Source organism: Erythranthe guttata, chromosome 12 (assembly GCF_056151865.1).
Source record: "Erythranthe guttata isolate IM_541 chromosome 12, IM_541, whole genome shotgun sequence".
NCBI lineage: Eukaryota > Viridiplantae > Streptophyta > Magnoliopsida > Lamiales > Phrymaceae > Erythranthe > Erythranthe guttata.
This window is the reverse complement of record NC_142544.1, coordinates 17,590,918-17,708,564: the sequence shown is the minus strand read 5'-3', so window position 1 is coordinate 17,708,564 and position 117,647 is coordinate 17,590,918. Positions and strand designations below refer to the sequence as shown.

At 34.2% G+C, this 117,647-nt stretch overlaps 21 protein-coding genes and 3 long non-coding RNA genes across 33 annotated transcripts; 12 read left to right on the top strand and 12 right to left on the bottom strand.

Moving 5' to 3' along the window:
• The first annotated feature begins 257 nt into the window (after positions 1-257).
• On the top strand, positions 258-1,731 carry LOC105977053 (uncharacterized). The gene is made up of 3 exons (XR_001174528.2): positions 258-520; positions 1,236-1,279; positions 1,394-1,731. It is a non-coding gene; the product is annotated as an uncharacterized LOC105977053 (long non-coding RNA).
• Positions 1,732-2,877: 1,146 nt separating this feature from the next.
• LOC105966548 (Acyl-CoA N-acyltransferases (NAT) superfamily protein) lies at positions 2,878-7,958 on the bottom strand. 4 transcript variants are annotated; one of them, XM_088826044.1, is made up of 3 exons: positions 7,048-7,839; positions 6,138-6,403; positions 2,878-3,172 (listed from the first exon to the last, which is right to left on the bottom strand). In XM_088826044.1, exons 1-2 carry the CDS (start codon positions 7,674-7,676, stop codon positions 6,139-6,141), a joined length of 894 nt encoding a protein of 297 aa, XP_088682170.1. In that variant the 5' UTR covers positions 7,677-7,839; the 3' UTR covers positions 2,878-3,172; position 6,138. The 4 variants fall into 4 exon arrangements, with proteins under 4 accessions (XP_088682170.1, XP_012846565.1, XP_012846564.1 ...); XM_012991111.2 differs by lacking the exon at positions 2,878-3,172 and adding an exon at positions 5,267-5,674 and having other exon boundaries at positions 7,048-7,958; XM_012991110.2 differs by lacking the exon at positions 2,878-3,172 and adding an exon at positions 5,267-5,598 and having other exon boundaries at positions 7,048-7,888.
• On the top strand, positions 3,628-5,996 carry LOC105966547 (Protein kinase superfamily protein). Of its 2 annotated transcripts, none has more exons than XM_012991107.2 (7): positions 3,628-3,951; positions 4,040-4,224; positions 4,315-4,513; positions 5,072-5,235; positions 5,324-5,428; positions 5,515-5,637; positions 5,723-5,996. In XM_012991107.2, exons 1-7 carry the CDS (start codon positions 3,876-3,878, stop codon positions 5,957-5,959), a joined length of 1,089 nt encoding a protein of 362 aa, XP_012846561.2. In that variant the 5' UTR covers positions 3,628-3,875; the 3' UTR covers positions 5,960-5,996. The 2 variants fall into 2 exon arrangements, with proteins under 2 accessions (XP_012846561.2, XP_012846562.1); XM_012991108.2 differs by having other exon boundaries at positions 3,744-3,945.
• A 1,590-nt stretch (positions 7,959-9,548) lies between the features above and the next one.
• LOC105966546 (nucleobase-ascorbate transporter 7) lies at positions 9,549-12,792 on the top strand. Of its 2 annotated transcripts, XM_088826042.1 has the most exons (14): positions 9,549-9,764; positions 9,967-10,127; positions 10,251-10,348; positions 10,434-10,610; positions 10,685-10,785; positions 10,867-10,942; positions 11,036-11,280; positions 11,381-11,477; positions 11,564-11,650; positions 11,757-11,815; positions 11,900-11,991; positions 12,080-12,157; positions 12,239-12,399; positions 12,490-12,792. In XM_088826042.1, exons 2-14 carry the CDS (start codon positions 10,010-10,012, stop codon positions 12,706-12,708), a joined length of 1,608 nt encoding a protein of 535 aa, XP_088682168.1. In that variant the 5' UTR covers positions 9,549-9,764; positions 9,967-10,009; the 3' UTR covers positions 12,709-12,792. The 2 variants fall into 2 exon arrangements, with proteins under 2 accessions (XP_088682168.1, XP_012846560.1); XM_012991106.2 differs by lacking the exon at positions 9,549-9,764 and having other exon boundaries at positions 9,795-10,127.
• A 1,237-nt stretch (positions 12,793-14,029) lies between these two features.
• Positions 14,030-15,084, top strand: LOC105966542 (uncharacterized). Its single transcript, XM_088827364.1, has 3 exons — positions 14,030-14,474; positions 14,586-14,743; positions 14,941-15,084. The coding sequence occupies exons 1-3, from the start codon at positions 14,180-14,182 to the stop codon at positions 15,043-15,045; spliced, it is 558 nt and encodes a 185-aa protein (XP_088683490.1). The 5' UTR covers positions 14,030-14,179; the 3' UTR covers positions 15,046-15,084.
• A 6,633-nt stretch (positions 15,085-21,717) lies between these two features.
• CYCD1;1 (CYCLIN D1;1) lies at positions 21,718-25,103 on the bottom strand. Its single transcript, XM_012991133.2, has 6 exons — positions 24,595-25,103; positions 24,263-24,349; positions 23,322-23,420; positions 23,039-23,240; positions 22,812-22,942; positions 21,718-22,728 (listed from the first exon to the last, which is right to left on the bottom strand). The coding sequence occupies exons 1-6, from the start codon at positions 24,844-24,846 to the stop codon at positions 22,528-22,530; spliced, it is 972 nt and encodes a 323-aa protein (XP_012846587.2). The 5' UTR covers positions 24,847-25,103; the 3' UTR covers positions 21,718-22,527.
• A 4,882-nt stretch (positions 25,104-29,985) lies between these two features.
• LOC105966560 (RNA-binding (RRM/RBD/RNP motifs) family protein) lies at positions 29,986-32,088 on the top strand. Its single transcript, XM_012991124.2, has 4 exons — positions 29,986-30,637; positions 30,846-31,047; positions 31,150-31,758; positions 31,845-32,088. The coding sequence occupies exons 1-4, from the start codon at positions 30,076-30,078 to the stop codon at positions 31,933-31,935; spliced, it is 1,464 nt and encodes a 487-aa protein (XP_012846578.2). The 5' UTR covers positions 29,986-30,075; the 3' UTR covers positions 31,936-32,088.
• Positions 32,089-32,273: 185 nt separating this feature from the next.
• Positions 32,274-36,289, top strand: LOC105966568 (RNase H family protein). Of its 2 annotated transcripts, XM_012991135.2 has the most exons (10): positions 32,274-32,686; positions 33,260-33,579; positions 34,208-34,366; positions 34,661-34,741; positions 34,841-34,915; positions 35,031-35,123; positions 35,276-35,419; positions 35,519-35,626; positions 35,742-35,793; positions 35,879-36,289. In XM_012991135.2, the coding sequence occupies exons 2-10, from the start codon at positions 33,280-33,282 to the stop codon at positions 35,908-35,910; spliced, it is 1,044 nt and encodes a 347-aa protein (XP_012846589.2). In that variant the 5' UTR covers positions 32,274-32,686; positions 33,260-33,279; the 3' UTR covers positions 35,911-36,289. The 2 variants fall into 2 exon arrangements, with proteins under 2 accessions (XP_012846589.2, XP_088682863.1); XM_088826737.1 differs by lacking the exon at positions 32,274-32,686 and having other exon boundaries at positions 32,704-33,579.
• A 516-nt stretch (positions 36,290-36,805) lies between these two features.
• LOC105966554 (nucleolar GTP-binding protein 1) lies at positions 36,806-40,010 on the top strand. Its single transcript, XM_012991117.2, has 3 exons — positions 36,806-37,059; positions 37,611-39,658; positions 39,757-40,010. Exon 2 carries the CDS (start codon positions 37,630-37,632, stop codon positions 39,643-39,645), a length of 2,016 nt encoding a protein of 671 aa, XP_012846571.1. The 5' UTR covers positions 36,806-37,059; positions 37,611-37,629; the 3' UTR covers positions 39,646-39,658; positions 39,757-40,010.
• Positions 40,011-40,251: 241 nt separating this feature from the next.
• Positions 40,252-42,591, top strand: LOC105966563 (Putative thiol-disulfide oxidoreductase DCC). The gene is made up of 3 exons (XM_012991131.2): positions 40,252-41,074; positions 41,837-42,004; positions 42,105-42,591. The coding sequence occupies exons 1-3, from the start codon at positions 40,813-40,815 to the stop codon at positions 42,329-42,331; spliced, it is 657 nt and encodes a 218-aa protein (XP_012846585.2). The 5' UTR covers positions 40,252-40,812; the 3' UTR covers positions 42,332-42,591.
• Positions 42,592-42,606: 15 nt separating this feature from the next.
• On the bottom strand, positions 42,607-43,899 carry PRIN2 (Serine/Threonine-kinase). The gene is made up of 3 exons (XM_012991132.2): positions 43,571-43,899; positions 43,350-43,448; positions 42,607-42,985 (listed from the first exon to the last, which is right to left on the bottom strand). Exons 1-3 carry the CDS (start codon positions 43,799-43,801, stop codon positions 42,800-42,802), a joined length of 516 nt encoding a protein of 171 aa, XP_012846586.2. The 5' UTR covers positions 43,802-43,899; the 3' UTR covers positions 42,607-42,799.
• Positions 43,900-44,126: 227 nt separating this feature from the next.
• POL{LAMBDA} (DNA polymerase lambda (POLL)) lies at positions 44,127-48,245 on the bottom strand. Of its 2 annotated transcripts, XM_088826735.1 has the most exons (15): positions 48,057-48,230; positions 47,792-47,929; positions 47,062-47,382; positions 46,827-46,920; positions 46,612-46,742; positions 46,438-46,500; positions 45,910-46,089; positions 45,750-45,803; positions 45,490-45,578; positions 45,127-45,217; positions 44,963-45,043; positions 44,761-44,828; positions 44,573-44,657; positions 44,324-44,472; positions 44,127-44,238 (listed from the first exon to the last, which is right to left on the bottom strand). In XM_088826735.1, exons 1-14 carry the CDS (start codon positions 48,162-48,164, stop codon positions 44,371-44,373), a joined length of 1,605 nt encoding a protein of 534 aa, XP_088682861.1. In that variant the 5' UTR covers positions 48,165-48,230; the 3' UTR covers positions 44,127-44,238; positions 44,324-44,370. The 2 variants fall into 2 exon arrangements, with proteins under 2 accessions (XP_088682861.1, XP_088682860.1); XM_088826734.1 differs by having other exon boundaries at positions 44,127-44,472; positions 48,057-48,245.
• Positions 48,246-48,890: 645 nt separating this feature from the next.
• Positions 48,891-51,930, top strand: EMB3108 (DEA(D/H)-box RNA helicase family protein). The gene is made up of 8 exons (XM_012991113.2): positions 48,891-49,260; positions 49,527-49,820; positions 49,932-50,054; positions 50,182-50,624; positions 50,711-51,026; positions 51,123-51,275; positions 51,403-51,454; positions 51,561-51,930. Exons 1-8 carry the CDS (start codon positions 48,970-48,972, stop codon positions 51,608-51,610), a joined length of 1,722 nt encoding a protein of 573 aa, XP_012846567.2. The 5' UTR covers positions 48,891-48,969; the 3' UTR covers positions 51,611-51,930.
• On the bottom strand, positions 51,903-53,767 carry UGT74B1 (UDP-glucosyl transferase 74B1). Its single transcript, XM_012991116.2, has 2 exons — positions 53,041-53,767; positions 51,903-52,781 (listed from the first exon to the last, which is right to left on the bottom strand). Exons 1-2 carry the CDS (start codon positions 53,668-53,670, stop codon positions 52,053-52,055), a joined length of 1,359 nt encoding a protein of 452 aa, XP_012846570.1. The 5' UTR covers positions 53,671-53,767; the 3' UTR covers positions 51,903-52,052.
• Positions 53,768-54,828: 1,061 nt separating this feature from the next.
• Positions 54,829-55,686, bottom strand: LOC105966541 (snakin-2). The gene is made up of 4 exons (XM_012991100.2): positions 55,531-55,686; positions 55,396-55,437; positions 55,278-55,317; positions 54,829-55,120 (listed from the first exon to the last, which is right to left on the bottom strand). The coding sequence occupies exons 1-4, from the start codon at positions 55,582-55,584 to the stop codon at positions 54,936-54,938; spliced, it is 321 nt and encodes a 106-aa protein (XP_012846554.1). The 5' UTR covers positions 55,585-55,686; the 3' UTR covers positions 54,829-54,935.
• A 763-nt stretch (positions 55,687-56,449) lies between these two features.
• EMB2004 (RNI-like superfamily protein) lies at positions 56,450-61,168 on the bottom strand. 2 transcript variants are annotated; one of them, XM_088826126.1, is made up of 18 exons: positions 60,961-61,168; positions 60,567-60,867; positions 59,689-59,898; positions 59,385-59,443; positions 59,164-59,301; positions 58,946-59,020; positions 58,742-58,825; positions 58,574-58,635; positions 58,356-58,425; positions 58,193-58,268; positions 57,990-58,120; positions 57,841-57,900; positions 57,668-57,742; positions 57,469-57,573; positions 57,292-57,387; positions 57,117-57,197; positions 56,919-57,020; positions 56,450-56,792 (listed from the first exon to the last, which is right to left on the bottom strand). In XM_088826126.1, the coding sequence occupies exons 1-18, from the start codon at positions 61,000-61,002 to the stop codon at positions 56,724-56,726; spliced, it is 1,836 nt and encodes a 611-aa protein (XP_088682252.1). In that variant the 5' UTR covers positions 61,003-61,168; the 3' UTR covers positions 56,450-56,723. The 2 variants fall into 2 exon arrangements, with proteins under 2 accessions (XP_088682252.1, XP_088682251.1); XM_088826125.1 differs by having other exon boundaries at positions 60,567-60,885; positions 60,961-61,158.
• A 13,486-nt stretch (positions 61,169-74,654) lies between these two features.
• LOC105950045 (peroxidase 6) lies at positions 74,655-75,981 on the top strand. Its single transcript, XM_012973367.2, has one exon. It carries the CDS (start codon positions 74,769-74,771, stop codon positions 75,762-75,764), a length of 996 nt encoding a protein of 331 aa, XP_012828821.1. The 5' UTR covers positions 74,655-74,768; the 3' UTR covers positions 75,765-75,981.
• Positions 75,982-76,075: 94 nt separating this feature from the next.
• On the bottom strand, positions 76,076-80,196 carry ARL1 (ARG1-like 1). Its single transcript, XM_088826257.1, has 11 exons — positions 79,648-80,196; positions 78,900-79,023; positions 78,735-78,817; positions 78,521-78,632; positions 78,331-78,435; positions 77,512-77,562; positions 77,185-77,274; positions 76,964-77,072; positions 76,728-76,876; positions 76,598-76,651; positions 76,076-76,512 (listed from the first exon to the last, which is right to left on the bottom strand). Exons 1-11 carry the CDS (start codon positions 79,782-79,784, stop codon positions 76,285-76,287), a joined length of 1,242 nt encoding a protein of 413 aa, XP_088682383.1. The 5' UTR covers positions 79,785-80,196; the 3' UTR covers positions 76,076-76,284.
• Positions 80,197-81,662: 1,466 nt separating this feature from the next.
• ZFP5 (zinc finger protein 5) lies at positions 81,663-82,726 on the bottom strand. Its single transcript, XM_012991097.2, has one exon. The coding sequence runs from the start codon at positions 82,584-82,586 to the stop codon at positions 81,792-81,794; it is 795 nt and encodes a 264-aa protein (XP_012846551.2). The 5' UTR covers positions 82,587-82,726; the 3' UTR covers positions 81,663-81,791.
• Positions 82,727-87,001: 4,275 nt separating this feature from the next.
• Positions 87,002-91,386, bottom strand: LOC105966557 (Sterile alpha motif (SAM) domain-containing protein). The gene is made up of 6 exons (XM_012991122.2): positions 90,832-91,386; positions 90,345-90,475; positions 89,315-90,098; positions 88,328-88,408; positions 87,997-88,059; positions 87,002-87,357 (listed from the first exon to the last, which is right to left on the bottom strand). The coding sequence occupies exons 1-6, from the start codon at positions 90,883-90,885 to the stop codon at positions 87,301-87,303; spliced, it is 1,170 nt and encodes a 389-aa protein (XP_012846576.2). The 5' UTR covers positions 90,886-91,386; the 3' UTR covers positions 87,002-87,300.
• A 2,937-nt stretch (positions 91,387-94,323) lies between these two features.
• LOC148766639 (uncharacterized) lies at positions 94,324-96,513 on the top strand. The gene is made up of 6 exons (XR_016034838.1): positions 94,324-94,604; positions 95,060-95,106; positions 95,298-95,411; positions 95,506-95,572; positions 95,920-96,065; positions 96,270-96,513. It is a non-coding gene; the product is annotated as an uncharacterized LOC148766639 (long non-coding RNA).
• A 5,616-nt stretch (positions 96,514-102,129) lies between these two features.
• LOC105966570 (protein JINGUBANG) lies at positions 102,130-103,702 on the bottom strand. Its single transcript, XM_012991137.2, has one exon. The coding sequence runs from the start codon at positions 103,634-103,636 to the stop codon at positions 102,317-102,319; it is 1,320 nt and encodes a 439-aa protein (XP_012846591.2). The 5' UTR covers positions 103,637-103,702; the 3' UTR covers positions 102,130-102,316.
• Positions 103,703-109,662: 5,960 nt separating this feature from the next.
• On the top strand, positions 109,663-111,941 carry LOC148766638 (uncharacterized). Of its 2 annotated transcripts, XR_016034850.1 has the most exons (6): positions 109,663-109,785; positions 110,769-110,872; positions 110,965-111,082; positions 111,174-111,213; positions 111,471-111,581; positions 111,681-111,941. It is a non-coding gene; the product is annotated as an uncharacterized LOC148766638 (long non-coding RNA). The 2 variants fall into 2 exon arrangements; XR_016034849.1 differs by lacking the exons at positions 109,663-109,785; positions 110,769-110,872 and having other exon boundaries at positions 110,895-111,082.
• Positions 111,942-113,147: 1,206 nt separating this feature from the next.
• Positions 113,148-114,686, bottom strand: MMP (matrix metalloproteinase). The gene has a single exon (XM_012992077.2). The coding sequence runs from the start codon at positions 114,473-114,475 to the stop codon at positions 113,351-113,353; it is 1,125 nt and encodes a 374-aa protein (XP_012847531.2). The 5' UTR covers positions 114,476-114,686; the 3' UTR covers positions 113,148-113,350.
• Between the last annotated feature and the right edge of the window lie 2,961 nt (positions 114,687-117,647).

Sequence of the window (117,647 nt, the reverse complement as noted above, 5' to 3'; positions counted from 1 at the left end):
ATTATTATTATTATTATTATTATTATTATTATTATTATTATTATTACTTAAAACCACAATTTATTTTTTGAACATGAAAACTAATTCTAGCAAAAAATATTGGTCTGACCTTCTTATTTAATTTTTATATCTATATTTTTTTTTTAATTTTGTTTTTATCAAACTGATGATAAAAGATATTGATAACAATTGAATTAAAAAAAAAAAGAAACTAGTTAAAAGTTAATAAATTAATGATAATTTAGCATTAACTCCTCCCACTACGGCGTCATAGTGAAACCCCACCCAAAACAAGCCATTTAGGTTTTTGAGTTTTGCACATCACAGGCACACACTCACGCTTTCAAATTCAATTTTCTCCACTCATCGTCAAAGGGTAATGGCAGCAGCGGCATAAATCGGGGGTAAATGATTTATAATGTGGTGGTGAAGAACCATAATTGATTTGTACGATGAATCTACACCCGAAGGCAGCGGCGAGCGATTGTCCTCGTCGGTACACTATCATTTGGGCATGAAGGTAAATTTCAGGATTAATTTATCAATATATATATATGCGTAGCTTTTCTGTTTGAATTGTAAATTAATAGGTGGGTGAAAACCGAGTAGAATGTGATGGTTTGATACATATTGAGAAAATTATTGTGTATATTAGATGTATTTGACTTTATTGGTTAATTCAGCAAAAGTTTCGGTTCGGTGATTTTACAAAATTCTCTTGAATTTGGGCGTATGGGGCTATTTGTTAGCCTGTGGTTGCTATCTGCAGAGGCATAAGAGATATGCATTATATTATATGTACTTTCTGAAACAATAAATGATGTTTGTAGGTAATTATAATTGGATGATGTGACTTCGAAACTATTGAATGTTTTTTAATTAGATAGACCCTGAGGTCCAAGACGTTTTAAGCAGAAGCTATGCAGCTTCTGTTTCGTCTCCCTCTTCACATATTGTATCGTCTACATGGGGACCACAGCTTATACTCATGAAGTTGTTCCAACATTAAAATGGTACTTGTATAATCAGGCCATTCTACAGGTTTTTTGTTATGCTCTTGCTTGGAATAGTTGTTCGTTTTTTAATCAAAATATTTGTCTTCTATCTTAGAATACGATGGTTGGCTCTAATTGGCACATTTTGTTTTTCAGATATTCGTTTTGGTATTTTAACTGTTTAATGTTTTGGGCAATACCTCTTATTATTTCTGATCTTTGTTGATTTTTTTATGGCAGGATATTCAATACGGAAGCTTAACAACTATAGTAACTGGTATACGGTATGTGATCGGGGGTAATTTTCTTTTGGTGTTCTTTCTCTTGGGGTTCTGCTTTATGTAAGAAAATTGGACTTAGTTTATTTGAAATTTCACCTTTTTGTGTTACATTGTCAGATGCAGTTTAGATTATTCGTAAAAATGCAAATGTGAGACTAGTGTTGGGCAGGGACCACGTGCTACTCAGATATAGTATGAAGTTGTCGAATTGTCAAATTGGAAAGATCGTCCAAGATGAACTAGTGGGGGTTGATGGATGAGAGGGAGAGAAATATAAACGACGATAACATGGCTTGCGGATGTTGGAGGTGATACAGGACAATAGTTTAGAGATTGGGTCTTTGTTATAAGATATTTTTGGCTCGACATTTGTAGTATATTTTTACCATTAGAACTTTTGAAATATCACAACAGAGATAATGGTTTTGTCTTAATATACTTATATGATCATTTTATTGGTTTTGTTGTACATTTCTTTTGATACAGACAATTTGTGACAAAGTGTTTGTGACAGAGGATTGGTGACTAATTGTGACGCTCTCAGTGACACAAATATATAACGAAATATTTCATTCATTGGTGATGAATTATTGACAACAGGAATTGTTTATGACGGCATCCGTCACAGATTTTAGGAAAATTATTTTCATGCTTATTGACGGATTCATGACAACACAAACTATTTGTGACGGAATCCGTCACATAGTTTAGGGACGGGTTATTGACAGCACAAACTGTTTGTGACGGAATCCGTCACATAGTTTAGGGACGGATTATTGACTGCAAAAACTTGACTTTGACGGAATCCGTCACAATTTAAGGGAAAACATTTTGTTAGGTAGTGACAAATTATTGACAGAAAAATATTGCTTGTGACGGAATCCGTCATAGATTTTAGGTGTCTTCGATATGGTAATTTTGACGGAATTACCTTCATTTGTGACGAACGTTTCTGTGATAAACGGTGTGACGGAATTAAAATCTCCGTCACTAATTAAATTAGTGACGAGGGGTTTTCTGACAGACATATTCCGTCCCTATGCCGTCACTAAAGCTTTATAGTGACTGATTTTGTTGCTTTTTGTGACAAAATCGGCTGTCACTAAAGCCTTGTTTTTTGGTAGTGAATTACGTGTTCTGCTCGACTTAATTCATTTAGTCTTATTGTCCTAAACCATAACACTCGCATGTATCTATAGTATTTTCATAAATGCAAAATATATCCAAAATATTGGTGGCAAATTCGCAATAAATGAGTTAGTTACATTGCATTGATTCTTCTGCTACAACTGACGGTTCATTACTGAACATTATTTATATATTTTATATTTTCAATAATAAATATATATAAAAATTTAATGCACCGATAAATATAAAGATTTGATTTCTCAATATAATGAAGATCGGCCAAATATGATATGGCTCTTTAATAGCAGCATATGCATGCAACTGCTCAAAAATCAAAACTATGCAGTTGGTGGTTACAAACCATAAAGTTGTCTACCTATTTGGAATTTTATATTATATATATATATATATATATATATATATATATAAACAACCTTAAAAAAAATTCAGTTAATAATTTACAGAAGGAAAAGAAAGAAAACCATATTAACCTCGAGAAAATCTCGAATGCAAGGATGTACCTAGGCCCAATGTTTGCAAATGGTTTTCAACATTGGCCCAAGCCCAGAGATTTGTAACCCAAAACAAATAAAATAATTAATTAGATAATAAAGTCAAAAAAAAAAAAAAAAAAAAAGAAACTAATATTTGGGTAATTACAATTTATCCCATCAACTATAAATCTTCTTACAATTTTACCCATTCGAGCTCCACATTTTGAAATAAAATGATCATAAGATGTGCCAGATTGTGGTGGTGTATCAGAAACTGAATTTTTGCACAAAACGAGTACACAGTAGTTAGAGAACATTCCACGGAAAGAAATCCAGAAGATTATATTGAATTTCAAACCATAAAGGTAGACATGTAAGAAGATTCATAGTCAAACATAATGGTTATAATTACCCAAACAAGAGGGGGATTTTTGTAATTTGATATTACCTTAGGGTGGTGGGTGTAATTTACCCTAATAATTAATCAACAGAAACACACAAATAAAAAAAAAAAAAGAAGAAGAAGAAATTTCCCAACAAACAGAAGTTACTTTCAAGAACCGTAATGGAGACATTTGATTTTGAGTAAGAGGTTTAAAAACGATCAACAGAAAAATCAAATGAAAATAACCTCTCAACCATCGCATATTATTACTATATTCTTTTTCGACCAAACAAAACAAAATCTGAAAAATCATATGTACCAAGAAATAGCAAAGCAAGCAGCTTGTCTTTCATTTTCAAACATTTAATTTAATTTTTTATTTTAATTTAATTTTCTTGCTGTAGCTTTTTGGCTGTAACTTCAAGTGTGAGAGATCCTAGTTGTTGGAACTAAGTATAATATATATGCACAAAGCTAACTTCTCTCATCACTTGCTTTATACACACTCCGATTTCGATTCTCTTACTTAACCCGACGAACAATCCTATGCTGTAATAAAACCCTTTTCTTTTTTTCGTTTTCCGCAAGAAAAATGCCTTTCGGATTAGTGTCTGCGTGGAATAAACGGAGGAGAAGCAAGTCCGAGGATCAAATCAATCCTTGTATATGTATTTTCTATCTCTTACGTATGTAACTTCAATTAATCCATAGTTCTTCTGACGAAGATCGATTTTTTTATTTTTTTTTAATTTGCAGGGACATACAAACCAGTGGAACACTGGCAAATCGAATACAGAAAACCGCCAGCTAAAAGACGAGATACGTCAGCAGTATTTACAGTCAAAGAAATGGAAGAGGCGACGTGTTCTTTTAGCGACGAATATCTTCTTGGGAAGGGAGGATTCGGTCGAGTGTACAAAGGCACTCTGAAATCCGGTGAGGTTAGTATTTCTTATTATCTTTCGTAAAAAAAAAAAAAAAAAAAAAAAAACGTAATCTAAGTAGTATAAATTCGGGATATTAATTCACAGGTTGTGGCGATCAAGAAAATGGAGTTACCGTCGTTTAAAGCAGCACAAGGGGAGAGAGAATTTAGGGTGGAGGTTGATATATTGAGCAGATTGGATCATCCAAATCTCGTAAACTTAATCGGTTATTGTGCCGATGGGAAGCAAAGATTCCTCGTGTATGAATACATGCACAAAGGGAATTTGCAGGATCATTTAAACGGTTGGTTTTTATTTAAATACTATTATTCACTCCAATGCACCTACCTAGAGGGGTAGAAATCAAACGGATCATATCGGAATTAGCATTTTCGCAAAAAAAAATCTGACTTTTTTCCGAAAGTGGGAAATTAATTCCAATTATCTTCCAGAAAAAAAGAAATCAGAAATAGGAATTTCATGGAAATTAGAACGAAAAAACTAGTTCCAAAATCGGAAATTTTCAGATCGGAATTGCCGGAATTCGGAAATTCCTATTTTTTCGGTGATCAGTAATACAAAATGCATAATATTACTAATATTATAAGTCTAATTTTTTAAGGAAAAAAGAGAGTCGAAATTTTTGGAATTAAAATCGGATCAAAAATTGAAAACTAATATGTATTCCAATTCCGTTTCAAATAAATTGGAACTGTCGGGAATTTGAAAAAACAAAGAATATTGTTTCAAATTTTGAATTTTTTAGATCGGTATCGGCTGAAATTGGAATTTCCGTTCCAATTTGTACCCCTAAATGCACCTGATTATCTACTAATGGTTTTTTTTTTTTTTTTAAATTAAGGAATAGGAGAAGTAAAGATGGATTGGCCTTTGAGGCTGAAAGTGGCAATCGGAGCAGCAAAGGGACTCGCGTACCTACACTCGACTTCCGACGTCGGAATTCCTATCCTCCATCGAGATTTCAAATCCACCAATATTCTCCTCGATGATAATTACGAAGCAAAGGTAAGAATAAGTAACTAATTAATTTTCGAGCTTTTCTAATTAAATATATATAAATCAAGAACTTATCATGACAAGCTCTTAAAAGCAGATATCCGATTTCGGGCTAGCAAAATTAATGCCGGAAGGCCATGACACTTGTGTGACTGCAACAGTACTCGGCACTTTCGGCTACTTCGATCCGGAATATACCTTGGTATATTCTTTTCTCTACTCGAAATAGAATCTTTTTAAACTACGAAATATAGAGAGCCCAAATTATAATTCTAATTTTATCAACAGACAGGTAAACTCACCCTACAAAGTGACGTATACGCATTCGGAGTTGTTCTACTCGAGCTTTTGACTGGAAGAAGAGCGGTTGACCTGAACCAAGGACCGCACGATCAGAACTTAGTTCTTCAGGTTCTTGCACTAACACACCGTATTATCCATCACTGTCCTAATTAGAATGTAATTAACCATATTAATTAGTCACTAATTAATACAGGTTAGGAATATACTAAAGGAGAAGAAGAAATTGAAAAGGGTGATCGATCCGGAAATGGGGCGAAGCTCTTACACAATGGAGTCGGTTTTCATGTTCGGAAACCTAGCTTCGAGATGTGTTAGGATAGACAGCCAAGAAAGGCCCTCGATGATTGAATGTGTAAGGGAATTACAAATGATACTTTACGTCAATTCGAAAGGACTTGGATTGACCATGCATACGTTTAGAATGATATGAATAAACGGGTTTTTTTTTTCCGAGTAAGCTTATTTAAGTATCGGACCAACATAAACGGTTGATTGTTATATTATAACTCTATTTTCCAGGGTCGTATTCGACTATTCGTAATCGTGTATAGTGTTGTACAACAACAATACCGAGAATTTTTTAACATAAAAAAAATCACGTTTGTTACCTCAAGAAAGATGTTCGTTCGGAAAATCTAGTTCAGAAACATCGTCGGGGAGAGGAGGGAATTCCTTGCGCATCAAATGCCTGCGTCTTTGGAGTGTTAGCAACGTCAAGATGCTGTCTGTCTTAACGACGCTGTAGCCTGCTCGCGTGTACATGTTGAATGGAGCTTCATCGATTATTCTGCAATGGAGATACACTTCTGTCGAGGAACTCATTTTCGTAATAAGCTCCTCGCCCGCTTTCAGAAGATGCCACCCGATTCCTCTCCTGTAAGAAAATCAGGGGTAAAAAAAAAAATCCTCAAATGTGAAATCACTTCCAATACGACACCCGAAAACACGAAAACCCAAAACCCGAAACCCGAAAACCATCTTGCTATCGAAGTAAAATTAAATTCAAAATCACTTCCAATACGACACACGAAAACCCGAAACCCCAAAAACCCGAAATCCATCTTGCTATCGAAGTAAAGTTAAATTCAAAATCACTTCCAATACAACACCCTAAAAACCCGAACCCGAAATCCATCTAAATTCAAAATCACTTCCAATACGACACCCGAAAACCCGAAAAACCCGAAATCCATCTAAATTCAAAATCACTTCCAATACAACACCCGAAAACCGGAAATCCATCTAAATTCAAAATCACTTCCAATACGACACCCGAAAACCCGAAAAACCCGAAAACCCGAAATCCATCTAAATTCAAAATCACTTCCAATATGACACCTGAAAAACCCGGAACCCGAAACCTGAAACCCATCTGGCTATCGAAGTAATATTAAATTCGAAAAAAGACGATTAACATTTTATTCAATTAACATTCAAGAACTTCAATTTTTCTAGACCTAATTAGATTTTTTTCTGAACAAACCCAAGAAAGGATCAAGAAACAAATAGTGCTACTACCTACGAAGCGGCTTCGACACAGCCATATTGCAAATGTAGGGAGAGCCCTTGGGTGGAGTTGGCGTCGGAGGATTCGCATTAGCGCCGGTTTGATTGAAAGTCAATTCGACGGTGCCGGCTAATTCGAAGTCTTCTTCTCCATCTTCTCTGTAAACTCCGATGAGGGTGGCGTTGTGGGGGCTTAATAATCTTCTCTCAATCAAGTAATTCTTGACCAAGAACTCGAGCAATTTCACATAACCCGCCGCCATCATCATTGATTCTGCGAAAGATTCCGACAGCAAGGTAACGGTCATGTCGATTTCCTCGTCCCGCATTAAGCGGACCCAGAGAAGGCCGGTTTTTAGTTGGTGGTGGTAGCTGTAGTTTCCGAGTAGATCCAGCTTCTCGAGCTCTTCATTGGTGAGAAAACGGCCGGTGCGGAGTGGGGTTTGGAGTGGCGGCGGCGGCGGCGGTGGTGGTGGTGGTGATGGGGAGGAGTTGGTGGCTGAGAGGGAGAAGCTGGGACGGCTGCGTTTGGGGAAACTGAGGAAATGGTGGTGGTGGTTTGCGGCGGCGGAGTGGTGGTGGTGGTGGTGGTGGAAGGGCTGACGGTGTAGGGAGATGGAGATTGAAACTTGTGTTGCCATGGGCGAATCAAAGAGCTTGGATAGAAGATATTATTATTATTGTGGGTGAATTTTGATTTCGATTTTACATTTCTTTACTCTATTTTGGGAACCATGGGTTACAAGTGTTGCGTATTTGGGAAATTATTTAATGATTTTAATTACTTTATTTAATTATGTCTCCAAATCCAACACACTATTTATTAAGTGTACAAATTATCTTCAAACTTCTTATCGAAAAAAATAAAAAATCTTCAAACTTATAGTACACCAGAAACACAAGAAAAATGTGATTTCTTCTTTGTTTTTTTGTTTTTTATTTTTATTTTTATTATAAAGGAAATCGTAAGGGAAAATTTCAGTTTTCATCCCTCAAGTTTATACTGATTTCACATTTGGTTCGCATGTTCACAAAAACACATTTGGTCCCTATTTTTCAATAATTTAACATTTTTAGTCATTTCCGTCAATATATTGTTACTTCGTCAGTTAAGGAAATGACGAACATATACTTGATTCTGTTAGTAATAACGAAAAATTGTGGGAAAAGACTAAAGGGTTGAATATTTGAAACATGAGGGACCGAATGTCTTTTTTGTGAATATGAGGGATCAAATAAGAAATCATTGCAAATTTGAGGCATGAAAACCATATTTTACCCAAAAATCGTAGCCAACTATGTCCACTGAGTAAACATACACTCTCGTATAATAATTTGCAAACGACACGAGAGAAGTAAATTAACAATTACAATTTACCTCTTGTAGTTTGTCTAGGAGTGTAAAGTGAAATGATTTATTTATTATTTTGTAGATTCGAACTCGATATTTTTCTATTATGAAACAACAATTTCCCTTCTGAATTTCAAAAGTTCCGATTTTCCGATTTTGATTGCAGATTTTATTTCATTTCGATTTTTTTTAGTCAAAATGTACACTTATAGCACCCCTATTAAAATATATTTTTATGGTATAGGTGACTAACAAATTAGAAATTCTGAAAACGGTCGATTTCAATCAAAAAAATTCCAATTTCCGACTAGTTTTTCGTTCCGATATTTTTGAAACGGAATTGGAAATACAATTCCAAAGAGAAATCGAAATACTCCTGAAAATGCTAATTTTGATTGGATCCTTCCAATTTCCACCTAACTATTATTGGATATGCATAAATAAAGATCAATCAATTACGTCGTCGTATAGTTTTTTCCTGGGTTTTTCAAATCAAATTCCTTTACTTTAGCTTGAAATCTTCAATGAACTAAGGGCAGAACACCAGAATTAATCATGGCCGTAGGATCAAGTAAGGAAAATGAATGAGAAAGTCGCAAATCGTATATAGAAATCATACGACCATTGGTTGACCGGGATGCTAGAAAAGTCAACTTCTTTTTATCAATGAACAGTCTATCCAATAAGGTCCCGACACGTGGGGCTGATGAAGAACCTAATTCCTAATCCACATATTTGCGGTTCTTATTGTTAGTTCTTTATTCTTAACTTCAGTATTTTACAAGCTACCACTTTAATAAAGGATATTGAAAAGTAGTAATCTGTGAGCATGAAAATTAATCATAATTAAGGAATTAATATAGATATAGATATAATAATAGATGCTGCAGTGCATGGCCCATATTTATTGTGTTTATTTTAATTGCATGCATGGAAATATTTTTCACTTTTATTACGCATATATATGTGCAATAATGCCAAATCACGACTTTTTTTTTTTGTTTATATTTATTTTCTGTAATTATTAATTGACACACAAAAAAGATTCCCCTGTTCTGGACAGAGGCCTTCAACTCAGAGTCACATTAGCACCAATGATGTAGGCCGGATATGTATGGATAATGGATGCATATATCTACACACACTGTATACACACACACACACACACACACTATGTGAGTAATAAAGATGGCAGATGCTTATAAACTTTTATCTTTTAATTAGTGAGAGAAGAGAACAATTTAAAGGGAATTGCTTATATGGCACAGAATATAATCTCTCTCTCTCTCTCTCTCTCTCTCTCTCTCTCTCTCTCTCTCTCTCAACATTAGCTTTACGTTGTTGCTTGTACGCTTCTTCACTTTGGTAGAAGAAAATAGTAAATACTACTTCCTTTTGCATGTTTTCTATTTTACAGATCATCACTCTTACACACTTTCATAAAGATATTATATTGCGTTGTTTCTCCACTTTCTTCCCCCGTTTCTTTTCCGTTTTCTCTACGTGGCAAGATTTTCTATAAACTAATCTGTAATAATTTGAAATCTTGGCATTTGTTGATACTTTAAACTATATATCAGGCCGAAAAAGAAAAAAAAAGCGTGAAAGGACGCAGAAAAAAACATGGCCGGAGGAGGAGGAGCGGCGGCACCACCACCAAAACAAGACGAATTGCACCCACATCCGGTCAAAGATCAACTCCCCGGAGTTTCTTATTGCATTACTAGCCCACCTCCCTGGCGTAAGTCGTAACCCCCTTTTCTTCTCGATCGATCTTCATATTATATATATTTATTTTTGTTTAATTAGTCTTAGGTTTAAAATATTTATGTGTTAAATTAAATGTTTGTGAAATTTAATGAAGCTGAGGCAATACTGCTTGCTTTCCAACACTACCTTGTGATGCTTGGTACAACTGTTCTCATACCCTCCTTTTTAGCTCCCCAAATGGGAGGTGGAAATGTAAGATTATTAATATATTTAATATTGTATTTTTTTGATCAAATTAATTATATTTTAATTAATTAATTTATCTGATTTTAATTAGGAAGAGAAAGCTCTAATGATTCAGACACTACAGTTTGTTGCCGGTCTGAACACATTAACTCAGACACTATTCGGAACTCGGTTACCTTCTGTTATCGGAGGCTCTTACACATTTGTGCCAGCTACTTTGTCGATTGTCTTGGCCGGTCGATATAGCTCAATTTTGGACCCTCACGAGGTGATCGATTCCATACGTGCCCAAAATTAATTTAACCGACTTTTAACTAACTCGATTCTTTGATCGATCTATAGAAATTCGTTAGGATTATGAGAGGAATTCAGGGTGCTATGATCGTGGCTTCCGTTCTTCAGGTCGTTCTTGGATTCAGCGGCTTTTGGCGAAACGTGACCAGGTGAATTTTATTTAAAAGTTGAAAATTTTAATTGATTAAAATAAAAAAATTTGGTCCGATTTTCGTTTTAAAAAATTTCAGGTTCATGAGCCCTCTTTCGGCAGTTCCATTGGTAGCGCTCACCGGATTTGGACTATACGAATTAGGCTTTCCTCTGGTAATTAATTAACTTTTATTTCGGATATATATATATATTTTTTTTTTCGCAATCGGCCAGTTATAAATGCTAACACGAGCTATATATAATTAGGTAACGAAATGTGTGGAAATCGGACTACCTCAACTTATCTTACTAGTGATATTTTCACAGTACTTGCCACATGTGATGAAAGGGGGTAGAAACGTCTTTGATCGATTTGCTGTGTTATTTTCGGTTGCCGTTGTTTGGATATACGCACATTTACTCACCGTTGGAGGAGCGTACAAGCATGCTCCCGATGCAACTCAATCGAGCTGCAGAACTGACAAAGCTGGAATCATAAGTGCTGCTCCTTGGTAATTATAACATAATAATCACTTTTGAAAGAAAAAAAAATCGAGCAATCCATCTAGAAACGAGAACATCGGATAAATTCTCGATTAAAACTATTTACAGGATCAGAGTACCGTACCCGTTTCAATGGGGTGCTCCTACTTTCAACGCCGGAGAATCTTTCGCCATGATGGCAACTTCTTTCGTGGCTCTCGTTGAGGTACGTAATTTGTAATTGTCCCGAACTTCTTGATCAAATTACGAAAATGCCATTCTGTTTTTTTTTTTTTTTTTTTTGTTTGGCAGTCGACCGGAGCTTTTATTGCTGTGTCGAGGTATGCAAGTGCAACTCCTATCCCACATTCTGTTCTTAGCCGTGGTGTCGGATGGCAGGTAAGCGGCGTTTATTTAATTCCGTCGCTTTTTTTTTTTTGTTTGTAAATTTTTACGTAATCATATATAGAGACTAATCCGCGTATGCGATTACGTAAATTTGAAGGGTATGGGGATACTATTGTCCGGAATTTTCGGAACCGGAACAGGATCATCGGTATCTATGTAAGAACAACTCTTCTTCGCTACGCTCGTCTAACAAAAACTTAATTTTATTTATTTATTTATTATTATTATTTTTCCGGACAGTGAAAATGCCGGTTTGCTTGGGCTAACACGAGTCGGAAGCCGTAGAGTGATACAAATATCTGCAGCTTTTATGATATTTTTCTCAATACTTGGTAACTAATTAACCACATTAGTTTTTATTTAATTGCCGAATAAATAATACATTAATCGTTTTCAATCGTTACGGTTATTACATCTCAGGAAAATTCGGAGCTGTCTTCGCTTCGATCCCTTCACCAATAGTAGCTGCATTGTATTGCCTTCTATTTGCCTATGTTGGTATGTGATCACTATTTCATCCCATTAATTAATTAATTAATCAAACACTAAATAAATAATTATTCCGTCGAAATTAAACAGGCGTTGGAGGGCTCGGTTTCCTGCAATTCTGTAACTTAAACAGCTTCAGGACAACATTCATCATCGCATTCTCGATCTTCATGGGATTATCCGTACCTCAATACTTCAACGAGTACCTATCCGTGAATAAATTCAGCCCCGTTCACACCAACGCTCGATGGGTACGTACGTAATTAAGCATCTTTTTTTTAGTACAACAATAGTAATTATCCCTTAACCTATTGACATAATTTCTTTTTTTGTTTTTTCAGTTTAATGATATGATAAACGTGCCATTGTCGTCGAAACCGTTTGTTGCGGGAATTTTAGCGTTGATTTTGGATGTGACGTTGCCTCCGAAAGACGGCGGTACGAGGAAAGATCGAGGAATGCAATGGTGGGATAAATTTAGGTCTTATAAAACAGATACTAGGAGTGAAGAGTTGTATTCTCTGCCTCTTAATCTCAATAAGTTCTTCCCTTCTGTTTAGTTTGAGATTCAAGTGTGCGTGTGTGTGTGTGTGTGTGTGTTTTAATTTTATTTTGGATAAATAAAAGAAAAATTAAATTGGCTACTCTTTTTTATTTATTTTTATTTTAGAGATGAAACAAAGTGTTGTTCAATGAATTTGAAATGAGGTGTGGTTTGGGTTGCCAGTATAATTTTTTGTCAGTAGGCCAAAAGACAAATTGAAAAAGGACAAGGGGTCAAAATAATATAAGATAGAAGATAACTTGTCTGGTAAAAGCAAATTGCATGGTTCGCAACTAATTTCAAGAAATGACAATATGGCCACAGTTTTCTGCACAAGGCGAACAAATTAGTACCAATTATAATTGCTTTGGTGTCTGCAGATGTTATGGCAAACTGTGCAAATTGGCATTAAATCATAATCATTATTTAGGCAAGAAGACCGCTCGAGCCACGTGTCGTCCCGTGATTGACCAATAATTTACATGGGTCCCCAAATTGCCATGTTTGAAGAGGAAATGATCCATTTAATAGTTTAATGTTCTTGGAACTAATTAAACCTAGGGTTTCCAATAGTTTAGTTACAATTTACTCCACAAAAGTCAAAGATGTTCAGCAAGATTTAGGGTTTTCTGAATTAATTAATTAATCTTACTATTGAGGAAAGAATCTTTGCACAAAACACAATAATCACCATAAATATTCCCTTTGAATTTTCTTTCTTCTTCTCTTGAAATCTTGGAACTAGGGTTATTTTACATAAACTTTGATATATTTATGATATTTCCTTTATTTTATATTAAAAGTTAAAAAAAAAAATTATAGCTTTCTTGACAAGTGTTGACTTTTATTAATGGGTAAAAAGAAACACTGACATGTAAAATCTTGTGAATTAAGACCAAAATTGTCACATTAAAGAGATGGAAACAAAAGTGTCCAATTTAGGCTAAAGACAAAATGCCACCTATCTTATGGGACCAAAATTGCAATTAATTAATCTACATTCAGCTTCCCAGTTGTGATAACTAAAGAAGTAAAGATGATAACTATTTAGGCCTTTTTAATTATTATTTTTTGTTGGGAAAATTTAATCTATTCAAGTAAACAGCTTAATGATGGTTTGCCACGTGGCACATTCCCCATAATCCTCAGCCGGCCCCCATTTCCCTTGGCCATTAGTATTAAATTATTAAATTATTACACATGCAATTTGTAACATAACAAAACCATTATTACATTACATTAATTAATTAAGTATTTTTTTTTTCAAAAATAGCGTTACCTAGTTTATTTATTTCCCTTATCTCTCTTCTCCCATTACTAATTCCTTCATCTTCCTCACAAACATTCTTTTTTTAACAAACTTAATTTGTTAGAGAGAGAGAGAGAGAGAGAGAGAGAGAGAGAGAGAGAGAGAGAGAGGGTAAGAGGAAAATTTAAAATTTTAGAGAGAGAAGAAAAGATTAATATATATATATATAGATATAAAAATGGGGAATTGCCAGGCAGTGGATGCAGCGGCGCTAGTGATACAGCATCCATGTGGGAAGCTGGAGAGAATGTACTGCCCTCTCACCGCCAGTGACGTCATGAAAACCAACCCCGGCCACTACGTTTCTCTTATTATCCCGCTTTCCGCCGCCGCCGACGGCGGCTCCGGCGGCCATGAGAGAAAATCATATGACGTCATGAACAAGAGCCCCGTTCGTTTTACACGTGTCAAGCTTCTCCGACCAACCGATACTTTGTTTCTTGGCCATGCCTATCGTCTTGTCACCACTCAAGGTCAGCTAGCTTTTTTTTTTTTTTAATTTCATTGAATAAATTAAAAGATCTTATTTTTATTTTTCTTATTTATTTTTTTGGGTCGTTTGAATTTTGGGTTTTGGTTTGCAGAGGTTATGAAAGTGATTAGAGCAAAGAAGCATGCAAAGATGAAGAAGAAGAACCTGCTCTCAGAATCCGAGTCTGATAATGATCAGGTATTAATTCTCAGCCGTTGGATTATGAATTGTGATTTTAATTATGAAGAAATTACTAAGCTTGATTATATTGTATATTAATTGTCTAGTTCCTTTTTTGGTACATATCTTAATTATATTCACATAAACATATGCATTAATTTGATCAGAAAAAAATCCACCATATATAAGATTGTTTTATTTTGTAAATGTACTAATAATAATGTATCTAGTTATATATATATATATATATATAATGAAAGAATGTTAAATAAACTGACAAATTTCAGGCCGACTGCAAAAACCGAGAGCGGTCGGGATCGACAGATGTAGCGGCGGGAAGGGGCAAATCGTGGCGGCCATCTTTGCAGAGTATATCTGAGGCAGGAAGCTAATTAATCCTGCTTATAATTAATTATGGATGGTTCTTCAACATGAAAAAATATAAGTCTTGTTTGTAATTTTGTTGTTGTATAGGGACTCGGAAGCAAAATAGAGACTCTTTTTTTCTCGATGTACACACTGAAATTTCAGTATACCAACATAATCTTGTTTTTCTTTATCTTGCATTGCATTCTCGACTAAACCTAATAAACCATGAATTAAATTTAAAATCGACAATACACATGCGACCGCGCGTCTGTTTGTTTGTGTGTACGTGCGACAAAAGCTCGAGTAAATTTGGCACGGCTCTCCAATCTCGGGACCAAGAAAAATAATAGTTGTTACCTTACGGTCAATTACACACACACGTGTGTATGTGTGTACTTAGCGAGTAGTTTAGGCCTTAGGGGATAAGGTTTAAAAGGAAAAAAAAAAAAAACTCAATAAGAGATGAAGTACACATGTCAACATATAGCACACCCGCAGGTTATATTAATTGAGTGTAGCATCGACCCTAGGAGTGTGAACGAGCCAAGCTCGCCTGTTTTGACAGGCTCAAGCTCGAGTTCATTTTGTCGAGCTCGAGCTGGAGTTCGACCTTTCTTCAAGCTCACGAGCGGCTGATCAGCTCGTTTACCACCCCTAATCGAGCCTCCCCTCAGCAATTGCCTTGACCCATACAAAAAGAAAAATCAATATTGGGCTGTTTGCTCCCATATATGTTTACAGCCCAAAACAATTAAATTAAAGTATTGCGGGTTTAAAAGTCCACATATATTAGGCCCCTTGACGTTTTGTTTTGGATCGAACTCATCGAAGTCTAGCCCACAGCAAATTTTCAGCCCAATAATAATATTAATTCCAAAGAGAAAATTTATAAATTAGAAATGAAAAAAACTATTTCAAAAAAAAAATAAAAAAAAAAAAAATTCGAACGGAAGAAAATCGTATTTTTATAAGGATTAACTGATGTGTATTTTTTAATTCGTCTTTAATGTTTAATTTACAATAATATTAACATTATCCCGTGCTAAAAATTTAAGAAAGAGGATAAAAGTAGTCTAAATTATCTGCTTAAGGGGCATACGTGGTCCAATAAATAAATATTATGCAGTAAAGTACACACTCAAAAAGTAGCCTAATTTCTTAGTTAACTAAGAAAAGGTTGTTCGACCAATTCCAACTTAAGAAACAAAGCATTGGATATAGACTATTAGTGCAACCAAAAATGGGTACATATGTCTTTTCTTTAATCAAACTTATGACACATTACTTAATTAAGTTTATTGTGGTTTACATTTCTCTACGTAATTTGCACGAGTAAATGCTTTAATCAGTGCACCTATATAGTATTTAATTTCATTTTTTTTTGGTAAAATTAATATGTAGTCCTCAATATATTTGTTTTTAAAATGAATTTCTAAAACATTGAATTGATGATTATATAGATGACTCTTTTGATTGTCTCCACTCTTTAATGGAGGTCCATGCACTATATCACAAAGCAATAAAGAAACACATTTTGCAGAAGACGCTCCACCCCATATATATTTATTTATTTATATATATATTTATTTAGCCCCTCTCTATATTGCAATTGCACATAGCCCATTATATTGTCTTTCGTTTTTTCAGCTACTTTATCTTGAGGGTTTCCAATTGGGATCCAAAGATAAAAAATTATGAGTTGGAAAGAGAGGATTTTTTGGAAAAATTGGTCTCTTATCTTTTTGTTGCAAAAAAACAATAAATAAATAAACTAATTAATTAAAAAACACATCTTTTAAGATTACCTAGCTCTTCCAAACATTCAAACTTACATGTTTTAAAGTTTCACGTGCAATAATCCTTTTTTTTTTTTGGTTTCAGAAATCTTTACCAAAAAACTAAAAGAATAAAATGCTCTCGTCTTTCTAGGAATCAAACTAGTCATCTTAAGTTGAAAAGTGCTTCTACATAAAGATTAATTCTATCATTTTAAAATATATGAAATAGAATAGCGTAAATTACGAAAATACCCCTCAACTTAGGCTAAATTATGAAAAACACCCCAATAAAATTCCCCTGATGTTTGTTTTCATCTTACACTGACCTCGTTACTGTGTAATTTTTCGAATCTTTTCTATTCCAGTTAATGTTTCCCAAATAATATTAATTCTAACCTTGCAAACGTAGCATTTCTTCATGCTATTCTTTAAAGACAAAAATTACACCCAGATGAGTAATAGCCATATCTGTAGGGGTAGAATCGACATGTTTCGGGACATATTACTTGGAAGCAAAAAGATTCCATGAAAAATCATACCATAGGGAGTTGATGTAAAATGGAAACAAACGTCGAGATTTTGATAATTAAGAATAGATGGGGGTGTTTTGTGTAATTTAGCCCAAGTTCAGGGAGTTTTAACAATTTACCCTAGAATTAATGGATTGGTTGTTTTTCTTAAAACGTATAAAATATAGGGTCAAATAAATTAAATATGGGAAGTTGGGAGATTATCATAAGTTGATTGTGCGTGTGCATAGTGACTGATAAGACAAAGACATGATCAGTATTATTTATTTAAAGCTGTTATTAATTAATTGGAATTACAAAAGCTACTTTGCTTACTAATTAAAACACTCTTCTCAAAGCTTCCACAACATAATCATTGACCTAATTAGGGCAGCCGATGGCTATATATTTTATCTTTTTTATATATTTGATTATTTTTATTTTTTTATATATACATGTTAATTTTCTAGTAACATTATCAATTTATTCAGATGATAATGCAGCCTTGAAAAATAAAATTTTAGTAAGACAAAAAATGTATATTTTCATCCATAGAAAGTGTATCTTTTAAAATTTGTTTATATTCAATAATATATATATATATATATATATATATATATATATATATATATATATATATATATATATATATATATATATATATATATATAAATATAAACATAATTTCCTGCAAATATTTGCTGGCATGAAATAAAATGGGGACACCAAATTAAAGTGGCTATGAGAAATGAAAGTGATGCTGTCTAGCATTCAGCATAAAATCTCAGCTATATCTGCAAAAAGAACACTATTATCAAGAATCATTCCAACTTTTGAATTTTCACGGTTCAATTTATTCAATTCTCTTGTTTTCGTGTTTTGGTAAATTACGAAAAAAAATCCATCATGCTTAGGTAATTACAATTACCTCCTTAACTATGAATCTTTTTACATTTCGACCATCGCGGTGTCAAATTTAGTGGAATCTTCTAGATTATGTGAAATATTCTTCAAGTTGTACATGTTTTGCCTTATTCGAGCTCCACATTGTGAAACAAGATGATCAGAAGATGCATCTCATACCTTGTAAATATCAGATTGTGGTGCATCATAAACTGCATTTTTGCACAAAACGAATACAAACTAAAGAACATTCCACAAAATGTAGAAGATTATGTTGAATTTCCCCCACCCTCATCGGGTGTCGTTCTCTAAAAAAAAAAAAAAAAGATTATGTTGAATTTGACACCATAAGGGTGGACGTATAAGAAGATTCATAGTTGAGGGGGTTGGTTGTAATTACCCAAACATGATAAGGTTTTTTCGTAATTTAAACTTAGTTCAGGGAGAAACCATAATTTACCCTTTTTTTTGTGCATATCACACAAGGCAAGAGTAAAGGTTTATACAGTGCACTTATATCATTGTTCGTGATTTTTTTTATATAAAAGAAATAAATAAAAATAGTGTCACACACACACACACACACACACAAAAGAAATGGATCAAAAGCTGAATTTTAGGGTCCTCTCTAATATACATCTTTGTCATATACATAAATAAAGTTGGATTTTTTATTTAAAAAGTTAATATAATAGTTTTGTCATGAATATAAAGAGGTTGAGAGAGTGACTGAAGAACGCTCCTCTATACCCCTCCAACACCTACGTTTCATATATTTGCAGAGAAATATTAAAGTTTTTTTGGCTTTTAGGCAAATTAATTAATTCATGCTTATATATATATATATATATATATATATATATATATATATATATATATATATATGGTCCTTTTATTCGTTTGAGCTTTTGAATTTTGGGATTTTCTTCTTCACACGTACAAAAATCTTTCCCATTTTGTCGTTCTTTTTTTTTTTTTTTTTCCTTCAGATTTATTTTTATTGGAAATATTAATATTACGTGATATTTTTCAATAACAGCTCCAGTTTTTGATAGAAGTGGTTGTTCAGCATGGTATGGATAAGAGAGCTAGGCCGAATAAAAAGTTTCTGAATTCGAATCCCACAGCCAGCTATTTCGACATTAATATTACACGATACATTTCATACGCGATCTCATTCAAGTGTGATTTATGATTTTGTTCTAAATTTTGTTTTAGGACGTGATTTTTATTGAAATAATATTGAATTTAAACTAAGATATTATTACATTGTGTACAATTATGAGTAGCTAGAAAATGCAACTATATCAACTATCTAGGCATCAAACTCTCCCCCTATCATCACTATATAGTGGGGTGTCTTAGTGGAAATCTATTGCTGCAAAACTAAAAATATATAAATAAAATAATAATTTTAATAAATAAATAAAATAAGAATAATTATTATAAATATTAATGTATTATCAACTTGCGTAATTTACATTTTTATGAGCATAACATTACGTCATTTTCCATAGTACAATTAATTCTTTGTTCCATTGATTATTAACTTTGTTTTTCCTTTAAGTAGCAAAATAAAAATTAATCAATATCATAGATATAGTTAGGTTAACAGAAAAAATCAAATTGCCGTTTATTTAATAAATATTATTGAATTAAATAAATCCAATCAAGAATATGTAAACACATGGACTAATCGATGCTCCTTAAGTACTTCTGCCCAAAATTCAATTTCTACTCAAATTAAAGTCAGATTTGGATTTAATTAATTATAATTAGGGATTTCAAATTCATTGACTAATTGTTGTTGCCTTCCACTCTTGTCCTGTTTATTGTCTCTCTCTTCATTTTTAAACACAAATTAAATTAAAGCTTTTCTTGTTTGAGAGCTGCTACTGGATAATTAACGTAATTAGTTGTTAATCACCTAATTAATAATAAATCGGCAAAATGTTATATTCCGTTGCTGATCTGAAAAAGTATCAGTGCATGCACAAAAGTGTTTACCAAATTGCCCCTAATTTAAAACGTTTCAATCATATCTTAATTACATCCATATTCATTTTAAATTAGGAAGAAAATTGCAAAAAATTCTAGGGTTGTAGGAACCACTTAGTAGAAACAAATCAGTAAAAAATGACTTTGTCTAAAGTTTGTGCTGTTACAAAAAGCTATGTCGATATCAATGTCGATTTCCTATATCGCCAACGACTATTGCATCCGACTTTTATCAACAAAAAAAAAAAAATTAATTTCATATTTTTTGTTTATATTTTTAATTATGTCATATGATTAAAGTCACATTCTATGTGTAACAATAAATTATCAATATCATATATCTCGAGTTATCACTGTAAATTTTGGAATAATTTTTTTTTTAATGATTCAATCATTTTTTTTTTCAATTTTCTTAATATAAAAGATATTGCATGATTCTCCGACCAGCTACGGATTTTTTTTATTTTTCTTTTATAAGTTAATGTAGATGCCAGTCCAACCAGGTAATCTCTATACATATATAGTTTGTACTAGCAGAAATTAATTTGTCACAACCTGGTTATTTTTTCCTGAATGTGGACCATTCAATTAAATTAACCAGCTGTTTCATGGCCAACATTATATTTATATTTATTTATTTATAATAAAGATGATTCAGAATTTCACAATTCACAAGTATATATAGTAAAATAATTAAATTAGCATGTGGATTATGAAAGTACGTACTGTCTCAAAGTATATCCTCAGATAACCTTTTTACAGACTATATATTATAAGGCCACGAGCCATGTTTCTTCTTTAAAAATTAAAATTTAAATACTAAAATTAAATAAATAAATCGAGAAAATCGACAAAATGTATGTCGGAGATGTGGGGGGATATATAAACAAATTGCTTTGCTGGCCTTTCTTTTCTGATTAGAAATTACATTTTAAAAGCATTTAAATTAAAAAAAAAAAAAAAAAAAAAAAAAAAAAAAAAAAGCATAATTACTCAACAGGGTATACTAAAATAAATTTCAGTTAATTATTTCATGTTTAATTAATAATTATAAATATATATGATCTGGTGACAAGTGTTGTAAGATGAATATAATGGACAAGTGTGTCTGAAATATAGGGAAGAAGAGACAGGAAATGGGTCAGCCCACGAGAAAGAAAGGGGTTAACGGGTCAAATATAATTCATTGATTTAAATGCTCAAGGGACCAACTCTCTGCAGTCCCTTCCATCTATTAAAATTAAATCATTTAAATAAAAAAATAATTAAAAATTATATTTAATTTTCCACTTTCTTTAAAGTTTTTTTTATACTCAGTGATAAAACAAATGACAAAGCTACAAATTCTTCTTTGTCAATCACATGCACTGCACAGACCCCGGATTAATGGGTGGGGGGTCGGGTCGGAGGGTATAAAAGGAACAACAATAAAATATTTAACATTTTTTTTTTTAAATTTAATTATTATTATTATTACATCCAAATACAAACAACCCATGACAAAAAATTCCAAAATTAAAGGCCCCAAAGACCTTTGTATATATAGTTAGGCCACCTTTTGGCCATACATGAAAGAAACTTTTCTCTCCTTTACACAAAAAAGAAGGGGAAAAAAATTAAAAAAATAAAATAAAAATTCGACCTGCGCGCATCCATCACACGCACGTGCAATCCACACTCAAGGATTAACAAAAAATATCAGCGTCCCGATTATCGTTAGGACAAAAAAAAAAAAAAAAAAAATCGACATTTCCCGCCAAAAAAAAAATCACACATGCAAATGTGTAGTAGTAACACACACTATACGTGTGTATATACACACACATACGCATCACTCAAAAAAAAAAAAAAAAAAAAAAATCAAAGTACCTTATTTATAATTGGTCCTCCTCTTTATTTCTTCACTTGTCTCTCATACTTGGCCATATTTTTTGGTGTCCCACACCAAACTCTCATCCATTCATTCAAATAAAATATATATAATGAATGCTACCTTTGAATTCAATCACCTCAATTCCCACTTCATTTATATCATACTCCCACTACTCCATAATTTATATATCTTCTCACTCCAAAATTAATAATTATAATAATAAATACTATGTACCAAACCCAATCTCCCTCTCTTGGGAATCTGCAAAGCCATCCATCCCCATATAGATAGATAGATACACTACTTATATATATATCTACATCACTCATGTCAATTTTTTTATCTCATTACCCTCTGAGAAAAAATATTGAGGATTTTCTACACAAACTTTTAGGACCACCCCCTTTTTTTTATATATTAATTTTTTTTTCGGACCCCTCTTAATTAATCAGAGCTTCTCTTGTCATCATCCTCCCACGAGTCGTTATTTAACTTCCTCCTTTTATAAGACGATGACGAGTCGTCACTCAATACAATACTCGCCCGAGTCATGACTCGGTGCTGCGGTAGAACCTTTGGTTGCCTCTTTGGCTTACTTTTCAACATTACTTGTCGTATCGATTCGTAGCAACTCATAATATTATCCTGCACCCAATTTTTTTTTAATACATAATTAAAGAAATTAAATGTATATTTATATATAATAATAAATAATAAATAATTCTTACTTTGTGAAGGCCATGAGTCCATGACTCAGCATGCTGAGCAGTAATAAAAGAGAAATTTGGGAGATCATTCGCTGCACAAAGAATGGTTGCAGCAGCAATACATGATGGCCTGTACTCAAGGAAGCTGGTTTCTGTTTAAAATAAAATAAATCATAATAATTTAAAATTTATTCTTTTGATTAGATAGGAATTAAATTAATATTTAATAATTAAATAATTAAAGATACCTTGAATAGTTGAGAGGATAATGTCAGTAGCCCTGGAGGAAAGGAATCCAGTGTAGATTCCAGTTGGATCAATTTTAAATGAGAAAAAATTTAGATAGCAAAATGGAGAAATTGATCTAAGTCTCCAATCCAACACCCTTAGCACTAGAAGCTCCATTCTTTGTATGTTTTTCGCTTCGAAATTAAATCTTGCACCTTCAACCTATGATCACAATTATTTATATTATAATTAAAATCAACGTTAATTACCGAAATTAGAAGATTAATTAAAATAATTAATTACCTGAAGATCCAAAAGAGAAGGAACAAGCTGTTCCTCCATCTTCGCAGCTAATGACAAGCATGCTACTGACAGTAGTTGCAATGGCCACCCATTCATTTTCTGCAATTATTTTAAACAATTATCTGTAATTAATTAACTAATTAGCTTTAATATAAATTAAATAAATAAATATATATTAATTATTAGTTATATAGATAATGATGGGCATAATTGTAATGAATCCCGAGTTTGGTCAAGACCCAATAAGACAAATTATTAGTAGTATTTCATTAATAATTTGATTAGTGGTAAGTTTGGTACATTTGATATTATACATTAATTAGAAGCTTAATTAATTGAAGGCAACTAATTGCCTTTAATTCATGGGAACAGCTCCACACGCGTGACACTTTTTTCTTCAATATACTGTGTAATTATTTGACATTGAGTGGGTAGACAATGACTATATGTATGTACTATGTACATACTATATAATTAAATCAAAACCTTTAGCAATAATTTTTTTAATTTTTAAATACAAACTTTGGCAATAGTTATCAAGATGTAAAGATAATTATACTATATATTAATTAAGCCCAGAGGCATAAATAATAATTTAAAGCGCGATTTCATTTCATTAATTATGTAAAATTATTGGATTTTAGATTTTTAATTGTACAGAATCTTAACAACTTTTAAGGTTCTCAGTAATTAGATTAAAGATCCACTAAAAAATAAAAATAAAAAACTTTTCAATTAATATTAAAAATTCAGATTTATACTTAAATGGAAATTATTTCTGAAATGACAGAACGCCGAGTAAAAAAAGGTAACTGAAGGGGTAAAAAGGGAAGGGATTAGAATCTATCGGGAGATTCTATATCTAAGAAATGTTAAATGTTGGTATATTAATAATTTAATATTATATATATAATGGTATTTGACGGTGACGGAAGTCTTACCGGCAAGTGGTGGGAGTACAGAAAACGATCGAGGTAGTTGACGGAGAGATACGCCGTCAATGGCTGAAATCCGTAATAACGATGCACCTGCACCAGAAGAAAAAAAAAAATCAGAAACTCCACGTAAGCTACGCCGTCAATTAATATAACGCCGTTAGCTAGCCACTTCTCATCGCGTTCTCGATTACACCGCCGGCACACACTAGCACAACCGATCATGATAACACTAAAGTGCGCGTCTGTAATTTAAATTAGAATACGCCACCTGCGCACGATAGAGAAGAGCTGCGAACCAGTCGCCGGTATCTCGAAAAAAAAAAAAAGGAATATACCTTGAGAAGCCATGCAACAGATTCTGCTCTAGCGGAAGCCTCAATCAATTGATGATGAGAAGGACAAGAGCTTATCCCGGCGAGATCTCTCTCGTCTTCCAACAGTCCGGCGATCGATTCCTCGACGTCGACTGGATTTGAATCGAGATCCGACGAATATTCCGGCAATTCATCGCCGCCGCAGGAGAAGATAATATTTGAGTCCTCGCTGCATAGAAGGTCGGAGAAGCAGTCGGAACAAGACAGCGACATAACAAATTAATGCGAATCCGATGATTGATCGGTCGTCAATCTCTCCTGTTCATATTAAATTGCGGAATTTGGCTTCAATTATATTCGCCGGAGATTCATCGGAAAATAGGCCGGAGAACTTGGTCGGTGAAGAGAGTGTTTGGGGGTGGGGGACTGTAGGTTTTGTTAGTGTGTTTTGTTTTAGATTCTCTCCTGTTTCCTTCAGATATATAGAGATTGTTAATTTATTTTTTATTTTTTATTTTTTATTTTTGTGCAGTAATAAATTCTTTTAGTATTCCTAATTTTTTTTTCTTTTTATTATTCATTTTTTTATTTTATTTTAATAAAAAAATTCTATTTAAAATATCCTGATTAATCCAAATTCCAATGAGGCCCGATCCAATAGGATGGATTGTTATTTATAAGTTGTGATATGTTCGAGTATTAGCTAAAATTTCATCACTTTAGATAAAAATTACATTTAACATCTATAAATTAATATATTTGGAATAGACAAATTTTATTAATTAAAAAAAAAAAATATTCAATTAATTGATAATTATTGATTTATATAATTTAGATGAAGCATTAGACTGTCTAATGAAGCCACTAGAGCATTTCAAACTAATCACATAGAACAAAAGAAACACATTAGTTAAAATATTATTGGTGATTACAGCATGACAAATGGGGAATTTTTTAATTTTTAATTTTTAATTTTTAATTTTTTTATTAATTATTTAATAATTGGGGCAGAGGAACCATAAAACATGCATATAACTTGTCAATTGTGGACATGATTTGACTTAATTAAACTCATATTAATAATAATAACATTTTTAGCTAGTTCATCTAGAATTACTGTAAATAATTAATAAAAGATACAATTATGTTATTAATAATATTTTTAGTATTATTGAAGAGAAGAAATTGTGATGGTGCCCTTCCCACCAACAATTGAAATTGAAACAAATAAAAAAATGGAAATTAATGTGGGAAATATGGACTTAAATGTAGGGTGTGACAATAAGGGAAATGTTACATCAGGTTTTCCAGTAACCCATCCAATTAATGCTCATATCATATTTCAACTGCTGTTAAACCTACTAACATATTCAATGTCGTGTCAATTTAATTCGATTTCAATTTCAATAACACTATTAATTTTTTTAATAATAATTATAATAATAATAATAATAATAATATAGATAGATAGATAGTCAACATCCCATGAATAAAGCATTTCGGCCCATATCCTGAGGATGAGATATGGGGTTGTGCTGGATGTGGGATATCTGTTCTTCTATATTTAGTATTCTTAATTTCTCTAACTAATTTCTTTTTTCAATGTATATTATGCCCATTTTATTGTTTTAATTAAATTAAAATTCCCTAAACATCATTTTCAACTCCTAACTCTATTTTCATTAATGTTTGTTCTTTATTTTATTTTTTTTCTATATATTTTTCAACATTGCATTATTGTAGTTTGAACAAACTATTAATGGTAACTATTGGTTGTGCCTTGTCAATTTTTTTCTTTTTCCATTATAGGAAAAGAGAATAGTAATTTCGACCTTTTTTTTTGTTTAAATTACGGCAACACCCCTGATGTAAGATTAAATTACGAAAAACTCTTATGTTTGGATAATTACAATCAACTCCCCTCAACTATGAATTTTCTTACACGTTCACTTTTACGATGTCAAATTTAGTGGAATTTTCTAGATTATGTGGAATATTCTCCAGTTTGTATCCGTTTTATCCCATTCGAGTTCCACATTTTGAAACAAGATGATCATAAAATATGTCTTTTGGCTTGTATATTTCATATTGGGAAAAATGAGTTTTTTAGTCCTGTAAGTTTGCTAGTTGAGAGTTTTAGTCCACCATGTTTCAAAATTATAATTTTAGTCATGTAAGTTACAAAAGTTGAGAATTTTGGTCCTATGACCTGCTATAACAGGTAATGTGATGGTTGGTTGAGTTGACATTTAAAATATAAAAATAATTTAGGTGACGTGGCTAATGAGTTGGAAAATTTTAAAGGGAAATAAAATATACCATAAAATTATTTTTATTTGATGAATGAAATAAGCATTTTTACAGTAACTACTTTTTAATTAATATTTCATAGTTTTCAATTGTTAAAAATAGTAATTAACTATATTTTATTACTCGTTATGGATATTTGTTACTTTTGGTTTGATAATGTATTTTATGTTTGGAGGCTCTAGAATATATTTTTTCAGTTTTTGGTACATTTAATTTAATAGAGTTTTGACTATATTTTATTATTTTTTTGGTTAATTCGTAGATGTGTATTTGATTTCTTATACTAATTATGATTGTGCATGTCATTTAACTTTACAACAAGGTTTAATAAAAGGTTTTTTTTCGGTTTTATGTTGAATTTGATTGTTGGTTCAATTTCATTGTAATCACTAAGTATAGATTTGTAAAAAAATGAAATATTTAGATAAATATTAATTTAATTATTATTTTTATCAAATAAAAACTAAGAAATATTAATTAAACATTAGTTAGTCTTATTTCCCTCATAAAAATATAGTTGTAGATTTTATTCAATGGGTTATTGTGGTTCTTTATTGCAAATATAACAAAAAAAAATTAAATATATAAATTTAATATGTTAAAATTTCCTCATTATTTTGGTGATTTGACATTGAGAATTAATTTTTTCTCCAAAACCATCCAACTCATTAGCCACATCACCTAATTTAATTTTAATCTATTTATTTTTATATTTTAAATGCCAACTTATTCAATCAACCATCACATTACCTGTTATAGCAGGTCATATGACCAAAATTATCAACTTTTGTAACTTACAGGACTAAAATTTTGATTTTGAAACATGGTGGACTAAATCTCTCAACTAGCAAACTTGCAGGACTAAAAAACTCATTTTGCCTTTCATATTGTGCTGCATCAGAAACTGCATTTTCGCACAAAACGAGTACTAACCAGAGAACGTTCCACGAAACCTAAAAAAATATATTGAATTTGACACTATAAAGGTGAATGCGTGAGAAAATTCATAGTTGAGGGGTAATTGTAATTACCCAAACATGAGGATTTTTTTCGTAGTTTGCCCTTACCTCAGCGGTGAAAGTAATTTATCCATTTTTTTCCTTTAAATATAAGTAAGTTATTTATACATTTCTCATAGATATTAAAATAATTATAGACATGAAACCTTAGTCTCGGTCATTCTATAAACATATGAATCATTGTCTTTTATTTTTGATTAATTAATGAATTTATAGACCAAACTGAAAGTACAAGAAAGATACAAAAATAAAAACAAGATTGTAGTTTGAAATGGCTGCTAAATTAAACATTAATGCTAATTAATTAACGACGAAATGGCAGTTTGTCATTGGATTGGATGATTAGTGTACTGATTAATGATTAATTAATCTAGAAAATTGTCTGATTATGTATCTGCCAAAGAGTGCAAAAACAACACAGAACTTTCTAACAGAAGCTCAAAAATCATGTCTTTTTCTGGAAGAGAATATATACAGAGAGATGTATATATATGTTTTTATTTGACCAAAAAATCTAAAGATTAGAACAAAGTTTATTGGATTATTAGGCCAACAACCAATCACAATTCGAATTATTCAAATGATTATCATATATAATTGATGTTTAAGGGACAACATTGTCTTAACTCTCAGCATTTTGTGGAGAAGTGTCAATTATTCCTAGGTTATTAATGTAAGTACTCTCTCTGTTCCACAATAACTGTCTCTTTTTAAAAATATTTTTGTTCCATATTATCTGTCACTTTAGATTTCCAATACTGCATTAAATGCATTTTTTCCTGTTTTAACCTTATTAATTCAACTATAAGTATTAACTCTCTCTTATCACATCATTAAATAATCAATGTTATTTTAGTCTTTCTAATATATTTTACCTAAAATCAAGACATATTTATTGAACTTCTTAATCCTTGTGCAAAGCTAAAAACGACACTTAATATGGAATGGAGGAAGTAATATTTACTATTTACTAGTATTTATGAGGTATTAATGAATTACATTTTTTTTGGTCCGAGGTAAATGTGTGATGCATTAATTACTATTTTTAGACAATTTTTTTTTATTTTAATCACTCCTTATGCACATCGTGAAATCTTGAAGATAATTTCGTAGTTCAAATTTTAAACTAAAATCGATTGCACATATGACGAAAAATATTAAAATAAAAAATAAATTTCTATCGTCCGGATCGGAGATGGACAAGAATTATTATTTATTTATATTTTTAGAAAATATACACGCTAGAGTACAAAAAAATTTCATGTTAACGTTAGATGATCTGCTTAAACAGTGTTTAGTAAAACAAAACATATATTAATTATTTAATTAATTGTACATTGAATCAAACATGAGTCGTAATTAGCATGTTAGGTATAGCATTATTGTATGCAAAATGTTGAAAACGAAATGTTATGAAAAAGAGTCTACTTGATTATAAAGTCAAATTAGTGGTAGATATGAATTGAAAATTTTATTTATGGACCAAACTTGTTTTAAATTATGCAGATTTAAAAAAAAAAAAAAAAAAAAAAAAAAAAAAAGTCTTCTATCCAAATTGGGCCTGTTTAAAATTGATTAAAAATAATGAATTTGGGATGGGCTTTTTCTTAATCATAAATATAAAAGTTGGGCCTTTTAATTTCCCGGTTCTTCTTAATTATAAAATAAGATAAACTGAGGTCAAATTACGAAAAAACCACTAATGTTTGAGTAATTATTATAACCACCCATTTGAACTATGAATTTTCTTACACGTCCATCCTTGTTGTATCAAATTTAATGAAATCTTCTAGATTATGTAGAATAATATTCAATTTGTACCCGTTTTATCCTATTCGAGCTCCACATTTTAAAACAAGATGATCATAATATATTTTTCTTGATTTGTAAAATATCTGATTGTGGTGCATCCTAAACTCAATTTTTGCACAACAAGAGTTAAAACTAGAGAATGTTCCATAATGTAGAAGATGTTGTTGAAAATTTGACCCTATAAAAGTGAACGTGTAAGAAAATTCATAATTGAGGAGTTATTGTAACCATCCAAACATAAATGAGTACTTTTCGTAATGTAACCTAATCTTAGGGAGGCGAGCGTAATTTACCCATTATCAAATAAAATACCTCTGCTTCCCAAAATCAAGACTCTGTTTTTAATTCGAGAGCAGAAGAAATGCTAACCCTCGGAAAATTTCAGCACAGCCCTCTTATCCACAACTCCGTCGTACCACAGCAGCAGCATCTCCTCCAATTCTCCTCCAAAACCCACCTCTCATTCCCCACCCGCCTCGATTTCCACGCCGCCGTCGGAAAATTACAGAATGGGTTCTTCTGTAGCGCGGCGAAAACCAACAAGAAGAAGAAGGGCGGCAGCTCCACCGCGGCAGAAATCGACGTCGCCGATGAAATTGAAGTCGGAATCGACGGCGCCGGTGAGTTTGACGATGAATTTGACGACGAGTTCTCGGATTTCGAAGACGACGGTGAGTTTGAGGGCGGCGAGGACGAAGAAGACGACGGGGAAGAGGTGTTTGTTCCGTTAGAGAATATGAAGAAGTGGCTAGCGAGTCGGCCGAGTGGATTCGGTGAGGGCAAAACGTACGATACTTCCGTTGAGGATAAGCTCGTCGAAGAATTAGAGCAGAGCAGAAAAGCCCAGCTCGCCAATTTGAATAAACTCAAACATGGCTCTGTAAACCCTAATCCCAAGAAAGTAACAGCCAATCAAGATAAAGGTTTTTTCACTTCTTGATTTTTTAATTGAAAATTTTCCTTTTTGCTAGTTATGTTTGATACTTAATTGTCTGAGAATTTGTAGCTGAGCTTATTGTTGTTTGGGATTTGGGGTGAATGATTTATCTTTCGTTTTTTCGTAAATTGCATTTTTGGGATGAATTTAATCGGATTAGTGTGAGTTGATCGTAAGGCCGAATGTACTTGCAGGCTCTGCACAGGATGGGTTTCGTGTGCGTTTGGTCAATCTTCCGAAGAAGAAAAACATTCACCGGGATTTACAGTTGGCGTTTAAAGGCACCCCGGGATTGCTAAGTATAGTCCCGGTTGTTGCTGGAAACGAGAAAACTCGGGATCCGGTGTGTAAAGGAATCGCTTTCGTCGACTTCAAGTACCAAGACGAGGCACAAAGGTATTATCATTATGAGCTAGCCCGTCGTATACTTCGTTCATTATGAAATGTTACGTAAATGGAATTTTCTTGTTTTTTTTTTTTTTCTTCGGGTTTTGATAGGTTTGTGGAGAACTATTCTGGTCGAAGCATAAGCTACGGAAAAGTTCAAAAGCAGTTGACATGCGAAATGGTGAATCCCAGTGCTCCGAAGAAGTCCGCGATTGCTAAATCAGTTGATGTGGGAAATCGCACCCCTCGAAAACCTCTACTCAAATTGAGTGAAGAACTCGATGATGTTCTCGAAACCGATGTTCCACTGTTGCATTCACTGGAGGAAACTGTACCGAACGAACTTGATGGAGAATGGGAAGATGATGATGATAACGATGATGATGATAACGATGATGAAGAAATCAACGCAACTTCGGCTTTCGATTCTGCAGTCATTCCTCCGTCCTCGAAGAAGATAAGTAAAATCGAAAAGGAGAAAAAGACAGCATCTAAAACGAAGAAAGAAGGGGTTCCGAAAATTAAAAAAATCAACGCAACTTCAGCTTTTGATGGCTCCAATACAGTAGCTGAAGAAATCGACGGTGATTCTGTAGTGAGTTCATCCTCTTCAAAACAGACGAGTAAAATCGACAAGAGTGAGAAAAAGGCAGCAGCATCTAAAACGAAGAAAAACAAGAATATTCCGAAAACGAAAAACATCCTAGGATCTGCCACTAGGTGGGATTAATTAATTACCAATTACGTTTATTACACTCTCATACTATTGTTGTTCGAATCTTGAAATTATTTGTTTTAAAATGCAGGTTAAAGGTAAGAGACAAGGCGGTGCTTACGGGTGTACTGTCTAAATACGGGGCGAAAGCTACTTTGGCTGTAAAAGAACAGGCTCGATAACCGACGATTCTTAGGAAATTTTACGGATTTTTTTTTTTTTTTTTTTTTTTTTTTTTTTTGTAATGATATTTTAAGTCAATAAATGGTTAGTATTGTAGCTTCAGGTTTGTGTTCAATTTCCAACTCAATAGAGTTCAAATCGATTTATTCGAACTTGCACTTGATAGTCATAATTTGAACCGTATGTACTTTCAGTCGTTTACATTTACACATACATACGTGTGTATGTATATGTGATTATGCGTAGATTTACGACGTACGAGTGGTTTTCTCCATTTAATATATAGAGCTCAAATAATTATTAAAATATACATTTTAAAAAAATCATTACTTGTCGTAGTGGAAATCATTACATATTTGGACTGTGACAAAAATGTTAAGCACTCAATTATTAGCAAAATTAATAAGAGGAAAAATGATAAGAAAAATCAAACACACCGGAAACCGGATATGGAGGGCAAAATCGTAAATACACAAAAAGCACTTTTGTACAGGTTTCATTTAACTCGTACCTAAAACCCAACTTCTACCCACCCTACCGCCCACCACCACCACCACCCACCACCACCCACCCACCCCCTTTTCCTAAACACTTCTGTGTTTGAGCTGCTCTTTCTTCACCTAAATTCCTAAACCCAACCCCCACCCCGCCTCCCCCTCCCCTCCCCCCCACCCCACCCCACCTCTCAGACTAAAGCAAAAAAATCAAATTTAGCAATTTTACTGGAAATTTTCAGCATTTATTCTACCGGTATGTTTCCATTCATCGTACTTAAAAATTCATTCTTTTTTTAGTCCAGCTGATCACTCATTTGGGTTTCCTATTAATATGGGTTTATGGGTTTTTTTACTTAGCTCCGTGAGCTAATATTTGGTTTCTTGATTTTTTTCGTGCCAAGTTCTTGGGACTTTTTAAATCTTAATCCTAGGTTTTAGTTTATGGGACGATTTTAATTTTCTTGAAAATTAATTGGAAAGTTTTGTTCTTGAATTTGAAGATGTGGATATTTAATTTTTATGTTAATGTTAGCTCTCAACTCTCAAGTTTCTTGAAAGTTCACATATAGTCTATAAAGGTTGAAACTTGGCAATTGAAACAAATAAACATAGTTAATTAGGGTTAAAGATTCAATTTTTAAGCCCAATTTATGAATCCTATGTGCATTCTGGATGAATTAGGGCATTTGGCCAATGCCAAAAAAAATAAAATAAAAAAATGATGAAATAGATCATTAAGAGTACCACATTATGTGGGCTACGTCTCGATTATTTTTTTTTTAATTTTTTATTTTGGTTGTTGTCATGAATACGGTATTCGTTTCAGGAAATCTATGTGAACTTGGAATGATCAGTTTGTTTCGTGCATGTTCATCAATATCATCAAAGGCTACTAGCCTTCTTCTTACGAAAAGCCCGTCCAGCAAACAATTTTTCCAAAGTTCGGCTGGTAGAACAGTAAACTTGGAATTGTTGTCAGCAAATTTTCAGTTCCAGTGCTATTCATCGAAAACTTCTCGTAAGGGGAAAACCGTTCTTGAACCAATTATGAAAGAAGACAAGGAATCGTTTTTCGTTGTGCGCAAGGGTGATCTTGTCGGTGTTTACAAAAGCTTAAGTGATTGTCAAGCTCAAGTCGGAACCTCGGTAATCTCTAATTTTCTGTTTATATTTTTCCGTTTATTTTAAGTCAACCGGTAAACTCAAGCTGTCAATTATTTGTGAGTCAATGACCTAAATTTGGTTTCGTCTCCACGCATTATCCGTTTTTATCCACACATTATCGATTTTTCAGAGGTATATTCTTAAAAAAAATTGAATTTTTTTCAAAGGTGAATAAGATGATTTCAAACGTAGCATTAAAATATCGACGAGGCACATCTATTAGGTTATTGGAACAGTGTTGTTCGAAACGAACATTCATATAGATGATAAGCTACCTTTTCACTTGAAAAACGCGAGCCAACCTCAGCCAATCTTATCCGTTCAAATTGTTCTTCAGCTAGTTTTCTATTTCCGTTGTTTATTTGACTCTTCCATGTAGCTGAAACTGGAACGAATTTTGTTGCATATAAGTATATATTACACAAACGACATATTATATGTATGTGTTTATATATTATTTTCATGATTGAGTTATCAAATGGTGGTGCATTTGATCTTAATTTGGCATACATTGTATACGTTGTTTGTTTCCTTGATTTTTTACTTGGAAACATAGTATTAATTATTTTTTCGACTTGCCCTCTCGTTTCTCCAAAAAAATTCCCGACAGATATGCGATCCACCTGTCAGTGTGTACAAAGGTAACTCAATGCCAAAGGACACAGAAAAGTATCTAATCTCTTGTGGGCTTAAGAATGCTCTTTACTCCATTAGAGCTTCCGATCTTACCGAAGAACTTTTTGGCACTCTCGTCTCCTGCCCTTTACAGGTCGGTTGATCTATAAATACTTTTCACAGTTTTTCTTTTTTGGAATTATCTTATTAAGTAACAACACTTTCAAAAACAATTAACAATGCATGATAAAAATGGCTGTTTGCATACGGCAATAGGATTATTTCCAAGAATCTTGAAATCAACTTTTGAAATAAAAAAAAAAAAAAAAAATCCAAGAAACACAATTGTAGTTAAAAATTATATCATGTTTTTTTGCATTTTACTTGCTGATAAAAAATATTTCGTGATTTTACAAGCATCGATTTTTTATTTTTTTTCGCACGGCAGCCTTCTTCTTCTAGAGGTGAAACATCGAGTAGTGAGCCCGTTTCGAGGAAGAGGCCACAGGAATTGTGGTCAGAGTACGGGGTAAGTGACATCATCATCTGATTCTTTCTCAGACTATAACTCGGGCCTTTTTTTTTATCTTCTAGATTCTTCAAAATGAAGCCTTTTTCTACCTTGCAGGAGCCTGTGGGTCCCATTTTGCCTCCGAGTGATGCTTTGGCAAAGCATTTCAAGTTTGAACCTCAATCACTTAGTGTGAGTTTGTCCACAGTTAGACAATTTCATTTTTTTCCTTTCCTTTTATTTATTTAGTTTAGATAAATATATTTATTGTTATCTGAAATTGATGATTTTTCATCTTTCTTTACAGAGATGTTGTACTCTTGAGTTTGATGGTGCTTCGAAAGGAAACCCTGGACAAGCTGGGGCAGGAGCCATCGTAAAATCCGATGACGGAAGTTTGGTAAATAAATGATTTTTTAAGAGGGTTTTTTTTTTTTTTTTTTTTTTTTAATTTTGTTATATTTTTCTTCGGAGGTACTATCATATATAAATCTGAGTTTATTATTATTATTATTATTATTATTATTATTATTTTTTTTTTTTGCATTCTAGATTTGTAGGGTGCGTGAAGGCTTAGGGATTGCTACGAATAATGTGGCTGAATATCGGGCGTTTATATTAGGGTTGAAATGTGCACTTGCAAAAGGTTTTACTACTGTTCAAGCTCGAGGCGACTCCAAACTTGTTTGCATGCAGGTACATTTCCCTTTTCAGGGTTCTTGATAGCTATTATTGATCGATTTTTATTATTTTGATTCTCAATTTTTTGTTTCTAAACAATGGTTTCGTGGACAGGTTCAGGGCCAGTGGAAGGTTAAAAACCAAAATATTTCATGCTTGTATGACGAGGCAAAGAAATTGATGGGCCGGTTTAGTAAGTTCCAAATTATGCACGTTCTAAGGGTAAGTCTCGGAATTTTCGTTTTCCCGCTAAATCTTCAATTCTTGCATGAATTTCTCGTTACATCCACTATTCACATACTAACATCTTATATACATACTTGTTGTCTTGTGTAAGGACTTAAACTCCGAGGCTGATGCTCAAGCTAACTTAGCTGTCGATCTTGCTGGTAAGAGATACATATATATGTATTCTAATCTTATTTAATTAAACGTAAAATGTAGTGATTCATTTAGATCGACGTGTGATTGCAGCGGGACAGATTCAAGAAGATATTGATAAATAGCTTTCAAAGTGGAGGCTGTTAAGACAGTGAAATATTATTTAATTCTCGTTATTGATTAGACTCCTCGGATCGTAATTCAACATCTACTAAAACCAACGCGCAGCAACGGGTTTTTTTTCTTTTTGATTTGTCGAATTTGTTGTTTTTGTATTTTGATTTATTATGCAATTTTGAACCTTTTGATTTATTGGGGGGATGTAGTGTAAAGTAGCATAGGCTTGAGGGCTCTCTTAGTTCTCATATATGTGCAATGTGTCCAAGTATGTTGTAGACCAATAAATACTAGGTTTATTGATGATAAATAGGTGTGTGTAATTTCTTGATTTATGTAATGGAAAAATGCAGCTGAAATTTTTAAGTTTCTGATTTCTCTTTCAAATTTGTTTTGCTTGATTTATCATACGTTGTAACATTCTAGTAAATTAGTAAACTAATTATTATTTTATTAAAAAGAGTGGATTTTTTTTGGTAAATTACGGCCACCTCTGAGGTAAGTTCAAATTACGAAAAAACCCCTTATGTTTGGCTAATTAGGTCACCCTTGAGGTAAGTTTAACAAAATATTCTAGATTATGTGAAATGTTCTCTAATTTTCACTCATTTTGTGCAAAAATGTAGTTTTTGATGCATTACAATCTGATATTTTACAAGCCAAATAACACGTTTTATGGTCATCTTGTTTCAAAATGTGGAGTTCGAATGGGGTAAAACGAGTACAAACTGGAGAATATTCCACATAATCTAGAAGATTCTACAGAATTTGACACCGCAAGGGTGGACTTGTAAGAAAATTCACAGTTGAGGGTGGTCGTAATTAGCCAAACATGAGGGGTCTTTTCGTAATTAACTCAGGGTTGGTCGTAATTTACCATTTTTTTTTTAAAAAAGGGCCGAGATATACTCTTGAAGATGTAATGATAGAAGTAGCCCGGCCCATTAGTATATAAAAGTTATTATGAATGGGCTATAAAAAAAAAGCCCACGTGACTAAATAAACAAAACCTCATATAAGGTCTAACAAAAACCCTGAATCTTCAGTCTCTCTCTCTCATTCCGCCTCCACTGTTTTAGCGGAAGGCATTGAGCTCTGTCGTACGTTCCGCCGTCGCCGTCTGATTACCGGCCGAAGTTCTTCAGCTAATTCGTTGGGTAAGGGTTTCAACTTCCGTCTCGTCATTTTCACCGAACAATAACTCGCTATTTATTTGATCTGTATGTTATTATATATATATTGAGTTTAGGGAATTTCTGGAATTGGTATGATTTAATTAATTTTTTATTTTTTCGCCTTTTTGTTGGAAAACAATCTTTCTCTGTATTAGTATTTACCAATTAGAGTTGTGGAATCTGATATTCAGTTTTGTATAGCAAACATGAACTGGAAATAATTATGTTGTACTTGATCTTCATTTTCTATGTATGTCTCAGTCTCCGGTGAATTAATTGAATTTAATGTCATTTTTTTCGCTCAATGTTTGATTTTTATCAGTTTTTGTTAATATGTAAAAAGGTCTTTTATTTTTGCATTAATTCATGGTTCATTTATAGTTTTTCGTTTAACATGTAGTATTCCTAATTGCTGAAATATAATCATTTATTCTTCTTTTCTGCCATTGATATCTGTTTGCATCCTGTATGTAGTATTTCGTTTAACATGGAGTATTTCTTATCTGATTTTTTGAGTTGTGTTTGTTATGCAGTGAAGAAAAATATTAAGACATGGTGCAGTACAATTTCAAGAAGATTACCGTTGTTCCAACAGGAAAGGATTTTATAGACATAATTCTTTCTCGTACGCAAAGGCGTACGCCCACCCAAGTCCACAAGGGATATGCCATTTCACGTCTTCGCCAGTTCTACATGCGTAAAGTGAAATTCACGCAGACGAATTTTCACGAAAAGCTCTCCACCATCATCGAAGAGTTTCCAAGGCTTGGTGACATCCATCCTTTCTACGGCGATCTTCTCCACGTGCTCTACAACAAAGACCATTACAAACTCGCCCTGGGCCAAATCAACACCGCAAGAAACCTGATTGGCAAGATTGCAAAAGACTACGTCAAATTGTTGAAGTATGGAGATTCTCTTTACCGATGCAAGTCGCTGAAGGTTGCTGCTCTCGGTCGTATGTGTACTGTGATCAAAAGAGTCAGCCCTAGTTTGGCTTATCTTGAACAGATCAGACAGCATATGGCAAGGCTACCTTCGATCGATCCGAACACTCGAACTATCTTGATCTGTGGGTACCCGAATGTTGGCAAGAGCTCATTCATCAACAAAATTACGAGGGCTGATGTCGATGTGCAACCGTATGCTTTCACCACAAAATCTTTGTTTGTCGGTCATACCGATTACAAGTATCTGAGGTATCAAGTGATTGATACTCCTGGGATTTTGGATAGGCCGTTTGAGGATCGTAATATTATTGAGATGTGCAGTATTACAGCTTTAGCCCATTTGAGAGCTGCTGTACTGTTTTTCCTTGATATTTCTGGTTCTTGCGGGTATACGATCGCACAGCAGGCGGCTCTATTCCATAGCATCAAGTCGCTGTTTATGAATAAACCCCTTACCATTGTTTGCAACAAGACTGACTTGCAGCCGTTGGATGGGATTTCTGAAGAGGACAAGAAACTAGTCATGGAGATGAAATCCGAAGCAATGAAAACCGTGATAGGTCAAGGTGGTGAACCGACTGACGATAACGGCGTACTCTTGACAATGAGCACATTGACAGAGGATGGTGTAATTGCTGTAAAAAACGCAGCTTGCGAGCGATTATTGGACCAGAGGGTGGAACTGAAAATGAAGTCCAAGAAGTTGAACGACTGCCTGAACCGCTTCCATGTTGCCATGCCGAAGCCACGCGATCACAAGGAAAGGCCACCATGTATACCTCAGGCCGTCTTGGAAGCCAAAGCCAAGAAAGCAGAGGAAACTGCAGAAAAGGAGAAGAAGAAACTGGAGAGAGATATCGAAAACGAGAATGGTGGTGCGGGTGTGTATTCTGCAAGCTTGAAGAAGCACTACATGCTAGCAAACGACGAATGGAAAGAGGATAACATGCCCGAGATTCTCGATGGGCATAATGTGTATGACTTTATCGACCCCGATATTTTGATGAGGCTCGAGGAGTTGGAGAGAGAAGAAGGCACTCTCCAAGGTCTTGAGGAAGACGATGATTTCGAAATGGATGGAGCTGAGCTGACACCCGACGAACAAGCTGCACTTGCAGAGATTAGGAAGAAGAAGAGTCTTCTTATCCAGCAGCATCGGATTAAAAAGAGCACAGCTGAGAGCAGGCCTATTGTGCCTAGAAAATTCGATAAAGATGGGAAATTTACGTCGGAGAGAATGGGGAGACAGCTGTCATCTCTTGGACTTGATCCGTCAAAGGCTATTGACCGTGCTAGAAGTAAATCTCGGGGTCGTAAGAGGGAGAGATCTGTTAGTCAAGTTGACTCGATGGATGTTGATGGCGATAACTCGAATAAGAAGATGAGGCTGAGGTCAAGATCGGCATCTAGGTCTTCGAGGCCACCTGGCGAACTTGTACCTGGTGAAGGGTTAAGAGACACTGCGCAGAAGAAGAAGGCTATTAAATTGGCGCAGGGCTCTAGCAAGAACAGGAATAAGGATGCTCGTAAAGGAGAGGCGGATAGAGTTATTCCTACTCTCAGACCTAAGCATTTGTTCTCCGGCAAGCGCTCTAAAGGAAAGACAGACAGGCGTTAGTGGAATTCTCGAGGTAATTTTATTGCAAGATACTTCGATTTTGATTCCTCGTACTTAAATACTTGCGATGAGTCAATCTGATATTGTTTTTACTGATTTTGCTTGTTGCAGAGGAAATCGATATTTTATAATATACAACAGCCTATGGTGGATCGTATACTGGAAGCTGTAACGGATGGGTTGTGGGACTTTTGTGTTTTATTTGATAATTTATTGATTAGATCGTTTTATTTTTTTACGTTAAATAGAATTTTGCCCCTTGAGACGGTTTATTGTTTTTATTGTACTGAAATTTTGAGACTTTGTTTTGTCGGAATCGTGATGATTAGGACGTTTGTTATAACGAAGCTGTTGCAGAAGCAAAACGTGCGAGCTCGGTGAGCTTGTCTGGATGTTTGTTATGTCTTACATTGTTTTCTTGCTAATTTATGAATGTTGTGTGTGTTCGATTTCGATTATATGCAAAAATGCAAATGCAGCTGGCCGAGCTGATTGGCTTAAGTACTGCCTCTCAGTAAGTTAAAACAGCTGCATATATTCAAATTAGACGGTACACACAACCAGCTCCTGCCTTGTTTAGTTTTGAGGCAGGATAGAGAGTGCCGTATATCTTTCGATTTAAATTTCGAATTTCTTTGTTTGTGTGTTGTATGATATCTATCATTTGAGAGTCTATATCTGAGTATTATGCAGTGTTATTTGTAAATGTACAATTGCATTTTCTCAGTCCCTAAAATTTGACAAGCAAATGGATTTAAGATACAGTACAAGAGTCAAGAAACAACAGATAATGGAAAATATTATATATATTTTATTCTGTCTTTGAATGAAAAGGATTAAATAACTTTTAATTTGCAAGTATATAAGAATTAAATAATTTTAAATACTAGAAATTTCATAAACAAATGTCTAATCTTGAATTTTTAGTACTTTTTTTGACATTTTGTTTCGACTTTCTAAAATAAATAAAATGTAACGGATAAATTCAAAAGTTAAATGAAATTTTCAATTTAAAAAAAATTATAATTTGATGGACCGGCCCACACGTAAACAATTGGACCGAGTGGCCTATTATACAAATTCAATAGACTTGGAGCTGAAGAAAACCCCAGAAATTACTGATGATTGAGAAAATCGTGATCTGAAGTGTTCAAATTCACCGGAGTTATGGCGACGGCGCTGAGGCGTGGGATGGGGGCATCACTGCCGGCGAAAATGAGGTGGATTGCAGTCACAAAACCCTTGATTCCTTGTCGCTATTCCTCGTCTGCTCCATCGCTGTCGACGTCGCATAAATGCGCTTCGGCGGCGGCTCCGGTTCTGCCTTACGACGTCGATTTAGCCACGGTGGCACGAGTTGAGACGCTACCGAATCTGCTTCGGCCGCGCGTCGTCGTCTACGACGGCGTTTGCCACCTCTGCCACACCGGTACTTTAAATTTTTTTTTCCTCCTCTTTAATGTCGGTGGCTCTGTGATTTCATTTTGTTAGAGTTTCTTAGGGCTTAGGTTCTGTTGCCATTTTTTATTATCATCAACGAAAAACTGAATTCAGAAATTGTTCGCCCTAACTTGGCAGCAAAGGAGAGAGAATCAGATTGTTGCTGAATGACAATATAATGAATTAATAAGAAATCATGACTCTGTAATTGAATTTATGGAAATGAAAGTATGAAACAGCCAAATAGCAGAACATGATTCCTGAGATGTGGATGAACATGTTGTTTAGTTGCATCTGGCATTACGAATTTCCTTCCGGCCAATGAATTATGAGCGTTTATTAATGCAACGGGATAAAAACCGTTGACACCATGTAATTTTTTGGTAATATGAAGTTTATTTTTGCATTTATGCTCATACAATATCTTTAATGTAGCCATTTGTAGATAGATACAGATTAGCCTATATATTGCACTCTTGCTTGATAGAGATCCTGTCTGTAATCATTGCAAAGCATCTACTGTTTTGGCCGTGCTTATGAACCTCTACTTTGGTATCATTTTCTTGTAGTGTATAGATCGTTGCACAAGAATTTGATCTATGTTGGAATACCTTCTCGTACTTCACTTGAAAAATGTGGACATACAGAGAAACTTTCTTGATTAAGATGCTTCTAGTTATGTGTTATTTTTGCTTTCATCTTGCTTTTGGGCATATCAGATTAAAACGCCAAAGGTTCTTCCGACATGTAGGAGTAAAATGGATCATTGGAGCTGACGTAGACAAGAAAATCAAGTTCTGTTGTGTGCAATCAGAAGCTGCCGAGCCTTACATGAAGATTTGTGGACTGGAACGAGAAGATGTTCTTAGTCGATTCCTATTTGTTGAGGGTCCCGGTTCATATCACCAAGGCTCTGCTGGTAATTCCCCATTTTTATTTACCGTTACAAGTCTGATTAGTTAACACAAAAATTTGGGCTGATTGTGTTTTGTCTTGTTTTGAATATGATTTTTCTGTAGCTGCTTTGAAGGTTTTATCGTATTTACCCCTGCCTTATTCTGCACTGAGTGCTCTGTTGATTGTTCCACGTCCTCTGAGAGATGCCGTTTATGATTACGTGGCGAAACGGCGTTATGACTGGTTTGGGAAAGACGAAGATTGCTTAGTCTTGAAGGAAACTGAGTTGCTTGAGCGCTTCGTCGATTGGGAAGAACTGCTTAAGCGTTCACGCTCTCAACAGCTATGAGAGTGTCGCAACAAGTAATGAGTGATGAGTGATGAGTGACGAGAGATTCTTCTTGCACGAAGACTGTAAATATACGAGTATAAACCCTCTTCACTAAAGGATTTTCATAACCATGTGTAGATAGATAGGCTACAATGGGATTTTAACTGCTACTAGTAATTTTTCATTTTATTATGGAAATTGCACATGTAGAAGGAAATCGAATATTTGTAGCGGCTTGTTGTTTCGACTCCAGTAAATTGTTTTCTTCCGTGTTTTAACACGCGTGTCGTAAATTCGATATGCAACTGTCTTCATTCGAATGACAATTTGATGCAAAATTCACTCCCAGAGATGCAAATGTGACATTATATATCAAAATACATATCTTTTTTTTCTCTCTCACTACAATAACTAGACAAACTCCTATTTATTGTCTCTCAAAATCTCAGACTTAGATCACAATATATTCTATTAAATATATAAATTCTAAGCACTAGACCACTCTTTCCAGTCCTTGTCGACATGGGCTTGAGCCCACTTAACAGCTGCTCGAGCCGCCTGAGGTCCTCCCGGCAAGCCTCTCTCGTTTACCGTATCAGCCATATCTATGAACGGAAGGACCAGTAGTGTACCTGGACCACCGTACTCCGTGTGCAAGAACTCGTTGAAGATCTGTTACATGTACATAATTTTATAAGTAACGAAATTCAGCAGATGTATTGAACATTATTGATGCTACTACATCACACATACCGAAAAAAGACCCCAGTTGGAAACGAAAGCAGGAGAACAATGCAAACGATATATGATGGAATGATATGAATACGAACCAATTACTCACTCACATATCGAATACTTACTTAACAAATACTTCAATTTTTTTATTTGTTTTTAATAGTACATAAATATAATGCACAAGAGCTCCAAGAATTCAAATTTCACCCTTCGTTGAGATTGATTAAAAAAAATACACTATCTTCAGGAAAATTAGTTAGAGAAAATCTATTGACAGAGTAGAATATATTAAAGAAAATACCTGGGTACAAATTCCAACAACTTCATCTATAGAATCACCAAACATATCTTCTTTCTTGGACAACTTCTTAACTAAATGGGTTTTAAACTTCACAGTCTCCTGTACACAAATTCATCAAAAATTCAAACTCGAAACAACAACGGAAAAACACAGCTTATAGTGAGTTAACTCAGTGGGTGGGACTGTGTGTAAAGGAAGAAACGTAGACAGACAGCGCTTACAGAATCGGCAAATTCCGGAATTGGGTCGGGGAATTTGTACTCCTTTTCGGCCCTGCAAATAAAGTTGGAATCTTTTTTCTTAAAAATGAGGGAAGAGTGGGTGTGGAAATTGGGGGTTTTAGGTTTATTTTGACATGGGGAAACGTGATTCGAACAGCAGAATTTAATGGAGGAAAAGGGTTTGGAAGAAGAGTGGAGAAGTGGGGGTGCCGCCGATATAGCACAAGCCATTGTTGTTATCTGCTCCACACTCAATTTCTACTTTCTATTTTCAAACTGTTATCAGTGTTTGTTCAAGGGTTTATCTCTCTCTCTCTCTCTCTCTTTGTTATTTGCTTTTTCCCCCTTTTTTTTTTCTTTTAATTAAATAAAATATGATTTTTTACTAAAGAAATCAATAAATTTTTATTTAGTTATATTTTCACTTAATACTTGTACCACATTTTTCTTAATTAATTCGATTTTCGATTTATTGCATTCGAAAATCTTAGTATATACTTAATAGTGATTTTTCAATTTTTGATCTATATATAATAACACAAATGGCCACATGTAGTTATTCGGTGAAAAGCAAAAGTTAATTTACATTAATATTTTTTTACAAGTTATTTACATCTGGCATGCTCCCCAAACAACCATTACTATTTTGTTCCTCTTGTACTCATTCTCTACAGTAAATATACAGAGGGAGTGTTAGTAAATTGACCATAAAATAAAAGTAAAACAAGCAAGTTCTTGAATAACCAACCATACCATATGCTAATGTTAGAAGATTAGATTATCATTAATTTTCTTATACTTCACAAATTCCTCTGATTAGGCTCCAGCCATGGAAATCCCAGGAAATCAAACACCTCCTTTTCACTTCCGAACTTCAAAGTCGCACTGCCTTTGCTTCCTCCCTGCACAATGCCAATAGGGGGCCATAACCCCCTTCACTCGTCAAAATTATAGTAGTATAGTAGTAGTGTCGTCCACTAAACATTTTTTGGCGTATATTACCCGTTTGCCACCTGAGCTAAGAGTGGCTGGAAACAGTCCCGTGTCGTCAAGTCTGAATCCTTTCGATTCTGCTAATAATCTCAACCTGTACAAAAAACAACAAACAATTCAAAGCAAACTCAAATCATTTTAATTTTAATTTATACAATCCGTTGAGGGTTGGTATAGTTTCTACAGAATCGGCATACCTCCTGTTTAGTACATCATTCCCCGTCCATGCTATTAATCCGAATGCATAAATATCCCTTGGATAAACCTATACACAATAAAGGATATGAGTTGATTATTTAATAAAGACCCTTCAATCTTTTATATCTGATTGTTGGACTGCACGGAATTGTTTTTAGTTTTTCTTTTTTTTTTTAACAAGCAAAAGGAAAAGTAACAGACCTTCAAATCTATACGATGTCGTAACTCTCGACCATGGTAGGTACAAAGACCAAAATATGTATCCACTCCAGAGTCCGTACCCTGTGTAGACATAGCACAAGGCAGGAAGGCAAATGAGTACGCAAGTAAAATAACAAAAGGTACTGTACTGCAAGAATGATTACCTCCTCACTGTGAACACTAAAGACCAGATCCTCTCTCAAGAAGTTTATTTCCTTAAGACGCTTCACAAACTTCGGGAGAAAGCCTATATGACTGGATAAACAGAAAAAAACGAGCGAGTTTTCAAGAAAATATATTAAGAACCATCTTTTCCGTTAGCCTTCTTTCTTGTTTATAGACGTTAATAACACAAACAATTGAAGCAAGATAAAACAGATGGAGATAATCTATAAAAGATTTCCGCTTGTTTTTCATTTGCCTACATTTAGGAAAATACAGAGCTTAAGAAACTAAAAAGAACTTATCTGCAACAGTTTCTAGTACCCGCAAGAAAATGAGATATATATTCTCGCTGAATATCGTACCTTTTTCCATCAGGGTGAGTAATTACAATGTCCATATCCCCACACGAAGACTTTCCGCGTCTGTATGATCCTCCACAAATAATTTCTACCTGTAACAATATATATCATCAGTATGCAGAGTAATGAATCAATCTTGGAACGAACAACAAAAAAAAAAGAAAAAGAAAGAAGGAAAAGACTTTCCATTTCTTCAACCTATAATATTTAATAGGAAACGATATCATCATTTAAGCTTAGCTAAAATCCAAACAGCAGCTCACCTCAGGCAAAATCTCTTGCCCGATTTTCTGTAGAAGACTTTCCATTTCTTGAACCTATAATATTTTAAGGTGTTACTGTTGTTAAAACAAGATAATAATATAATAGTACACAGTTCATCGATCATGATGCAGAAACTACTAAAATCACGAGTATGATGACCTCATGGCGTGGAATTCTCGTCTTGATGTCATCAAAGTATTTCAGGCCTATCCTCTGGGAATTTGTTAATGAGTCTTCGTTTTGCAAATCATCCAGATTTCTGTGTCCTTTCTCGTAAAGTTTAAGTGCAGTGGCAGGACCAATGCCCCATACTTCTCCGAATAAACTGATTGTGCGTACCTGAGAAATCACAGAATTTTCAGGAGTAAACAACACCCAAAAGAATGTTTGACATAGTTTGAACAAAATCGAAATTGAATATCTTAAATATGTATCCATTTCAAACTCGAAATAGCTATGAAAGAAAACTTGAAAAAAACTTAAATATTTTAATATGTCTTAAATATGTATCCATTTCACCGTATGCACTATTTTAGTAAAACTTGAAAGCAGCACAAAGTATAGTAAAGTATTTAACGCAGAAGTACACAACACCTCATTAACAAAGTAATTTGAAATCAATATGCCACGATGACCAATGCAATGAAAAACTGTCTATTTAGGAATGTATACAATGAAATATAGCACCTTTTCATCATTCTCGAAGTGCTCCAACTTAGATAGCTTTCCAGTGTTTACTATTTCCTGAATCTGTAAATAAACCTTTAATATCAGCAAAACAGGGGAAATAGACAAGAGATAAACCAGCAATGCACTCTAAGAGGTCAGATAGATATGGCTAAGGAATAAGTACGTGCTTACATGATCCTGCAACGACTTTCCGATTCCAGGTAGATGTTTGACCTGGTCAGCACTTTCGATTCTAAAAGGCAATTTTTCAATAACTGGGATAGCCTTATAATAGCTAAATGACCGCCGTTCATCACCAAGGGCTGTCATCAAAGATGGGTACTAAAATCAGCTTTACACACATTTCAAGTGCTAACAACAAAAACGGTATTCTGAAAAAGATTAACCTCTGTAAATGTCGATAAGCTTTCCAAATATCTCAGTAATATTCCTGTTAAGATCGGGAGGGCTATAAAGCAACGATGTATCAGACGAGGAGACCTGTTAAGAATGAATCCAAGCAGACGTTTCACAATAGACTAGATATTACACAACGTAGAAAAGTCAGAGAAAACCTAAAACTCGAATTCATTGAATTTATTTCGTATACAAATTCCATAGCAGAAAATGGCATGAACTTACAGCTCTATCTTGACCATCCAAATTCGGACTCGTCACTTCTGGGCTTAAAGAGCGAGATGAGCAGCTGGCAGTATTGATTGAGATTTTTTCTCTTTCTTCCGATTCTACAGTTTTGGAGTCCTCAATGCAGGTTTTAGTCTTCTTAGTTGTGGATGGATCTTCGGTACTCAAATGATTAGCATTCGTATGTTTCAGATTGTTCTCCTCGATATCTTTGCTTCTTCTCTTTCTCTCGGTGTCAGCTGACAAAACGTACGAATCTTCCGACACTTTTTCTCCTAATCTCAAGCTATCCTCTAGCCATTGATAGCTTAGAATTTTCTGTCACAAACGTACACTGCGTCAACTTAGTTCTAAATCCACTAAGCATTTGTATAATTCACATACAACACAAGGCTCAAAGTAGCAAGGAATTTTGAAGCAGTTACAAGTAAATCGAAAGTTCGCAAACGAAGTTACCACCAACTAAGCAACGACCGCCATCAGACAAAATGCAAACGTAACCATTTTGAACATTAGAACAATCTACGGCAAGCAACACCATTACAGTATGTCAGCATCCCAAAATATAATTACATTAAAAAATTAAAAATCCTGCATTAAGTTATTCAATTTCAAACCCCATCGTTACAGTCAAAATTACAAAACCTAAAACAAACAGCATAATCAATTTCTAAACAATAATTCCAGCCCATGATTTCTAAGAACGATAAAATCAATAATAACATACTCCTTTGAATCGATTCAAGCTACCCCCCTCCATTTTCTGAAGCAGCGAATTTGAATCCGCCGCAAAAACGTGGGTTACCCTTTTGGAAAGATTATCCTCAATTTTAGCCCCCATTTGCACCAGTTTATGCTTCCAAATCTAAAAAATAAGCAAGGAAACAAAAATTAGCAATACGCTCATCGCAGATTTCAGTAAATTCAATTTATTTCGCAAGTTAAATTAAAAAAAAAAAAAAAAAAAAGTAAAAGAAAAAGGGGAACACAACCTGGAGTCGACGGGCTTGAACAGCGGTTTCGATGAAGAAGACGGCCATTCCAGAGAACATGCCGTTAGGATCGGACGGTGGAGATTTGGTCTTAGCCTTTGGCGCCATTTTTCGGATGCTGTTTTTCAGTGGGAAGCTTTTGCTAGAAGAATGTGCGAGACTGGAGAGAAGTTCAGCTTGTAGTGTACGGAATACAAAGAAGGGTACAAAAGTCAATACACCTATATAATAATATCAACACTATTGTGTATTTTTATTTTTTATAGTATGTAAGATTTTAAAAAATGGAATTAATGAATTCTTTGAATTATGATTTGATTATTTTTCATTTTAGAACAAGTTCTATCTTTCCACTTTCTGATTTTATTGGAACATAATTACAATTAATTTTGCATTAAAAAAATAAATTCCAAAAGTCTAATTTTCATCTTTATGAGTGAAAGTTACAGTTTTTATCCTTCAAGTTTGCATCTATTTCATGTTTGGTTCCCAATGTTCAAAAAAATAAATTTGGTCCCTCGTGTTCCAATAATTTAGCAATTTTAGTCTTTTCCATCAATATAACGTTATCCTGTTAGTTAAGGCAGTGATGTGCACACGTTTGATTATGTTAGTTTTAACGGGAAATTTGACAGAAATGACTTAAAGTGTTGAATTTTTGAAACATGAAGGACTAAATGTGTAAGCAATGCAAAGTTGAGGGGCAAAAACTGTAGTTTTCCCTCTTTACGAATAAAAACCAGTATATTCTGGGAACAGGCCCAATTACAATTGGAAGCCCAGTGGGCTAATTTCCCCCCAAAAAAATGAAAATGGAAAAAAAAAAAAAAAAAAAAAAAAAAATCTCAAAATCGCAAAACCCAGCAAAAACCCATCATCCAATTCCAATTCCAGAGAAGAGAGAGAAAGAAAAATGATAGTGCAGCGTTCAGCTTCGATCTTCAGAACTTCATTGTATTATCCCAAGGTTTTCTCACTCTTTGCCACCAACCATTCCTTCTCTACTCTCACCATTTCTCGCCGCCTCCGGACTCGTAAAATCCGAGCCTTCGGAACAACCCCCGCCGCCGCCGCCGCCGCAAATGGAAGCAACGCCGACACTTTCTTGGCGGAGGAAAGCGTTTCCTGGGCTTCACTTGGGGTTTCCGATTCCGTTTCGCGCGCCCTCGGCAGCGTTGGGCTGCATAGACCCTCCCTAATCCAGGTTTCTTATTTTGTCGTTTTGTGATTTTTTATTTTTGGCATTTTTTTTAATTACTGGGAGGTGTAAAGAAGTTTTTTTTATTTGGTATAATGATATATAAATTAGATGATTGGATTTCTTGATTGTAATTCAGAAACTATGGAATTTCATTGCTTTGATTATGAAGTGAAAAATCAATATGAGCTTTCTCTGTATTCACTGTAGCTATACTAATTATCAATATTTTCGTCGAATTGGGGGACTCACATGTAAATTAAAATGTTCAGGCGGCTTGTGTGCCGGCCATTCTTGCAGGCGGTGATGTGGTGGTTGCAGCCGAAACCGGAAGCGGTAAAACTCACGGATACTTAGTCCCTCTTATTCATAGGTTATTATTATCCACTACCCTCGATTTGCCTGAAAGTGGTTCCGATGATTTTAAACATAAGAAGCACCACCACGTTTCTCTTGTTTTCTGCCCTAATGTAATGCTCTGTGAACAAGTCGTTCGTATGGCGAACTCCATTTGTGATACTTCTGGTCAGCCGCTTCTCAAAGCTGCCGCCATTTGTGGCCGCCAGGTAAGAAAAATACGCTACTTTTTAATTTTTTTATTTATATATCATGGTGTTTGATGCTAACAATTTCGATCAAACTTCTCATTATCAAACTTCTCATTATGTTGGCTGCAGGAAATGTTGGTCAAAGAACCGGACATTATAGTATCGACACCAGTTGCGCTTCTGAACTACCTTTACGCAAACGACTCGGAAAAACGCGGGCGCACTGATTTCATACGTGGTGTCAAATATGTGGTAATTTTTTTTCCTTTGTTTTTTTTTTTTTTTAAATTCGGGTGGTTGTATGCAATAACTAATAACAGCTTTTCGATTTATCCGAGTTTCGCCGATTAAAAATCCAATCTTGATAATATTTTTTCAGGTTTTTGACGAAGCAGACTTGCTTCTATGTGGGAGTTTTCAAAACCAAGTCGTCCGACTAATAGACATGCTCCGTTTCGACGAGAAACAGTTAGCTCGGTTGAAAAGTCCTGATGCAGCGGGCCCCACAGATGCTGCCGTGGAAGATTCCGATACTGAAGAGGATTTTCAAGAAGATTTCGTTCTTGAAGAGGTTGAAAACGCTGAGGACATACCTGTTGAAGAAGAATCCGAGGCTGAAGAATCTGAAGTTGAATCCGAGGTTGTTAGAGAAAAAAGAGATTGGAGGAGGGTAAGAAAAATATACGCTCGAAGCAAGCAGTACATTTTTGTCGCAGCCACTCTTCCATTAAACGGAAAAAGAACAGCTGGCGGAACTTTAAAAAGAATCTTTCCAGATGCTAAATGGATTAGTGGAAATTATCTCCATCGCCAAAATCCAAGGTTTTCCAATTTCCGTACATCTGTTGTCTATTCAATATATAGTTAACTCCATTATTTTAAATTTATTTTTACGGATTTATTTTCAGATTAGAGCAAAAATGGGTTCAAGTTTCGATCGATACACAGGTGGATGCACTTATAGATGCTGTAAACAATAACGGGCTTAAATCTAATTCTGGAGAATTACGGACCATGGTATTTGCAAACACAGTTGAAGCAGCCGAAGCAGTTGCTAATATTTTGACGGGAGCTAATATAAGATGTGTGAGGTACCACAGTAACATTTCTCTGGAGGAGCGCACGGAGAATCTAGTTGATTTCCAACACAACGGCGGTGTTTTTGTCTGCACTGATGCTGCTGCTCGTGGACTTGATATACCGAATGTTTCGCACGTTATCCAGGTAAGAATCTTCTACAAGTTCAATTGTCTTGTTTGCTTTTTTTATTTTTTTATTTTTTTGGGAAAATTAAAAATGGAATCTTTAATTTGGTGGTAGGCGGAATTTGCTAGTTCTGCTGTGGATTTTCTTCACAGAGTTGGAAGAACAGCTAGGGCAGGACAACATGGTCTTGTTACTAGCCTTTTTACGGAATCGAATCGGGATCTCGTAGCTGCGGTTCGTCAGGCTGAAGATCAGGGCTTAGCTGTGGTAATTTTTTTATTTAAATTTTCTTCTATGGTGGATGTGATATAAGTTCTGATTTATTTTAGAAAAAAAAAATAATAAAAATACTAGGGTGTGACGTGTCCTAAATCAAGTATTGATATCTTTGCAGGAAAGTGCATTTAGTAGAAAGAGAAGTTTCCGGAACAAACTTAAGAAGAAAGGTACATTTTGCTAACGAGTAACACAATTTGTTTGCATAGATTATATAACATGTGGCCTATTATTCTTATTAAATAATAAATACCCTTGCTTGTCGTGTTATATCAGCTTTCAGCCAACGGGAAAGCTCATCATCATCGGTTCCAATGGCGGCATAGAGCTACTCGGGGTGTTTAAGTATTACCACTTCGCAACAGGTTTATGCAAAACGGTCGTTTTTAGGATAAACGTTTAAATGTTTTTTGTAGTTGCACTTTTGATAAATGTCGAATCAGAGAGCCTTCTACAATCACTCACTTAAATTACTGGATAAACGTGTTTGGTTTTGTTAAATTCTTTTAAGAAGATGTTATGTATCAACAGGGTTTGTATTATGTGAACCAGGTCGAAGCCCCGACTATGGGGTGTTTGCAATTTTTTTGTAATTCTTCTTTAAGTAGAAGTCGATGATTGTGAATAAACATACTTATTTTTAGAAGTTAATGGTGTTTACAAACATCCCGAAAAAAACGATTTCAAAAATTGGTTTAGAAAATTTAGAAATTCAGTAATGTTCACGGTGTTTGCAAATATGCTGGAAATTCGATTTAAGCAATCGATTCAAGCACAAATCAACTGCTCCACAAATTCATCAATGGCTATATCAGAGCTGCCACCTTCATCAATTGCTCTATTCGACGCATCTCTCCATTTCTTCACATTCATCCTCAATTGCTCACTCCCCATAACTTCTCTCAAACACCACAAAAGTTCATCTCTCCTCACAACTCCATACTCATCCTCCTTAGCCCTAACCCCCACCCCCCACACCTCTTCGATATACTTCGCATCCGTCATCTGATCCGACCACTGTGGCACCCCCACCATCGGCACCCCAAGGCACAACCCTTCAAGCGTAGAGTTCCACCCGCAGTGAGTCACGAAGCAACCCACCGCCGGGTGACCCAGCATCTCCAGCTGGTTGCACCACCCCACCACCAAACCCCTTTCTCCAATCGATTTCACGAATCCCTCCGGAAGCTTCTCCCGCTCCGTTTCTCTCACCACCCACAAAAAGTACGATGTGGCGGAGGTGCAAGTTAGCAGCGTCAGCGCCGCCGCGATCTCCTCCGTCTGTTTGGCGGTTAAGGAGACCATGCTGCCGAACGAGATGTAGATCACCGATTTTGGGGGTTTGTTTTGAAGCCATTCTCGGCATTGGTTGCTTAGCGGCTTCCATAGGCTTGCTCCGTACCCTTTGTCTCCTTCGATTCTTCCGTCCAGGTACGATGAAGGCACCATCGGTCCGATCAGTTTCGCTGGCCATGTTTTCGCCACGCTTCTTGCTTCCTAAAAACAAAGCATAAATTTAGCTCGAAAAAGATATTTATTTTGCATTTAAGACCCTGTGTTTATTTTAATTGACAAAATACCCCATTATGATTCAATTTTATTAGCAAACTACCCCTAAAAACTGAATTATGGAGGGTTGTTTTCTAATATTTTAAAACACGAGGATATATTTAGCCATTGGATATTCATATAGGGTGTTAAATGTAATAAACTACAAAAAAAATATGAAAAACTTATAATAGGAGAGTTTAGTTACCTGGGATTCTAATTCTTGGAAGGTGTTAGCGAAGACGAAATCGGCTTTTTCCAAGTTCGAGAACTGACTCATTTTCATCGCCAGGTAAGCTGGGTAACTTTCCGGCGCCCGGAGGAATCCCGGCAAGTCGCACGAGTTCAGTGGCGGCAGACCCGGCAGCACCAGAGGCTTCTCCTTTGCATCCACCGGCAGAGAGAGCGCACCGCCATGGATGTGGCTGAAGATGGCACAGACCGCGGCGGAGTTGGTGAAGAACGACGCCCCGAGCACGCCGTGCTCCCTGGCCACGTCGAGGGCCCACGGCAGGAACGAGTCGTAGATGACGCAGGTTACTGGGTAGGCGGTGGTACTGTATTTGTCGATGAGCTGCGACAAGGTTTTGGAGCCGTTCTCCTTGAAGGAGTTGAGGTAGGCGGCTTCGTTCTGGGCTTGGGCGAAGCCGCCGTGGTCGAACCCATCGGAGACCGGCTCGACGGCAACGGCGTCAGTCTGGATGGACCGGACGGTGTAGTGGGTGGTGGCTAGTGTGGCCTTGACGCCCTTGGAGGCGAGGCGTTTGGCGAATTGGAGGAGTGGGTTTATGTGGCCTTGGCTTGGGTATGGGAGGACGATGACGTGTACATTCTCCATTTTTCGTCTTCTCGGATTTTGGTGTTGATTTGCAGGTGAATTTTAGAACTGTGTTGAATATTTTAGGTGGGATCTCTATTTATAGGCAATGCGAGTTGTATCAAATTTTATGATTATCAATGTAAGCCACATGCAATAATATATGTGACGATAGCAATAATGACGTCATGCTCATATAATCCATAAGGACCATACGAATCTCATTTTCCTTCAATTGTGTGATGGGCGTATTTGTTTTCCTACTAAATGTTTTTTTTTTTAAATTATTAAATGCTAATTTATTTTCTTTAATAAAATCCTCTAAAATCAGCAAAATGTTATTGAAATATTATTGTGTTATTTGAAATGTTGAAATTATTAAGTTGGGCCCCACACACAGTAGTATGTCATGATCATCAGTGGGCAATCGGTGGTACGAGATATTAATTAATGAGTGATGACACGTGGTCGGGTGATTCCTGAGACTGACGTCATCTCAATTGACGTCATCTCAGTTAACGTCATCAATGAAATCTAACTTCATGTTCTACCGGTGGATCTCATTTGATTGCGACAAATTTGGTACTTCTAGAGATTTCTTTCCAATATATTTTTGGTTTTAGTATATAAGAAAAGAATATACACACACACACACATTTTTTTTTTATTTTCATACTAATTATTAATTTTTCGATTCGTTTTGATATTTCCTTAAAAAAAATTACGTTTTCATCCCAATATGGCCAATACGGCCGTAATGGAATGAATGTTCGATCGCATAAATCACATCTCAATATTTGTATTTTAAAATCTGAAAAATCCATTTTCTCGATTTCTTTCAAATTTGATTTGTTCGATTAGAATACACATGAAACATCAATTTTCGATACAATTTTAATTTACAGAAATAATTCTAAAAAATTAGAAAACCAAAAAAATATACTTATAATATGAACTGTATTCCACCAGAATAATGTGTAGTATATAAGTGACAGCTGGTTGGTGGGCTTTTGCTGAGTTTGGGCCTGGGCCAATTTAGCCCACATCAGAAGTTGGGATTAATTTCTAATTTTAAATTTATTCGTACATGCTAATTAATTAATGATAGATGGATTAGTAATAAAATAATAGTAATTCGGACTACAAAGCAAAGAAAAGAAAAGAAAAAAGACTCAAAAATTGAGGGAAACAGAGCTTAAAAAGCAGGACACGTGTACGGTGTACATCCATCCTCACATTCATGAAAAGTTGACACACTAATTAATTAATTTGAGACAAATGATTAATTAAGGACACTTGGTCTTATTAGCATGGGTGGTCATGTCTGTGTAGCAAGTTCCGCAGAGTTCTCTGTTGCCAGAAGTGCCAGGTGGCACGCACTTGCACCTCACACAGCACGTGGCACACGCTCTGCTGCACACGTTTGGTCTTGAGTGTAAGCTGCACCTCACTTTGCAAAGTCCTCCACAATCTTCATTCATTCATTCATTCATTAAATTACCAACCAACAAAATATTTAAAGAAATTAGTTATTAGTATATAAGCAAAGGAATTAAGTGTTGATTAGTTTGTAATTAAGATCAATAACAGCACACAAATTAAATTATTAATATGCATATTATGCGTACCAACATATGGTAAAAGCCTTCTGTTAGTACCTCTCACCACCTACAAAATGAACAGCATATATTTAAACTGTATTAATTAAATTATAGGAGCAATTTACAAACAATTAAAAAAATTAACCAGTGCAACTTCTTCATCTCCATTTTCAATGTCTGATAACACCTGCAAATGCAATGCATGATGATCAAGAATTAATCAAAATTTAGAACACACACACACACACACAATATATATAATTTTTTTTTAAATATTTACTTGAGCAAGGGAGAAGAGAAGAAGAGCAGATAAAAGAAGCAGACGATAAGCCATTTTATTTTAGTCTATTTTTTATTATTTTATATTATGGGAAATTTGGAGTTGTGATTCAAGAAATGTAGTGGGATTTTGAGTCTCGTCTTTTCATATACATGTACATATGCCATCAGAGCTTGTTATTTATATAGGTGGCCTCGTTGAATTTAATAAAAGAAACATTATTTTTAATTTTATCAGTAAATTGGAATGCACTTGCTGCTTAACACTACTGACATACAATACAAGCTATGAGGAATCCAGCCATATCCCAGTTGGCTAAATAATCTCTTTTTTTTTTTTTTTTTTTTTTTTTTTTTTTTTTGCTATTTTGCTATTTTGTCCTTATCCATAGGGTAAATTATGGACCCTAAAATATGGCTAAATTACAAAGAAAAAAAGAATTTTTTTTTTTGGATTCAGCATAATATTCTATATTCCATGTATCGTTTCTCTAGTTTGTCGTTTTGTGCAAAAATACAGTTGCTGATGCACCATAATTTTATATTTACAAGTCAAGAGATATATCTTACGATTATCTTGTTTCAAAATGTAAAGCTCAAATAGAATAAAATGAGATTCCTCTAAATTTAACACCGTAAGTAGACGTATAAGAAGATTTATAGAGATAGTTGTAATTATCCAAATATAAAAAGAGACGATAATTTACCCTTAATTTATTTGCTGACTCATTTTGAGCTGGATTCTACAAGCTCTGAATCCACTTTTATGATCGACAAACTGAAATGCAATCCAGAGTTTTCTTGGGAGTTGCAATCTTATGCAGAAATCCAACTCCCTCTTACCAATATTATTTAAGGACACAAATTAAAATGATGTATGTATACTTATATTACATTAAGAATTTAGAATTAGCTTATTATTTATTACATAGAGAAAATTTCATTTGGAATTAAGGTAAAAAGTTCATTAGAATACAAAACAGGGTCTCTAAAACTTGGCAAAAAAATTCAATAGCCTGAAAGAAACTACTATTGTCTTACCTAATATTACCGAGACAAAAATAACCTTCCAATTAGTTTCTTAACTCACTGGTCGGAAGGCAAGCAGCAAAATGGCAAAACTACTGCTAATATATTAAGTATTAACCCAACCAATAAAAAAAAAAGAATATTCCTCTTGTGAAGAGAACTCATCTAGAAGACAACATTAAGCTCCTTTTCATTCATCTCGTATACATGGTCGCTCGCGTCTGTGATCGCACTCTGCAAGTTTTTCACGTTTAATTTAAGCTTTATATAGCACAGTAGCAATCACTAGGAAGATTTATTTTATTTTTATTTTTTAAGAAAGAAAATGAAAAAAAGCAAATTTTGAAGGTGGAAAATAACCTGTCCCAATTTGGTAAGAAAGTTGTTCATAAGATTTAACGATGAAAGCCTGACATCTTCGTTAGCCTTGAGTGCTTGAGCAATAGAAAAGGCTCCTTCATCCTGGTATAATAAAATATATAATGGTATTAAATAATGACATAAGCTATTGTTATTATGGTCTAAAAAATCTTCGCGTTAAGAATAATATTTCCATACTCTTATCTCATTGAAACCAAGATTTAGCGACGTCAACGCTTCATTAACGACCTTTAAGCTTCGAGCAAGGCAGATTGCCCCCTGCAAGAAGAAAAAAAAATTAAAAAAAATGAGTTACAAGCGATGAAATTAATCATATTGAGCAATAAACGAGCAAAAAGAAAAGAAAAAAAACCTCATCTCTTAGACCATTGGCTCGTAAATCTAGGCTCGATATGGTGCTATTGTATTTCAGCATATCTGCAATGTATTCAGCTCCACTTGGTCCTATCTGCAAAAAAGAAAAAAGAAAAAAAAAATTAATACAGAAGGTCAAAGAAGACATCTCGTAAAAATGGTCGACTCTACTTACCTGACACCAACCAAGCATGAGATCTTTTACGCTGCCGTGGAATTTAAGAACTTCTGCTAATGCCTTTGCACCATCAGGTCCGATGGGATTATAACCAATTTCCAACTGGAAAAGAGATACAGAAAAAAGAGATATTTATACGGCTTCAATAAATAACAAATTCTACAAACTGCGAGAAGCAATAATTGTGTCCACGCACAGCAGTAATGACGGAATTGTCCTTCAGAACTTGCGCTATTTCAGTGATCCCTTTTGCGTGAATGTCATTTCCTCCCTGCAAATATACGTACCGTAGTTACTTTAGTATTACAATAACACCTCAAAAAATCAAACTGACTCCAGATTAAGAAAAAAATTAGTTCCTTTACTTACTAGATCAACATTTGTAACTGAGCGATTTTGCTTCAAAGCATCCGCCATTCTTTCAGCTCCCTGAGAATAATATAAGCAAGGAAAGAGATTAGTGCATATATATAAAGAACGAAGTACTAAAAGGAAGATAAGTAAACTTAAACTTCTACCTCGTCTCCAATATCATTCATGTAAAGACTAATCCACAACAAACTCTTGCTTTTTTTGACATATTCAGCAACATGAAAGGCACCTTTCGCGCTAATTGAATTATTTGCAAGATCCAATGCCGTAAGCTTCCCTACATTTGAAGTTAATTGTTAGATCTGCTTCAGCATGCATGAGAAAAATATAATCTAAAGTAGAATTAAACCTTTGTGAGTAGCCAAGCCAGCCATCAGAGCACGTACTCCTTCATCTCCAATAGAGTTCCCTTGCAAATACAGTTCCTATATAAATTATAGACATAACTGCATTCAGTGATGATAATATTTTAATAAAAAAACAAAACGAAAAGGAAATGGTCGAATAGATACCCTCAATGATTTGTTTCCCTCAAGCCCTTTGCCCAATGCAGCTGCACCAAGGGGACCACCATAATTGCCGCTGGAAGAGCAACATACATACAAATTTAATGAGATGAAGAAAAGGCTAATATTCAAAAATCAGTAGCTGCATACACATAGATCTTTTTATTTTTATGTATTGAATTCAAATCTAAAAAAAGTGGTCATTAGGGTAACAAGGTATTTACTTGAGGTGCATGGACAATATCGTTTTATTCTCGAGAATCGCTCCAGCAAGGCCTGAAAATCCCTACCTCCATTTCCAAATTAACAACAAAACAGAATTAGTGGTCAAATAAATTTTATTTACCCCAGTCTAATATAAGAAAAGTCATAAGCAACTTAAGATTGCATACAGAGTAGTCAATCAAATTGTTATTGAGTTCAATGATACGCAGGGTTGAATTTTTCTTCAACATTTCAGCAATTGCCTTTGCTCCCTGCATGATAACAAACGAGAAGGATAAAATTAGGAGCTTTGTCAAGGACTTTCTACCAAGAAATGTATACGAGGGCGCATCTAAGTACTACTACCAATTGAATGACAAAAGTAAACTAACCTCGTCCCCAAATGAACTACTGCTAAGCTGTAGCTTCTGAATACCAGAATTGTTAACCAGAATGTCACATAAACACTGCAAGAAGAATATATCATTTCATAAACATTACAATTGGAACCATGTAAGAGTTTCACGAAAAGATCTGAATAAGTCTTCTAAGGGTGTATCTAACTCCTCAAAAAACACACTGATAACACCTCAGAAGATGTAAGTCTTACTTTGACTCCTTCATCTCCAATAGAATTTCCAGATAAGTTAAGAGATCTTAGTGCAATATTTGATTGCAAAACCCCATCAAATGCCTTAATTCCATCAGCAGTAATCCCATTCGCAGCAAAACTCACTTCTTCAGCAGTCTGAAATGGCGCAAGTAAGGGTATTACAAGTTACCCAAGTAAGAGTTCTAAGCTAAAAAGACAAAGTCCAAATGAAATTGCACCTGATTATATGCTAAACTCTCAGCTAGGAAGAATAGCCCTTCATCCCCAAAGTTGCGACCTAACAACACCTCGTATGGTTAGACCAATTCTCTGTCAGAGATTTAAAGGGGCTTTCTGCATAATTATGCACAAAACAACACAAAGAAGAAAAAAAGGGTTGCATTGAAAAATGTCTTAACAGTAATAGTGAATGGATATGAGAACGACAACATACATTGAGTTAACTTTTTTCGCCTTCAATATAATAACACAGCAATCACCATATCAATAACGAAACTGAATAAGAAATCAGCTTTCATTTACCTGACATGTCAACACTTTGGAATGACCTAAGCTCTTTGGCAAAATCATTTAGCTTCAGCTTGGATTCCCTTTCAATCTTCGCTCCAAAAGACGACAACAAATTTGTACCAGGGGCAAATGACCACTTCAAACCCTGACCAGGTTGATTCTCTTCAGCTACAGATTTAGGCGGTTTTGGTAGAAGGATTTTCTCCACCAATTTCCATAAAACTGTCAGCTGGAAAGTGTAGATTAGTTACCAATTGAGAATTAATTTCTCCAAAAAATATTTTCCACCCTCTAAAGATTGCAAAGCCAATACCGCTGATTTTTATATGCCTTAACCTAATCATACCTTCAACTACATGCAACAATTTTTTTTTTTTTTTTGCTTTTCAAGGTTCATGACATCATATGTTAATAAGTTGGAAAAATTCAATGAATTAGAAAGAGAGAACTAAGGTAAGTAGACACTCAACCAGCTACTGACTACGGACATTGCATATAATTATCAAACAGCCGAATTAAGTTTGCATGCTATCTAATCTCAGATAGTACACACAAGTTGCACATTGTCCTCCTGCCCCTTCGTAAAAAACTGGTAAAATTAACTACCAATATTTTATAATTCTTCTTCATATAAAACGAGAATATGAAACTAGTAGGGGGTATACATCAAAAAATCTCGCAAGAGATCATAAGAAGCTTTTAACTTTGATTAACCAAAAAAACCACAAAAATCAATTCATAGCTTACACTAGTCATTCCAACTATGATTTAAACTTTGCATAGCATTAATCTCCGGCAATCAACTGATACAATGCTGTCAACCAACCACATTATCCACTCTACTAACACCTAAATCAACGATTAATAAATAAAATCGGGGAAATGCATACCAAACGTCACAACAACAAAGGCGCCAACAGGCAGAACAGAGGCGGCAATTTCTTTCACCGGAGCAAGCGGAGATTGCGCCTGAGACTGCTGGTAAACTCTGCGAGAACTAGAGCCGCTCCTCGAACTTCTACCACCGGAACCGGAAGCCGCTGCTCTAACGCTGATTTTTTTGGAATGCAATGGTCTCCAAGTGATGCTAACTAGAGTAAAAGGCAACACCACACCCGCCGCATTCCGGTTCTGCAGCAATGAACCGCTTCCGGTGGAGCTTACGGTCCAGAATTCGGTTCTATGTTTGTTCTGAAATCCGAAATTAATCTGAAATGTGCGAGAACAAACAATTTAAACGAAAAAAAAAGTGGATACAGACTGAGCAATTAGATATCTGCGTACCTTTGGATGAGGACAGAGAGAAAGCGTAGAAGAAGACACCATTTATGTATATATGTGTGTGTGTGTGTGGGTGTATCTATATATCAGTGGGGGGTTTTGGACTTGAGATTTTGGGTTGTTGCAGAGAAAAAGGGGATAGAATTAGAATAACAAACGGCGACTCGCGAAGATGATGGCTGTTTAACAGTGTTTGATGCCGCTCTGACATAAAAGGGGGCAACTATTTTGAATACTAATTTTTGCTTAGTTGAATACTACCTAGTTGAAAACCACAATTGAGTACATATTTATAAGTTTTTTCTTACTTTAAAACCAAAATAAAAAGAAAATTACAAAAACACCCTTTCATACAAAATATCAATTATATCAAATTTTATTAGAAATTACCTATTCAAAAACCAAATAAAAAAAAAGAAAAAAAACCCTTTGTTGTTAAAAAAAAAAAACCTCCACCATTTCTTCTCCTCTCCAACCCTGACCGCCGCCGCCGCCGCCGCCGCCGCCGACGCCGCCGCCGCCGAACGCCACCGTACGTGCTCGTAACTGCCGCGACAACCCAATTAAACCCTATCTTTTTCATCTTCTTAAATCCTCCAAAACATCTCCAAATTCAAAAAATCAAAACCTCACAAAACTTATAAAATGGAGTTATAAGACAATAATATGGTAGTATATGTGGAAAGAGAAGCCATTAAGGTAAGTATCGATGTCTTTTTTGAGCTTCGAAGTCGATTTTGAAGTTTTTTTTTTGAAACCCGTCGGCAATTTTCGACACATACAGGTCGATTTTTGGTCAATTTTCGACACCAACGTGTCGAAAAAAAAAAAAAAAAAAAAAAAAAAAAAAAAAAAAAAAAAAAACCAAATTTCGACACCTACCTGTCGAAATTTGGACAATTTTCGACAGGTAGGTGTCGAAAAACACTATTGGTAAAAAAAAAAAAAAAAAAAAAAAAAAAAATTTTTTTTTTTTTTTTTTTTTTTTACCAACAGTATTTTTTCGACACATACCTGTCGAAATTTGGACAATTTTCGACAGGTAGGTGTCGAAATTTGGTTTTTTTTTTTTTTTTTTTTTCTTTTTCGACACGTTGGTGTCGAAAATTGACCAAAAAATCGACCTGTATGTGTCGAAAATTGCCGACGGGTTTCAAAAAAAAAAAACTTCAAAATCGACTTCGAAGCTCAAAAAAGACATCGATACTTACCTTAATGTGTTCTCCTTTCATATATACTACCATATTATTGTCTTATAACTCAATTTTATACGTTTTGTGAGGTTTTAATTTCTTTAGTTTTGATATTTTTTAGAAGGGTTTGTTGTGAGATTTTTTAGAAGGGTTTGTTGTGAGGAAGATTTTTTAGAAGGGTTTTTGGGGAGGGAGAAGAAGGAGGTGGAGAAGGAGGGAAATGGTTTTTTGATATTTAAGAAAGAAAAATAGTATTTGTAATATTTTTTTAGTTTTAATTTCATTAAGGGTATTAAAGTAATTTACAATTAATTATTTATTTTTTATTTTTTTGGTATTCAAGTAAGCAAAAGTTGGGATTTGAAATAGTGATCCCCGACATAAAATGTTGGTTCTGTTAACGGAACTGTTAAATGGGCTTTTCTCGTGTAAGCTGAATAATTTAGGGCTTTTTAGCCCTTTTATAAATGGACTTAATTTCTCAAAAAAAAAAAAAAAAAGCCCAAATAAGTAGTTTCACAAAACAACAAGGTAAAACTCGGTTATTACTATACTACATCATGTGATTTTTTACCGTTGATATACACACACCAATGTGGGTCTGTAGATGTTTATGTGTATATATAAATGATAAAGATTTACACATTGTATTTCACCCGGTGTAGCATAGAATAGACCGGTAAAATCCATCCCCAGTTTCAACTTGCCGATTTGCATAATTTTGTTAATTAATAACAGTTAGATCTCATATAATCTCACACACACACCCACGTGTATGTGTTCTTAGTGAGTTGTTATTTAACAACATCAGTGATTAAAAATCACCCAGTGTATATGACTTGATGTAGCATCTCAATAATCGTTTGAGAGGTTTATTTGATGCTACACCCAATGAAACACCAGATATTAATAAATGTTGATATACACATAATCACACACAACCATATGTATGTGTGACTATGGAGTAGTTATTTAACTATATCCATGATTATAAGTCACTATGTGTATATAACTCGATATAGCATTTGCAATAAACTAGCTTGAGACTAGTATTTGTGAACTAAAGAAATACATACAAGGCTTTATTTGAGGAGTTAGTATTCGATTTTATTTAATAGTGATAGGGACTAAACATAGTATATATGTTTAATTTGTCAATAATAATTTTTCAAATTACTCAAGTTGCAGTGTAATTAGGATTTTTCTCTATTAAAGAGTCCTCTATTTTTTTAGGCTAATGGTTGCCACTAAGTGTAGCTTGTAGCCTTGTATATTATGAATAATCAATACAAATTCAGTTCCGTATAAGTTATTACAACTCTAAATTAAAGAAAATAAATAATCAAAGATAGACCAGGTTAAAACCTAATTAATTAATAATTAGTAACCATGTTAATCACAGTATATAAAGCACACACAGCAAGGGCACAAACATAAGCTCAAAAAAATCATTTCAAAAGCCCATATATAAATATAAATTTAAATATATCATTTATATATTATTTCAATTTAATTTGAAGAATAATGGCAGAAGAAAATGAGGAAGAGGGTTGTTTCTACAGCTTTCTCAAATGTTTGGTCTGTTGCTTATGCCGCTCGATCGGATGTGAAGTTGACGTATAAGCCCACAGCCGGAGAGCCGGCCACTTTCTTCTTCCCCCGAAATAAGCACGTGCGACGATCAGTGATTAGTTAGGGTTTGAGTGTTGCATGCATGCTTTGATATCGTCTCGTGCATTTCATCAATAAACTAAATCGGAGGGGGTGGATTAATTCCGTTTTAATTATATTTTGTGCGTGTGTATGTAATGTTTTCGATCCCCGATTCTGTTGGTTTTCTTCTCTGTTTGATTTGCAATGCAAGAATTTGTTTGATTTATGCATCAACTACTAACTAATGTAGTATGCTTGTATTATATTTGTTGCTCGAAATATTAATACATCTTCTTCGATCTTGATGAGGCTAGTTAGGCGTAGAAATCGAACTGAAAAAATCGAAAAGAATATTTTTTTTTTAGTTAGAGGGGAAAATTAATTCGATTATGATTCCAAAACTTCCAGAATCTTAAAAATCAAAATTTGAAAAGAATCTTGTACAAGTCATGATCCATTGCATTCTTTTAATATTTTCACTAAGCTTTGGATATTTATATTATTTTTACAATATTAATATTATAAATATACTTATTTGAAGAAAAAAAACCAAAATTATTTTCAAAAAATAAAATTGGATCGAAAAGCAAGTTTCCCCGGGATTTTATATATTATCCCAATTCTGGCGATTGAAACGTTTTCAAAAAATAAATAAACAAATAAGAAATTGGTATTTTGAACTCATATTTAAAAATACCATTTTTTTCAGTTTTTGTAATTGTACGAGCTATAATATATGCAGTACGGACACGGAAAAACGGCATATCAAAAAATGGGGATACAGGAGGTTGGGGAAGATATGTAAATATTGCAATTGATCATTAAATCATGTACATAACTAGTGAATCAACAAAAATATTTAAAAATTTGCTACTCAAACATATTTCTAGCTTTCTAGAAATTACAAAATGACCCATAAAGTGTCCGATAAGTGTCTTCGAGTGCGCGACACGAAACGTATCTGAAACGTGGAAACGACATTAAAGAATTGAAGTTTCCATACTACATATGCTATAACTCAAAAAAAAAATGTCAGGTGTTCTTGTATAGGGATTTCAATAATAGAAAAGCCTCGTAGCTTACTGGTTTTAGGTAAAATATTGTTCAAATAGTTTCGTAAAATTTAAAAATTACTATTTTATTATGTTAATGATGATTTCAAATTTAGTAACAAGGTCAAGTGGAGCAACTAATTGGCGGGTAATAAGTTCACATCGTTAGTTTTCAACTTGGCAATTTACATAATTGTTTTAACTGACCAAGACCACTGTAATTGGGACTAAAGAAAGACCAAGTCAATCGTCTTTAGGATCACTAATAATGAGTTTTCTAATTAATTAATTATCATTAGATTTGATAGTGATTAGGACTAATCAACAGATGTTATATGTTTAATAGTATATAATTTGTCACTCATGATTTTCATTTGCCTCCAATCTGATCAGGCATAGCTGCTGTCTCAAGTTTGTACTTGTTTTGTCTATAAATACAGTTTTTGTATCAGAATATAATATTTACAAGCATGTAACAGACACATCTTATGATTATCTTGTTTCAAAATGTGAAGTTCAAATGTGGTAAAACAGGTACAAACTGGAGAATATTCCACATAATTTAAAATATTCCACTAAATTTGACACCGCAATTGAGGATAGTTATAATTATCCAAACATAAGGGATATTTTCGTAATTCAAACTTACCCCAGGAGTGTCCGTAATTTACTCTATTTATTATTCTTTTTAATAAAGGACTCAAATGTAATTACAAATATATTGCAAATTAATTACACGACATAGGTAAAATTGCATTAGCCCTGTGCGACGAGCTTGACCCAGAAATTGCTGACAATGGAAATTAATTAATTACTAGTTGTGTATTGTTCTTTGCGGGCGTAGCTAACTAATTGTATTATTATATTGAGTAACCACAGTGTATTATGCCGTCAAACACACAGTATATAAAGCACACGTAGGAAGGGCAAAAGCATAAGCTTTAAAATCATTTCAAACTTACAAAGGCTACATATATATATATATATATATATATATATATATATATATATATATATATATATATATATATATATATATATATATATATATATATATATATATATATATATATATATATATATATATATATATATGCATTAATAATACATATATAGTTGATATTCATCCATTTAATTTTAAGATGGGGTTTTTAGATTGTATTTGCAAATGTCTCATTCACGAGGTATTTGAGCAGATTTGTGGATGCTTTTGCGGGGATCTCTGCGGTGATGATGCCGCCGCCGAAGCCCCGGCGTAGATATATATATATATATATATATATATATATATATATATATATATATATATATATATATATATATATATATATATATATATATATATATTTATATATATGAAACTACCACCCCTGCCCACAAAATAAGCTAGGATTTGTGCTGCAATGCATGTTTTCATCTCATGCATATATAAAATATCAATAAAATTAAACCGGAGGGAGTGGTGATTTGTTTTTGTTTTTTTAATTTTCAAATTTATTATTTGAATTCTGTTGGTTTTTCTTTTGTTGAGATTGATCAACATTAGGTTTGATTTATAGTCCAAGACTTGATTTGGATTTATTAAATATGCGTCAATTGATGAATGTAATATATTATATGCTTGTATGATATTATTTCTGTGCAGCTTCCAAATATTAATACATGCATCTTCTTCCATCTTCTGATTAGGGTTTGCTTTTATTAAGATTTTTTTTTTTGGAAAGAGAAACTTAATCAAGTGATTCAAAACCAAAAGCAGGCTAAATATATTAATGATCAACTATATATCAAAGATTAATTAAAAATATATAATCGGGAAAATGCATATCAACCGTCGATCACAGCAACAATAAAGACGCCAAGAGGCAGAACAAAGGAAGCAATTTTTTCGGGATTTCGCACTAATTGAATCGAAATTTCCTGGAATTTGTTCAAAAAAATGGAAAAGAAAATACTTTTATGGAACATGGAATTAACAAAAGCCAAGGAATAATTAAAGGCAATAATAGAAGCCAGTATTAATGTTCTACAATGTTCTAAAGTTCTAAGTTATAGAAAATGAAAAAAAAAATCCAGTTAGTGTGCAGTGCAATTAGGGTTTAGGATTTTAAAATTTAGGGATTTTGAATAATATGTTAATTAGTCATTTAAGTCTGCTACGAATTTCTTAATATGTGCGCAACCACAAAAAAAACGACATATAATATTGGACAGAGGAATCCGAGTAGTACGTAGACTTATAATAAGCAATTTGCATAACTAAGTAATTAAACGGACTAATTAAAGAAAGACGAAGACTAAATTTGGAAAGTTAATTAGCTAAGGATTATCATGAGTTCACTAGTCATTATCTTTGATCTATATATTTCATAGTTATTTGAATTAATAACAATAATGGTAGAACGTTTACTTTGTCAATTATATATATAATGATCTTCAAATTGTATAATTGTTTGACCTGAGAACTCAGATAAATGTAGCATGTGTTTTACTTGGGCATTTTAGTCTTTTTACGTCGGGTCAACACATAAATACGTAATGGGTCGTGTGTTATTTATAAAATTTCACATACGGTTTTTGCTAGTTTTTTTATTATAGGGGGGTTTTTGCTTTTTTTTTTTTTATTACATGGTGGTTTTTACTAGTTTAAGATAACACAAGGGTACTTTTTGCACTTAACTCTTGTGAATACATATATCTTTTTAGTGTGACACTGTAGTATATATAAAATACAAATTTATGAGCATTATAAGGTTCCTTCGACCCTACACCCGGTGAAAAACACCGGGTGGGTCTTCTGCTGCCACGTATTCTTTCTTTTTTTTTTTTTTTTTTCTAAAATCCCTAAAGGTAAACCCTAGCGGGGAATCTATTATAAAATACTAAAAAGAGACACGTGGCAGCAGAAGACCCACCCGGTGTTTTTCACAGGGTGTAGGGTCGAACAATTCAGCATTATAAATACTAATTAGGGTAAATTCCACTTTACCCCCTTGTACTCTGCCCAAGAACCACTTTACCCCCTCGTACTCTTAATTTCGTCGATTTACCCCCTTGTACTTGTACAGTTTCCCAATACAACCCTCTTCGTCAACTTTTTTCGATTTTGACTCTGACGCCATTTGGTTAAGAGTCAAAATATTGACGTAAATATTGAATTTTTTCGATTTTGACTCTCGAGATTAGAAAAGAGAAAGTTTCACACATTCATATATTTTTTTCTTTGCACTGGGTGGAATCGATCAATTTTTGGGTCTTCATTTTTACTAAGTTAGGGGTTCAATTTGAGGATATCTTGGAAGGGAAGTGGTGGGAGAAGAAGAAATGAAAATATTGACGGAGGAGAAACGACGCGTTATAGGCAATGTTAATTTTGTAATTTACAGAGTTGACCAAACGGCGTTGGAGTCAAAATTGACAAAAGTTGAAGGAAAGGGTTGTATTGGAAAATTATACAAGTACAAGGGGGTAAATCGATGAAATTGAGAGTACAAGGGGGTAAAGTGATTCTCAGACAAAGTACGAGAGGGTAAAGTGGAATTTACCCTACTAATTAATGACATGTAGATAAATCTCATTATTTTGACGTACATATATAGTGTAAATTCGATATGCAAAAGTTAACTAAAAAAATAGTTTATCTTGTGAAATATTAATAACTTTTATAATTTAATATTAAAACTGACAACTATTTAAACAGCGGATAACAAAAGTTGGCAATTAGTGAGTAGTGGCATGCACGAATCAATTTCACTTATTATTAATCATTTAATCCCTTTTAAATTATGTCACGTATTAATATAATTTAAAGTTATTATTGATATATAAAAATATGATAATACTGGAAAAATATAATTTTCTGTCCCTCATCAAGTTTGCACAATTTTCATATGTTTGCACAAAAATGAAAATTGTGCAAACTTGAGGGATGTCATTTTCGTCCCTCTTAAGGAAGTCATTTTCGTCAATTTTACGTTAGTACTAACGAAATCGAGCGTGTGTCCATCACTTCCTTAAGAGACAGACTAATGGTAAATTAACGGAAGTGACCAAAAATGTTAAATTATTGAAACATGAGGCACCGAATGTGTATTTTGTAAATATTGAGAACCAAATGTGTAACTACTGCAAACTTTTATAGTTTTGCCGATAATATATACAATTCATTAATTAGTCACGCGAATCATCTCCCATCACGATCTAATTATAGTGATTAGAATTTAGAACTAATTAATTGTATTAATATATTATATTGAGTATTATGCTGTAAAAAACACAGTATATAAAGCACACACAGAAAGGGCAAAAACATAAACCTTTATATATAGTTGATATTCATCCATTTAATTTTAAGATGGGGCTTTTAGATTGTATTTGGAATTCTTGCAAGTGCTTTAAAGAGCTATTCAATCAGATATGGGGATGCTTTGGCGAGGATGTGATCTTGGGTGGTGATAATTCCTGAACCCCTGCCGTATATATATATATATATATATATATATATATATATATATATATATATATATATATATATATATGTGTGTGTGTGTGTGTGGGGGGGGGGGGGGGGGGGGGGGGGGGGGGGGGGGGGCGCGAATTACCACCCCTGCCCGAAAAATAAGGTAGGGTTTGTGCAGCAATGCATGCTTTCGTCTCATGCATAAACTATCAAGAATAAATTAACCGGAGAGAGTGGTGATTTTCTTTTCTTTTTTTTTTAATGAATTTATTTGAATTGTGTTGGTTTTTCTTTTGTTGAGATTGATCAACATTAGGTTTTATTAAATATGCGTCAATTGATGAATGTAATATTATTTATAATGTGCTTCCAAATATTAATACACATGCTGCTTCTGATTAGGTTTGCTTTTATTAATTAAGATTATTTTTTTTTTGGAAAGAGAAACTTAATCAAGTGATTCAAAACCAAAAGCAAGCTAAATATATTAATGATCAACTGTATATATTAACACCTACACATCAAAGATTAATTAAAAATATATAATTGGGAAAATGCATACCAAACGTCGATTGCAGCAACAAAGACGCCAAGAGGCAGAACTAAGGAAATTTTTTTGGACTTCGCATTAATTCATGAATCGATATTTTCCTGGAATTTGTTCAAAAAAAGGCGAAAGTAATTACTTTTATATATGGAACATGGAATAACAAAAAAAGCCAAGGAATAATAATGATAAAAGGCAATGATAGAAGCCAGTATTAATGTTCTACAATGTTCCAAAGTTCTAAGTTATAGAAAATGGGAGAAAAAATCCAGTTAAATGTGCAACTAGGGTTTAGGATTTTGAAATTTAGGGATTTTGAATAATCTGTTAATTAGTCTGCTACGAGTTTCTTAATATGTACGCAACAACAAAAATACGATATATAATATGGGACGGAGGGATCGGAGAAGTGCGTAGACTTATAAGCAATTTGCATAACTGAGTGATTAAACGGACTAATTAAAGAAAGACGAAGACTAAATTTGGAAAGTTAATTAGCTAAGGATTATCACGAGTTCACTAGTCATTATCTTTGATCTATTTCATAGTTATTTGAATTAATAACAAAAATGGTACAACGTTTACTTTGTCAATAATATATATAATGATCTTCAGATCGTAGCCTGTATATATATATAATTGTTTGACCTGATAAATCGATATGTAGCCGTCATTTTTTACGATATAGCAGGTAAAGAAACGGAAGTTTAATTTCTTATAACCAACTCTAAAAGAAATAAAATAATCCAAGATAGATAAGTTGAACCTAATTATCAACCAAGTTAATATCCCATTATATAAAGCACATATATACAGAAAGAAATTGCACATACATATATACTTTCCAATTTCTATTCAATTCAAATATTCTAAGATGCCATTTTGGGAAGTTTTAATCGAAGTTGTCGCAAAGATAGCAGAAACAGTTCTCGGTGTGGAGCTTGGTGATCTAGCCGCCGCCCCCGCCAGAGAACAACATGCCCCACAAATAATAAGCACGACGAGCGACTAGCTAGGGTTTGTAATAATGCGCTGCATGCTTTGATCTCATGCATAAAAATATCAATAAAATTGGATCGATCGGACTGCGTTCCGTTTCAATTCTATGTGATTTGTGATTTTTCTTTTTTCTTTTTTCTTTTTTTTGTATTATATATGTTGTTTTTTCTTTTGTTGAGATTGATCAACGTACGTCATGAATTCATGTAACATATATGCTTGCTTATTTGTATTATGGTATTGATTGATTTGTGTGATCCTGCATATATTACTAGCATGGTGTTATTTTGAAAAGTATTGGGAACTAAAAAATTAAGAAACAAAATTTTTAAGTAGTGAATTTGGGGTTTTAATTAAGTTGACTAGTGATTTTATATTCTTTTAGTGGTCATTAATATAATTTGGACTAAAATACATGTTTAATTTTTCAAATTACTCAAGTGACAATACAAAAAGCTCTTATTAATAAGGTTGCTTTTGGTAGAATTAAGTACTAATGCTGCTAAATAAATATTTGAACGACTAAAAACAGTCATGAATTAATGTTGAATAATTAATATATAAATGATTATGAGCGGTGCATGAATGTTGAATGGTAATCAATTAAGTTTGTTCGATAAATAAAGTTTAGTAACACTTGAATAATATTTTTTTTCTTCTATTATGTATAATTCAATTGTGAGTTGAATTGTTAGTATAATTTATGAATACATATAGCTTTTTAGTGTGACACGCTACTGTAGTATAAATTACAAATTTGATGAGCATTATAAATACTAATTAATGACATGTAGATAAATTTCATTATTTTAACGTAGATATAGATAGTGTAAATTTGATATGCAAAAGTTTAAAAGAAAAAAAAAAGGGGGATTATCTCCATTAAAAATAAAATATTTAAAATGTTCAATTTTTAATGTATGTATTAAGTGAAAAAAATAGTTTATTTTGTGAAATATTACTAACTTTTATAATTGAATATGTGAAAATTGACAACTGTTTAAACAAAGAATAACGTAATACTTGCAAAAGCTGGCAATTAGTTAGTAGTGATATGCACGAATCAATTTCACTTATTATTAATCCCTTTTAAATAATTATCTATTATATCAAATATTAATAGAATTTAAAGTTATTAATATATAAAAATATAGGGAAAAATATAGTTTTGGTCCCTCAAGTTTGAACCATTTTGATATTTGGTCCCTCGTGTTTCAAAAATTCAACATGTTTGGTCATTTCCGTCAATTTTTTATTAGTACTAACGGAATCAAGCGTGTGTCCATCACTTCCTTAACTGACGGAATAATGGTAAATCGACGGAAATGACAAAAAATATTAAATTACTAAAACATAAAGGATCAAATGTCTATTTTATAAATATTGGGGTCAAATGTGAAATTAGTGCAAACCTTAGGGGCAAAATCTATAATTTTGCCGATAATATATACGATGCATTAAATAGTCACGCGAATTATCTCCCAGCACGATCTAATTATAGGGATTAGACCTATTCTCACGCCTAGAAAATATAAATAAATCATATAATTTTGCATATAAATACGCATCGATCGATATTCATTTTTCCATAAGCCAAAATCATCAATAAGTGAAATATCAACCCATTTTAAAATATAGCGAAAAATAAAAATAAAAAGTTTATTCCAAATATTTTAAGATGGCAATTCGTTTCACCGCAGTTTTGGCTTGTCTCGCCGTCATGGTTGCGGTGGTTTTGGCCCACGACCACAGCAACATGGCTCCTGCTCCGTCGCATGCGTCTGCTCCGGCGCCGGCACCGGCACACTCCGCCGCCTTCGGCTCTTCTCCGTCTGCGGTGGTTGGGTTGTTGGCACTTGCTGTTTCTTTCATCGGAGCCATCGGGAAAAGGATTTGAGATCAATAATTAATTATTTATATTTTTTCCTTTCAATTTATTTATATACATATATATATATATTTATATATATATATGAGTGTGCTATTTTGTTGCATGTTCTTTTTCCCAGTTTTCAATGTTTATTATGTATTGTGTAAGCGTTGATCTTTGTTTAATTAATTACTGGATATTGATTTATGAAGCTGATCACGTGTCTATTTTAATTTCTCTTTATTAATTATTTTATGCATGATTAATTCATAATTGTGAATTTGTATGTTACACGTCTATGGGATTAATTAATCCCTAACAGCCGATTAGATGCGATAATTACTGCTAATAATCGTGATTAGCAGTTAAATGAATGTTGTTGCAATGGAACAAAATCAAGAAATGCAACAATAATATTGGTGTATAGATGAATATAGTTATAAAATTTTATTTTTGTTAAAACATAAGTGCTCGTCTTGTTAAAACATAAGTGCTCGTCTCAAACGCGACTAAATCAACTTGCTCGAATTCAATCAAAGACAAATTGTTAGTTTCATCGACATAGAAACTCGCGGGCCCCACAACTTCAACACCGGCCCATTCGGTCAACTGCGAGCCTCGTTGCATTGACTGACACCTTGAACATGTCGATTTCTTGCATTTGAGATCGAGCACAATTGTTTAACCATCTTTCACCATATCCACTACAAAAAAAGAAATATATATATATATATATATATACCACGATGAATCAAACTTTTCGGGAGATTTGTTTTTACCACAAAACGAAGATTTTTTACAATTCGAATTCCTGAAATTATGTTATCCGAGGAGCAAGAAATACAGAGAGATGATATTCGGAACTTATAACAAAGTTGCAAAAGCACAGAGTACATTCCAATTTCGAATGCGGTGAAAATTCAAACATAAAACATATATATGCACAAACTAAAGGAATCAATCATACATCTTGATGCACTTGAGATCCTGAGATATAAATCGAACGAGTACATCAAACCCGAAATTACATTGAACTGAGAAATCCAAAAGCTTGACTAAATTCCAATCAACGTGTGTGAGTTTTGGAGCTAATTAATATACCATTTACTGTAATAATTAAAAATAAAATTCACAATGTTTTAGCAGCTAATTTTTTTTGAAATTTATTATAATATTGTCATTAATTATTATACCATTTAGTCTAATTAATTCCTTAATCTCATATTAGCATGATTTTTAATTGCAAGTCATAGACTTCATAGAATACAGCTGCAACTCTGTCACCGACGATCGTTCTTTTTTTTTTTTTTTTTTTGAGATGATCGACGATGACTGTCTTGAAGTATATCGGAACTACGTTTGATGCATCATGCACGTTTACATTTTCGGGCAGAAGTTTAGTTTAAATATTTGTATTTTCTGGATTAAATAAATGCTCTAAACAACTGTGAGGATTATCGTTCTTGAAATACAGATATTATTCTGCATGCTAATAACAGAAATTAAAGGAGCCAAAATAGGAGCAGTAAAGTAATTAATGACATATACAGTGTATGAGATGCTACACTCGATGATTTGAAACCGTAGATCTATGATTTAAAATCACTCGATGTATTTCACCGGATGCAGCATCTACAAAACCGTAAAGTTACCACCTATTTTTAGTGAATAAAAACGAAAAAGAATGGATTATCACCTCAAATTAAACTGACCAAAGAAAATGTGAGAGATAATTATTATTAATAATTATATATTTAGTTAATAAATAAATTAATGAAAATAAAACTATAATAACGGTAAAAAAAATCAGGTGGAAGAGAGAGAAACTCGGGTGAGAGGAACCAGTAATTTGAAGAGTTAGTTGCACAAAAAGGGACAGCTTTTCCCTCCCTTTAATCCCTCACTTCCATTGCTTTTTTAATAATAATTCCTCTCGCATTTATTTCCCACACAACAAAAAATAAAAATAAAGATTGTGAAACTCTTTCCCTTTCTCCACCACCACCGCCACCCCAGAGCCACCGCCGCCGCTCAGAAAATGACAATGGCGTCTAGGCTTCTGCTCCCCCTCCTCCTCCTCATCCCCCTCCTCCCTCCCGCCGAACCTAAGCTCTCCGTCGACTACTACAAAAAAACATGCCCCAACTTCGCTAAAATCGTCCAGGACGTGGTGGTGGAGAAGCAGCTCGCCGTCCCCACCACCGCCGCCGGCGCCCTCCGCCTCTTCTTCCACGACTGCATAGTCGGCGGATGCGACGCCTCCCTCCTAATCTCCTCCAACCCCTTCAACCGCGCCGAGCGCGACAACGAGGTCAACCAAGCACTCCCCGGGGACGCCTTCGACGTGGTCATACGCGCCAAGACAAAGCTCGAGCTCGAGTGCCCGGGCATCGTCTCCTGCGCCGACGTCCTCGCCGAGGCCACCCGAGACCTCGTCTCAATGGTCGGCGGTCCCTACTTCCCTGTCCGCCTCGGCCGAAAGGACAGCGTCGAGTCGCGCGCCACTGACGTCGAGGGCCACATCGCCCTCCCGAACATGTCTCTCACGCATATCATCGAACAGTTCTCGTCCAAGGGCTTCTCCGTCCAGGAGATGGTCGCCCTCACCGGGGCCCACACCATCGGGTTCTCACACTGCTCCGAGTTCGCCAACCGAATCTACAACTTCAGCAGCACCGCAGACTACGACCCCACCATGAACCCCGACTACGCGCAGGGGCTCAAGAAGCTCTGCGCAAACTACAAGAACGACTCCACCATCGCTGCATTCAACGACCCTATGACCCCCGGAAAATTCGACAACATGTACTATCTGAACCTGCAGAAGGGCGTCGGATTATTGGCCAGCGACCAAATCATGGCCTCCGATCCAAGAACGAAGCCGTTCGTCGATCTTTACGCGGCGAACCAGTCGGCATTTTTCGAGGCATTTGCTCACGCGATGGAGAAAGTGAGCGTACACAATGTGAAGACGGGGAAGAAGGGAGAGGTTCGGAGGAGGTGCGACGCGCCAAATACACTCCAAGGAAGTTAAAAATTGTTAATAAAATTTTATGGTATTATTATTAATATTATTATTATTGTTCTTTAAGTATATATATATATATATAAAATATAGATGATTTGTGATGAAAATATTTTAAATTATGTTTTGAAATTTTTTATTGGAGATGTTAAGACTAAAGTGGTGGGATGTTTTATAATTAGGCGCGTGCATTTTAATTAATATATAATATTATTTACTGTATTTATTTTTTTGGTTACATATAAGATGGAGAGGGAAGAAAATAGTTGAAAATATGTTATTATTTTGTAAGATGTTTGGCTTAATCTTAATTCAAAGAGTTTCGCAAGGTTGTTCTGGTAATTTCACTGTGGAAAAATTAACAATGTTACATAATTGCACACTCTTGTTTGGTAAACACCAACCAACTGTTACAAAGTAAGAAACCAGAGGGGTTTCAAATGCAATAAAAAAAAAGATTCGAATTTGAATGAGATGTTCAATGTACAAAAAACAAAGAGAATACGTAATAATACACGAAGGGGGCAGTTTAGTCCATACCACAAGGCTTCCGTTTGTCCACCTTTAAATGAAGATTGTACCATCTTTTCTTCTTCGACCTGTCCTTCGATTGCTTCTTGTCCCTTGCCAGAAGCCCGTCTTCGCTTTCCTTGAATGAGGCCTTGTTCTTGCTTCGACTGCTACTGCTACGTTTTATTTGTGGAGCAATCGTATAACATGCGTGTATTTCATTCCTCTGTTTAAGAAGCTCATCGATCTGTTCACAAGTTTCATATTATTCAAAAAAAATTAGAAAAAAAAAACCATGTTATTATCTAGTGATAGCGTGAGGTATTACTTACAGCTTGCATTTCTTGTGCGTATCTATTTGTCATCTCAGTAAATTGGGATAGGACCTGTTAAGAATTCACACGTAAATAAGCGTAAATTTTACATTAACGACACATACTCTGCTTACGTTGGATCACTGACCTCCCTATATTCCGTTTCGAATTTAGAAAGTTCGACTCTTTTTGACAAAATTTGACCTTCCACGGATCTAAGACTCTCCTTCTCTTCGGGAAAAGATGCAGCAGAAAGAACTTCTATGGTGTAGCTTACGCTTTTGAAAAAATTATCACCTGTAGATACATGAGTAGTGTGCACAGAATTAGCCTGTCGTAAGAAAAACAATATATGCAGGTAACATTACAAAGAAATATAGGTACCATAAACTGCAAAATAATGGGTCCCGGCTTTTAGTTCATTTATTTCACAAGGCTGAAATCCATCTAGCTTTTTGAAGAAAGCAGCATCAGGGTCCTTTACAGCTGCCACCTAAATCAGGATTAACAAGAAATCGAAACCAACCAATGAATCAGTGAGTTGGAACAGTAGGTTGTGGGGGGGGGGGGGTGGGTTGTTGGTGGATGGGGAAAAGTCCACTTACAGAGTTATGGGCTGGATCCATCCGGTAAACAGGGAACCCGAGAAAATACATGCCAGCAGATGTAAACTTTCCTGTTTTCGAACTATCCTCCTACAAACAAAATGATTATTGTGTTAACTAGCAATAGTAACCTGATATTGAGGCAACAGTTAAATGGAAAAATTAACAAGCAATGATAAATCATAACTTTTATTAAGATACACTAGGAAGTGATTCTACCGATAAATTGAATCATTCGGTCCCCATTTAAAAGGGCATGGTGCAAGTTCCGTTTACATACATGGCTGCAAAAAGAAAGCCAGAAACAAGAAGTAGGAGATATTTTACCTGCAAAGCAAGGCTTAGTCCACCATTATCTTCTTGGTCGAAGTATAATAGCTGCACAAACCCAAAAGGCTTACTTAAACCAGTAGAAAGCATATCAAAGTTAAAAAAAAAAAAAAAAAAAGGATTTGAAAATGAAATAGCAGCATATCTGTATATTTTCAAACCAATATAGTTCGTCGGAATAACTTAATACTAAATGTGTAGCAACACAGATAATGGCAATTGGCCAATTATTAGGGCAGATACAAAACACAGCCATATATTATAGCTCCTTCAAGTAGGTTAAAGATTATCTAACAATTAGATATCATAAAATTCGCCCCATAGAAAGGTTCGATAGCGACTTCAAAGATACGAGTATGTGCTGATACTAAACCCATTCTAAGGTGCCATTGGTATATGTTTAACACACAAAATATAATAGAAAAAATGGCCACTCTAAGAGCTGGCCGCATAAATAATGTTCAATTATTTCAGACAGAACATCAAATTCTCCCTCTTATCTCAGGTTTCCACTGTCCTAACTTCCTCAAATGATTAAATCCAATTTAAACAACGAGCACTAATATTTTTGTCTTTTTCTCAACTTCTTATGAACAAGGGCACATACCAAAGTCATCAATCTCTTCCAATTTAAAAAAATAGTTATAGGAAGTAATAAGGTTCCAATCCTGGGACTAACATGATGTAGCCATGTGCTATTGCCTAATGATATTAAATAAAACCAGCCAATTTCCCACGATTCCTTATGCATTACTAATCCAACGAGAACAGAAACATCCCCACATACGTTCCCATATTTTCACAAAATTTAGGTACCTTAAATTTGCTCTTGTCTGAGCAATTAACCCTACAGACAAATCCTGCCTGTGCTTCCGTTTCTGTTATAGTAACAGAATAGAAGTGAGCACATTGCTTCTCGACCTGTTAAATGAAGAAAAAGTTTAGCCTGAGAGAAAAACCATACATAAGACAATTGCATACTAAAAACATAGGCGAAGAATTGTACCTTCCTACACAAAGACTGCCCGAGTGTGAGCTCACGAATTGTTACTACGCCATTCAATGCTTCCTCCAAAATAGTGGCTGATACTGTAGTTTTAATAGGAACTCCGAGCTTACTAATTCCAGAAACATAGTCAAAGTTATTACACAGTACATCAAGTTTATATCACTGTCTCATGAAAATCAATAAACGATACTGACAACTGATATCAACATACCTAAAAATCGCGGCAAACACAGTATTGACCGTTCCTAGGCTTGAAAGATCCAGTTCCAGGTCCTGGCTTTCTGAGTCAACGGCCTGACAAAAGTTACCCATGAAATCAACTGAAGGCAATTCATTCACTAATCTAACAAACGAGGCTGAACTCAAGAACGCGTACCTCAAAACCGGCTGCATCATACTGCCGCCTTTTATCTGGATCAGACAAAATGTTATACGAGAATGTGACCTCTTTGAATATATCGGAGGCTTTAGCGTCGTTTGCATTTTTGTCAGGATGGTACCTACGATGTTGAAAAACCACCACAAAACAACCAACAAGTTATTATCACTCTCATATAGTACTTGGCCCCAGCCAGACACATATATACACATATGAAACAGATAAATGGACTCAAGTGAAGTTTCCAAATTTTCAATATAAATGTCGGTTTCACGGTCTGACAGTGTAAAGTAGTCTAATAAAGTCCCTAAAAGCGAATTCGATTTCATCCAGTCTCTTGCACAAACTTGTACCTTAAGTTCCCATATGTTTTCCCCCTTCCGAAATAAAAAACAAGATAACGAGAAATGCAGCAACGAGTTACTATGATTACAGTTTAGTACAACAGAGTCCCCTCTTAGTCAATCTGTTTGAACAACACAGTTTATATAATCGAAAAATTAACAAATGTCAACAAAACATCAAGAACCTTCCTATTCTCTAATCTCCATCACTCATTTCACAAAGCACAAATTAACATGCTGTAGTTAAATGTTAGCTAGTGCAAAAATTTAACACTGAACGGAATACAAACAAATTAATATAACGGTTTATAATTCAAGAAAAATATAAAAACACTAACTCAGAAATCTACACTTAAACATTAACGGTAATAAAGTACTGAACTGAAGTAAGAAAAACCTACTTTAAAGCCAATTTTCGATAGGCGCTCTTGATTTCTTGATCAGTTGAATTTCTGTTCACTCCCAAAACCTCGTACGCGTCTCTTCTTAGCTGCTTCTCCGCCTCGCCTTTCGGTGGTTTAGATGAATGCCCCCGCATTGTCTTTTATTTACGAATTTCGCCCCCACAAAATGATTTTCAAACAACGCGAGTATATAAAAACTCAACCAGAGCTCGAATCCAGACGCAAATTCACAGAACCCCTCATCTTGCTGCTAAAAAATGTGCGGCAAATTTCATAACTCCAATTCGAAGATTCTGTACTGAAATAGAAATGTTCGCTGGGAGCAAGAAAATTCAAATTAACAGGTTTTTTCGGATTGATTGGAATAAAAAATTACGAAATCTTTTGGAGAAGAGAAATTTCGGAAAACCCTAAGAACAGAAATTTAGGGGAGCTGGAGAAATTAGGTGGCATTTTCTGTGTTTTTTTTTTTTTTTTTTTTTAATTATATTTCTTCCTTGTTTGTTTCCTTTTCCGTGTATTTAAAAATTCAAATTTATTGCTGGCGTTTGCTACCATGCGCCGCGGGTAAGCTGTGAAGGAAATTTGAACCACGTGCAAAGCGCGTGCGAGGTATATTAGCCGTAGCAGTGATGAGGTGTCGTGCAATGATTGGTTCTTATAAAGCGAAAGTCCTTGATAGTCAATCTGTATATTTAAGAGTGTGATTAAAATGTAAATCCGGTATAAAATCAGGGTTAATTTAGAAGACTTTTAATTAATTTATTGAAAATTATTTTGAAGCACGTGGATTAATTATTTTGTTGGTTGATTAATTTTAGGTAGTTCAATTATTAGAGGGTGAAGAAAGCTAGATCGGATTCAGATGCATAATTGATTGGAAAAAGGTGAGACATTGATCTCATAATACATGTAATAAGGTAGGCATGACTAAGAAACTTGACCTCTTAATTACATGTGATTATGATGGCTAAATTGTCTCATAATAGATAATTATTTTATTTTTTTATATTGTAAATTATTTATCAATTTACACACAAATTTTAATTTGATGTAAAAAAAGAAATATGATCAGAATTAAATGAGACCAAGTTTGTGATTGTCGATCTACATCGTCCAATTAAATAAGACCAATTCAGCGGATCCTTAATAAGCTCGATTAATTTCAAGGTTATTTTTAAAGCAATGCCTTGAAATTTGAATTGTGCTTTAAATTACTTAATTAGCATTAACACAAGTATTATTCATTATCGCAAGCATTTTATTAAAAAATATAATTCACTGTAATTATGATTGTTGGGCCAAATTTTGGCCCAATAGTAATTTCTGAGGAACATCAATTTGGAGGCCCACAAATTAAATGAGAAATAGAGTATGGCCCAATCCACTAATTTTATCAACCAAGAAACTAGCTCATCACATCTAATTAGCCCAATGTGGTTCACATATTTCTCGTAGTTTGTGAACTACTGCACGATCGATGAGATTTACCCAGTGCACTTATTTAATTGGATGCGATAAATTTGAAAAGTGTTGGACACCCATTTGAACACGATTACAGATAAAACAAATATGAATTCCATTACAATGAGCACTGGGTATATGAGTGTTGCCCCAAGCAAACAAGAAAAACTGAATGAAGTGATACAACTAGGGGAGAGAGAGAGAGAGAGAGAGAGAGAGAGAGAGAGAGGTTCAAGTACTCCAAATGAGTGGACCGAATCAAAAGATGAGAATCAACGACCTAGATCGAAGATTTAGAGAGTTTTCAGGTTTTAATCGAGACTTGGATTTTTCTCCTATTGGACTGATTTCTTGTTGGGCCCTAAAGTCCAACAAAAAGAAGAAAAAAAAATTGAAATCGTTTTGATTAATCCATGACTTGCTCGAAGGCTAGAGAACAAGTCCTTGCATCAATAGAAATTTCAACAAGATGTTTCCCCCAAAAATCAAATGGTAATTAAAGAAATAAACAAGGCTTAATTCGTCTTTATGGTAAAAGAAAAGGTATATAATTAAAAACTGTTAAAAAAAATTGTGATCATGTTCCTCATAACAAAAGATCCAACCTACATATTGCAAAAAAAAAATGTATGTATAATATATATATTATAATAATGTTACTGTAATTAATTAACATTTCAAATGGTTGAATGTAAACTCAACCCTAATTTCAGATCTAAACTACTTTTCCTACTACAATTCTTCTTCTTCAAACTAGACAACGACGACGAAGAACCTTTGTTATCCTTCGACGCATCAACTGCGTGCGTCAAATAAAACGCGGGTGTCGTACGATCCTGTCGCTCAAACGGGTCGTACCATCTCGAATCTTCGGGTGATCTATCCATATTTGGATCCGACCCGTACGCGCCGAAACTGATCTGCGATTCCTCGTAGCACATCGAAAACTCGTGATGATCAGAAGACGGGTCGTAGAACCATGCATGATTATTATTATTATTATTATTACTATTACTATTACTACTACGTTTCGAGTCGTTGAAACTGCAAACACGACTGTTATTAAAAACGTTGTAATAATTATGCAAGGGCTGAATATAACTGTTGATGGTTGCTTTTCTTGCTTGTAGCTGCAACCGCTTTTTCCGCATTCTTTCCTTCTTGTGCGCATTTTGGTGTCCACCTAAAGCTTGTGAGTTACCAAACACCTTCAAACAGTATTGGCACTCGAACGTCTTCTTGCCTCCGCTGCCCTCTGCCGCTGCCACGTCGCCGCCCGTGGGTCCCGGAGAAACAGTCACGGTGGATGAGGCGGATGAATTTACGCTTTCGCCCCTCTCCGGCAACCCTTTTTCTTGTTTTTTTACTGGCTCAGGCTCGAGCTCGATCCCGAATAGTTTGATTTTTTTCTCGGGATATGATTTCGCAGTGTGTTCTTCATGAGAAGATGAAATTAAGCTATTTATTTCCATTATATATATACACCAATTAAGGATGAGAAGTGATGCACAAGATGGGTTGTACGTAGTTGCCCCCTTCTTATATAGCAAAAGAAAAATCCTGTTGGTTATTGACTATGCATTGCATCTCTTAAAGAAGAATAGTTTATATATTATATTATAATTATAGTTATATAATGTAAAACAGCATAAAATGTAACAAAGGTCAACAAGAAAGGAATATAATATAGTAACTGTGTGATGAAATATATTATATAATATAAATAATGAAGTAGATACACCATACATAAAACTTTTCTCCCACCAAAGAGGATTCAGTGTGAATTTCTTAATTAGCAATAATTAATAAATGTTGAATTATATAATTAACCACTTGAGCAACTATTATAAAAAGAAAAAAAAAAAACAAATATTTCATGATTGAAAAGGAGGGAAAATGGAGGGTATTTTATATATTTATTTAAATGGCAATTAATTAATTAATTAATTAAGAAAAAGTCAAAAAGAAAGATGGGGATGCAATCACCTGGAAGGATGGCGATCTTGCTTTGCAGCAAATCTATCACACTGTACTTAGAAAAATATTGCTATAAAAATTAAAGAAGATTACTTTAATTGACCAACTAATTAGTGGATTTAATTATATATATATATTTATATATACATAAATATAAATATTGTCTTCAGGTGTACGTCTAGTCCCACCTGCTACAGTTTGATACAATCTTTGATTTAATTAAATTAATCATACAGGTTTTTGATTATTCAGCACTTAATCGAAGGTTCGCGGTGATTATGTATCCACGACCAAAGTACGATTGATTAATGAATTAATGAATGTATTAAGCTTGACAATTTTCATCGGATGCCATTAATTAAAATGATTAATTAGGGGAGAGTAGTTTGCTAAACAAAGGAATATTAAGAAGTGGGCAATGATGTAAGCAATTATTAATAATAATAAAATACATAATTTAATGATCAAAGGTCTTGAACCAAATCTAGGCATATCTTCTTAGAGCAGGCAAAACACTCATATTTTAATTATTATTTAATATAATAAACCTCCAAAAGCATATAAATATATATAAATATGTGTTTAAGATGAATTAATCCAGTCATGATTTGGGATTTAATGTAATGTGTTTGTGTTGGACAGTTGTTGAAATTTGGTCCCACTTAGGTTTTGCTTTAGGGACATGCAATAAACTATTTTAGATTATGTTGTTTTATATTCCCATTGCCTTTGTATATATTCCATTGCACTTAATCCAGTCGTATTTTTTTCGGTAACGAAGGAACTCAATTATACAGGTGCATTGAATCTACACTCTCGTATAATAGCTTACTGACTATACAAGAGTACAAGAGGCTGACGACCGTTGGTAAAATGATTTGAATTTGAATCTATTAACACAAATTCACTTGCTACAACTAATTACAAACTCTAGAAAAAGATAATATATATATATATATATATATATATATATATATATATATATATATATATATATATATATATATATATATATATATATATATATATTCAATTGGTGGACTATATCTCTTCCCACCAATAAATCTTCTCATTCCCATCAATATAATTCAATTCCCACTCCTTTATTCCATTTTTTCTGTTTTTTAATTGTTTTTCTTTTCTTTTTTCTTATCCTCTTGTTTCTATTTTATTCCCAATTGCTTTTATTGCTTGGAGAGATCTAGGAATGCATTCCAAATAGGAATCATTACATTATTGTACATCAAATTTAACATTACCAAAAGTTTGCATTACTGTTAGATTCGAATTTTTGTCGAGCCCGCTTTGCTCATTTAGACCCCTAAATGGCACATATAGTGGTTTATATACAAGTGTTCCAATGAAAATAAGTCTTGAAATGTATCCCTTTTATCTCGTTCAAAATTTCCCCCCTAATATGCCATGTAATCTTGAGAACAAATTAAAATCATTTCTTAGTACTACGAAGTTTTCAAACTTCAAATTTCATCTATTTTTTAATAGCTACTTGAAAATAAAAAATAAACTAAATAAATTAAACAAGGCAAAGAAAGCCAAATTTGACCCTTAACCACACCATAATATATATAATAGCAATTAAATGTGATTTGCAGAGATCCTCTAATGATCGACATGTTGGAAAAAGAACATTTTAGATATAGATGTTTTTTATTTTAAATTAATTAAACTTTTATATATGGTCTCATAACTGTTAGTGCTTTGTCCCATTCCAAGATTATTCAAATTTTCAAAAAGACATATTTGAAAATTCCTTCCCCATTATTGCATGCCAATACTTTCATTTTTGTTTTACATTTTTTTATTTTTTGACATGCTAAGAATATTGCTGCCTTATAATAGTACAGCTAACCAAACAGGGCCTTAGCTAGTAGGTAACACAGGCACAAAAGTTAAAAATATAATGTTACTTAGTTCAAAGGCTTAAAAGGTGATGATTAATTTTTTTCTCTTTCACATGCAATAAAAGTGATTTCCCTTTTTCTCATCTATAAAATTAATTGAACTTGGTAATGGGATTTATTTTGTGCTACATGTCCAAACAAATGCTTTAGAGTTATATTCCAATTTATACCCCGATCCTCCAATTAAGGTCTAATTGCAAAACCATCCCACCACCTGCACGTAGGGATGGCAATGAGTCGGTTATGGGGGCGGGCTTGTCTAAATCCGAGACTCGACCCGCAAAATATATATAAAATCCAGATTTGCCTCAACCCATCTTAACCTAGACCCAGATCTGCCCCGATCCATACCCGAATTAAAGGGCTTTTACCCGCTAGATCCGTTAACATCAAACAAAAAGTTTAATATATTTTGAACGTTCATAATATTTTGCTTGTATTTATTTATTTTGACTAAATTCGAATTATTTATAAGAAGTAGGGGAGGGGAGACTCGGATACTATATTTTAACAAAAGGATATCAAAATTAAAATTCAATATTTTAGAAAACCTCTACAGAAAGTCATATAAAGTGAATAATAAATGTATCTAATTAATTAAATTTTTAACTTCTACAATAGATAAAGATCAAAAGGCAAAGATAACTAGCGGTGGTCGATAAGTAATAGATATGACTTACGAGAAACGAGATTCGAAAAAATAAAAAAGAGGAGTAAATGAGAATAGACACGATAAAAATTGAACCTTTGATAATTGAAATTCAAAATTAATTCATATATAAATATATATTCGTTATTAAATATAATATATTTATACGGGTTGGTTCTGAATCGGTTTCAATAAAACTCGTAACCCGACTCAGAACCATATATCCAATTCTAGAAACTTAAACCCACTATTCGGTCCAAAATCGTTTAACATACCCAGATCCACGGGTCAGTTCCGAGTCTAAGACCTGACAAAGCCATACCCATTGCCTTCCCTACGTCCAAGTGGTAAAGATTGGATGGATGATTGAACATATTCTTGATGGAACATAAAATACTACTATTTTCTTCTTCTTCTTCATCTTATCTCTTTATTCTCCTCCCAATTTAGTATTCTTTACTATTTTCTTTTTCCTTATGTGTGTTTTTTAAATGCGTGTAGAATGTGTGGATTATTGGAATATCGACAAGGTAATGACAAGAGTGCAAATCTATCCATTCTCCACTTTGATCAGTTCATCAACATTCTAACATGTGGCCATGTGCCAAACGTAGGTGTTGTGATCAGCGCAATCATTGGACAAGATTGTAATTAACAGGGCAAATTAATTACGGCCATTCCCGATATATAGTCAAATTACGAAAAATCGCTCTTGTTTGGATAATTACAGCCACATTTTCTTTTAAATATTTTTATATAAAATTTATATAATTCGATTATTTATCGAACCAAATCGTATATTTAGTTCGGTAAACGGTATAAAATATTGGCGTACTAAAATTTTGGTTCGACTTTACCAATTTAACATCCCTAAATTTATCTATGGAGGAGTTATTTCGTAAGATAATACCACCAAATGATTAAGTAATGTAAAACACATGCATGAATCCGCAGTTTGGCTAATTACCAAATGTATAAGAGAAAATGGTTTAATTTGCATGATTGAGATTATAGTGTTTCTAATTTGACTTAATTGTGGAGTCAATCAACTACTCTTTTCAAATATTAATTAAATATATGAGATAAGCCCCATTATCTCAGAACCTTTAATCACAATATCATGTCATTTGTCCATTTGTACACATCTAAGAGAATAATTGATGATTCTTATTACAGATAAGATTAATATAAAAAGTCAACTCCATACTCTTGTTATCAAGAAAAATACTTGTAATGATAATATGTTACATCAGAGGTAAATAAACTTTAATGTTAGGGTCAAAAGTCTAGAATTCGAATTTTGTCTGCAGATACTTCCCGATTTGTAACGGAATTTGAATTTTCAAATCGATCACCTTACACGGCAAAAAATAATCGAAATCTCATACAATGCTACATCACATTTCACTTGTTTCTTAGTGTTAGGTGCTAACCGAATTTGCCCACATACAGAGTCTACACGAAGATACGACCAAACAAATTCAACAACAAAAAAGAAATCCGTTACACAAAAAAAAAATGCGTGTCTCCATGTAGACGAATTGCTCGACAAAAGGAGCATCTTGGAAAGGTAACTAATTTGCTTAACTCCAACAATACAAAAAGTGTACATCTCACATGAATCAGGTATAACAATTATCACGCTTGCTGTTTCAGACGAGGTTGCAAAGCAAGTAGGATTTTCTTCCTTGGTCCCTGCAATTAATGAAGCCTTCTATAAGTGAATGCTCGAAAAATCGGATGACAAAATAATCAAATATAGATATAGTTACAGTTAGATCAATGAAAGACATCTTATAGTGATGGCACAAATCAAACAATAATGTCCAATTTCACCTCGATACAGATGACGATGGATATAATCTAGAGACTGTAGAAAAATGCATCACGTCTAGCATACTGTTGGAATAAATAGTCGGACCAGATTTGTCTAGCTGGCGTGTGCCCGATTTTTATTACCAAACATCCTAGGAACTCATTACATGTTAAATCTTATTTTCGAGATAAGATTTTACGTCTGGATAGATGAGTTCCAATAGCTTATAAGATGATTCTAGATAGTGATAGCAATCTTCTAATTACATAGTCAAAAAGGTCCGTTACATCTTAACAAAAAAAAATCATCGAGAAATTTCTGGCAGCTTAAAGAGAGAACAAGCTCAGCTTTGAGAAGAGCAACTCGAAAAAATTCAATTTCTGAGAAACCAGCCATTTCTCCAGTGAAGGTTTGTCGAAATATTCAGGATTACGCAATTAAATTTATTTCAATACAAACAAGGAAATTAGCAATAAATAAGATATGAAATAAAATAGGAGTTTCATTAGAGGTATTACCATAGGTATTCCCAACTCTTTAAGATCTCTCTCATTCATACGCTTCAAAGAATACATGTCCACCTGCAACATATCTTATTTAGTCGATTGATTGAAAAAAATCACACATAGCTGATTTGCTGAAGAAAATGTTTCGCACATCTATAGTAAAAAAGCCCAAGAAGTTTAAACGATGCACCAAATTAACGAGAACAACTGAATAAGTGCATTACATACTCAACAGTTCACATGAACCATTTCAGTTAAAACTCAATTTTTAACAAGACCGGCTGATATCCTTTTGCAGCACTAAAAGTGAAGAGCAGTAAGACAATCACCAAACGTTACTTACTTCCTCAGCCTTAAAGAGAACAGCAAATTTTTCAAGACCCAACGAACGCAAAAAGCTGTCAACAGTAACTTGATCACTGACCTGCAAGCATAATATCCCGTGAGCTAATCAAAATGCAAACCTTTGAATTTAACCACCGAATTCATAAACATTTTCTTGGTCATCACTAGAAATTGCATGAGTTCCATAGTTTCACATCGACAGTAAATATACTGGCAGTAGCAAAAAGAATCTTGAACACTGAGATATTAAAGAATAACAATAGGACTTTATCAATGCTGTTGAACGCAGAAAATGCCACAAACTAGATTGCCGGCAGAAACAGTCATCGTAGCTACTGCCAACCGAGGACAAAAAAATATCACAAATTTGATAATACATTTTCAGAGGCTCGTTTAGAAGTCGCAAACTATTATTAGGTGCCCAAAAAATCACATTACTGAACAAGGAAGTAGAGTGATCGTCTTCATAACGTTCAAAAGACTATGAACCTCTCATAGATTATACAAGTTCTGATCGAAAAAAGCACAATACTAAATAGGTTGAAGGGCGGTTCATTTAAAAGATTTACATTTTCAATAATGAAGCAAGATTCAAATGTTTCACAAATCGCACTAAGTCAGATTTAGTAACTCATTACATGTGAAATCTTATTTTCGAGACAAGTTCCTACTTCTGGATAGATGAGTTCCAAGAGCTTATAAGATGATTATAGATAGTGACAACAATCTTTTAATTTCAGAGTCAAAAAGGTCCGTTACATCTTATAAAAAGAAAATCAGAGAAAATTTTGACGGTTTAATGAGAGAACACTCCAATCTTCATCATCAATCTATCTCTTGTACATTCTACGTTACTAAGTATAAGCAAGCTAGCCGTTCTAAACTTACGATGTGCAATCCAAAGGAAATTCATATAAATAAACTATAAAGCAACAAATAAGTAAATTTCACAACAAAAAATGCTAACAAACTACAGTAGACTAACCACATATGCACTTCTTTGTACGAGGCTCCCAGGCAGAGGAGGTGAAGAGGCTACTGGTGCCACCGCTTTCATTTGCCCAACAGATGGAACCATTTTAACCAAGTGTGATGAAGCCATGGGCCTCGACATTTCAACAGGGTCTTTACTCATATACGTGCTTGTCCTAGCATCATCATATCCCCTAACTGCAAAACTTCTCTGCACTACTTCGTCTCTCTTTGGTGCAACAACACCTCTAGAAGTTGGCAAAGTTTCATCTGGTGATCTTCGCCTCAAACGATCCAACGTCCATGGAGAATGAGAATGAGAATTAATCCCCGACTCCATTCTCGTAACAGGATTTGGAGCTCTCTGCTCCTGCATAAGATGATGCCTAACATCTTTTTCCTCGAGAATGCTTCGCACACTTTCCCTACCTTCCATAATGTGCTGTCTCCTAGGATCTGGTGCGTGCTCGGACCTCAATTCAGGGATGTGCTGGCTAGAATATCTAGTAACAGGCGGCGGTAAATGTCTACCATCTCTTGCCTCTGTAAAGTGCTGTTTGCCATCCATCGATTCCAAATAACGCAGTCTAGTATCCTTCGGCTCGGGTATTCTGTCTCGTGTAGCTATGGTGTTTGTAGTAGATTGAGCAGGCCTTGATAGGAAGTTGCGAAGATCCCCTCCACTCTGCTGGCTGTTTTGACCTTGCTTATGTATATTCTTTTGCATGATTTTGTACCGGAGATCGTCTTTACTAAGACCATCATAAGCATCGGGCGCTCTACCATCGCTGCGATGTCTGCAAAACATAATTATAAAAATTTAGTTGGCCAACAAATACATCACCAATTCACCAATATAAATCCCTTTCTCAATTTCACATGTAATCCATTTCGTCGTGTTTTTTGCTAACAAGCAACACATTTCCGGTTTGTAGATAAGTCAGAGCAGCTTAAGCACCGTTTTACATAGGTACCTAAAAATGAATATTACCAGATCCCACAGACTCAAAATCATACATTATTAAGCGAACAAAGAAACAAACCTCTTGTTATTAAATTGGGCAGAAGAATCAACATTATTGCCAAGCCTTTCCCGTATCGACCTTTTACTTCCTGCAACTGCATGCGAATCGGTAAAAGAGGTTTCCAACGTACTCCCACCCCTTTTCACCACCTATAAAACAATAATCAATTTAAAAAAAACGCACCCGAAAATCACACAGACAGTGAACTTCCTCTAAAATTCAAACCCCCACCCCACCTCCCACCTTTTTGCACAAATATACAAGTATAACTATACAGCCAATAGCATAAATTCAAAAAACAATAGCATCACAATTCACCATATTTATACAAAATTTTGACGCTATTAAACCAAAAATACACAATCAATATATATACCAAACAGTAAGATGCTTCAAAACGACAACGTATTCACAACCCAATCCATTACTCGACCAATAAATTTCAAAAATCCAAAAAAAAATTAGCAGAAATATGAAATTAAAAGCTTTTTAATAACAAAATTACCTGCCCAGTGCGTCCGAGGGTAATGGTAACTCGAGACCTCGAAGTCTCTGACATTTAATCTTCCGAAATATCTCAGATTATTCAAATAGAAAGACGAAATATAATGCGAGATGAATAAAACCTTCACCCAAACATGAAAAAATACAGAAACCCTAATCGAATTTTGCTCTTCAATTAGAAACTAGGCTTCAGAAGAGGGTTTCGCCGCGTCTGTTCGTTCGTGTGCCCGAGAGAGAAAAAAGGGGAAATTTTGCTTCGCTGGCAACTGGAAATGTAAGGATGCGCGTAGCGCGTGAGAGATGTGGCGCGTGTGAGCTTTTCATTCAGAGGTAAAAAAAACAGTTATGGGCCAAATGATGATGCAAAATAATCCTGGTTTTGAGCCTTCTTACGTGGGCTAATTAATGAGTAGGTGTGATATTTCATGGGCTTTTAAGTAAATTGTCTCGATTATTTTAATTTGACTTAGGCATTACATTACTTATTGAGATTTCTTCATAAATAATTTCCCAAATTAATCATATTTATTGAGATTTTGTTCATTATTTCAAAATCTTCCTAAAAAATCGAAAGTTTAATCTTTTTAGTTTACAATTATGAGGTAAAAAATAATTGTAATGGCCGATTCAGATACGATTATGAGGTAAAGATAAGTTGTTTGATTTAGTTTATCTATTTGCGAAAATTTAAGTATATCTATCGTACACGAAACCTGTGAACAATTACAACAACTAAATAAAGATTGCAGTGATTAAAAAACCAAAACAAATGAGGGTTTCGTGTTCTAGAGTAGGAAACATTAAAAAAAATTGGTTTTCGTACTCTGAAGCACGAAATGTTCTTAATTTTTTTGAGTTTCGTGCTCTAAGTGGACGAAACAATTCGAAATTTCTGAATATTAATAAAAAGAAAAAGAAAATGGGTCTTTGGTGTTTGTGTGGGCCCACCGCACCTGAATCTACCCTCCTCCTAATGGTTCAATGGTAATAAAAGGACAACCATGTCATAACAATATCCAAATTGTAAGTCTTAATTATCAGATTAGTTATGTGAGCTGGGGATTAATTAGTGGTAATTAATTACAAATGTGTTTAATCAATTCAATCATCACATCTGCAGCAGCAAGCACAATCATTTCCTGGCAGAAATTTACACTATGAAAATGCATAATGCATGGTGACCCACTAAATTAAATAGGCAAAGACACGACAAATTGAAACATATTTATATATATTATTATTAATTAATCGACAAACTAATTAATTGATCTCTTAGCGATACATTACATTTTAAAACGGGCAATAATTATTGAGAGAATCTTTTTTTATTTTTTAATGATGAATATTTATCATCACAATATAATGCCAGATCAGACGGTCCTATTTTTTGTTTCCTTGAAACGTGTATAATTTGCCTGAAACGTGTAAATGAAATAATAATTACTAAGGCTTCATCAATAGTTGGATTGAATGGATTTGAAGAGAGCATTGTTCATATTTACACGATTTGCCATTAGAAAAATGTAACGTTAATTAATAATTAAGCCAGATTCGAACGAGTGATCAATGTAATTAATTTATACACAAAGCATGCATCCACACTTAGCTCATATCAATCCACATAAACTTTATTACATCAACAGTATATAGTAGAGAGAGAGAGAGAGAGAGAGAGAGAGAGAGCCAAACCTGAAATCTCTGCACTTATAACTAGCTACTTAAGAAAACTCACACGCGCGCACGCACACACACACGTACGATGAAGGAAATATGAAAACGCGTATATATTGAACTTCAATAAATCGTTGAATTAATGGATTTTGCTTTTGATGCAATTAAACATCGTCGGACCGTTACGCTTCGATTCCCCAGAGAGATAAAAAAAAATATAAGAAGAAGAAGAAGAAGATGACATCATCCGGAATAAAAACTAGGGTTTCAAACCTAATTGGTTTTTCTTCTGTCTCTGATCTCTTCTTTCTTCTTCTTGGTTTGTTTTGAGCAGGAGGAAGAAGGAGGTGGTTCATCCGAAAGATGGAAAAGGAGGGTCATGTGGTGATAATGATGAAACTGAGGGACTAATGATGAAACCGTGTCTTTTGATGAAGACATTTTTATAAATAATATGTATATTAGCTGCTGCTGCAGAATTTGCAACTTACATAGGAGAGAATATATGTATAGTAGGTCGCGTGAATTGTGAGTTACACCCGGTGAAATACAACAGATGATTCTACAATATTAATCTACACATAATAACGAGAGCGCACACACACGTGTATATGCGATGGTACTTAGTGTATGATTGTTTGTTTAGATCGATACTGCAAAATCACCGGGTATATGGCATTTCATAGACCATATCTTTCAGGTTAATTACTTAATTACCGGGTTCATAAACCATAAAATACTATGACTAAATTGTTACACTGTTGATAATATAATTGAGGGTGGGATTCATGAAAATACGAAGCATAAATTATGAGTGAAATTTGGAACTAGTGTGAAGATAATCCTAATTCACAAAATTATTATTTTAAGTAGTATTAGAAACATGCGAAGGAATTAATTGGAAAAGGAACAATTATTAATTAGGTGAAAGTCCATATTAAGTATTTGTATAATTGCTATAATTAACTATGGTGGGTCTAAGATTGGCTTGGTACGGTGGTGGTGTCACCTCATTCTAGTTGAGCCCTTCTTACATGGGCCTATTTAATGACTACTACGTGTGATATATCATCAGCTTTTAAGTCACTTTTCTCAATTATTTCATTTATTTAGGTCATTACTTCACTAGGCCAAAATGCAACACTGCGACGAATATTTTTGCGACGTTTTTAGTTTCGTCGCATATTTGCGACTTTATTTACCAAAAACGTCGCAATAAATTAAGAGGTCTAATAAAGTAAAAACATTTGCGACGATTCACCACATTCGTCGCAATCGTGCGACTTAAAATTATATAAAGTCGCAACAAATAAATAAAATTAATTCTTACTTCACTTGCGACGATAAAAAACCAAAACGTCGCAACCAATAATAATTTAACATTTTTAAAATTTTAAAATTGCGACGGAACCAAATATACGTCGCAAATCTTTTCATAAAATTATTTTCAGGCAGAATTGCGGCTAAAGTACAATAACGTCGCACATTAAAATTAAATTTTTTTTTAAAGAATAAAAAGTTACGACGAATTTACATAAAACGACGCACTTATTTTCCATTTAATCACTTATGCCTCGAAATATAAAATCGTCGCAAGCAAAAGAAAATATTTTTATTTTAATATTGATGCAAATGCAACGATTTAGTACCTAAACGTCGCTACAAGTTTCATTTAAGAAACTGTTGCGTCGAAAATGGAAACGTCGCAGGTGGGGAAAAAAAAATAGATAAATAAATATTACAGTTGCGACGAAAAAAAAAACGCCGCACTGAAATTGAGTGAAAAAATGTTTCCCGCTTTGACAATGAGTAATCTGAAAAAAGTACGCCTTTAATTGCGACTAATAATAACAAAACGTCGCAAAGTCTTTCAATTTTCAGCCCTAAATTGTCCGACTCTTCTCCTCCAGAACATTTTTCTTTTCTCTTGAATTAGCCACTCCCCTGCTGCACACATCCGGCGGAGTCTCTCCGTCATAACACCTCCGATCCGCCCCTCGGCGTCCGTCTCTCGCTGCCGCAGCTCGTTGCCGCCACTCGCGCCGCTCGTCCTCCGCCTCTCTCCTTCCGCCACTTGCCCTCTGCCGTCCGTCGACCTTTTTCGTGAGTGCCTCTCTCCCCTTTTTTCCCTTTGTTGGATTCATCTTTATATCTATATATCTATTAATATACATATATGTTTGTGTGTGCTGTGTATTTGCTGATTGATGTTGTATTTAAATAATTATGAATTCTTTGTTCACTTTATTTTGATCGTATACATTTTTTTTTAACATTTGCAATCTACAAATGTGGGCGTCCTTTTCCTAATCCTAATATTAATTTGAATGAAGATGACCTCACCTATAAGAGATAATTGTTGTGGATGTACTGATATTTTTAAAAAAATATTGGAAGTATACTACAGACATTATCTCTTACAGCTTGGCTTCTGTTCCTTGTGTGTTTGTTCCCACTTCAGTGATTTTACAGAGTTTCTAATTTAAAAGGTAAGTTTAGCGTAAATTTACAATCAACTTTTTTTCGTCTAAACATGTGTATTATTGTTTACTGCCTAGGGTTCTTCGGCATTTCGGTTCTACTGCTTAAGGAAAAATGAGCTCGAGTAAGTGATGTATAATTTGCTAATTACAAACTGTAATCTCCTATGAACAGTGGAGTGACAATATGGCTGTAGTGGAAGAGTCAGAGCATGAATTTAAACCCCATAAGAAAAATTCAGATTCTGAAGATGACAAAAGGCAGACCCATTTTTACATTTATTTCGTAGTTATATTTTTTTTAAATCTCTTTCAGGTTCTGTGAATCCATATTGATATATATAGAAGGAACAAGATTACACCTGGTAGTTTGATGAAAGCTCTGATAAGGCTTGGAGCTGGTGAAAAAACACCTAGCGACGACAATCAGGTTTGGCACTGTTTTATTTAGCCAATTCCTTTGTTGCTATTAGCATGAACATATGTGGAATGGTATTTTCTTAAGGTCTGCTAATTTCGTGCAGGTTATATATCAATGTACAATTCGTACACTAGATGGAGTTGTTGAGTCTACGCGGGCAGAAATTGGAGGTTAGCTAAAACATATTATTTATCACGATTAAAATGTGTTTGGAGTAATTAATAATATTAGAGAGGAGTAAATAGAAAAAAATCATAAAGAAAAGGGAGACACATCAGATTGTATGACATGCAGTGGCATTGAGCTCGTTAATTACCATGATCGATTTATCTATTAGCAAAATGTGCTTGTTGAAATTTCACAAGTTAGATCTTGGATGTGTATTTGCCATACTAGGCTTGTATCCACGTGTGAAAATTTAACTTTCTCATAGAATAAAATGATTAGGTGGATTTGCAATGAATTATTTGGATCTTAATTTGCTAAACTTTATTCTATGTGTTTTCTTTGCAAATAGTTAGGTGAATTTCAATGGATTGCCCTCTTCGAGTAAGCCTGTTACATGTTCACTACAAGGGGATGCTTCTAAATGAAGAAAATACGATTTTCTATGATACAAGAGCGGCCAAAAAGCCTTTGGAATTCATATCAGGGGAAGGCATCGTAAGTGCCATTTAAATACCTAATAAATACACAAAAACATTTGGTAGGTTTTTTGCTGTTGACTTGTATTTTGTTCATATCCCTAATTTTCAAAGTATTATCTGTTCAGATAAAGATGCTGAGTATTCTGTGTAATTGTTGAATTTTTTTTTTCTTTTAAATAATTCTTTAACTGTGATGTTGCTTATTTCCATGATCATACAGGATTTCAAGTGCCAGAAGGCTTTGAAATGTGCACCTGGCCGATGTTGCCTGGAGAGATAGCTCTAGTTTGACGTCCCGCAGATTATGTTTCACATGTACTGTACTTACCTGGTTATGTCGTTTTTAGATTCATGTTTTTGTGAAACTTTAATTCATTTTTATGTATTTTTTTAATTCATGTTTGTGTGCTACTTTAATATTTAATTTTAATGTAAGACATAAATTTTAATGTGTTTTGATATTTGATATAATAGTTAATTTTGATTTATTGCAATTGATAAGACATGTTTAATTGGTCATTAGAAATAATGAAAAATTGAATTTATTAAAAAAAAAAAAAACAGTTGCAGTTGCAACGAATATATGAATCGTCGCAAAAGAGAATATTATATTTGTGAAATCCATTATTTCGACGCAATAATATTAAAAAAAATTGCGACGATTTTGACATAAAAGTTGCAATCCTTTGCAACCATAAATATTAAAACGTTGCAACCACGTGCGACGAAAATAATATATTTCATCGCAATAATAAAGAAAATCAATTTTCTTGGAAAAGCTAATTATTGCGACGATTTGGATCATTCGTCGCAATATGTACGACGGAAAAAATATTCGTCGCAGATTTTGCGACGAGACCCAGAGCGTCGATTTTGGGCCGCCATTGCGACGATTTTGTTTCGTCGCAATCATGAATAAATCGTCGTAAAGCTCTTGTTTACGTCGCAAGTTTTCGTCGCCGGTGTTCTGTTTTGGCCTAGTGCTTATTGAGATTTTGGAATAAATCATTTTCCAATTAATCATAGTTATTGTTACTATATCAAAGTACACAAACCTAACCTAATTGGCGGAATATTTACCTTAAAGGTTGTTTATTTTCTTCTGTGAGTTCTAAGTTGTTTGTTATAATTATTGTGAATATTGATGTAATTAGATTTTATTAATTAATTATTGACTTGTAATTCGATTTTAAGTTTAACTAAAGTTGATTTCGATGTAATTTCCTTTTTTTTTTCTTTTTTTAATTGACATATGATCCGAGATTTTGAGCAGCATGGTGGTAAGATTGTTCGTACGATTTTTATTCTTTTTTAAATACAACGGATCTCTCAACTTGAATTATTTCTCAATTTGTATTTCTCTTCTACTTCATTTCTTCTTATTCTTATGCATAAATCTTTTTTTTTTTTCTTGAAATCACACTAATTTTTTTCCGTTTAGAATGTCGCAACCGAATTCACAGGAGTTCCATCTTTGACAACATACATAAGTTAAACCACCAGCTTAGAGGAGAGGCACGTCAAAGACATGGTTTGTTTGCACTTGTAATGGTTTGTTTGCACCATAAGGCCAAGCTTAATGGTGATATCTCTTCTTGAGTGGTGATGTCTCTTCTTGAGGTGTTAAATAAACAGATTTTGAAAATCATTGAAACTCTAAACTCTTAACATACAAAAGTAATGGAAGCTATTCTATCTCCTTCTGATTCACAACTCGAAGCTATTCTATTTATAAAATTTTGATTGTAACCCTTTTACTAATGAGTTCTTGTTTTTTTCTTAATGAAGATTGATTTTTTAATTATTGGATTATTAAAAATGACTTGAGGCTATTCCTATGTATACAACTCCACATCTTTAAGGAACGGTGGTGATCATCTTAATCTAACGACTAAGAATTACTACGATTTCCTACCAAATATATACAACTTAAAGAAGGATTCTAGAAGATCTTCTACAATCTTCTAAGAATCTCTACATATAAAGAAAGATTCTAGAAGATCTTCTAAAATATCATTCAAAAATTTCTGCACATCTTCCATTTGACTTGCTTGAGGATTAACTTTAATTCTTCACTCCAAGAAAAAATAAGCGGACCGTGACAATAGACTGAAGTGGATCAATCCTTCAAAAATATTAACTCTATAAAACAATAAATAGTTCATGTTGGTAACTAAATTAGACTCCATTTATCATATTTTTTATTGCAAATTATCTCAATGTATATATATTATGCTTTAATCTACATATATATATATATATATGTCAATGGCATAACAATATCCAAATTATGTTTAAGTTTTTTTGAGTTTAAAACCACTTTAAGTATATAGGATAACAGCAAACAGTTTGTATGCATATGAAAATTTCCGTAATGTAAGAGTCGATAAAATATATCTTCCAGCATATATTCTAAAAACTAGAATGCTCATGTTTAGAAAATAACCGTGATTATGTAATTTGTTGCGTAATAATTATATTAGTGGGTTTCTCCGTTGGAGTTCGGGTTCGACGCAATTCCAATATCGCAACCCATACATTATTAGCTTGTCATTCAAGTATATATAATTATATATATATATATATATTTTTTTTTTGTTCAATTCCTTCTGGGGTTTAAGATATATATGGAAAAATTGAGATGCTTTGGTGTTTAGGGTTTCCTAAAGTAGAGACTCCGCTCCGCCTGAATCTTACGCCAAGTTTCTACCTATTTATAACAACTCCGTTTCTTCTCTTCTCCATAAATCAACTTCCTTTTTTCTTCTTCTTCTTCTTCTTCTTCTTCAACTTTTAGATACATTCAACTTCAAGATAATTTCAACAAGGTGAGTTTGCGTTATTTTCTTATTATTATTGATTTATGGTTATATTCTCTTATTATTGTTTTAAATAGGGTTTTTCTCTTATTATTGACTTAGGGTTTTCTTGTGATTGTTTTGGGCGTTTTGAATGTGAATTCCGATATTAGGGTTATTATTCGGCGATGGTGTGTATGTGTGGTGAATTTCTTTGGTCTAAGACAGAAATTAGGAACGAAATTAGGGTTTATAATTACTAATTGGTTGAAAACATGGAATTAATAAAGATCTGCTTTTTTTTTTTTTTTTGTACATGTTCAATTTATTTAATAACCTGAGTTTTGATTGATGTATGTATGTTCAGGAGGAAGCTCGAAGATGGAGCTTGAGCTTGACATGAACACACCCATAAACAGAGGTTGCTCCGCCGGAGTGTACAATGTACATGTCTGCAACGAAAGAGCTAATCGAGAAAATTGAACAATGATAGTAATTGCTAATTGGTTGAAAACATGGAATTAAAGATCTGATTTTTATTTTTATTTTTATTTTTGTACATGTTCAAATAATCCGAGTTTTGATTGATTGATGTATGTATGTTCAGGAGGAAGATCGAAGAAGATGGAGCTCAACATGGACACACGAATAAACATAGGTTGCTCCGCCGGAGTGTACATGTCTGCAGCGAAAGAGCTAATCGAGAAACTGCAAAACGCAATAGCCGAAGCGAAAACAGAATTGGATAAATATTTTAATGTTTCAGCCCTACTGAAGCATATGCCTACGCAGCCGCCGCAGCCGGTGAAATATATGATCGAAAAAGGAAATTACGGCGATGAAAAGACGCTAACCGTTGAGAAGATGTTCATGTACATGGAAATCGATCGAATAATTGCGGCTATGTATACTCAGCATAAGGAACAGGTTGCGAAAGTCCACCAGATGACAAATCTGGCTAACTACCTCTTGGTAAGGTGTATCAAAGGCTATGGCTTTGGCTACGGCTATCGTAAGCTTCTTTCAATTAAACTCCGGTATGTCGCCCGAGTCGACGAGGCTACCGGAATTTATAAAATTCAAACAGAGCAGTACCAGCACCACCATCTTCAACCACCAACGAGTACGAGTAAATTATTTATTCGTATTCTAGTATTGTTTCCCATGATTCTTCGTGAATTTTTTGTAATTTATTGGTTGAAACTTGAGAATAATGATTTATTGCATTATTTATTATATTATTATAGTTTAAACTTGCCTTTATCAATTTTTTTTAAGGCTTGTAGCTATGAGTTTATATTGGGTTTATTTTTTCAGCTTCAAATTATTCTTCAAGATTGTCAATGTTGGATACATTCTTTATAAAGATCAATTTAATAAAAATATATATAAAATATCAATTCGGATGGGTTTTGAATTAGCTTTTTTGAAAAATTTCCAAAACAATTTGGAAGTACAAAATCAATTCGAATTCCAATTCCAAAAATTTCGGGATCTAAAAATTCATTTCAATTCCAAAAGCTCTGGAAAATTTCGGAATTTAAAAAAAAAATCGGAAATCACTTAAAGTTTTAAAATTTCAAATCTTAGCGATTTTTTTTTTTTGAAAATTTCATAATTTTCCCAAAATAAGAACATTTACGTCGATAAAAGTAAAATTAATAACTACTAAATTTCAATTAAAAAAATAAAAAATAAAATAATATCCAACAAAATTTCTAACAACATGATCCGGACATATTTACACGACCCAATAAGGCAAGGCCAAACAGAGTTGGCCCACACTCATGAAGAAGATAAAACCACATGGGATCTGGGCTTATTTGCCCATTTAATCGGATCTTTATAAATGGCCCAAAACATTGAGCCCACCAGTGTAAGGCCCAAAAATAATAATACATTGTTAGTAAGGACGAACTAGGTGACCCCCGACGAGCTGGAGACCTCTAAGCGAGCCAAAGGTAGCTCACGAGTGTCGAGCGTCGAATGACGAGTGACCAACTACCGAGTGTCGAGTGTCGAGCGACGAGTTGCCGAGTGCCGAGGGCCGAGCGGAAAGTAACAGACATGTCGAATGACGAGTGACCAACTACCGAGTGCCGAGGGCCGAGCAGAAAGTAACAGACATGTCGAATGACGAGTGACCAACTACCGAGTGCCGAGCCGAGCAGAAAGTAACAGACATGTCGAGTGACGAGTTGCCGAGTACCGAGCGTCGAGTGATGAATGACGAGCTGAAGGTGCCACCTCATGACTTAAACACTAAGGCATATAAAATATCTTTCATTACTTAACTACTAAGACTCTCATAAAGTGCCATGGACATGAAACGACTTTATTAACCGAATTGGATAAAATGAATGACATCCGAAAATCCTCTTCTATAAATAAATGGTTCATCACCCTCAAGGTAGGCATTCTTGATCTTAACACACTATTTTCTCTCGAATATATTTATCTCCGAATCTTTGAGGTGTTCTAACTTGGGCGTCGGAGTGCTAACGCCGGGAGCACCTCTCCCGGTCCCTTTTGCAGGTCCGCGACGAACATGCCTAACATGGAACGGACTTAAAGATTCGAGATTCCTCGAAGCGGAAAGACCCAACCGCATCACAACAATAATTCAATATGTCAAAATCCTACAATAAAACTTAAATCAAATTACTATTTCAGAAGTCAAGAAAACTCCGATATGTCGCCCAAGTCGACAAGGCTATACCGAAACTTATGCAATTCAAACAGCAGCACCAGCACCTTCAACCACCAACGAGTAAATTATGTATTCATATTCTAGTATTGTTTCCCATGATTCTTCGTGAAATTTTCGTAATTTATCGGTCTTTACCGATTTTGTTTTGAAGGCTTTTAGGTATGAGTTTATACTGGGGCTTATTTTTTCAGTTTGAAATTGTTCTCCAAGATTGTCAATGTGGCATCCATTCTTTATTATAAAGATCTTTTTTTTTTTTTTTTTTTTAAATATGAAATATCAAGGTGGCATCCATTCTTTATAAATGAAAAATTCGAACGTTCAACGTAACCCGAAGTTGTACTACACTTTGGGGTGGAAATTGGAACCGAATTTTCGGTTTGAATTGAAATCGGAAGTATATGTAAATTAAATGGTTGGAGATGATTAGTGATATGAAATTTCCAATCTTTTTTCACGAAAATATAGAAGTAATCCGATTGTCGAGAACTCCGAAATCAGAATCAATTTTCAGTTTTCGAGACTTTTCGAATCAGAGTTGTAATCCAGTTTTCAGTTTCGAAAATCGAAAATCCCGAAAAGCATGTTTTCCGATTCAATCAACCGATTCCATATAAAATTTTGGTAATCTCTTCTTCAAAAAAAAAAAAAAAGAAAAGAAAAATTTTGGCAATCAAAATAGTATACACACGATTTACACTAATTATATCGAAAATAAAAATAAAAAGAAAAGGGAAACAAAAAAAAAATTAATTATATCTAGGTAATAGGAACCCAAAGATTCCAAATTTTAATCTCAGAATCCAAACAGCCACTATAAACCATATAAGAAGTGCCAGAATTATCACTGCTTTTCACATAATTAATATCCAAACATGCCGTTAAACACTTGACCGGATTATTGTGCCCTTCAAAAACAGACAAACAAGAATAACTATTACCACTCCCAGAATTACTATTCCCACTCTCTCTCCTCCATATTCTCACTGTTCTATCAGCCGATCCACTGCACAGCAAATCCGACACAACCGCCAAACACAGGATAGCCTTCGTGTGTCCCCTCAGCGCCCCCACCACCGCCATATGGGCGGCGCCGCCGTCCCTCTCCCACACTATGATCGATCTGTCGCATGCGCCGGAGTACAGTACGGCGCCGTCGGCGCTCAGTGCCAGCGCGTTCACGGCCGATCTGTGTTTTTCGAGTGTGGCGACGAGCGAGTGTTTTTTTTTATCGCCGCCGCCGTTCTTTTTCCAAACCCTGATTCTCTTGTCGCCGGAGCCCGTGTAGGCGAACCCGTCGCCGGATAGAGCGACGGCGTTGATCGCGTCGTCGTGCGCGTTCTGTACGGACTCCAGGCACTTGAAATCCGACGTCCGCCACACTTTGAACGTGCGGTCCCACGAGGCGGAGTACAGCAGGGTGGCGTCCGCCGTTAGTGCGAGGGCCGAGACGGCGTCCACGTGGCGGACCCACGTGGATTTCTTGTGGCGGCGGACGCTGACGTGGCCGCCGGAGGAGAACAGACCCAGGCAGCGGTCGGTCATGGTGGGTAGAGTCTTGATCAGCTTGTACGGTGGTCTCCGGGGGCCGTTGGGGGCGGAGGAGTTGTCGATTTTCCAGACGCGGATCTCGTGGTTGTGGTGCGCCGTGAATAGGAGATTCTCGCCGGAGATTGCCATGGATTTGACTGCGCTGCGGCACTCTGCCACTGGCTGGTGGTTATTATTGTGGGACGACGGCGGCGATGGACTGTGACTGTGAGCATCCCGTACGTGGATTTGTCCGTCGGAGTCGCCGGAGTAGAGGTGTTTGCCGGCGAGTGAAAGGGAGAATACGGAGGAAGAGTGGGATTTAATGGTGGATACGTAGTGGTGGTGGGCGGAGGCGCCGCCGGCGTGGGCGGTGGTGGTGGTGTGGGGATATAAGTAGTGTTCAAGGGGTGGTGTTAGGGAAGGGACTGAACGGAGACTTGATTGTGAAGAAAGAGAAGATCTAGAGTTCAGAGATGAATCTGACCGGAGCTCCGATTGAGATTGGTCGGAAAGTTGTTGGGGTTTGTCGGAGGGGAAAGGCCCCATTTTGGTTTTCTTGTTTATTTGGTGAGAAGCTTCAGAAATACTGAAATATAATATATAGTTGTTGAAGTTGAACTGATTAAAACAGTTTGATTTTTGCTTTTCTTTTTTTCTTTTAGCAAAACATGAAATAAAATATCCTGATTTTAAAATTTATTATTTTAAAATAATTGTTGCAACTAAAGTTATCTACTTTTAGGATTAAAAATAATGTTATCAATATTTTTTTTTTTTTTTTTTTTGCTTTTTGGAATTATATTATACTTTACATGCAAATTAATTTTAAAATCACATCTGATTATATTAAGTAGGGAAAATGAGGGATAACCCCCTCATTACACAAAATAATAGAGTCCAGGCCCATTTTAATATTTACTATTTGTAAAGAAATCTAAAATTAACATTATGAATTGTGAGACCCCCCTCACATGTTTAATATTCCAATTTTGTCCTTTCTTCCCCCATTCCTCCTCTCTCTCTCCCCCCTCTCTTCTCAACCGTCACATTTTGACGTGTTGTTCTTTTATTATTTTTCTTCTCTCTCCTCTCTCCTCTCTTCTTTTTATTCTCTCTCTTCCACAATTTCCTCTCTTCTCTCTCCTCTCTCCTCTATTCTCTCTCTTCTCTCTCTTCCACATTTTCCTCTCTTCTCTCTCCTCTCTCTTCCACAATTTCCTCTCTTCTCTCTCCTCTCTCTTCGACAATTTAATATCTTCTCTCTCCTCTCTCCTCTCTCTCTCTTCTCTCTCTCTCTCCTTTCTCTTCCATCATTTCCTCTGTTCTTCGTCTGTTTCATTTTCTTTAGTTTCTCTATTTCTTCTCATTACTTTATCTTTTCTTCTAAATTTCATTTTTTTGCCGTTGAAATCAATCTATTTTCTACTTCTATGAAATTCATGTTTTCACCGGAGATGAGATTTTTATCATGAGTATTCAATTTTATAACACCATAGTATCTTAAATTGAAAAATAATATAGTGAATTAATGGAAAAATTATAGATGACTACCAATTTTTTTATAGTTGACATCGGAACAATTATAGTTGACTATCTAATTTTTGTAGTTACCTCTAGCAACAATATAGTTAACTACCAATTTTTTATAGTTGACATCGTAAAATTTATAGTTGACTATCTAATTTTTTATAGTTGACTTTGGAAAAAATATAGTGAACTATCCGATTTTATAGTTGACTCTGAGTGTAGATTACTACAATATTTCATGTTTTTCGACAACAATGATCTCCTCTTTGTTGTGGACTCTTGATAAAACAAATTTCATAGGAAACAAATATTTATGACTCAACAAATAGTGCGACCATAGATCTGTAGATCTTAAAAACAAGCTTGTTTACAAACTTCATTTTTGAGTAATCAACCATGGAAGAATTTTGAACCGTCGCATATGGTCGTCGTGTACTGTTGCATACCATTGATGTAGGAGATTTTGATTTGTCTTTTGGAGTCGCTGAGAAGATGTCAAAAATAGAAATTATGTGGTAAATGTACATAGATTAGGTTAATATATGTCGGGGGGAGCAATGGGTGTTGAAGAAATTATCTGTCTTCTTCTTGCTACCTTTTTTCACCATTGTTGTTGACCTGTATTTTTGGCAGATTTGTTTTGCTATTTTCTTGGTACAAATATAGCTAACTAGCGAAAATTGGGGAGATAATATATTGACGTATTTTTGCAGATTTGTTTTGCTATTTTCTTGGCACAAATATAGCTAACTAGCGAAAATTGGGGAGATAATATATTGACGTTAACATATGCAGTTTTAGGGAAAATAGTAGGGGGGGGTCATTGCTATTAGAAATTATGGGGGTAGTTCAGTAATTGTTAATTGTGAGGGGGTTTGACCCATTAAAAATAATGTAAGGTGGTTAGTCCTAATATTTTTCCTAACAAGGGGGTTATATCTTATTAACCCTATTAAGTATAGGTAATTTCACTTTAAAAAATATTTGATTTGAAATTATAATTACTAATTTTATTGAATTAGAAGCATTTTAACACCATATCAATAATCGAATCCAATTTAAGATGTGGATTCTAAGTTACATTGAATATTTGTACATACATATATTGCTAATTCTTAATAATGTTTATGTTTTTTTTTTTAATTTTAATATTTTTTGTGTGTTTAGTGTAAATAACAAGGCTGAAAAAAAAAAAAGAAGGCGTCGGCAAAAATAAAAAGTAATGATGATATATTGATATTGTATAAGAAGATATTGGTAAATAAATGGGTCCATATGAACTACTGTTCATTATAGAGTGGAGAAACATTTATAATTTATAATTTATAAATAAATAATTTTCGCATATTAATTATTTAATTTAGTCTTTTAGAATTTAGCGGACAACTTGTGTTCAACTTTAGCTCTGATATTTTATTGCAAAGTTTCACGAACCTACTACTCATTTTGTTGTCACCCAACATTGGTATATTATTGTTATTACTATTATTTTATTATTGCTATTATTATTTTATTATTTTGAGTAAGTAGTTGCTTAACTAACCACCAAATTATGAGACTTAATAAATGTACTTATGCCATTTACTATTACCTAACAATATAATATATTTTTATGTACACTAGTACTAAATAAATCTCGATTACAATTGTACAAACATGTATGTTGTATATAGAAATAAAATGGTATTTTTTGGAAAGACATATATACCCATTTTGTATTTTGGGTAAATAGCACTTAACCTCCTATGGTTTGAACTTTTTGCACATAATCCCATTGCAGTTCCACTATAGCACATAATTCCCTTGTATTTTAATATAATTACATAACCCTCTCGTTCTTTCAAATATTTCATATTCTTAACGAACATGATTATTTACCCAGTTGAATACCATAAGGGATTATGTGCTTATATTAAAATTTCAATGGGATCATATGCACAAAGTTCAAACTACAGCGATATTAAGTGCTATTTACCATTGTATTTCTAGGGCTGTGCATGGATCGGTTTTAACCATCAACCAACCCATTTTCGACCCATAATTTGTGATGGTTAATCAACCATCAACCGACCCATTTAAGTTGGGTCGATAATGTCAACCAACCCATGTATAGTTGGGTCGATAATGGTTTCTAATATGCTAAAAAGTTGGTTAGTCGGTTAATATCGGCCAACCAACTTTATTCATTAATTTATTATTTATTAATTTTAATTAAAATATTTAAAATTTTTAATTTCAAATTTCTATTTCATATCACATTTATTAAATTGTTTAATATTGACCAAAATCCTAAAAGCAATAAATCTAACCTAATTATCTAATTTGAACTATTTTAATTTTAAGACATACAGTCTAAATATTTGGACGATTATTATTTGTTGAACTATTTATGTTTAATTGCAATATATATGCCCGTAATGTTTTGAATCTTTTATTTGAATATTATTGAACTAGTCGCATTTAATTTATAAAAGATATAGCGTTGTAACAAGTAATAAAATATTAAAAAAAATTAAAAAATATTTAGATGGATGACCCATCAACCAAACCACCAACCAACCCATTAAATTGGTTTTCAACCATCACCCAACCCATGTAAGTTGGGTCGATAACGGTTTCCAATATTTACCAAAGTTGGTTGGATGGGTTGGGTTGGTTTTATGCCTGGTTTTTAACCAAACCAACCAACGCACAGCCCTATGTATTTCTATTGAAATAAAAAGAAATATAATTTTATTTCTCAAATTAATATCCAAACTCACAAATAAAAGAAAATAATGGCCGAAGAAACCGGGCAAAAACAAAGCCGAGTTCTTTCCACAACAGTTTGCGCGTGAAAGTTCAAGTGGTCCAACTTCACTTTATTCCAATTTTCCAGATCCATTATCCTATTTTATTTTATTTTATTTTAATGGGTAAATTACAAACACCCCCCTGAGGTATGGTCAAATTACAAAAAAACCCCTCTTGTTTGGATAATTACATCTACCCCCCTCAACTATGATTTTTTTCTTACACCTCCACCCTTATGGTGCCAAATTCAACATAATCATCTAGATTCCGTGAAATGTGCTCTAGTTTGTACTCGTTTTGTGTAAAAATACAGTTTGCGATGCACCACAAACTGATATATACAAGCTAAAAGTCACATATTATGATCATCTTGCTTCATAATGAAGAGTTTGAATGGGATAAAACGGGTACAAAAGTGATAATATTTCATATAATCTCGAAGATTCCAAAAAAATTGAGGAGTTGAGGGGGTGGTTGTAATTATCCAAACAAGAGGGGTGTTTTTGTAATTTGACCATACCTCAGGGGGGGTTTTTGTAATTTACCCTATTTTAATTAGTAAAAGTGAAATTAAAAGATTATTAACATTATATTTTGAAAATATATAAGCACCGTCCAGTTAATAATAATTGTATTTTTAAGCAGTTTAGAACATTTTATACGGTCTTCACGTATTCGATAAAAGCATTTTAAGAGAGATTATAGTTTATGAATTCACTTTTTTTTTTAAGTTTATTAATTCATTTTTATACTATTTATTATTAATTATTGAAATTATACAGAGAATTCGAACAAATCCATTTAAAATTGTACGAAATGAAATGATTAATTTGTTTACTAGTGATGATGTAGATGAACTAGCTAGCTCACTATATGCTACATGATATTTTATTTCAAGAAATTAATTTAAATCTGACAAAAGAAATTGTCGTCTTTGGTAAAGATATAATGGTGGGCTCACATTCTCCAAGTTGCATATCTTACATTATGGGCCGAGCCCTTTTGTTTTTGTCAATTCATTGACAAATACCAACTACTAATTATATTATTAATTTTATTTATTTATTTATATATTAATTGGTCAATCTCAACTTCAAAAACAAAATAAAGTTATAGAATAATCAAGAGAGGTTGAAAGGGACTTATCAAGCATAATTCGAAAAGTAAAAGCACCCCTTATCAATTGGTTTATTTTTCTTCTTCCTTTTTCTTTTCTTCTTCTTATTCTATTTTGCAACTAATGAACAAAATCCCTAAATTGACCGATTTGACTTAATTGTCGTTATCAAACGCGGTTTTGTAGAATTTACACCGGTTGAATTACAACATATGGTTTTAAACTGTCGATCTGCACATAATAACGCACACAATTATATGTACGTGTACTTAGTGAATAGTTCTTTATATACGGTTTGAAATCACATGGTCTATTTCACAAGGTGTAGAATCTCATAAGCCATCAAATCGTTGAAGACGTGAATTTAGGGTTCTAATAATTAGTTTCCGTACTATAGTCCAAGAAAAAAATGTATGCAAGTTGGAGTTCATTTTATCTCCATTTGCTTGTTTTTTGAAAAATGTGTGTTGGACAAATTTACTTTGAATGAATGTGACATCGTCTGTGTATCTAGTGTTTGTATGTACCTATCAATTTGTACTATAACGACTTCTTACTATTTATTTCCGTATCTTTTAGAAACATTTTGTTTGCCTCATTATGAAATTTGTTTTTATTTTTTTTGGCGTGGAACCGGCAACCATGTTTGCATATATAAAAATTACACAATATGCGACGAACTTGATATAAAACATATTGAGAAGAACTCGTAATAATTTTATATCAGCGTGCTTGTATTTGGGGGATGTGTTGTTTTTATTTAATAAAAGAACTTAAATTCCGAAACATGAAGGATAAAGCTATAGCTACCACTACACCAAAAAGAAGATTTTCTAACAGCATAAATTTATTGTTTGTAATGGATATAGAGCGTTGGAAATTTCTAACGATAATTGCCCGTTAGAATTTCATTTTATATGTTACTATTAATAATAAATATATATTTTTAATTGAAAATGTATTTGTATCGGTATTTAAGTGTTAGCTACAACTTTAACCGGACTTATATTCTAAGTATATTTTATATATATATATATTAAAATTATTAATGGGTCAATTTAATTAAGAATGAAAAGAGCATTCCTCTGCTCTTCCATTAAATATTAAATAAAAAAAATGATAATAGAGTGAATTTTCAACAGTAGAGTGTGTGCACGATAGAGAAAGTAGTTTAGAGTTAGATTGAAAATGGAGAAACGGCGAGAAAAGGAGAAAGGCGCCACAAATCAGTAATGGCAACACCACAACCACCGAAGAGGTATGTTCCCCCACACCTTGATTTGTACATCATTTAGGATTTATAATCTAGGGTTTTCATTTTCTCGCGAACCGTCAACCACGACACTTAATCCCTCTCGAATTCCATTGCGGATGTTGGTGTGGCAACGATAGAAGCAATTTGAGCGACGCAAGAAATATCCGATTTTAATTTGTATTTTCTTCGAGAATTGATTTTAATTGTGCCCAATTTTTTTTTGTTACTTTATCTTGGCTGTGAGAATGATATGATATTCACTAATATGATAAAAGGTTGATTGCTAACCTTCTAAAGTATACTCTTTTTGGATTCTGATTTTTTTATGGATACCATTATGTGTGTTTTATGAATTTTGGAATAGAAAGATAATTAATTCTTGAATTAGGGATTTTACATTGCGTTTAGATTGCCCGCTTATTAATATAGGATGGAAGTGTTTTACTGTTAAGCATTTCTAGTTTAATGGTTTCGCATGGTAATAGTTTGAAAGGGCAGAGGGACTCTTGACTTGAAAATGAGAGATGAAGAGCATGGTAATAGTTTTAAAGGGCATGGTAATAGTTTGAAAGGGCATATGGACTCCTAACTTTAAGTGCAGGTGCATATTACTATATTAGTGTCATTTGATTTTGGATTGAGAGAGTGAGGAACACTGCCTTAGTTTCTTTGCTTGGTTTACTGCCCTAGTTTTACTAGTCTGCATACATAAAACACGCACACATATAGATACACACACAAGCACTGGTTACATGCTTGTGATCTGCATAAATGAAACTTAGCTTCTTCAGGGATTTTATACCCTTTTGTCTCTCAAACTTAGTAGATCTTGTTTTTTATTGGATATGTTCTTATTTCAATGCTCATGTGATTGTATTAAACTGTCTACTATTTGTTAAGAAATTTTCCATCTTTCTTCTGAGTTAATTTGAGATATAGCAGATACTTTGATAACTATACAATGTTTTTTAGTGAATCTGTTAAAGGAGGTCGATGGATTGGAAAATTCAATTTTGTTGAGACACGTTCATATTGGCATATATTTATAAGAAATGACAGAATGCGGAGCTTTTTTATATTGTACCTTTAGGTAAACATCAATTGTTATTCGTCCTTATATTTTAATTATCTTATTCTCTAACGTAGCATATCATCTCGGTTTCAATTTATTTTATTCTGAAGGCAACGATCATAGTTGCTTGGAATTGATCTGGTGATTTAAGAGGTACAATTGATGGAAATGTATTCCATGAACTATCAAGCATTTTCATCATAGTAGCCGCACTAAAATTCGTACAAGGTAACAAGATAAAATATGTTTATCTTCTTACATTCTGTTTGATTCTCAAATATTTTATGTATTTTAATTGTTCAAAATTGTTATGCAGCAGTTCTCGATATTGTCATGAGCTGGAAAGCAAGAAAGAGCATGTAAGTGCATGTAAAGCTGGATACATACTAAAGCTGGATACATACTAAAGTTTGTTTCTTGTCCTTTAGCAATAGGGGTCGCCTTCTTTATTCATAATACATTTTTAATTTACTTGTCTCCATATAAGCTCTCCGGTTTGGTTGTTTATGTTTCTTTTGCCCCGAATATCTGCAAATGTTTCGATCATTATAGTTTTCACAATTATCTCTTATTTTAAATTATATACCTGTCAATTGAAATTCACTGGCCTTTGTAGATTCGATCTAATAAGGACAAGAAGACAACATAATTTTTTCTGATGTGGAACGAAATAACTCCGAGTTTCAGAGAAGAGAAGTATACAAGCAGATCTTTCAGAATCGTTGATGTGAGTCATAGTTACCACCTTAATTAATCTTTTGGATATGTGTTTTATATTTCAATTCTACTAAAGACTGATGGATACTACGTATTTTTATGTCGGCAGATGTGATGAATATTTATATGAAGACACTATCTGAAGATGATAATAAACTTATTACTCATGCATGCAAGAGCATTCTTGGCATTATAAAAGGTTTGGGTACATGGATCTTTTAGATACTTATGTTAATGTATATGAAAGATAGGATGCAGTGAAAACAATATTGTAATAGTTGATAGTAATGGATACTTTTTTGTACTTTGGTTTGATTTTTGTGTGTAAATGATGGAGAAATATATTTTGTACTAAATTTTTGTTCTAATAAAATAATTTGAGTTTATTCTCTGTGGGTATTATTTTATTTATGATTTATATTATTAGTATTTATAAATTTTAAATCAGGTGAAAATTAAAAAATCATAAAAATAATTATTTTCATAATCTTTTAATTTTTCTAACGGCATTGTCAGTTAGAAATTTAATTATTAGTGTTACAGGAAGAACCGTTGGAACAATATTTCTAACGGATATAAGCGTTAGAATATTTATTTTTCTAACGGACTTTTTTAATTTTGCTAACGGTTATATGTGTTAGAAAATTAGAACCTTCAATTTCTAACGCAGTATTTCTCACGGTTTTTCGCCGTTAGAAAAATTATTTCTAACGGATATATTCGTTAGAAAATGGCCTTTTTGGTGTAGATACTACATTGAAAGACAAAAGCACCATTGTTTTCTTTAAATGTATTAATTACCTCCCGAGGAAACGTTGTGTGCCGGCGTGACTCGTTAGGATGATTAAAAAATCGTTGAGCGCATTTTACCGAATGTAGCATCTGACAAAGAGTTAATTGATAGCTATATAACCTATGATACAAAAATGAATGTATTACAACAAGGGTGACACCATAAGTTACAAACCATTATTGAGCCCCAAAAGAACCGAGTCAATTCATTTTAGGCCCAATCCAAGCTCCACTTGTATAACCCCAAGCAACCCACAAATTGTATGGGCCTAATGCTTTTTCATTTCGAATTTTAATTTCATTTTTTTCTAAATCTTTTTGAATCATAATTTGAAAAATTATATCAGATTGCAAGATCTAATCTAGTTTTAGATCCAAAATAATTTTAAAAATTCATAATAAAAAAAAACTCAAAAATAATATTTATAATATCAATTGGGACAAATTTATTCCAAATCGTGTACGAATAATAAAATATAAAGACAAACCCCAAATTTCCACCTCTAATATCTGCACAATTCAAGAATTAATAATATAAAAAAATACATAAAAGAAATTTAAAAAAATAAGGGTAAATTACAAACACCCCCCTGAGGTATGGTCAAATTACAAAAACACCCCTCTTGTTTGGATAATTACAACCACCCCTCAGCTCTTCAAATTTAGTGGAATCTTCGAGATTATATTAAATATTATCACTTTTGTACCCGTTTTATACCATTCAAACTATACATTATGAAGTAAGATGATCATAATATGTGATTTTTAGCTTGTGTATAATCAGTTTGTAGTGCATCGGAAACTGTATTTTTACACAAAATGAATACAGACTAGAGCACATTACACGAAATCTAGATGATTATATTGAATTTGGCACAATAAGGGTGGAGGTGTAAGAAAAAATCATAGTTGAGGGGGTATATGTAATTATCCAAACAAGAGAGGGGTTTTTGTAATTTAACCATACCTCAGGGGGGTTTTTGTAATTTACCCAAAAAAAAATAATCCGAGAACCAACACGATTCCGGATCCCCACAAGTTGTCCAATCGAGGAGCCCCACTCGTATCCCTCTCACCAATCGGAGTCAAAGTCTGACCCGACCCGTTATAATTCTGGTTCGACCCGTAAAGTTCTTGGATACCCATAATATCATCATTCGCCAGCTCAACTTTCCGGGTACTTGAAGAAATAGTCGGGTACATAATCGCCTCCTCAACCGAACTATGACCCAACCCGAGTAAATGCCCGATTTCATGAACCGCAACCGACTCCAGATCCACCGCCGCCACCGACGCCGCCGCACCGAGAAAGTCGCCGTCGATCACCCAGTTCTCGTCGCCGTCCAGGTGGAACCTCCCAGCCGGCGGCGCAAACGCGTGCGCCAGCGTCCCCATCACGCCGTCGAACGGCTCGCCGTCGCCGTGGTCGCCGCCGAAGAACGCGATCTTCAGATCCGCATCGTAGAACGACGCCGTCTCGACGAACGTAAACGCCGTCACCTCCGACCACCGCTCGAACGCGCGCGAGAACACGCCCTTCACGGCGTCGGAGAGCTGGTTCTCCGGCAGGAATGCGTAGGTCAGCTGAGTCGTGCCCGGCGGCCACCGCGGCCGGTCGGGGAAGAAGGAGTAGTGCGCGACGGTGTGGATCGTGGAGTTTGCACTGTAGGTGTTCGGCGATTTGCCCGAACGCATAGTGGAGGTGCCGTTGACAATGTCGGCGTTGCCGCATCGCGGCAACACGATGTGGTTCAGCGTCGGCGCGTCGAGTTGGCCGGTGACGTTGAGGTTGAAGTTGAGCTGGTAGTTTTTGACGGCGGATTCGAGGTATTCGTCGAAATCGTCGGAGAAATTGGTGTAAGAGTTGTTGAGGTAGCCGAAAAACTGGAAGTATTTCTTGAGTTTGGGCAATCCTTGAGATTTGAGGCCTTTATGGCAGCCGGTGAGATTGTGGAAAGAATCCCAAATTGTAGTGTTTGGGATCAATGAAAGTGGGATTGATGTAATGTTTGGGAAGAAATTAGCAGAAGCTGGACTATTATTGAAATTAATGGAAATTAGGAGAAATAACACTAACTTCACTGGAGCTACTGTAGAGAATGCAAGTTTCATTTTGTGCGTCTGTTTTAGAGAGAGAGAGAGAGAAGAGGAGAGAGAGAGAGAGAGACTGGGTTTTAATTAGTATTATTAACGATGAATTATTTGGTCATAAGTCACGACTTAATCACTTCATAATGTATACTGTATAGTATGATTAATATATGTATAGATAGATCTGACAGCCATTTATATATGCTGAATTTCGGAGCAAGTTCAAAATGAATATTTCTTATTATGATCTGTAGTTTAATTATTGCAGAATCTCGTGAAGTTAATACATTAATTAATGTTTATGTTGTTTTACTTGTGATGGACAAATAATTATTGCGACAAACAGAGTTAATGAAATGAAATACCAAACCATAAGGAAATACCAAACACCAACCCTCCATTAGCAGAGTTGGTACTAGCCTTTACCAATAGGGTAACGGTCTAGGGTTCGAGTCCCCCCTCCCCTACTTCCCCTTGTAATGGACTTGAATTTACTCAAAAAAAAAAAATGAAATACCAAACCATAAGGGAAAAAAAAAAAAAAAAAGAAGAAAAAGTCAATTCATCTGTCGTTAATATGATGTGTCGGTGAGCAGTGCAGTGACGTCACATCATATGTGAATTTAAGGAGCTTGAAGTATGGTGCAATTACTAATCTAGATTCTAGAACAATCAATTCTTTTTAGGAAAATAAATGTGCCTAAGATTGGAAGAAAAAAATAGGGTGATATGGGCTACTTAATTCGCCGATCTTAAATCACCTCGGAGAATTGACTTCGAAGTAAGCAAATAGAGATACGACAGTTCGCACCTTGTTATACGACTACTCGGGGGGAGTATACCGATCAATGTGGAACTCTATCGCAGACAAGTGATCCCCTCTCCTTTCTGTTGGCGATGCAACACGGCCGTTGAAACCGCTTTACAAGCTCTCCAGTCATGTGATGTAATGGTCAACCTTTGGAGATCCTCCCCGTTCGATATTGTACTAAATGCCGAGATTTCTTCGTTTTGGAATTGGTTCGAAGATTCTCAAATTAACATGTCTATAGATAAGTTTTTCCTTGCGCGTAGATAGTGATATGGAATAAGGTGGTGCATGGTGAACGTGAGATCCCGTTGGCCACTGCTGCATGATGAAAGTAGTATATTCCATAAAAAAAAAATAAAAAAAATTCACAAAGATGCACTAATTTGCTCATTGGTGTGTTATTAGGGAACATCAAAATAACAACAATGAATTATCGAACTTTTGACTATGAGAATAATATTCTACACAATCCTTAGAATTTCAGCCATTCTCCGTTGAAATATTCTACAATGTCACTAGATGTCTAGATCTATCTAGAACCATCACACATTTGAAATGTTTTTTTTTTTTTTTGGAAGATTCTATAATTCATAGAAAGAGCTAGTTGCAATATTTTTTTCTTTATTAAAATTAATATAATCCCAAAAAACTAAAAATCCAACGGAAAGAAAATGCTCTTTACGGTTTAAAAAGTGCTATTTACCGTTCAAAACAAAAAAGTGTTTATCTCTCTAAAACCCCTAAAATTTTCGAAAAAAATGGACGAACGCCCAAGTCAGGCGCCCGCCGCCTGAACAGACGCCCAAAGTGGGCGTCCGTTCAGGCGACGGGCGCCCGACTTGGGCGTGTAAATAGTTTTTGGACGCCCGGTTTGGGCTTTTCCCGGGCGAACCGGCGCCCGGTCCAGGCGTCGGTTCGGCCGGGAAAAGCCCAAACCGGGCGTTCGATTAATTTTTTTTTTTTTTTTTTCTGTTTTAAAATAAAATATATTTTTTTATGAATTAAAATAAGTTAGTAAATTTAATATAATTTATGTTGGATGTCTAATTGGGCGAAAAAATTCGGACTAAAAAAGGGAAAGGACCCCTAATAAAATATGTTGTTCAAAACCTTATTATTATTATTATTATTATTATTATTATTATTATTATTATTATTATTATTATTATTATTATTATTATTATTATTATTATTATTATTATTATTAGAACATAATATAATAATAATAATAACATACTAACATTCATTATAACATCATAACATAATAATAATAACATACAATGTCAATAGTAATACATTCATTCCAATAAAAAAAAAAAACTAAATCAAACACTATTTAGAATATTTCACGCTTCATGTCGACTCCGCAACGCCTTTGGTAGACTACTCTGACCTCCCATATATTGGAAAATGATTATGCTTCCCGTATACTACTCTGACCTCCCATCTATCGTCCGACCGTAGCTTTCCGACAATTTGAAAACCACAGTTTCTTTTTTTGCTACCAGTCCTTCTCGGGCGCGCGTTTGGGTTAGTTGATGGACATTCTCGTTTCTCCCCGTATAGGTCACAAGTCAGAAAAATCCTTTTTTTAGAACAACTTTTTTTTAGCATTTTCACAAAAAGACCTCTTGCAACGAACCTCGCCCAAACCACTACATCATCCTTCGAGTCAAACAACTGAGTTGTTGTAAAATAATCGGTATGATCAACTTCAATTGTAGACGTATCGTCCTGAAAAAAACGTAAAAAAATTGATAAAAAAAAAAAAAAAAAAAAAAAAAAAAAAAAAAAAAAAAAAAAAACGTTTCAAAGCCCAACTCGGGCGCCCGAAGGTGCAGTGCACGCCCATGTTGGGCGTGCAAGAGCCAACTGCACGCCCAACATGGGCGTGCACTGCACCTTCGGGCGCCCGAGTTGGGCTTTTAAACGTTTAGCCCATTTTTTTCGATCGAAAAGACGGAATTTTTACCTCGTTGTGTCCGCTATCCAGATCTTCATCCGATGAACTCATTTATGTTCGTATATCACACCAATAAGTATGATTTGTGATGAAATCGTCTTGAGAGCGAATTTTTTTAGAGAGAGAAAGAGAGAGAGACTTTGAACGGTAAATAGCACTTTTCAAACGGTAAAAAGCAAATCCCCAACGGAATCATGAAAAAGTTTGGTCCAATTTTGCTTCTATTTGCGTGACGCGTATGTATGAAATATCAATTGCACTAAAAAGAAAAGTTCAATAAAATAATCAGTGTACAACTTTTTGAACGTATAAATTATTTAAATATACCATTACAATTTACAGGTTACTTGATAACAATTTATAATATTTAATTAAAATTTGTAATCCATAGCGCAGTTCCACGAAGACACATTGGTCAA

Bases quoted from the DNA above. Each gene is read 5' to 3' on its own strand.
- LOC105966547 (XM_012991107.2), top strand. From the start codon at position 3,876: ATGCCTTTCGGATTAGTGTCTGCGTGGAATAAACGGAGGAGAAGCAAG. The intron at 4,225-4,314 runs GTTAGTATTTCT...ATTAATTCACAG, and splicing joins GCACTCTGAAATCCGGTGAG to GTTGTGGCGATCAAGAAAAT. The intron at 4,514-5,071 runs GTTGGTTTTTAT...TTTTAAATTAAG, and splicing joins TTTGCAGGATCATTTAAACG to GAATAGGAGAAGTAAAGATG.
- LOC105966548 (XM_012991111.2), bottom strand. From the start codon at position 7,676: ATGGCAACACAAGTTTCAATCTCCATCTCCCTACACCGTCAGCCCTTC. The intron at 6,404-7,047 runs GTAGTAGCACTA...ATTTTCTTACAG, and splicing joins GTGTCGAAGCCGCTTCGTAG to GAGAGGAATCGGGTGGCATC.
- LOC105966546 (XM_088826042.1), top strand. From the start codon at position 10,010: ATGGCCGGAGGAGGAGGAGCGGCGGCACCACCACCAAAACAAGACGAA. The intron at 11,281-11,380 runs GTAATTATAACA...AACTATTTACAG, and splicing joins ATCATAAGTGCTGCTCCTTG to GATCAGAGTACCGTACCCGT. The intron at 11,816-11,899 runs GTAAGAACAACT...TTTTCCGGACAG, and splicing joins ACAGGATCATCGGTATCTAT to TGAAAATGCCGGTTTGCTTG.
- LOC105966542 (XM_088827364.1), top strand. From the start codon at position 14,180: ATGGGGAATTGCCAGGCAGTGGATGCAGCGGCGCTAGTGATACAGCAT. The intron at 14,475-14,585 runs GTCAGCTAGCTT...TTTGGTTTGCAG, and splicing joins TCGTCTTGTCACCACTCAAG to AGGTTATGAAAGTGATTAGA. The intron at 14,744-14,940 runs GTATATTAATTG...GACAAATTTCAG, and splicing joins TTACTAAGCTTGATTATATT to GCCGACTGCAAAAACCGAGA.
- LOC105966560 (XM_012991124.2), top strand. From the start codon at position 30,076: ATGCTAACCCTCGGAAAATTTCAGCACAGCCCTCTTATCCACAACTCC. The intron at 30,638-30,845 runs GTTTTTTCACTT...ATGTACTTGCAG, and splicing joins AACAGCCAATCAAGATAAAG to GCTCTGCACAGGATGGGTTT. The intron at 31,759-31,844 runs GTGGGATTAATT...TTTAAAATGCAG, and splicing joins ATCCTAGGATCTGCCACTAG to GTTAAAGGTAAGAGACAAGG.
- LOC105966568 (XM_088826737.1), top strand. From the start codon at position 33,238: ATGAATACGGTATTCGTTTCAGGAAATCTATGTGAACTTGGAATGATC. The intron at 35,124-35,275 runs GTAAATAAATGA...TTTGCATTCTAG, and splicing joins AATCCGATGACGGAAGTTTG to ATTTGTAGGGTGCGTGAAGG. The intron at 35,627-35,741 runs GTAAGTCTCGGA...GTCTTGTGTAAG, and splicing joins AAATTATGCACGTTCTAAGG to GACTTAAACTCCGAGGCTGA.
- LOC105966554 (XM_012991117.2), top strand. From the start codon at position 37,630: ATGGTGCAGTACAATTTCAAGAAGATTACCGTTGTTCCAACAGGAAAG.
- LOC105966563 (XM_012991131.2), top strand. From the start codon at position 40,813: ATGGCGACGGCGCTGAGGCGTGGGATGGGGGCATCACTGCCGGCGAAA. The intron at 41,075-41,836 runs GTACTTTAAATT...TCCGACATGTAG, and splicing joins TTGCCACCTCTGCCACACCG to GAGTAAAATGGATCATTGGA. The intron at 42,005-42,104 runs GTAATTCCCCAT...ATTTTTCTGTAG, and splicing joins ATATCACCAAGGCTCTGCTG to CTGCTTTGAAGGTTTTATCG.
- PRIN2 (XM_012991132.2), bottom strand. From the start codon at position 43,801: ATGGCTTGTGCTATATCGGCGGCACCCCCACTTCTCCACTCTTCTTCC. The intron at 43,449-43,570 runs GTAAGCGCTGTC...ATTTGTGTACAG, and splicing joins TTCCGGAATTTGCCGATTCT to GAGACTGTGAAGTTTAAAAC. The intron at 42,986-43,349 runs GTATTTTCTTTA...TACATGTAACAG, and splicing joins TTGTTGGAATTTGTACCCAG to ATCTTCAACGAGTTCTTGCA.
- EMB3108 (XM_012991113.2), top strand. From the start codon at position 48,970: ATGATAGTGCAGCGTTCAGCTTCGATCTTCAGAACTTCATTGTATTAT. The intron at 49,821-49,931 runs GTAAGAAAAATA...TGTTGGCTGCAG, and splicing joins CCGCCATTTGTGGCCGCCAG to GAAATGTTGGTCAAAGAACC. The intron at 50,055-50,181 runs GTAATTTTTTTT...ATATTTTTTCAG, and splicing joins TACGTGGTGTCAAATATGTG to GTTTTTGACGAAGCAGACTT.
- UGT74B1 (XM_012991116.2), bottom strand. From the start codon at position 53,670: ATGGAGAATGTACACGTCATCGTCCTCCCATACCCAAGCCAAGGCCAC. The intron at 52,782-53,040 runs GTAACTAAACTC...CTTTGTTTTTAG, and splicing joins TCCAAGAATTAGAATCCCAG to GAAGCAAGAAGCGTGGCGAA.
- LOC105966541 (XM_012991100.2), bottom strand. From the start codon at position 55,584: ATGGCTTATCGTCTGCTTCTTTTATCTGCTCTTCTTCTCTTCTCCCTT. The intron at 55,438-55,530 runs GTAAATATTTAA...TTGCATTTGCAG, and splicing joins TTCTCTTCTCCCTTGCTCAA to GTGTTATCAGACATTGAAAA. The intron at 55,121-55,277 runs GTACGCATAATA...GAATGAATGAAG, and splicing joins AAGGCTTTTACCATATGTTG to ATTGTGGAGGACTTTGCAAA.
- EMB2004 (XM_088826125.1), bottom strand. From the start codon at position 61,002: ATGGTGTCTTCTTCTACGCTTTCTCTCTGTCCTCATCCAAAG. The intron at 58,826-58,945 runs GTTAGTTTACTT...GTTATCATGCAG, and splicing joins GTAGTTCATTTGGGGACGAG to GGAGCAAAGGCAATTGCTGA. The intron at 57,388-57,468 runs GTAAGTAGAGTC...TCTTTTTTGCAG, and splicing joins TCATGCTTGGTTGGTGTCAG to ATAGGACCAAGTGGAGCTGA.
- LOC105950045 (XM_012973367.2), top strand. From the start codon at position 74,769: ATGACAATGGCGTCTAGGCTTCTGCTCCCCCTCCTCCTCCTCATCCCC.
- ARL1 (XM_088826257.1), bottom strand. From the start codon at position 79,784: ATGCGGGGGCATTCATCTAAACCACCGAAAGGCGAGGCGGAGAAGCAG. The intron at 78,818-78,899 runs GTACGCGTTCTT...AACTTTTGTCAG, and splicing joins ATGATGCAGCCGGTTTTGAG to GCCGTTGACTCAGAAAGCCA. The intron at 78,436-78,520 runs GTACAATTCTTC...TTCATTTAACAG, and splicing joins GGCAGTCTTTGTGTAGGAAG to GTCGAGAAGCAATGTGCTCA.
- ZFP5 (XM_012991097.2), bottom strand. From the start codon at position 82,586: ATGGAAATAAATAGCTTAATTTCATCTTCTCATGAAGAACACACTGCG.
- LOC105966557 (XM_012991122.2), bottom strand. From the start codon at position 90,885: ATGTCAGAGACTTCGAGGTCTCGAGTTACCATTACCCTCGGACGCACT. The intron at 90,099-90,344 runs GTTTGTTTCTTT...TATGTTTTGCAG, and splicing joins GCCCAATTTAATAACAAGAG to ACATCGCAGCGATGGTAGAG. The intron at 87,358-87,996 runs GTAATACCTCTA...CATTAATTGCAG, and splicing joins AAGAGTTGGGAATACCTATG to GGACCAAGGAAGAAAATCCT.
- LOC105966570 (XM_012991137.2), bottom strand. From the start codon at position 103,636: ATGGGGCCTTTCCCCTCCGACAAACCCCAACAACTTTCCGACCAATCT.
- MMP (XM_012992077.2), bottom strand. From the start codon at position 114,475: ATGAAACTTGCATTCTCTACAGTAGCTCCAGTGAAGTTAGTGTTATTT.